Source organism: Petaurus breviceps, unplaced genomic scaffold, assembly GCF_028583685.1.
Source record: "Petaurus breviceps papuanus isolate PSGF00001 unplaced genomic scaffold, PetGlider_PUasm1.0 175, whole genome shotgun sequence".
NCBI classification, from domain to species: Eukaryota; Metazoa; Chordata; class Mammalia; order Diprotodontia; family Petauridae; genus Petaurus; species Petaurus breviceps.
Genome location: NW_027185764.1, coordinates 24,939,503 through 25,083,681, shown reverse-complemented (window position 1 = coordinate 25,083,681; position 144,179 = coordinate 24,939,503). Strand labels below are relative to the sequence as shown.

Genomic DNA, 144,179 nt, shown 5'->3' with positions numbered 1-144,179 from the left:
GCTATAATTAGAATTCATCAAACTATACTTTGGTGGTATGTTTGGGGATTTTTTTTATTATACTTTTTTTTTTAAGATTATACTTTGTAAGGGTTCTTTCTCTGGACTTTTTTCACAGTCTTTGATAGAACAATCTGCTTTCATATATGGAACAGTGACTACAGAGGTTAACTTGTTAGAGGCCTTCCTTTGCTCAATGGTCAGGAGTAGTTTCCTGTTCTGAGCTCTTGGGTACTGTCATGAATGCCTTCTTTATTTTCAGAAAGTACAAGAAAATGCTTTGTCATCACAACAGTTTTGTAGGAGGCCCTCCCCTTCATGTTTTCATTTTAAGAAAATGTTGGGGGGGGGCAGTGGCAATAATATAATTTAAGGACAGCTATATATTCACTGTTGTCTGGTTTTCCAGTTTGTTTCAAACAATTATCACAAGACTTTTAAAGATTAGTATTAGAGGTCCAAGAAAATTTAACTTATTTGTTTAGATTTGGCATATGCCATGGCTAGAGGTAGGCATAACGTTACCGTGGAAGTCTGCTTACATTCTTTCCCTCTAGTGTGTACCTTAGTCCTAGCTCAAGAAAAAAAATGCTACATTTACATTCCTATATTTCTTCTGTACAATATATATATAGACCCAAATGGGATTATTTTAGCGCTATAACAGAGTATAGAAACATAACTTGTCTGAATTTAATTTCCCTCAACCTTGTCTGATAACTGTAATTAAAGAACTAGGGTCATATGTAGTTAGCATTTTAAAAAAATTCCAAGATTCTAGCACCATTTGAGACTATAACCTACTTCTTACTTCATTTACTCTCACTTTAATTCTTATTTCTAAAAATACTACACTAGCAAAACCAAGGTGCTTAAAACACCCAAACTACTGTCACAGCCAACCCATCACACACCAGGAGCACTGAATGCACAAACTTTGTTCTTAAAGAAGTCACTTGTTAGTGGCAGGCATCTTTATCCTATTGATTAAACATATAAACAGGACAAAAACAAAAATCATGGTCTTAGATCAAGGGGTTCTTTTCTAGAAAGAAATCTTCTTTCTAGTGAAAAAATACCCAGGACAAAAAGTACAAGAATCTGTTATTTTTAGATAGATCCCAGGCATTTTTCTTCTAGGTAACTTTTGTTACAGATGTTCTTTGTATAGGAGTAACGCTTTCTCCCACAGTTCTTAGTGGTGAATGAAATTTGGTTTAGTTTTGGTTTTTTTCCCCAAATGAATACAGAACCTCTAGCTTCAGAGTCTGAGATTATGTGAGTAAATTTTCACTCATTCTTAAACTATACACATCTTTTCTTCAAATCTTCAGATCTTTGTAGTTTCTCTTTCTATTAATGGTAGTGTCATTCTTCCTGAGACTCAAAGTGAGTCATCTTTGACTTAACTCCCATATCCAAATAGTTACCAAATCCTTTTGGTTCTGCTTCCATGAACTCCAGCATAGAGCATCTCTTTTGCATTCCCGCTGCCACCAACCTAGCCAAATCCCTCATTTACATCTCACCTACACCATTGAAATATCTGTCTAATCAATCTTCTTTTCTAACTCTTTCTTCTCTCCTCCTTCACACTGTTGCCATATTTACCTTTAGTAATACATAGATCTAATCACAATTTGTCAGAAATCCATGCTGACTCCTTAATATGGTCCAAACATTATTCTTGTAATCAAAGCCCTTTACTTTCTGGCTTGAGCCTCCTTTGCCTTATCTCATGCTATTTTCTTTCCTGTGCATTCTGTGGTCTTGCCAAACTGAGCTCCTTGCATTCAGTTAACATGACCAAAGTTTTCCCTCTTTCTTGGGTAAAGAATGGAATTTTTTGTCTATATGCATTTTAAAACCCAATTCAAATAAGCCTCCTCCATGAAACTTTCTTCCTTGATACTGCTTACAACTGAGTGCTTTGTACCTCTCCTATACACTTATATTTTGTATTGTGTTGTAGTTATGGTTTTAGTTTATTCACATTCTGTTTGCCTATTAAAGCATAAGCTACTTGACATTAAAGTTATCCTATTTTTGTATCACCTTCAGCATCTTGTATATTGTAGGCATTTAATAAATCTTTGTTGAATAAAGGAGAATCCATAGTGTTGATGTGAAACTATTTCAGTGCTAAAAAGGAAACAACCACATAACAACCACTAATTGATAAGACTTACATATTTTCTACATATATCTTTAGTTGTGCCGTAGTGATTTTCTGATAAGCCATGCTAGTGACTGTTTTAAATTGTGGATATAGTATTTTTATTATGTTCCAAAATTGCTGAACTTACTGAATGGGAAACAAACAGACTCTTCCAGCATATTTGCAGGGATTTAGTAGGAAAGTTGATGTAGTATCAATCCACTTAACTTTGACAAGGTAGTTTTTCTAATGCTTAGTCCTTTGTAGAACTTTTATTTATATGATTTTGGAAAGTTCCAAAATGTTCAGTTTTGTCAGCAGTCTCCAGTGACCCAAAAAAGCACTACACAGTGGATTTTCTATCTAAAAACAGAATGGTTCCAGCTTATACACACATGCATACACACATATACATATACATATGTAAGTTTATATTACATGTGTTAAACAGACCTCACCTGGAGCTTTCCAGGGCCTCAATGGAATTAAATGCTCTGGATTGATCTCGTTCCCAGTGTTTTTTTCAAGTTTACAATTCACTAGTTCCACTTATCATTTTGTGAAGCAGAGTTGCTTTAACCTAGTGACTTAATAAATTAGGGACGGCTCAGTTTGTTTTAGGGGGAGGAGGAAGAAAGAATCTCAATAGCCCCATAAACATTTCCCACATTTTGCTTCTCTCTAGGAGCACTCACTGTGGGCCTTGTACGGCAGTGTCAAACGATCCATGGACGTGACAGGACATGTATCCCTCCCCGGCTTCCCCCTGAATGGGTTACCACGTTATTTTTCATCATCATGGGAATCATTTCATTGACTGTCACATGTGGCTTGCTGGTAGCTTCCCATTGGCGAAGAGAAGCTACAAAATATGCTCGTTGGATAGCATTCACTGGAAGTAAGTAATCTGTGTTTGCCAAACTTGTCAGGAAAGCAGACGTGTTTTTATGAAGAAAAATAGAAGCGAATAGTCACTTCTTTCTGAACATCAGTGAACATCAAAGTACTCAAATTATCTGGCATGGACACTAAGTGTCCAATTGTGCATGACCAGCACTATATACAAAGAGAACTAAGATGTAGTATCTCCTAATTCAGAGCTTTTACTTAAGATTAGTATTTCAAATTCCTTGACTACTTTTGAGGAAAAACTTTTGCTGTCTTAATTATTTGATGAATTTGTCCCTCATTTGTGTTGTGGCATAGTTGGTCCAATTTTTTGACTCCCAGTGGCCGTTAGTCCTATAGGCAATTATGTTTCCATATCAAAAATAAATCAAAAGAAAGAGCTTCAGAAATACAAAATTATATTTTTGTTTGTTTTTACTGACATTAATCCTTTTGCATGTATGCCATGAGCTATTATACATGGAAGAATCTATAAGTTTGATTTTGTAATAAATGCATATCAACTGTTCTACACATTGTTAAACCTTTTTCAAGAGTATAATGAATGTAAGTACTGCATGTCCTCTTGTGTCCTCAGAAAATTGAGTCTATAAAATAAATCATAGAAAGGCTTAACTTAGATCTAAACCTTTCAATGCAGAAGAAAAGTCAGTTCTGTAATTTTGCTACTTCTACTGTATCTATTTTCAGAGAGATATGAAAACAGTAGAAAATATGATGACTTGTAGGAATAAGTAATAATTCATGCTAAAGGGAACTTCTGCGTCATAGACTTGCTACAGGGAACTTCTAATTCATTGACCCAGCCCAAATTTCAAGTGAATAAAAGTCATTTAATATTATAAAGAGAATAGAGACACTCAAGGCCATGGGCTTAGTTTTCCCTTAGCTTCATATTACCTGCCCTGTAATAAAAATAGCAAGAATTGATATCCTCATTTGCCTCTATAGTTGTGAAAAGGCAACAAATCATTAATGGCAGCATCCCAAAAGATCAAAATATAATGTTGCTTTTCCATGAACAGCAGTCACTCTTTGTGGGGATCTGAATGTCTTTCAGCATTAGTTTGTGTCCTTTTCCTGTCATTTTTCCTATTTCTCTTTTTCTCTGTCTTCATTTCTTTATTTTTTTCCTGTGGACAGAGAAAAAAAGTTGTCCATTCCTATTGTAAACTGCTTAAAGAACAAACTAGTAGTTTCTTTTACCTTCAATATAGAAAGAACTCAATAGAGAAGATAGTCACTTTATTTACTTAATCTGGACTCTGAGGCAGTTTAAAGAAAGGAAAAAAAATGCTTGAATTAGGATATATTGAAGAGAGATTTAAAAGGGAATGTGAGCCTTTATGAATTGCTGCAAGAGGCAATCATATTTGTTATTTGAAGTTAATTCCTTATGAGTGAAAATGTAGCCATAGATAGGAGAATTTTTCAAAATATTGGCATAAGGTCTAGTCTGCCTCTGCACATCTATGTCAGTAATTGATATAAATTGAGTAAACTGAAACTAATGCATAGGCACCTTAGTTCAGGTAATCAAAACTAGGAGCAGTGATTTAACTTAACTTCTTTCTTGTACATGCCTTTCCAGCAGACAAGGTTTGAAGTTTGGTAGAATAAGCCTCAAGCTTTTTGAGATAATCTACTGTAATGTAGCAGTAATAGGAGGGAATGGGCTCCCTCTGGTGTTTATATCCCAACTTTAAAGATTACCTTGATCTTGTCATATACCATTCTACTTAGGCACCAGTATCTTACACACTAGTCATACTAGTTCATAGATCAAACAGGTCATTGTTTGATGGATTCCTCTACGAGAAAATTTGGAAGAGATTTCATTTATTGAAAGACCTTATATATAAAAATAACAACTTGCAATTATATAGTACCTTACCATTCACAAAGCAATTTCCTCTTAACCCTCTGAGGTAGGTAGGAATGGTATTGTTATACACATTTTTAAATAGAAGACGACACTTAGATTTGTGGGACTTAAAGTGATCCCAAGTCTCAAAGCTAATAAGTTATGGAACCACAAGTTAGAATTTGAACAAAGGTCTTTTGACTCTGAGGCCAGTGTTCTTTGCCCTGTGCTATACTGCCAGTCTTGTCTCTTCTAACTTCTCTCTCTTCATCTACCAGCACATCTAAAGTGTTTTTTTTTCCCTTTTCTGTTCTGACTCTTCAGAAATTAGTAGATTTATTATCATCATCACAATATTATTTTAAAATATCAAGTAACTTAGTAGTTCCTTGTAACCAGTTTAAAAAATATAGATACAAAATTTATCTTAAGCCTAAGAATTGTAGTGATTATAAATTTTTGGATGTCAACCAAGATCAGACTGAGTAAGAATCTGCTTCCTTTAAAAATGATTAAGCCTTTTCCTGCCAGTTTGGAAACCATTGAACTCATATAAAATATTAAAGATTGCTTTAATTTGAATATATTCACTGATTACTATAAAGTATGAATATTAATTTTACACTGGGGACACAAAGAGGTTCAGGAGTGTCATTTACATGTCAATTGCTAGAACTAGCAGCTTTAAAATCTGCAATTCTTCAAAGTATTTTTCCACTAACTTGATTTTGAGTACAAGTTTAAGATAATTAGCAACCAATTTTTTCAACACTAAGTGACATTTTAAAAAGAATTGGTTCTATCTTGTGTCTTAACAAGACTGTATATTATTAAAGGCTGAGATTATAGCTCCAGACCTCCTATCAAATCATATTAGGTCACAAGCTCCATCAGCAAATTGTGTCAAATAGGCTGGGAAGTGGCTGTTGGCAGCCCTATTTAAAATTATTTACTGTTGACTATATAATGAAATGACACAGAACATGAAAACTTAGTATAATAAATGTTTGTCACTAGTAGGTATTTGAAGTAATCTCTCTTCAGTTACATATGAATGAGTGTGATAGTTTTCCAGAATGAAATAATGTTTGTCTTTTCACTGAAACAGCCCAAAGTGCAATACTGTTGATTACTTAGAATTTTATCCTTAAGAAAATACTATTTTAACATCCAGAAAAATATCTCATTTTTCTTTGTTTTTATTTATTCAGACTGTTACACTAAATTCTATAATTTGACTAGCTTAGAAAATGATTTAGTAATACACATCGGTCAAATAGCACCTTGAGTCTAAAAAGTAAATTGAACTTGAAAGAAACTACACAGTGATGGTAATGGAAAGCTTCAAGTCTTATAAATCATTATAGCCAAAAAGATATATTAGAGATCAAAACCAACCCTCTTTTTACAGATAAGGAAACTGAGGCCCAGAGAGTTTAGTGACTTGGCCCAAGTCACACAAGGCAGTATTATATCAGATCTAGTATTCAAATCCAGATCTCCAGTAGCAAGAGCAGCTTTCTTTCTGCTATGCCACACTTTTCTTTCTTTTGACAAGAAATGACTACAGCTATCTATGTCTTGTTTTACATTATATTATAGATAGTGTGATTTTCTATATCTCAAACTAGTTAAGCTACAAAGAATAGAATTAATATTTGACCATGAGTATATTTGACCAGGGGAAAAAAGTTCCTTTCAAAACACTCAAAATATTTTCTTTTTTAAAAAATTTATTTATTTTTAGTTTTCAACATTTACTTTCAGAAGTTTTAAATTTTTTTTCCCTTCCCTCCTCAAGACAGCCTGCAATCTGATATAGGTTTTACATATACATTCCTATGAAACATTTTCACATTAGTCATGTTGTATAGAAGAATTACAATGAATGGAAGAAACCATGAGAAAGAAAAAAAAAGTCGTCTTCGCTCTGCATTCAGACTTTGTAGTTCTTTCTCTGGATGTGGACTACATTTTCCATCATGACTCCTTTGGAAATGTTTTAGGACCTTGCATTGCTGAGAAGGGCTAAGTCTGTCAAAGTCAGTCATCGAAGACTGTGGCTGTTACTGTATACAATGCTCTTCTGGTTCTGCTCACTTCACTTAGCATCAGTTCATATAAATCTTTCCAGGTTTCAAAATATTTTCTAAAAACTTAAGTGATTTCTTTACTCAGAAACTATGAATTAGTACAATAGGACATAATTTTCTAAAACATTTTCTATATGCATATTAAAAACTGTTGAGTCAGACATGTGAAGTTTTTATGCCTTTCTAGTAGAGTTTTTATTTTATTTTGTTTTGGGTTTTTGTTGTGTTTTTTTTCTAGTAGAGTTTTGACCAGCACTTTTCATGATGATATACTTAATTGTGGTTGTACAGTCAAAGCAAAAGAAGGTCTTTTTAAATCTGCTTTTCTCTGTAAACTATGCCCAGGAACTTGAGAGGGATTTTATTTTCTTTAGAACATTGTTTAGGATGAAAAGCAACTATTAGACAATGCAAATATCTCTTAGGTAGTTGCTAAATTCCCCAGGGCCTGTAGGTAATGGTGAATCTCTGTCCTTCACACTTTCTGTGTCAGTGTAGTGAAATATCTTCAGATACTTTTGTCTGAGTGCACACAGCAGGGTTTTATCTTTAAGGGATCTGTCTTAAATCTGAATAAAAGATACAGTATACACAAGTGGATCTGAAATCTCATCCATATGGGTATTCATTCACTCCAATGATGCATACTGCCACCTAGCTGTGCTTGCCCATCCCATGCAACTCTCACCCGGGACATTCACCACAGAGCATCCCCACAGTGTGTTGGGACCTTTCTTGTGTTCTGCAGACATTACACATAACACTAGTGAAGCACACAAGCTGTTTTTTTTCCATACAGCTAGCCTATCATCGCCATCACCATCTTCATTGTCGTCTCCTTCTCTTCCTCCTCTAATGCAGTTCTTTGATGACATCCTTTGTCCACGTCTTCACCATTCCTGGTTTGTTATGTTGCAGACTACTCATATTGACCATGTGCCTCTTTTATCTTTGGGGTGATTTTTACTTCCATTTCTTCAGAGACTACAATGTTCCGTGACCTGACCTGAAACCATACAGAACACTAGAAGAATATTGATATTTAAAAGGTGGCATTAAAAGATCCTCACAGTCTTTTTAATGTTGTAATAAATTAAATCAACATCAAATTTTTACATTGTACTTTGTCTTCAGGTCCATGCTCCATAAATGAACATCCAGTCAGAGGAACATAAAGTTGGTGTCTTAACCAGTGAATTAGTCTGGAATTAGTCTACCTTCAGTAGAACAAAGGAATATTTGGCAAATGTAATAAAAACCCTTTACAATTTAGACATTGGAGACAGGAATAACACTGTGTTAAAGGCTAATTACCATGTTACATAAATCTTTTACTCCTTATAGTTATGTTCAAGGGACTGGGTTTATGCAAATCAATATAATGATAAACCATCTTTTAACAGGATGCTTATTTACTATTGATGTTATTGATGATACCCTTAGCTCATTTCCCCACATCTCTATCAAACTTTACAAATTTCATAAATGTCTTTTTGCCAAATTATCTTTGTTTTTCAAATAACCAAACCACGTCACTAATTTCTGATTTTTTTGGTTTGTTTTACAGTGATCCTTTTCTGTATGGCTGCCCTAATATTTCCAATAGGATTTTACATCAATGAAGTTGGAGGTCAACCTTATAAACTGCCCAACAATACAGTAGTTGGGTCTTCATATGTACTATTTGTCTTATCAATTTTCTTTACGATAGTGGGACTTCTATTTGCTGGCAAAGTTTGTTTACCTGGCTGATGAATGTCTAAACTGCTTGACTTCTTTTGTGGGAAAGATGGAGGGTGGGGAGGATGAAGGCAAGGCATCTGAGCAGTCCTGTTCTTAGGAGGATGCTTAGATGAAGCTATCTGTTACTGAAAAGAGAAATGTGTTGACTTGTTCTCACTATGCACTTTGGATTAAAATGGAGAGCCTTTTCCATAACCAAATACAGACAACATTGACTAAATCTCCTGAGCATATTCAGGCAGTCAGGTCTGCACTGTGATAGCAACCTAGTGAAGAAGAATGCTTTATACTGAAAAGCATATGGCCCTAAGTGACTGTACCGTTCCGTTTTTGTCTGATTCATTTTTTTTTTAAGTATTTATGAACTAATGGTGGACCAGATGGTTGCAAGAAAAGTTCAAGTGGGGCTGGCCTCACTTCCTAAGATATTAGTGTACAAAATTCCCTTGTGATAAGATAAGCCTTTGGCCCCCAAATGAATTGCTGTTGCATTACTGCACCAAGAAGCCAATAGATCAAAATGTGTTTGCTAAAATATGTGTTGAAAAAAAAACCCTTAAATTCCCTATTCTGTGTTTAAAAAAAAATCAACAATAAGAAAACATATTAAGAAATATGTTCTTTTGGGGGTGGGGGGAATCTTCCTTATATTTATATAAATATATATAATATATATATTTTGCTGATGCAGTATACAGTGTGTGTATGTGTATGTGTGTGTATATATGTATGTATATATATATATGTATGTATGTATGTATATATGTCTATATACATATATATACCTACACAGTTCCTGGAAGAGAACTTGGAATGCTTTGCTAGCAAAACACTGTGGTGTGCAAACCTAGAACTCAATAGAAAAAAGCCATTTCTCTGAAGGCTGCAGCGTGGAGAGAGTCTTCAGTTTACCTCATTCTTTGTAGCAGCCCTTGATTTTAACAGGTTTTTGTAATAGGTACAAATAATCCCATACTTTTCTAGGTGCAAGTTTAAGTTAAGCTAAAGATTCTTTGTATGGTTAATTTATTTGTATATGAGGGTAGAAGGCAAGATCATGTCATACTTCAAACCCAAATTTGGGAAATCTATTTAAATTATCAACTGTTGTCTGTTGTACAGAGATTCTCTTTTCTACTTGCTTTATCTGTTACATTAATAATGCATTGATCTAGGTTTAAGCACAGCAACTCTACATAAATACAAAGCTCACTAGTGAATATAGACAGCAGTATTTTGGTCATTTACAAATACTAACTTCATTCTTCCATAAAAAATCAATTTATATTTGCTCCACCTCTAAGCATTATTAATTCATCTTCATCAAAAACCTGAGCAGTACCTTTTTGTTTTCTATGCCTTTTTTGCTAAAAGCTAACATTTTAAAATGTGCATTTACTTTAAGGGTTGTCTAAACCCACAACTTAAGTTTCTTCCTAAAAGAGACACTTCAGCTAAACCTTAAACCACAAATAGTTGTGTCTTGCTCTTTCCATAATTCCCTCCCTTTCTCACTTCCCTCAATTCATTTCTCCCTTCCAAATTAATACACTATATATATGTTGTCCCCTTTGTGTAGTGGATCGGGGCATTTTTTGGCAGTGGAGTCAAGTCTTTGTTCTTTACAGTGAAACGGCAAACCAAATATACCTGTCAAAAGAGTTACATGCCTAAATAATTGTTGCTGAGGGGAGTTTTCCAGGAAACCACACTGTATTTTGAAGTATACATGGAATTACTTGGCTCCCTTGTCAGACAAGAAAACAGAAATTCTAACATAGTTCACATATACCTATTCACTATTCATATACCTCCACTGTTAATTAAGAAACATTTTAGTGTTAAAATAAACCCCAGTATATCAACTCACTTTTGTTTTGGGAGTTCTTGGATTATTTTATCTGTGGAGTATTCCCCAGATATTATACAGTAAATTTTTTTATTTTTAAGGTGATGTCACCTTAGCAAAAGCTCTAAGAGAAAAAAAAATTTCTAAAGTATTATGATATCTATCCAATTATAAGAATGCTATTGGATATGTTGTCTGAACATTTGATTGCTGGGTTGCTGTGCCAATTGAGATTTGGTTGGTCCTCAAATAAAATGGGTCACTTTGAAGTGAAGCTTTGGATATAACCGTTATACCACTGAATAAAGTGTTAGCAAAGTATGGTTCAAATTAATTTATAATATGACTAAGAGCTTTTCTTCTTCCAAAAGATCAATCTTATTGTAAATAGTTTCACAAAATATTTTAACTGGATCATGGGCATGGGGAGAGAGAGTTTCTCAGCTGCTAAGAATTTCCCCACTTGTTTACGTCCTTCACTTACAATGGTATTATGTGTAAGATGACAAGTCTTAGGATTTTGTTTAGTATCTGTTATCTAAACCATCAAAATGTCTCTAATTTCATCGTCTTGGAAAATACCCAGTGTGTGAATGACCATTGAGTTGGAAACATCCACTGGCCAGACCCACTGGCTATTAAACCCAGGAGCAAAGCAACCCCAACTTCATCTAGTAGTATGTGAAGTCAAATCTTTGGACTCTTGTCCAAACATGGAAATGAAACCATTTACATAAAGAAATCTATAAATCCTGTAAGTGAAAAAATAGACAACTATTGGCAGTTGCCTTTAATAAGGTCACTATGTTAAGTACTATGTAGTACAGTATTAATTTATAGCAGAAAATCATATCTTGTAAACTGTATATAAAACACTGTTTATGGTGCAATCATTTGTCAAACTTTTGTCTGTTAACTTTGTTTTTAAAGTTGTGTACATTTTTTCATACCTAAGAGCGTCACTGTAAAATCTGCTGAAAACTATTTATAGGTTTTATTTGCACAAGGTTTAATTAGTTTTAAATTCTAGGAAGTTCTTATTGAACACACCTAAATATCTGTAAACATTTAAACTCTTTAATTCATTAAAAACAATTATTTCAGTATGGTTCTTTCCAAAGGTAATCCATGTTCTATGTTTTTAATGTGTTTATGTAATTTTCTTTGACTCCACCTACTTTTGTTTTGTTTTTGAAGGACAGCTCTTATCTTACATTCTGTATGACCAAAACACCTAATTGATTTTCACTCTTTTCCCCAAAGGTTTGATATCCCTTTTTGACATTCTGTGAATAAATTCTTTAGTTTGTTACATTAAATGGAAGTCGTGGTATCAAGCATTACACCTACTGATTTGGAAGAAAGGCCCTGGAAAAAAGTGGTGAATGTGCTTTAGCTTTCAAGAAGTGTTATCTTAAGGTGTGTGCTTCCTCAGAAGAACATATGTAGCATTTGTTTTTCTTTGTTAAAAAGACTCTCTGGTCGTAAGTTTTTATGACTATCATAAATAACTTTATCCAAAACCTAAGTTTGTCCCCTCCTCCATTAAAATATAAATATACAAAATACACACACACACACACACACACACACACACACACACACACACATATGTATATGTGTATATAAAGATAAAAGAAAAAATACCATAACAATTTAAAACAGGAAGCTGTCCTTCTGCAAAGTTTTGAAGGATAAAAAATATATGAAGGAAAAAAATGTCTGCATGGGTAGGATTCCCAACAAAAGAATTCATGGTTGTTATCACCTCAAGAGATTTTAAAGTTTGTGCTCAAAGTCTGTATATTATCCCAAACTTTATTAAGGATTGTTTTTTTAATTGGTTATAACATTTTTCAATTAATAATTTCAAAACAAATTGTTAATACAAGCTGTATAAAATGAACATAATTTTCTTCACCTGTATTTTTGTTATCAAGCAAGTTTATCAAAATAAATTGTCTACTAAACAAACTAAAACTGATTCAATTGATTTGAATTCATCTAAAGCATAATAAATTCTTTTCCAGCTCCTCATTTTAACTGTCTGAATCTTTACACTTCAAATATGCTGCTTTTAAACAACATATTTTAGGATTCTGCATTCCAATCCATTCTGCTCCATTTTGTGAGTTTATTTCATTTGTGTTCACTGTTATAAATGTTAATTGTGTTTTTCTATCATGACTTATACTTTTTCCTGTCTTTCTCCCCCACTTTCTTTAAAAAGAGAAAAGAAGGGGAGAAAGAGAATCTGATCAATACTAGTGATCTATAATCAAATTGGTTCCTTCTCTTCTGTCCCTTATTTCTTCACTAAGCCCAGATCTTGACCTGTTTCTTTCATTTCCTCTCTTTTTAATCTTTCTTTTTATTCACCTTTAAAGGAGAAATTTATTTTGCTTGTGACTGCCCCCTTTCTGACTCTACTCTTGTTTCAATGCTCCTCTAACTCCTTTGCCTATTCCTGCATATTTTCTTGTTGAATTTAATGTATCCGTACACCAAACTTTATGTGTGTGTTCAACCATTCTTTGCTTAGGTCATATAAGAAAAAGTTCATGAAATTTTTTTCATGTTTATATATTTTCCTCATAGACCCTATTTATTTGAGATAGCAAATTCCTCTTCCTGCTTCTTTTTCCCTCCCTTTTCTTCCTTTCTTAAAGCCAAACAGAACAAAACCACACCTAGGCCCTGTGTTTATCTATCTTAGCTCCCCTTCTATGACTCTTGAAGGTAGTAGGGGGCACTTCTCTCTTCTCTCATTAGAAAGTTTATTTCTTCCTCTAAACTATCATGCTTTTTGCAGATTGAATAATTCTTGATTGTAAGCCTTTCATTTTTGCCATTTAGAAGATTGTATTTTGAGATTTTTCTTCTTTACATTAGTTGTAGCATGTTCTTGTACAATCCTGGCTGTGGCCCCTTGGTACTTGAATGCTGACCTTCTGTGCTTGCAATTTTTTTTTTTTACTTGAAAGCTCTGACTTTTGGCTATGACATTCCTAGGTGTTTTCAGTTTGGAGTTTCCTTCAGGAGATGATTAGCAATTCTTTGTATTTTAACTTTGTCTTTTGGGTCTACTAGATCTGGGAAGTTTTCTTTTATTGATTTCTTGAAATATGATGGCCTGGTTTTCTGTTTAATCTTGGTTTTCAGGGAATTAGATGATTCTTAAATTATCTTTCCTCAGTCCAGACCTTTTCCAAATCAAGTTGTTTTTGATACTTTAGCTTTTTTCCAGCCTTTTGACTTATTTCTCATATAAGTTGTTGTCTCATAGAGTCATTAGTTTATCATAGAGAATATTTTCATGTTCCATTCTGTTTTTCTTTTTTCTTTTTTTTTTAGGGCAATTGGGGTTAAGTGACTTGCCCAAGGTCACACGGCTAGTTTTTATGTTAAATGTCTGAGGCCAGATCCGAACCCAGGTCCTCTTGACTTCAGGGCCGGTGCTTTATTCACTGCGCCACCTAGCAGTCCCTCCATTCTGTTTTTCACGGAATTCATTACTTGGGTAAGGTTTTCTATCACGGGGTGGTTAGGTGCAACAGCCCTGGAGTCTAGAGGACCTGAGTTCAAATTTTACCTCAGACACTTAACACTTACTAGCCATGTGACCTTGGAAAAGTCACTTAACCCCAATTGCCCTGCCCTCCCCCAAAAAAATTTTTAAAAGATTTTCTATCTCATTCTATGCTATTTATTATTCTCCCTTCATTTTTTTCTCCCAAACTCTTATTTTATTTATAACGTATTTATCTCTTGCTTTATTTCTTCCAAGCATTCTTGGTGTCCTTGTGGCCAAGTCATCCTTTTTTCTTTCTTTTTTTGAAGCTTTGCTTTTAGTTGTTGGGTTAGGTAGGCCTTGTTCAGTTCTGTTGCCTCTACAATATGGATGCCACATCTGAACTAGATGATGGCTGTTACGAGGCCCCACACCTTGCCTCCATCGCAACCTGCTGGCAGTCCTCTGAAGGCTCTGGTCTATGCCGGTTTCCATTGCTGTGGCCCTCACAGATTCTAGTCATATACTGGAAGTCATGCCAAGCTTAGGTCTCCTGCGCCATCACTGCAGCGCTCTCATACAGGCATTGATTTGGCCCTGGTTCCTGCTTTAACTCTTAAGTACTCTACAGAGGACTTTGTCTCCCCTCCTAGTGACTCAGGGGCTAGGTCTGTCCCCTTCTTCTGCCCTAACAGGCTTGGTCCTGTATCTAACTTCTGACCCTTATTAGAACTTGTACTGACTTGTCAGCCATCTGTCCAAAGCACCAGCTTCCTTCAGGACCAGGTGGGAGAGCTTGCTGTCATCCCTGATGTAGTCCTTCCCCTATCCTTTACTTTTTTTCCTCTTTTTCCAGATTCTTACCTGGCTTAGTGGACGCAATACCTCTTATTTGCTACTACTGATTCTAGCCATCTTTTTGTATGGAATGGATAGAGGACTTCTCTTCCTCTCGTTTTCTTTATCATTGGTCTTTCTCACATCCTTTCAGGTATCAGGTGGGGCTTGTATGCGAAATTTAGATTTCTCCATGGTCTTTCATGTCCCCCTCTTGATCAGAAGTCTCACTTCTATTGATTTGAAATGAGCTTTAGTTTTAGAATTTGTTTCTCACGTGCATATACAGTATCTCTTAGATTTAGCATTGAGGTAAAGATAAGAAATGGTACTATCTAAAAGGCAAAAATATTGATTTTTAAAATTCTCTTATTCTGGCTATCTGTTAGCCAGTGATTATAAAGGTGGCTGTAAGGCAGATGTGGGTTTCCTTCTTAATCTCAGAAACTGACTTCTTAATGAGAAAAAAAAATGCCTTTAAAAAAAGAATTCTGGTTTATAAACAGAAATACTTAAAGAGTTTGGGTCTCAGCAATAAAATAAAGATAAAGCTTATAAAGAGTATAAAAAAGGGAAAGCATAAGTCTATTCAAGTTTACTGTAGTTTTCCCAGAAAGGAAAGTGGAAGACCGCCATTTCAGACATGTAGAAGATTCTTTTAGAAAGACTGACAACAAAGTCCAATAATTCTGCCACAGAGTAAGAGGATCCAGATAAAACCACAGATTTACACTAAATTAAATAGGATTTTAAAGCTGGCAGGGGCCTAACCCTATTGCCTCACCTAGATGAGGAAACTAGAAACTTAATTTCTGCCCAGAGCAGAAATTACTTTTAAGTCCCATGCCTACAAGGAGGGGGCTTCTGAACCTGCAATTTCATCAGTGTAGCATATCTTCTGTGTGAAAATACTTTCTGCTGCTTATCACTGATACAGATCAGTAATTGTTCTGTATTGTATCATCTTAAAAAGATATATCAGACTAAAGCTACAAACCTAGGTCTTCCTGACTCCAGGGCTACATCCGCTGTTCCCCATTGCCATGCACCTCCATGTTTCTCAAATCTATCTGTGATCTCACTGATTCTGGAGGTCCCTCCATGGATGCAGATCATAAGTCCTCTGTCTGCCCATCCTGTGCAGCTTTTGACTATGTTCTGCACAAAATTCACCATGGGCAGTCTGCCCACAAATTCAATTTTGACTATAAAAGAAAAATTGCTTTTCTGGAGATCTCCAGGATTCAGACAGCCATCCATCTCTATAGGATGATGACATTGCAGACCTTTCTGGAGGCATGGGAATGACTTTATAAACAGTACTCTAAGAGCCAAAATTTTTTGATGGAGCTGGTGCATGTTAAACTGAATAATAGGCCAGTTGCATTGGCATTTCTGTTAACCTTACTGTTTAACTTAGTTGTAAGTTTATGAATATTATATGCAAGAAAATATAATTAATATATAGCAATATATGGTGTGCCATATATGAATTTTATAAATTTATGAATATTATTGTTTTTAAAAAGAAAACTACGAAGATGTGGTCCCTGTTTATCCTCATTAGATGTCTAGAAATTCCTTCATGTTCTCAGATTCTCTGATGTATTGAAACTGTTATGTCTGATGTGTTGTGTTTTGCAAAGGTTTGAATCTCAGCCAAGATGAGTTTAATTGAACAGTTTCTGCTTAACAATAGGGAATTGTACTCTTGATCCTTTTGAGATGCTGTTATCCACAGTTGGCTATTTTACCGCACTTTGGTAAGTATTGCCAATTTTTTGTCAACATAAAATCAATTCCATTTGGCATTTGTCAGGTGGGAATCAAATAATCTGTTCAATTCTGTCCCACTTAGTATACATATTTAATATTAGTTGTCTAAGATAATAGAAACTAAGATCAGAAAAATAGAAACTCATTCTTTTCTGCAACTTTATTTTATATTAAAATACAAACACAATTAACAAAATTGTTGACTCTTATTTATCCTTGGTAACTAGGTGGTGCAATGGATAGAGTGCCAAGCCCAGAGTCAGGAATACTTGTGTTCAAACCCAGCTTCAGACACTTCCTAGCCATGTAACCCTGGGCAAGTTACAATTTCTTTCTTCCTCAGTTGCCTCAACCTATCTCTTCAGGTTATTGTAAGGATCAAATGAAATATTTAGCTTAGTACAGTGCCTGGTCCCTAGTGCTTAATAAATAAATGCTTGTTTCCTTCTTTCTCCATGTTACTTTGTCACAAAGAAAATAGTGACTAAACAAAGTCTACCTGTGATCCAGAACCTAATTTTAGACAATAGTTTAAACTTCTTCAACCACTGAACCTTTTACCAGAATAGCTATTGATTTTTTAAATTTTTTTGCTTTTTGGAGGGGGAAAGGTAGGGCAATTGGGGTTAAGTGACTTGCCCAAGGTCACATGGCTAGTTTTATGTTAAATGGCCAGATTTGAACTCAGGTCCTCTTGACTCCAGGGCCGGTACTCTATTCACTGTGCCACCTAGCCGTCCCTTGATTTTTTTTTTAAAATGAACTAATTTGTGTCACCCATACTTCTCTTTCTTCCTACCCCATCTACCAAATTTCACTGCTATCAGGTTTTGGTTGAAATTTTGCCCTGCTCTGAGCATACAGTATGGAATTGAATTGTGTTCCTAAATTATGACTAAAGAAGGAGCCTCTAGGTAAAATAATACATTTTCAGTGGTATCATGAGGCTGCCTTTTTATAACTGAAGTAGATCAAGCACCTATCTGTAAAATAAAGATATAATATTCACACTGCCTACCTCACAGGATTGTTTTGGGAAAAAAAAAAGGTTCTGTAAAGTGATATTTAAAGGTGAGCTATTGATATTATTTCTCTATGAGAAAAAAAATGCCTTAAAAAACGAGTTCTGGTTTATAAACAGTAATACTTGAGAGTTTGGGTATGCCTTACTTCGCCTTTGATGTTGTGGGGACAGATAGCATCTGTGAATCCTATTTGGAGCCTTCAGAGACTTGAGTTCATGAAAATGTTTTCCCGATTTTCTTCCATTTATGTTGTTGTTGCTATTAGAGGAAAAAGTTGGAGAAGACAACCAGAGGGAGGGAAGGAAAGAGAAGGAAGGAAGGAGGAAGGAAAGGAGGGAAAAAGAAAAGGGAGGGGAAGAAGGAAAGGAGGGAGGAAGAGAAGATGAAAGAAAGGGAGGGAAGAAGGTGGAAAGAAAGGGAAGTATTTTATCATCTGTTAATATATAATAATAGTTTTTGTAAATGTCCTTCCTCCACCTTTGAACTGAACCTTGCCTTCCTTTTAACACAACAACAAAAAACACCTGATACAGTGATAGAATATGACATTGTATACATCTCACCCTAAGCTGTCCCCTCCTTACGACCACCATGAACAGGGAGAAGCATCATCTCTTTTCTGGGTTTATCCTTTACCTCTCACTCACTTAAAGTGTGGCTTCCTTGAAGGAAGGGAATCTTGCCATAAGTGCTATACCCTTTTCTCTTTCAGAAGGAGAATGAATATTGGTGTACATAAGCTGACTTAAACAACAACTAAGAAAGAAGCAGAATGACACAGTTTTCATCCCAAGATAAAAGAGTTAGACCCCAGTTATAGTCTGTTATTCTGCCCAGAGGTACTTGGTGGAGTAGTAATATAAAGCTTTTAATTTAAGGATTAAATAGCAATTAATAGCAGTTAAATTAGAAAATTGCTGGATAGAAGATGTGCCCCAAAATATCTTCCTTTTTTGGTTTTTCATATTGCCCTAAATTGCCACTTTGTAAAGATTCATTCTTTTGGATTTAAGGTATTGACACCTGGGATCTCTGGCTTTACTTAAAACTTTAAGTGCATGGGGGCAGCCAGGTAGCACAGCGAGTGTGGGGATGACCTGGGGATCGAATCCGGGCTCAGACACTTAGCACCCACCCAGAAACACCTGGCCGTGTAACCTTGAGCAAGTTACTTAACCCCGATTGCTATAAAAAAAAAAAACTTGAAGTGCTACTACCTCCTTTAGGAGACCATTCTCCGTCTTTCCAGCTACTCCGTATTTATTTTATACATTCTAATTTATATTTGTGATGTCCCCTCACTGGGGAGAGAGGTCCTTGAGGGCAAAGACTGTTTTTGCTTTTTTTTTTATATCCTCTTCATTTAGCGCAATATTTGACACATAGTAAGCAGTTAATAAATATTAACTGATTCTTCCTTTTAAATGCAAATACAACCTGGAAGAGATAATACCAAAAAAAATCAGCCCATTCTTTAGTCACACAAACAAATACTTCAAGAGAGCATTTCATGAGTTCTAGTAGAGAATGAAGATAACAAACATTTCTCAGCATTGCTTTGTTTCATTTTAATGCAGAAAAAGACATTAAGACCATAGCCTGCCTGGACCTTCCTGAAACAATATTTTAGAGCTGGTTGGTCAATATAAGAAACAAGTGATATTAATATGACAACTGGTATTTGCTGCCCACTTATCAGATGGCAGATTAGTTACCAAAGGATTATACTTTCTCACATGACTCTATACTACCTATTTTCTGATATCTTTTCCCTTCTACCATGTTAATGACTACTTGGGTTTAAAATTTTGGCTCTTTCTTTGACTCTTTCTGAACCAGTGTTGAGAATGGTATCCTGAGGGCGTATCATAAGATAAAACAGTACTTGGAAAGGAGACCTTAGAACTTCTCTAAACCAGCAGTTCTCAAAGTGTGGTCTGAGGACCCCTGGGGATCCCCAAGATCCTTTCAGGGGTCCATAAGATCAAAACTCTTCATAATAATACTAAAACATTTAAAAAAAAAACCACTCCTCCATTTTCCAAATACATATCTATGTAAAGCTGAATTTCCTTCATTTGCTTCAACTAAAACGTATGACGGTTGAATGCAGAAGCAGATATGAGAATCCAGCTGTCTTCTATTAAGCTAAATATTAAAAAGATTTACAAAAATAGGTAAAACAATGCCTCTCCTTCTCTCTTGAATTTTTTTATTTTAGAAAATTTAGGGGTTTTTTTTGTTAAAAAAAAAGTTTCCTTCACTAACATGTGATGAGTTTTATTGTTAGTTTTAGATGAATTCATGTGTTGTCATTATGTTTGTCCTTCGAAGAGGACCATGACATTAGGGAAATGATGACATGACTTGCAGTTGACTTTGATTTGAGGGAGGCAGGGCTGTGCAAAGGTCACCAGCCTCACTTTCTCCTCCAGAACCATCTGGGTCCAGTGGCCAGATATTCATCAGGATGACTGGAGATGGCACAGGATGCAATGGGAGACCCTGGCCCTTTTAGGCTAAGGCCTTTTCAGGTTCTCACTTAGAGAGAGGTAAAGCCCATTCAGTGAATGAATAAGCCTCTTTAAGAAGTGAGTCAAGCGATGGCCCCTTTAATTAAAAAAAAATCAGACTGGGAGGGGAGGAACCTCCGGGTTGCTGGTCAGTAGAGAAACAGTTACTATTGACATTCACTTTGATCCAATAGGGCCCAAAATATATCCATTAAATGGAGCTTGGGCCAGGACCCTATTGTGGTCCAATTTATAAGCTTCAGTGTGAAATGGGTGGAAGGAAGGAAGAAATCTAGCCAGTAAACCCCAAATTAAGTGGGCGGCTTCTGGCCAACAAAATTTACCTTCCTTTGGAGAGGGAGAGGGAGAGGACACTCTGAGTTATCCAACTGTCTGGGTCCCCGTTCAGGCAGCTCAGATTACTCACAGGTTCTGTTTGTCCTTCATTCTTGAAGAGGACCATGACATCAGGGAAATGACATGACTTGCAGTTGACTTTGATTTGAGTGAGGGAGGGCTGTGCAAGATGAACTCATCAACATTTTTAAAATATCTGTTTTAATGTCTACTACAATAAATATTGATAGATATAACCCACATAAACAAAAGCTCTTTAAGGCCCTCAATAATTTTTAATAGTGCAAAGGGGCTCTCAGTAATTTTTAAGAATGTAAAAGATCTTTATTGTGAACAATAAGTTAGAGAACTGTTTTATCTAGACCAACCCTATCATTTTACAGATGAGGAAATGGAGGAAAAATAACTGTCCAAGATCACCCAGGGTAGTAAGTAGACTATCCAAGATTTGAACTCAGGTCCTCTGGTCCCAAATTTTTCATTCTTTTCATTCTACCACATTGTTCCCATGAATAGCTGCTTGCTTTTAAACCTTATTTAAAAAGCTCAGAAATTGAATGCAAAAAGTGATGTTTTGGTTGTAGAAAGTACTGAACTAAGAGTTACCAGACCAGGGTTCTAGTAGTGACTCTCATTTTGTTGTTGTTCAGTCATGTCTGACTCTTTATGACCCAACTTGGGATTTTCTTAGCAAAGATACTGGAGTGGTTGGCCATTTCCTTCTCCATTCCTTTTGCAGAGAAGGAAACTGAGGAAAACAGGGTTAAGTGATTTGTCCAGGGTTGCATAGCCAGTAAATATCTGAGGCTGGATTTGAACTCGGGTCTCCCGACTCGAGGCCCAGTACTCCATGCTGTCTCTCACCTCAACATTACCTTGTACTTATTTTGTATATATTTATTTTGCATGTACTTATATGTGTACATGTTATCTTCCATTACGGAATGAGAAGACAAGGACTATTTCATTTTCGCCAGATGTCCTAACATGGTAGCTAGCTCATAGTAATAAAAAAAATGCTTGTGATTGATTTGCAAAAATCACACACATAGTACTAAATAGCATAGCCAAGTCTGAAGCCAGGTCCAAATGCAGTTGTTCTTTCTATTATATGACAGTCTCCAAACATTTATTCTGTGTATAGGGTGATGGAGGTGGGGGAGAGATACAAATACTTGGTCCTTTAGGTAGCTGGAGGTGTAGGTCTGGAGCTTAAAGATGTCAGGACTGAATAGATTTGGAAGTCATCTGCATGAAAGTGGTAGTTGAAGCTGTGGGTGTGAAAATGATTACCTAGGTAGAAGGAGCACAGAGGTAAAAAAAAAAAACACACTTGAAGAACTGTCTTTCCCATTAAAGGTTTGAACTGCCCCTCTAGACAGACAGTTAATGTGGAAACACTGAGAATAGAAGTTTTGGGAGGCAAGAGGAAGAAATGATGTCGGAACACGAGGTCTTGTCAAGAGAAGACTGCTGTAGACAAATCCACTGTTCTATGATTCTGCCTGATAAAGGTGCTAATCATACCCATTGTATTTGTAAAGTAAGCAATGGCTTTAGGGAGCCACTACGCTAAGAAATGGTGTCTTCAACAAGAACCCCTATCCCAACTGTCCATTTATCTTCTAAACAGTCACCATTCCTGACCTGATGTGAGCATGTGCAGGTTCAAGCCAGGCCGCCACACATAAAGAACGTATTTCTACATGGACTAAACCATTTTTTTCTCTGCCTAACACGAAAATACTTGGGGTAAAAAAAAAATTAACAATAGCAAGGCATCAAGCAAAATATTGCTTCCTGGGTATTATTCAGGTGAAGGAAAGTAGAGGGACATTAAAATTTCAGGGAATTGTATCGGAATTTGATACCCTTTTCCATCACTCTGAGAACCCTCTTGTCCTGCCATTGGCACAGCCCCTTCCCCTGCCCCTGCTCTCATTGTGGTACAGTCTGTTGCCTAGGGGATAGAATAACATCCCCATAGACCTCCCCACCGGACTACATAGAGTAAAGGAGAAAGGAGAAAGTGTGACCAGAAGCCAAAGTCTTTTGGGTTAAACATTTCTCATAAAGATGGAGGACTGAGGATCAAGAACAGCAGGAAGTGGTAGGTGAGTATGGGTATCAACTTTGTGGGTCCTCCTTGCCAGAAAACTATAGGAAGAGTAGCAGTCTAGGAGGTTGTGTTATCTTACCTCAGCTGGTGTTATCTTACCTCAGCTGCCATCACTAGATCCCAAAATCCCAAACAGATTTGCAAAAAAGCATCAATGCTTGCCCAGAAAATGATCGGCCATACCCTTGGACAAGTGGACACCCCTTCAAGAATTCTTGTCCAGAAGATCATCATCATTGCTGGGGAGGTTTAGGTGGGGTAGTTTATTCATCTACTTCCTGATTGGACCAAAGAGTTTTTCTTGTCCTCATTGATAGACGTTTCTTTTAGAAAAGGACTGGGAAGAAAAAGGAGAAACTCATTACCAACCTTCCCAAACTCAGCATAACTGTCTAGTCTAGAAAGTCTGGACTACTCACCTAGCCTTTCAGTCTCTCTACAGCTCTCAAGTTGCCATTTTTCACAAAGCAACTTCATAGTATACCCAAATCACAAAACATTAGAAATTGAAGAGGCCTTAGATCTCACTAGTCTAAACTCCATTACTCTATAGATGAGGAAACTGAGAATCAGACAGATCACTTGTCCCAAGGGCACATGGTACTGAGTAAAAGTGCCGAGATTCAAACCTATGTCTTCTGATCCCAAGTCAAGAGTCTTCAGTGGCCTGTCAACTAATCCTTTCATTAGAAAGGACTCATTTGATAATAGTTTAAAGAATTACCCTTTCCAGAAATAACAATTTCAAGAGAAGGTCCTTGAAGACACAAAACTAATAGTGGAATTTCAGATATTAATAACAGTCCAGTAGAATAAAAGATAGACAACCACCTACTTAAGCCAACCCTTTTCGTTTCAGTTCTTATGTGTTTGTAGATATGAGCAGACTGGTGGATAAAGCATTTGACCTGCAGTCAAGAAGACAGAAGTTCGATTAAATGTGGCCCTGGACAATTATAGGGACATCACTTAAGCTCATCTGCCTCAGTTTCCTCAACTGCAAAATGGGGAAAATAATAGCCTTTACCTTCCAGGATTGTTGTGAAGATCAAAAGAAATAACTTTGGAAAGTGCTTTGTAAATGTAAAATGCAGAATAAATATTTTTATCATTGTTACTATTGTAATCTACACCAAAGATATCAGGCATCCTGGTCCCCCAATACTTCTGAGTGTGACCTAAACCAGATTAAAATGTAACTAGGAAATATTTAACAAAATAAATAAAAATAGAATAGAATATAGATAATGGTAAGCAGTTTTTTAAGTCAATATCCACCCTGTAGAGGGATCTTTATGTATGGTTTAGTGACCCAATACACCCCTCTTTGGCACCCCTGATCTACTTCATTGGAAGGAACATCTAAATCCATGAGATCACAGATCCATTCGAGTTTCTGAGTACCTCTTTTCAAATCCACTCTCAGTTCCTAGAGTCCTAAACATTAATTTCAATTGAACCAGTGCTATAACTCTTGGATCTCATTATCAGGTCCTCTGTGGCCCCTAACCTCCAGAAGAGCCTCCAACAAGACTTCCAAGAGATAAAGTTAGTTTATAATGATTCTGCATCTGTTTTTTGGGTGGTCCTTTCCTCCCTTTCCTCTGGCTTTCTAAAACCTCTCCTAAAGTAAGGTGTTCCACCCTGCCTTGCTCAACTAAAAAATTATCCCATACTTTGGACCTCTCTGTCCAGCTTTCCAACTCATGCCCTCACAAAATCTTCCCTGTCTTATATAACTATTCCTTCAGCATTTTGCTCTTCAGCTAGCTAATCTAATAAAAGAATTTAAGCTGAAGGCTAAGAGAGTTAATGGTCACTAATGGCTTAATGTTTCTCCCTTCCAGGTAATAATTTTAATTGTATCCAAGGCTGACAATGCCTTAATCCAAAAGAGTGATTAATGGTCAAATTTTCAGACTCATTGAAGACAGTGGGAGTGATATTTTTGGACAAAGTGACTTTTTGGTACCCACCTTCCCCTGTGCTTAGAGCCTTTCTTATATCCTTGCCCTTTCCAATTCCTGCTATAAGTGTACTTTGAGACTGAGGATCTTATTTTCAAAGTTATCATTCTGAATAATGTCCTCCTGCCTATACCTCCTCCCCTGTCACTTTCTGAACTTTGAAATGACAGAATTTCACATGCTGAATTGTAATCTTTAGCTCTTTCAAGGCAGGAACTGCATCTTTCAGTACTAAAATTAGGAGTATGCTAGAGCCACCTTGAAGGGACTGAGTCTGTTGTTAAATTTTCAGTGTCAGCATTTGTAAGTCAGAAATCAGCAAATGCTACAAATCAGTGTTTGATTTATTGTCTCTGATTATCGAGAATTAAGAAAATATTAATTCAAATTAAACTTAAAAGTATGTTGCACATATAGCCAATTGTTATTTACCAGCACAGCCCCTGACTAAAACCTCCCATTATTATGACATTTAACATTTTTCAGAGTTTTCATGTCCATAATCTGATTTTGTCCTCATTTGAAAAAAAAAATAAAAATCAACAAACTTGTGAGTAGACATTATCATCCTCATATGATAGCTGAAAAAACTGAGATCCAGAGATCCAGACAAGTAAAGTACTTGTCCAAGGTCTCCTAGCAGATCAGCCACAGGTTTAGGACCACAACCCAGTAGGAGACCTACTTCCTGGTACAGTACTCTTGCCAGCATATGACTCTCTCTTTTATTTTATCTGTAACTCAGTCCCTCTTGCCATTTCACCAAACTAGCAGGGGATATGGGACTTGACATACACTATGTGCTTCTTAATCAGTTACTATATGAAAAGGAAGTTCTGAGACTTCACTGGGGTTCCCAAGATTCTAAGGGAAGTTCCATTTTAGCAGTCCTAGCTTCCAGAATCCCACTTCACCAGTCTGTCGGGTGAGGTGTGACTGAGTCATCCTCACATTTTCTTAGTGCTTCTCTGAAAGCTTAAAATACGAGCATCAACAAAGATCCGAAATAAAATGCTCTGTGGCACTGAATTTAGTGTGTTTTCTCCTACCGTGATACTCTTAAAAGAACGCTAAGGATACCCAAGGAAGTCCTATGCCACATACCTTGTTTCAGAATGTTTGCCACACGGGCAGCTAGGTGGCTCAGGGCAGCTAGGTGGCACAGTAAATAGAGCACTGGCCCTGGAATCAGGAGGACCTGAAGTCAAATCCGGCCTCAGACACTTAACACTAGCTGTGCAACCTTGGGAAAATCACTTAACCCCAATTGCCCTGCCCTCCCCCTCCAAAAAAAAAAAAAAGCAAGAATGTTTGCCACAGAATATATTCACCATGTGCCGATTTTCCTTCATAGGAAACTATCTTGGAGTATTCTAAAATGGCCTCACAAATCAGAATTGGAGTCCAGATTCAAGATAATGAAAGATTTCTGCAAGATATTAGGTAAGGACCTAGCTTATCTGGGTTCCCATATGCAAATAATATTTATTCATAAGAGTGAATTGATATGGTTTTCATTTTTGTTAAGTACCCTGGAATTTTTCCACAAGAATGTTCAATGTGGAACAAATTTTAACATAAAGCTAATATGTCTTGGACTACATATGGAAGAGAGGCTAGTTACTGATATACCAAGATATCACATTATGAAAAGGTCTCCCCTATAAACTGGCCCTGAGGTATAAACTCTGGGGACTGATTCATATGTAATAGGATTTCATGAGGATAACTGGGAGAAAAACAAAGCAAATAAGAAAACTTCAGGATTATTCAAAATAAATGAAAATCTCCCCCCTTCCCCCCCCCCCCGCAAGGTTATTCTTAGGCTTGTGTGTAGTAGCATAGGTTAAATTAAGAAAACAGTGAATTGGGATTATGAGAAATGACCAAATGGAATTTCTGTTTTATAGTGTGAAAGGAAACACTGATGCAGACCTTAAGAGGCAGGTAAGTCTGCAATTTATCAATGGAAGCCCTGAGAAAACAGATAATGAATTATTGGTTTCAAACATCAAACAGACCCAGGACTTGGTAAAAAACAAAACAAAGTTATACAGCTAAGACGAAACAGTTACAAATCATATCTGAGGGGGTTGGTGGTGGTTGGAGGGTCATTTTGCTCTAAGGACCTTCCCAAATGATATACTTCAACTTAGAACAGCTGGAAAGTTGGCAAAGAAACATTAGGATAGGTGGGAGTGGGAAGAAGGGTACAGCTAACTGACTCAGGGGAAAATATCTCTGTTTAAAATTCTTTGAATTGCACCCATAGGAGAGACAAGCAATAATTCCTCCCAAATGTGTACAGACCAAGGAACTAACAAGGAGTGGGGAATCTGCAGCCTTCAGACCACACGTAGCCTTCTAGGTCCTTGGGTGCAGCCTTTTGACTGAGTCCAAGTTTTACAGAACAAATCCTTTAAGGGGATTTGCTCTGTGAAATTTGGATTCAATCACAGGGCTACACTTGAGGACCTAGAGGGCCATATATGGCCTCAAGGGCCGAAGGTTCCCCACTCCAAGACTAGCAGTATCTGTCTTTCACATAAATATGTGCCTAATAAATGTTTGCTGCTGATTGATCTGAAATTTGTAAAGTATTAAGTTAGAAGAGATGGAAAATACAGAATGAAATTCAAAACCTTTTCCTGTTTTTTGCTTTGTTTTTCTTTTTTTTTTAATTATCATTTTTTTAGTTTTAGTTTTCAACATTCATTTCCACAAGGTTTTGAGTTACTAATTTTCTCCCTGTGTTTCCTCTATCCACCACCTTAAAAGAGCGGTCCTACTGAATACCCCTTCCCCCAATCTGCTCTCTCCTATATCCTCCCCTATCCCCCCTCCAACTTTCCAGTAGGGCAAGATGGATTTCTGTACCCCAGTGCCCATATATCTTATATCCCAGTTGCATGTAAAAATAATAATAATTTTTTAAACATTTGGTTTTAAAACTTTGATTTCCAGGTTCTTTCCCTTCTTCCCTTGTCACCCAACCCTACTGGGAAGGTATTGCTTGGTTTTTCTAAGAGAGAAGGAGGCAGATTTTATTTGTATACTGAACATGAATAGAAATGGATTTTCTAATTACTTTCTCTTCTCCTAAAAAGCTAGAAAAATGCTATCTTCTTAATAGAGTAAGATATATCTATTTGCTTAAATTACTTCATATGTGGAAAAAAAGAAATTGGATCATTCACTTTTTTTAGAGATTTATTATTTCCATTTTTCACCTGTACTTCAGATTCTCCCAATGGGAAGGTTAAGAAGGCTAAAAACCTGGAATGAGATGAAGCTCGTGTCACATGAGAAACAGAGCTGTGTGTTTAAATTGGACAGTCTCCAAATGTATAAAGAGCCACAACATGGATAAAAGGGCTAATTCATTCTGTGTTGCTCCAGAGGATTGTTGGGTAGGAGTTAAAAAGAGACTGACCTTTCTCCTTGCAAAAGAAAATACTTTTTAATGTTGAGAGTCATCCAACATTGGAACAGGCAATACTTAGGACATACTGAGTTCCCCATCAAGGAAGTGATACAGAGGCTGGCTGACCATCTGCCATTGTCAAGGCTTATTATCTCCCCCATAGATTATAGGCTCTTTGAGGGCAGGGTACTATTTCCCTTTTGTCTTTGTATTAGTGCCTCATCCACAGGGACAAAGATTGGACCTGTGATTTCATTGATATAGAAAATCCCCCCCCCCCAATACAGGTCAATCAGTACCTTCTCTGAAACCTATAAATAATGTGGCTAGGGCACTGAGAGGTTAATTGATTTGTCCAAGGTTAAACAGGTGTCAGAGGAAAGATTTGAACCCACTGTCTTCCTGAATCTGAGGCTAACTTGCTGTCTACTTAACCATACTGCTTTCCAATCCAGAGTAGGCATTTAATAAATGCTTGCTGATTAAGAGGTAGGGCTAAATAAACTATAAGATGTCTTTCAACTTGAAAAAATGGCTTTGTGATTCTACAGATAATGTGTTACGCCTTGTATCCTTTTTTCTAGATGCATAAGGGAGAAGTAGAAAGAAGGGTCATCTATTCACTTTATGTTGTAGTTGCCATTTTAAATGCTTTTCTATCTCTGTAGGGCTCAAACCCTGGGATACAATCCATGGGCAATAAGAGTTAAAATATATGTATTCAATAGCACTTCTCCAGATGTTAATAATGATGCATCCATGTTCAGAAGTTTTATTGGTCATTTCTAATATGGGAAAAATGAAGGAAATATGAATAACTCTACCATGCTCAGTATGTCAACCTCAGTATGTCACCTAAGAGAAGGTGAGAATAGTGAAATCTAGTGTATATTTGATACAGGCAATCCTTGCCTGACCATACCACACAGGTAGACATAGTCTATTGATGGTAGTGATGGGGTGCTTGGGGTGTCTTTGTTTGTAACATAAGTTTGTAAAATCACATTCCCCCCTACCCCCAGCCTCAGAGCATTAACTCTGCTCCTTCCTCCTGCCAGCACTCTGCCTAGCAACAGTTCATGAACTGTTTTTCTCCCCTTAGTATAATGGCAAGCTGAACCTATGAATCCTTCAATGCACTATCTGTAAGTTAACTCCTTAGCCAATTATACACATCCTGAATCCCCATAAGCCTTGGTTCCCAACATCCATCTTGTCAAACATGACACTGATGGGTGGCAGACTAGGCACTTCTCAGTCAGCCCTAGACCACTAGCTGACATAGTGATGTTTCAAGCCTAAAACCACACCTCCATGCAGCCCCTCCCTTGGGCTATTTCCCAGTGAATTATGGGCAATATGCCTGCTCAGTTGATATTAAAAGTGCATGTTCCTTTAAGCAATGACCCCTCCTTAACTCCTCCCTAATCCCACCCTTACTTACCTAGTTAGCATAATTGACATCTGATTTAATGTCATGACTCCTTAAAAACTATACTTATGACTTCTTTAAGTTTGCAGGTTCCCTAAGAACCCCTGCCCGCTGTAAAGCATAACAATAAACTTTTACAATCCTGACTTAAAAGATTGCTTAGGGGCGGCCAGGTAGCACAGTGAGTAAGAGCACGGGCTCCAGTGTCACGATCACCAGATGTCGGGAATCAAATCCAGGCTCAGATACTTAGCACCACACCCAGAAATAACTGGCCGTGTAACCCTGGGCAAGTTACTTAACCCTGTTTGCTTATTAAAAAAAAAAAAAAAAGGATTGCTTGGGTCATATGAATTCATTCCAGACTGCACAGCAGGGACTGTGGTCATTGGAGCCCCTGAAACACCTATTCTTCTCTCCTCAGTAGGATGGAAGATCCATCAACATGTACTATTTTTGCTACTATGACCACCACTACTTTCAAATCTGTGACTACTATGCACATCAGTCCTCTGGCTAAGATGCAAACATAACTTCTATGTGGCACAGTAGAAAGAGAAAGATCTAAATCCTGATTTCCAATTCTGTTACTAATAGTGTGACCTCCTTGTCTATAAAATAAAGTGATAGACTATCAGATTTTTTTAGCATTGTTATTCTGTGACTTTTTAATAAACTTCCATTTCCCAAGGTCAGGTTGGGTCTCCTAGTATGTGGTGAATTCAGATTACCCTCTCACCAGGCTCTGAAACCTCATTTTCCCAAAACATCTAGTACCTTCATTTGGAAGGGCAGGACTAGGGGTGTACTGGAGCTGACTCTTAGGTTCCAAGAGCCCACTGGTAATTTTTCAGTCTGATCATTTATACCTCACTACAAATCAAGGCTTAATTTATTGTTTTGTGGATTATCTAGACTTCAGAAAATATTAAAGAATGTAGATTAAACTTAAATGTTAGCATGTGTGCATCCATTCTTTTTTCCAGGAGAGCTTAGTTGTTTTTCCCAGCCTACCTCTGTATTGCTCTATAAACATTGTTTTAGTTCAGCAGGAGTATGAGGCTCAGGGAATGAGATCTGGTGTCTATAGGCTAATAATTAATAATGCTAATAATAACAGGCACAGAAATAGCACTTTAGGTTTTACAAAGTGCTTTACATCTCTTATCTCATTTGAGCTGCACACCACTGAATAGGACCCCATCTTATCCTTGAACTCTTGGCAGTTCAACCCAACCTACTTGCAAAATGTAAATTCTTGTGGTAGGCAGCCAAAATTGTATTGAAACTGCTACTCTCGCTGTACCCATCATGTGGGAGGCTACATTTTCCCTTCACTTCAGCCCCAAAGTTGCATATGAATGGAGGAAGAAAGGACTGAAAGTTCCCAAGAGTAAGGAGATCTCAGTTTTATTCTTGATTCTGCAACTAACTAAGCTGGGTATCCATAGCCAAGTAATTAATTAATTAATCTCTCTGTGCCTCACTTTCTTTGTCAAAAAGAAATTATATTTCCTCTACCTACCTTATAGATTTGGACTTTGAATGGTTAAAAAAATGCCATATAAGTATGAAGTATAATTATTATTAACTAATCAAAAAGTAAAATACCACACCCTTTCAATCTATGATGAAGTTCCAGCAAAGGCAAAGGACAGAACCAAATTATTTCCAGAGGTTCTTTCCAGCTCCAGGGTTTTTTGATGAGGCATGAAGTTGCATTCAATTCAGGATAACATTCTAGCCAGAATATTTGTTGTTGAGTCATTTCAGTCATGTCCAGTTCTTTGTGACCCCTTTTGGGGGTATTTCTTGGAGTGGTCTGCCATTTCTTTCTCCAGGTCATTTTCCAGATGAGGAAACTGAGGCAAATAGAAGTTAAGGAACTTGCCCAGGGTCATACAGCTAGTAAGTGTACAAAGCCAGATTTCAACTCAGGAAGAGTCTTTCTGATTCTAAGCCTGATGCTACTAAGCCACTGCACTATCTAGCTGCTGGAAATGTGTGTATAGAAAGGAAGAAACATATTCAGAGATACAGGCAGAGAAAAATCAACAGAATTTGACAAATGAGAGATGTGAGAAGATAAGCAAGACAGAAGATTCAGAGATAATGCTTAAGTTTTGAACCTGGTTTGTTCTTGGGATACTGAAGGTGCCAACACAAGAAAGTGAAGTTGAGAGAAGAGGAAAGTTTAAGGGGTAGGATAATGGGCTCAGTGCTGAGTCTGAGGCACTAGCAGGGTGTCCAGCAAACAAATGGAAATTCAGAACTAGAACTAAGAAATGGAGTAGGAGATAACATTTTGGAGACATCTGGTTAGAGATCACCAATAAACCAACAAATATTTGTTAAGCTACTATATACTAAGCACTATGCTAGGCACCCAACAGGGGTTAGATGCTTCAGACAGATCAAGGAGAATTACTGAGAAAAGGTCATTTGATATGGCAGTTAAAAGGGCGCCGATGACCTTGAAATGAAAGAGGCAGGATCACAGAATCACAGATTTAGACCTAGAAGGGACATTGAAAGCCATCGAGTCCAATCTCATTTTACAGAGGAGGAAACTGAGGCACAGGAATATGATGGCTTGAGAGGAAGGTGAGGTCAAAAGAAAGGACTTTTGAAAAATTGTCTTTAAGACAGGAGAGACTGGGCAGGCTTTTAGGCCAGTAGAAAATGGAGTGAGTGGAGGGCTGAGCTAGTGAGGGAAGCTTGGTCTTGACAAGAAGGAGGACCACCCCTTCCTCTAGAGCAAAGGTCAAGAGGATAAATGAAGACAGATTCTGAGGTGTGGAAATTGCCTCATCTTAGTAAAGTAGGTGAAGTCCTCTACTGAAAGCTGGGAGCTGGAAGAGACAGAAGGATTGGATCAGCTTCTTTGGGGAATGTGTTGGAGGTATCATGGGGTCTTCAAGCAGAATTAGCACCTCTGGCTTGAGGGTTTGCTGAGCCCTTTCCAGGACTGTACATATACCTTTGGTGTCTACCTGGCACTCCACTCTCACCTGTGGCTCCAAGAAGCAATAGCATGCACATCAGCAACACACTGGTAAACCATCTAGGCAGATAGGCTAAGCCAGGTTAAGAGTAACCTGTGAGCCTCCCACACGTTGGTGAGTTAGGGAACATCTGTCCTAAGCATGGGGAGACTTCTTCTGGTGGAATGGGTGGATGAGAAGTGCTATGAAGGCAGCTATAGAGCACTTAGAGCTTGGTCAGGCACTGAAGACTGCAAGTTCATCCACTGCATCCTGGGCCATCACCAGATGTCTGAAGACTTTTGTCTGGTTGCTGGACTTTGATGACTCTGGAAGAGAGAGTGAGGTTGATGACTTTGTGCAGCCCTGCCTCACTTAAACCCAATTTATGTGCAAGTCAAGACATCTCCCTGTTGTGTCCTCTTCAAAATGAAGGACAAAAGAATGGGAAGCGTGATAGAACATTAGAGACAAAGAGAAGACATCCCGCAGCAGACTAGATGTTGTGAGGCTGTAGTGTTCACAGTCAGTTAGGTTTCATGACATCCTCCAGCAGTGCTTGGTAACTCAGGAGTAGGAACCAAAAAAGCAGGTGGTGAATATAAACAAGTGTCAGGGATTATTTAGCAGGGTGGGAAAAGTGGAAGAACTGGAGACAAGGAATTCCAAGGTGGAGAAACATGCCTTGCTGAATTAGGATCAAGACTGGAAGGAGGGTTGATAGACTGGAAAATAAGGAGAGATTAAATGACTGCAAGTCAGGCATTCCTCATTGAAGGAAGCAGTAACTCAATGGGAAAGATGGAAAGACAGGAGGTTATAATGAGAGAGGAATTTCAAAGACTTAGATCTGGACAGTGCCTTGCTCATAGTAGGGACTTCATAAGTGTGAACTGAACTGAATTCATTTAGAACTGGAGTAATTTTGGGATATGACTTTCCCTTATAGGTGGCTGAGGTAGAGTGAAGCTGAGAATCAAAAAATCTGAGATAATACTAACAGTAATAGTTAATATTTATATAGAACCTATTATGTGCCAGTCTCTGTACTAAGGAAGGACTTTACAAATATCTCATTTGATCCTCACAACAACCCTGGGAAGTAGGTGCTATTACAGTTGAGGAAACTGAGGCAGGTCTAGGTTAACTGATTTGCCAAGGTAAATGTCTAGTAAATGTCTGAGGCTGGATTTGAACTCAGATTTTCTAAGCCCAGTGCCCTATTCACTGTGCCACCTAGCCACCTCCCAAGGGCTACATAGTCCAACCTATACATGACTAGGAATCTCTCCTATAGCATCCAGATTCAACTTGAAGACTTCCAGGAAAGGGGAAACCCACAACCTTCCAAGGTAACCCATTCTACTTTTTAATACCTCAATTACTAGGAAGCTCTTCTATAAATTGAATTTGACTCTCTGCAACTTCCAGCAATGATTACTAGTTCTGCCCCGTGGGGCCAAGAAGAACAAGTTAATATTTCTTCTACTTGACAGCCCTTCAAATATATGAAGACAATTTCACCTCTAGGTTTCCTCTTCTCCAGGCTCAACATTCCTAGTGTCTTCAACTGGTGTTCATATGGTCTAAACGTGAGTCCCTTCAGCATCCCATCCTGCTGGAGACACTTCCCATCATGTCAATGTACTTCCAAAAATGTGGTGCCCAGAGCTGAATGAATTATTCCATACGTGGTTTGACCAGAGCAGAGTTCAATGGGACAATCATCTCTCTTAATGAAACCCAAGACTGCATGAGATTTTATTGCTATCATATTGTTGAATGGACAACCCATGGATTTGGTCCATTAGTACATGCGTCTTGAACAGATGCTGATGAGGTCTGACTATGAGTCATAGATTTTCATGGTCTCTGAAGAATGAAAGTAGAGGGGCAATGAAGAAGAACCACATAGTTGGCATGAATAAGATACTACATAATATCAATCAAGAGAATATAAAGGATGTTATCAGAGACATAGACATGTATGACTGTAAAGAAAGGAGGACCAAAATTGATGGACAGCCCATGTATCCACTCAATATCAAGAGAGCTGGGGAAAGCCCCCTCCCAACATGTTAAATGAAACCCTTTTGGATTATTTATGGGAAGACATGGACAAGAATTGCTCAAAACATGAGAGAGCCAATTGGCTTCGATCTTCATCATTGAAAAAAGCACTTATATTGATGATTAACCAATTAAGTAATGCTTATTAATCACCTACTATGTTCCAGGCTCTGGGGGGTACAGAGGCAAACATGTTCCTGCCCTTCAGGAGCTTACACTCTAGGAGGAGGCAGTGTATGCATAGATAATCATAGCAGTGTCATAGAGGGGCTGGACTACTGCTCCTCGGGTGGCCCCCACCTTGAGTGGAGTCTGTCTTCTACAGCCACTCCTCTTCTCCCCCCAGGGGGAATGACTTTCTCTGTAGTATCTTCCCTGGGCTCCACTCTACAGAGGGAATTCCCTTTAAGGCTCTGTGGAGTAAGACTATGAGGAAGGTAATATAACGCAGTATACTCACCCCACAGGCCCTACCAGGCAGAAACTACTTCTGCCTTCCTTTGGCCAAAAGGAAAACCTTCAACATGCTTTTGCCTTGCTTTGGAAAGTTATGGAATATAAAATCACTAAGATTCTCCTTCATTCCACCCCAGAGGTCCCCTTGCCAGAAGTAAAAAAAAAAAAGATCCTGACATTTCCAACAGAAAGTTTATCTTCTGTCTCCTTCTCTCTCTGTATTCTGTCCAGATGGTCTTTGCCTAATATTGCTTCTGTTTCTTCTTATGCTGATCTTTCCCCAAATGCCCTCCATGGAGCTTCCCCACTCTGGTTTTTGGATTGCCTCGCATGAATAAATGCTATTATCTTTTTAATTAGGGCACAGAAGAGAACAAAATGTAGGCCAAAAAGAATCACAGACTAGTAAGAGAGCTTTAAAAGTTACATGTTGAATAATGCCTAAAAAAGACGTGCAGTTTTTTCTGTTCTACTATGTATATGGAAATATCCATTGGCCACAGCTGTTTGATTTCCTGAGCCTGAGGAGGCAACTTGTGCATAGGCTAAGGCTAACTCCAGGGCAGCTATGTGGCGCCATAGTGCATAGAGTAACAAACCTGGAGTCAGGATCACGCATTTTCCTGTATTCAAGTCCAGCCTTGGCCACTAGCTATGTGACCCTGGGTAAGTCACTTAACCCAATTTGCCTCAGTTTCCTCATCTTTTTTTTTTCCTCAGAAAATGAGCTGGGGAAGGAAATGACAAACCACTCCAAGAAAACCCCAAATGGGGTCATGAAGAGACAGACACAACTGAACAAGACTGCCTTCAGCTGTGTACTATGCCTATGTACTGGGCAAGGAGCAGTAACAGAAGGGAGGAGTAGCTGTGTGCTCTAAGTGAGGTGGGGCATTCAGTTCCCACCCTGGTCTGAGGCCTGCAGCTGAGTAATCAAGATAGCAGGCTCAGACCAAGAGGAAACCTACCATTGTGTCATCCCCAGGGCCCACTGACCTGTCCTTCTCCCTGTACTGAGCAGATACTGAAAAATGAGTACTTTTTCCTTGGATTCCCCAATCAGGACTGTTTGGTGCTCTTTCTAGGCCTAGCTGTGGGGAAGAACTGGACTATACTTCTTCCTGCTCTGCCATCTTTGCTGGTCTCTCTCCAATGCTAGCTCCTCCCCTGGTGCCAGCTCACTCTTGCCAATGCTTAGGAAATATCTCAAAAATCCTACTGTTCAGATGCCAGAGAAGGTGAAGACACCAGCTGCCAAAGCTGTAATCTCTTCAGAGTTTTCATTGCTCATGTCCAATGCTCAGGTCAATGGTAAAAGAAGGAAACACACAAAGACAAAGGTAGCCAGAGGCCCCAGAAAAAAGCTCAGCTAGTTGTCTTACATTCCACATAGGGAGCAGTAGCCCCCATTACCATCACTAAGGTTAGAGAAAGGCCATCCTTTACCACCCCAGTGAATCTACATCCTGTCACCCAGAGGGCTATATCCAAGAGTTGCCAGCTAAAAGTTGACTTTTTTCCTACTGGGTGTGTTTTCAGCTTATCAGTCATTTAGAAGACTGGCAGGAAATTAGTCCATATGTGGCCTAAATTGCCCGGACCTCAGCTCCAATACTATCCCCTGGAGGTAGACAGGGTTGGACCAGAAAACCTCTAATTAGACATTCCCCGGTGATATTTAAAGCTCATCTATATTGCATTCGAATAATAACTAGTCAATTCTGGAAGCTCTGGCCTCAGTTCATGCCAGGTGGGTTTTCCCTTTACCCCTGTTAGGGAAGGCAAGGCAGAATTATAAATATGAAGCTCAGTTCCATTTAATTTGACAAACATGGGAGAGTTTTGGTTCTAACGCGAATTCTTTGGATGAATAACTTCTGAACATCCTTGATGGGCAAAAGGTACTGAGACATCGTCAACTTAGCACCTCCTTTCCACCATAACCCTCACTCCCAGATCTCATCTCCTGGGGAATAAAATGCAAATTCCTTAACCAGGCTCTCAGGCTTTCCCCAAATTGCCCCCAGCTTACCTTTCCAACTGTATTCTACAGTTCTTTGTACATAATGTTCCAATCACATTGGACTACTCACTTTTTCTTGACCTGATGCTGCCATCTCCCCCCTCCAGGCTTTTTTTTTTTTTGCAAACACCTGGAGCCAATATCTCCCCTCATCTTAGCTGATCGACCTCCTCCCTCTCCTTCAAGGCCTAGCTCAGGTGTCATCACCTCCTTGAAGGCTTCTCTGATCCCCCTCAGTTAGAGGTGATTCATTATCTAAGGCCAATCCATTTGACTTCCCTTATGCACTTAATTATTTTATAACATAGTTATTTGTGTTTCTCAAACCCCTCCCTTTTGCTAAACTAAGCTCCTTGAGGGCTGTGACTGAGCCTTTTTTTCTCTTTGGTCAAATGAAAGAGAATTTGTTAAAAGCTTTTAGCATAGCACCTAGCATTTGGGCTCATGTAAATGCTTATTCCCTTCTTCCCTTCCCTTTCTTTGTGGCCCCAATGACCGAGGTGATCATATCCCATTGTACTTGTTGAACATGAAAAAACATTTGATTCAATGGAGCAAAATGCACTCTTAAGGCTTTTTAAAAACAAGGTGTGTCCTATCCAGATATATCAAATTAATTCCAAAGGTTCCTTGAAAAATGTAACAACAGAAATTTTATTGTTCAATCTTCTTGTAATCACATTTGAGATTTTCTAGGCAAAGATATTGATGGGATTTGCCATTTCCTTCTTCAGCTCATTTTGTAGATGAGGAAATTGAGGCAAGCAGGATTAAGTGACTTGCCCAGGGTCACACAGCTAGTAAGCGTGTGAGGCCATATTTGAACTCAAGAAGATGAGTCTTCCTGACTCTTGGCCCAGCACTCTATCCACTGAGCCACCTAGCTGCCCAGCAACAGAAATAGCCCTGTTAAATGAAACTCAGATCAGACATCTGGTGAGTCGTAAGGCAGATAGATGTATACTTACCCACAAGTGCTTTCCACTGTGATGGAGGAGATCAAGACAGAGCCCAAGCTGGAGAGTGATTCCCTGCTGACCATCAGGTCCTCCAGGTGCCCCTGTTTGTGGATAACATTGTGTTTATTGCATCGAGCCTTGGATCTGCAGAGTCTCCTGGATCAGGGTGGTCAGTAATCAGTCAAAGGAGGTAAGTTTGACCATTCTTATATGAAAGACCAAGTGGATGACAGACATTCATTGCCTAGTCCTAGATCATGACAAACATTTGAATGGAGAGCTTTGTCCATTATTATGTGTACCTGAGACATACTGTACAGGCGGATAACAAATTGGAATCGCCTTTGGGAAATTAAAAGGCTCTTTTAATGAAAACAAAAGCCCATATTTTTTTTTAATATAAGCATCCTCGGGGCAGCTAGGTGGCACAGTGAATAGAGCACCAGCCCTGGAGTCCTGAGTTCAAATCCGGTCTCAGACACTTAACTTGTACTAGCCGTGTGACCTTGGGTAAGTCACTTAACCCCAACTGCCCTGCCTTCCCCCCTGCAAAAAAAAAAAAAAAAGACACAAAATAAATATAAGCATCCTCTATGTGTTGCTATATGACAGTGAGACATGGAATAAAACAGTCTCCAAAGAATTTTAAAAATCAGTATTACACAAAGGAAAATGGAAAATACATAGTGAGTGTGAGTAAAACGTGATACATAACCAATGAGGGATTCCAAAGCAAAACTGGAGTAATAGATAACTTTAAGAGGATGAAAAGGTGACAGCCAGAGAAGTCCCCTGGAGCCACTATAACATAGAAGAAAGCAAGGAAGGTCTCCAAGCATGTGGAGCGAGCCCCCTGTGGCAAACTTAATGACAGACTCGGGCAAGAAATAGCATAGTATGACCAAGCCTGGCTGGATTATTATTTTCCTAACCATGAAGGGAAGGAAACTTCCAAATTGGTGAGATCCAAGATCCATTAGACAGTATCTCCAATGCCCAGCACGGGTTGAATAAGTGTTTGTTGAATTGCACTGAATTAGTGTGTCTGAAATTGCTTCAAACTCCTTAAGCAAGGCCTCTTGTTCATCTCATCTGTTCTTTCTTCCTAGTCCTCCCATAGAGCCCCACGCATTGCAGACGCTCCAACTAGTATTTGGAATGCTGTGCCTGGTTAGTTTGGGGCATCATCAGAGAAGGAACATTGTTTTCAAAGAACCAGCAAACATTTATTAGATATCTACTATGTGCATAGCATTGTGTTAAGATGCTTTTATGGGTGCAAAGGAAAATAAGAAATAGTCCTTCACCCTCAGGGACCTTATATAATCTTAATCGGAAAAACAAGACATAGGCATAAGAAAAGATAATTGACAACATAGGGAACCGTTGGTAAATACTGAGTGAATAATTCAGAAATGGTAATGGCTTTGTACCTTGAGGCAGGGGATTGAGGCAAGGTATTATAGCTCATGGAACTTACCCAGGACACAAGCATTTTTTGAGTGATACCTCTGTAAACACCTCCCTTCTTCCTGTTAAGTGACTGTGAATGTTTTCCTGGGCTTGGATTTAGACTGAATGGGCAGCACCTTGGTATCAGTGCAAAGGAAACCTGGGGAACCCCTCCACTCATACTCTTTCCTTTAACTGCTAATTTGCCCCTGGCTTCCATCTTTCAGAAAGGACATGAAAAAGAGCCCCAGACCCCGCCTAAGAAAGGCTCAGAAGAATGGTTTGACACCCACAGTTTGATATACCAGAAGCTTACATTGGTCGATCTGATCAGCCAGGGCACAGCTATCCTGTAAGTCGGAAAATGAAAAACTAATCTTCCCTTCAGACGTCTCTGATCCCCACCTCTATCCCTGCTTCCATCCCTCCACCTCCCCAGGGAAGCACAGCAGTTCATGACGACATCTTCTCCCTTTAGGAACAAGAACAGCGTCATGCAAAAAATTCACTTTCCAATCCAGGCTGTCAGTGTCTTTGAATCAAGACTCTCTGAGTAAGTACAGCCCCAGCAGCGAAGAGACATGTGTAACATTTCATTTCAAGAGATAGTATTTTAAATGCTGTACCTTTCCACGAAGCTTTGTGCTAGGCTCTCCCAAATAAACGTACTGGAATTCTTTCCTTCTGGACCCTTTGCCCGAACAGAGTTTTGCTTATTTTAAGTCATTCATCTTGGATCGTTGACTAATTCAAAGGATTTGTACTATTCAGTTCATTCAGTCAACACTGATGAAATATACTATGTGCCAGGGGCTATCTAAATGCTGGGAATACAAAAATAGGAAAAAGACAGTCTTTGCCCTCAAGGAGCTTACAATCTAAACTTACTAGATTCCTTCTACATTCCAAACCACTTTAGGTGCTATGGATGTAAGAGGATGCCAGACAATGCTCCTGTCCTCAAGGGGTTTATAATCTTATTATGTGGAGACTGGAGAAGGTAGAACTGGAAGGGGAAAGAAGGGATCAATTGGAACTTCAAGACTGGGCAAAATGAAGAGAGCTCTGGAGTCAGAGGTTGAAGTTGTTGTGGAAAATGATGGGGTTGGACTAGATGGTCTCTGAGACCCTATGATCCTCAGACCCTTAACTAAGTGCCAGTAAGTGGTGGGAGCCCTGAAAAATGGAGAAAAGCAAGAGCATTCTGAGTGGAAGAAACAGGTTAATAGGCAAAGGCTTAGCATTGAAGAGAAATGGCTTGTTCCATAGATGGTGAAACAATCAGGTATAGAAGCAGATTTTTCATGTGGAAAATTGGTAAGAAGGCAAATAGTGAAGAAAAATCCAAACTGTGGGGTCCTTGAATACCAAGCCAAGGAACTAGGACTTTGTACTATAGGTAATGGGAAAACCACTGAAAATTTTTAAATGGGAGAATTATACAATGAGAACAGCATTTTTAGAAAAAAAAGATACTCTCTCAACCATGTGCAACATAGATAGATGGCACAAGAGACTGAACCATTTAACTAAAACAGTAATATAGGCATGAAGTGATTATGACAGCCAGGCCTGTTGTGTGAATAGCAGGAATAGAGAGCAAATGAGCCCAAAATATTTTGAAAGAGAACTTGGACAAACCTGGTGACTGGTTGTAAGGAAGAGAAAGAAGCATCAAACATGACTTCAAGGATGCTTCGTCAAACTTTCCTAGGGAAAAGGTATTTTGAATCATTAATTTAAATAGTGTATCCCATTTTGAAAGTAACTAGGACAAACACATCGGAGCTGGGAGCATCTCCCATTAAAGCAGCCTAAGTGTGAGGAACAGAGTCAGGGAGATAATAAAAGGAGCAGTGAAGGAGAAATTGGAAGGCACGAGGGCAAGTTGTGGTTCTCCCATTGACCGGGGGCAAGTCACTCGAACATTTTGAGCTGTAAAATGGGGATAGTATTATGCCTTGTGCCAACCTCACAGAGTTGTTCTTAAACACAAATGTGATATAGAAGTGAAAAAAAAAACCTTTGAAAAAGTTAAAAGTGTGACATTAGAATAAAAGTTAGCTTTGCTTGTGTCTCGACAGAGCTATCGAAACTTATCAGCAAAGAATTCAGTGGCTCATGGAAGGCAGCAGGAAGGTAACAAAAGCAAAAGTTTTGCTCATTGACCCTTTTATTTTCTTCTCTTTCTTTCTTTTTTTTTTTTTTTTTTGGAAGCAGTTGGGGTTAAGTACTTGCCCAGGGTCACACAGCTAAGTAAGTGTCTGAGGCCAGATTTGAACTTAGGTCCTTCTAGGGCTGATGCTCCATCAACCAAACAGCCTAAGTTGCACCTTATTCTCATCTTTTCACCTCAAGGTCATATTAAAATTGGACTTAAAATTAGAGGTCCTGGGTTCAAATTTGACACTTATAAGCAATTTGGTGAGTAAAGAAGTAATTTAACCTTTCTGATCTTCAGTTTCATCATCTGTATAACAGGCATAAAAATATTTCCAATTCATTCTCCAAAGGGATTGCTGTGAGGATACAACAAGATAAAGGGTATAAACTACCCTGTATGTCATTTTGTGTTACTATTCATCATATTATTAAATATAATATTTATGATTCTAATATTAGCATATCATAATAATCTGTTTCCTTAAAAAATCAGCAATTTCATCTTTGAACCCTTAATTTCTAGGCATTTTATAAATTTGAAAATAATATATATTATATTTAATGTATATTAACTATTATTTATACTTAATATATCCTTTAAACAATAACAAAACCAGTTAGAAATATGTACATGTTATATGTTTATTCATATATGGTATAGATACTTGATATATTGCCATCTAATTTATACATTATTTATTTATTTTATTACCATTACTATTTAAGCTAATTTATACATTAACTAAGAACATTAAGAACAGCTTTTTACTCCCTCAGTATCCTTGTTCTCCATTTCTGTATATATTTTCCTTGTAGGTAGTCATAGGGTATATATATATATATATATTTTTTTTTTTTTGAGGGAGGAAGGCAAGGCAGTTAGGGTTAAGTGACTTGCCCAAGGTCACACAGCTAGTTAAATGTCAAGTATCTGAGGCCAAATTTGAACTCAGGTCCTCCTGACTTTAGGACCAGTGCTCTATTCACTACGTCACTTAGCTGCCCCTATTTTTAAAAATATTCTTATGATTCTATTTTCACTGCTTTGCACTACTTATTTTTATGTTCCTCATACTTATCATTTTAATAGCATAATAGTATTCTCTTACATTCATATCATCAAATGGATCTGTGATCTTTTGAATTTGCATCTTCCTTCCAACAATGCAGATGGAAACCCATCCTTGGCTGCCTGTGTGTGACTCCTTCCACGTGCTCCCCTGAGTTCACCCCATGGCGTGGGGGTGGGGGTCCACCCAACAACACACTGAGCATGTTGCTCAATTTCTCCTCACAGCTGGAAGATACCAGTGGGAGCACTTGGCAGTCTGCCTGCTTTGCCTTGCCCTCATCATGCATTCAGCCCTCCTCTCCTTTTCACTCGCCCATTTCGATCGACTACATTGACATACCATTCTTTGTTTAACTAAGATCCAGAAGGTTAAGAGACTTGCCCAAGGTCACCCTGGTAGTGTTGTTGTTGTTATGGTACCTATAATACACGACAATAAATATTTATTTAGCACCTTCCATGTGCCAGGCACTAAGGACTGGAGATGCAAATAAGAAAAAGTCAGTCCCTATGCTAATAATCTTAATGGGGGAAGACAACACACAAAACAGGAAGCTGAAAAGGGGAGGGAGGCAGAGGGTACACACTGCTGCTGGATGTATGATGATGCCATGGAGTCATAACCAAGCAGTGAACCTGGTGGGAAATGAAGAGCTGGCTGAGCTTCTGGACTCTCTTTAAAAGGAAACTTTGGGAGGAATTTTTGTTCCACTCTCTAACCCTCTGATCAGAGGGACAGAGGCACCTGGAGGCACTGATGAAGTGTCAGTATCGAATTTTGAAGCACTCTCCAAGATGTCTTGTGATGAGTTTATCATTGAGGGCAGGGCATAATGATAGTGAAGCAAAAAAAAAAATAAGCACTGTATTTGGTATGAATAAGCCATGTGACCTTGGATAAGTCATTTAAAACTCTACGGGCCTCAGTTTCTTCCCCTATAAGATGAGGATTGGGTTGTTTGTTATAAGTTCATATTACAGAAAGAGCACTGGACTTGGAGTCAGGAGACCTGAGTTCGAGTCCCAGCTCAGTCAGTCACCAGGTTGGAACCTTAGGTAAGTCCCTTGATCTCATGAAACCTTAGTTTCTTAATCTATAAAATGGAGATAATAATATTGAGTGAGAGTACTCTATCTTGTAGAATTGTTGTGAGGACATTCCTTTTCAAACTGTAAATCGCTACTAGAAGTATGAGCTATAATGTCTGATTGATCGTATAGTTTTATCTGAGCAGTGGGACAAATGGCTATATAATATGACCCTATAGACAACCCTAACCAGTGGGCACAGGGTTTGAGATCAGAATGAAGTCCCACAAGACTGGGGCATTTATCCTTAGCAGAGCCTTGAAACCGAGAGTGACATGGAGCCAACAAAGCACCCCTGTGGGTTCCATAGTCTTTGTTTTTCTCTAGGAATAGTTCCAGAAAGTCTCTCCATATACTAACATTCCTGCTCTAAGTGTGGCAGGGCCAGGATGAAAGAGGTCCACATTAGCAGAGTATGACTTATGGGAAATTAGCCCAGTTGCTGATTTGTGGCTTTGGGAGAGGAGAGTTTTTTATGTCATGACCTACTGTGACCTGTCTCTGTGGTTTTCTGAGGGAGAGGCTCCAGATCTCTTCTGACTGAGTTCTTCAACAATATTTTTAACCTCAATGGTGTTTTATATACTCTGCGAATGTGCCGGACTTGGACATCCTCCCAGATTTTTTTTTTTGGAGGGGATAAGGCAAGACAATTGGGGTTAAGTGACTTGCCTAAGGTCACACAGCTAGTTAATCTTCAAGTGTCTGGGGCAGAATTTGAACTCGGGTCCTCCTGACTCCAGGCTGGTACTCTATTCACTGCGCCACCTAGCTGCCCCGAGGTTAATCAAGTCCAGGGCTTGGTTTCAGCCAGTCAACTAATAGTTATGAAACTCCTTCTATATGCCAGGCACTGGGTTAAGCTCTGGAGATACAAAGAAAGGCAACACACACACACACACACACACACACACACACACACACACCCCTAACGTCCTGTAGAGTGTCAACATCAGCATTACATCTTTCAAAAGAATAATCCCAGGACTGGAGGAATGGGCAGGGAAGTGGATGGGAGACAAAGATTTCGCCTCATCTTCTGCCAAGAGACAGAAGCAAGTAACGCTGGGCCAGCTCTGGGGCTCCGGTCCTTCTGCCTCAGTAGCAAGGACCTTACCAGAGACCATGTACTTTGGGCCTCCTGATTCAGTGAATTCTCTAGAATTCAGTTCAGTCTCTAGAGCTTCTCAGAGTTGGGTCATCAGAGGAGCACAGAGTACAGAGTATAAAGAGTGTATAGAAGTACAGAAGTGCAGTGTCCCAAAATTCTTGGTGCCGTTTTAGCTGTAATAGTTTAGGTCTTAGTGCCTTAGAGGAAGTCTTAGTGCCAGCTGGATCTTCAATAGCTTAAAACTGTGTAAGGTGCCACTGATTCGTTGATTCAACAAACTTCTTTGCCCTTAGATGTTTGGCCTCCTAAAGGGGACTAAAGTTGGAGTCCTGGTGGACGTTTCAAACATCAGCTGCAACCTTCAAAAGCAGGAGTTCCAACGGGACTTGTTGGTAAGTAGCTCTTCTAGGCTAGAATAAAAAAAGCAACTCTGCCTTCCTCAATTCAGTAACAGATATCCCTGAAGCACCTGCTATTGTCTAGGGACTTTGCTAGGCCAGGGTGACACAAAGTTTAAAACAACAACAAACACTCCCTGCCCTCAATCTCGTAGGAGCTGAGAGATCTGTGCAAATTCCACCATAGGAATTAGAATGTGGGGAGCACATAGGAGAAGCCATTCAAGTCTGAGAGTCAGTCCCTTTGAGCTGGGGGTGGATTAGGAAGGCTTAACGGAAGAGGTACAGCTGAGCCAGGAAAGGACAGAAGTATTCTGACAGTGGCAGATAAATCAAGAAACAGTTGCAGGCATTAGAGGAAGACGTTCTTGACTAGCAAAAGGGTAGAGCAAGCTAGGATTTCAACGGGGAAATTAGAAACCAGGAATGAGATGTCATTTCCTCCCAAAGTCAGGCAGCATGAGAAAAGCAATAAACAATAGGGAAGGTGATAAAGGATAAAGAGATGTATGAAGGGGAAACAATCAAGCATGAAGGAAGTTTTTAACAATTTGCCCAAGAAGGAGGTGCAGGCAGAGAAGAGGGACTGGTGAGCTGGAAGGGGCCTCATTAAAGACCATCTAGGCCACTGGTTTCTAATCTTTTGTGTCCCAGATCCTTTGAGCAGTCTAGTAAAGCAGATGGACCACTTCTAATAATGTTTTTTAAAACATAAAATAAAATGCATAGGATTACCAGGGAAACCAAAGATTAGTAAAAATAAAGATGCAATTTTTCTGATCCATTCAAGTTCACAGACTTCTAAGGGGTCTGTGCACCCTATGTTATGAACCCTGATCTAGTTAGACACCATTTTATAACTGAAGACAAGAAAGATTAAACAACTTGCCCAAGGTCTGATAGGTGGATACATGGAAGAGGTGGGATTAGAACACAGGGCCCCAGGTGGCTAGGTGGCACTGGCCCTGGAGTCAGGAGGACTCCTCCACAGACATGGTGGGCTTCTGGGTCAGGGAGACTTGGCACTTGAGGGAATTTCAAGGTGTGTACTGACCAATCACTGTTCCTGGCCTCTGCAAGTTTCTACTTGCGTAATACCTGACCATTGGCCACATGGTATCCCTTTAAAAGCCAACACATTGTCCATGCAGCCTCACTGTTCGATTTGGGCCTGAGAAAATAAAATCCACTTCCAAATTCTACTCTTGGGGGTCTCTTGTCTCACTCCTTTAGGCACAACAATTTCAAGTGGTTTCTTCCATGAATTGTGAGCCCATAAATGGACCGTGCCTTCAGTTGGAATGGATCCTATTGGATATTAATTCCTGTCACTTTACCCACCATCCTCTGCTGGCAGAATTTTTTGATGTAGGCAGTGGACAGGGGACAGGTCAAGACCTCAGTTCAAATTCTGCCTCAGACACTAATCACTTAACCTCTTCTATTCTTCAGCTTCCTTACTATAAAATCAGAGGGTTGGATTCAATGACCTCTAAGGTCCCTTTCCACTACAAGTCCCTGATTCTACAGAATATGGCGTGCTACAACTTCTCCTTAGAGATACTTTCGACTTCCTAAAAATAAGATTATCCCTAGGGCAGAGGGATTGTCGATAATATAAATCAATAATGAGAGTTGAGATGGAAGCAGGATTTCCCTCCTGGGGTCTCTGAACCGTCACGTGGCCTAGAGACTGACGATGTGCTCTGCAACCACATCGACAGAACGGGTTGACCTGGTTGGGAGCCCCACGCTAAGTTACTTCTCCCAAGTATTCCAGATCAGTCAGTGTCAAAGGTGCAGCGGATATAGTATCTTCCTTTAAACCAGGAATATTCAGAAAGAAAAAAAATCAGGATAACAGTTTACTTACTCCAGTGCTTAAAGGATTTCATTGAAATAGAGTCCAATGACATTGACCCATAGACCTTCATGGGTCTCAGGTAGTGTTCCCTTTCATTTCTTTTAAGTTGGCAGGAGATAACCATGGTCCACAATAAGACTGGGTGTCATTTTCTTTCAAACCAAGAATATTTTCAAAGAAAAAAATGAAGACAACAGTTTACCTACTCAAATAGCTAAAAGATTTCATCATGATAAGGGCCTCCTAAATTTTCAGTAGTGGGTTGTGTGATCATAAATCTATAAATGCACAGGCCATATTAATTTGATTACATAATAATAATAATAGCTAGATTTTATATAACCCATAAGGTTTGTGAAGTAGTCTACATAGTTATCTCATTTGATCCTTTACCACAACCCTATGAGGTAGGTGAAGTTTTAATCCCTATTTTATAGATGAGGAAATTGAGGCTCAGAAAAGTTAAGTGTCTTTCCCAGGGTCACACAGCTAGTCTGAATTAGGATTCAAACTCAGGTATTCCTGGCTCCAAGTCTAATGCTCTCAGTTTCTATTGCTAATTGATGTATGACTGCTAGTCAGTTATACAATGGAAGAAATAATCTTTATTGTTATGTATGCTAATTAGATTTTTTTTAATGTTCCCTAAAAATCCTAAGCAGGCCATAACTTGGAGGCAGACAGACCACATTTGATCCATAGGCTGTATGTCATATGCTTGAGTTCTAGGAAGATCCCAGCCCACCTCTCTCTGAGATACTATGGTCCTCACCTTTAAGGACCCTCACCTTTCTGCCTCTCTCATTCATCTTTTCTCTGAGGGCAGTCCTAACAGATCAAATTCAAAGAGTAACAAATAAAGTACATCAGAGGAGGTTGATGCCAAGGAGGGAACTTTTTGTAGTGATGAGCAGGACTGAATGGAATACAGGCTGTAGAGTTGACACAGAATGAGCAATCTGCTTGTCAAAACAACCAACCAACCCCTAGTGACCCACTACCCCCGGGACAGCCAGAGAATAAGGCTAAATATTAATCCCTGGTAACTGTTGAAATAGCCTCTCCTCCATCATGGAAACACAATGGAAAGGAAATGAGTGGAATTACTATTCTGTTTCTCTCAAATTTAAGCATTTCTTACCTGGATCATGGTTATCCGCTCACCACTTAGGTAAATTAAAAGGAATTTCACTGGAGACCCACATAGGTCCATAGGGTTGATGTCATTAGACACCCTGACTTTTTTTTTCTTCTTTGTGAATCTTCCCAGTTTAAAAGAAGATGATGTTCTTTCTCTGACAGTGACTAATTCGGATGCCTTGGAGCAAGGAATTTTCAGTGTTTCACTTTCACACATTACAAAAAAGATACAGGTCCCAGATGGATTCAGATTGAACCAGATCCATTCCATCACAAGAAGGCTTGTTCTATTTGGCTCCAGAGGGCAATACTAGGACCAGTTGGTGGAAGTTACGGAGAAACAGATTTCAGCTCTGGAGAAGGAAGATTTTCCTGACAAGTCTGTCTAAAAGTGGAAGGGGTTGCCTTGTGAGGTAACGAATTTCCCATCCTGGAGGTATTCAAACAAAGGCTGGATAAATCTCAGGGATTTTGTAGATGAGATTCTAACATGCAATGGGATTTTGGATAGAATGACTTCTATGATGCTGTCTAACTCTAATACTCCACAATGAAGTCAGTTAGTCAATAAACATTGATGAAGCACCTACGAGCCAGGTACTGCGTTAAGCATAAAGAAAGGCAAAAGATGGTTCCTGCTCACAAAGAGCTCACAGTCTGATAGGAATGAGTAACTGCAGTCCGAACCCAGTGTGGTGTGAATAGCTTCTTTAAATGAATCCTGAGGCAACCCTTTTTTTTTTTTAAACCAAATGCCAAACCAGAAAGACATTTTTTATTCCTTTGTCTGTTGGTGGGAGATTGGACCAGACAACATCTAAGGTCCCTTCTAACTCTAAAGTTATTTGGTTTTATTATTTCCTTTTGCAGAGTCTTATAGATGAGCAGCTGAGCAAAAAAGAACACTTGTACCTTCTCTCCTTCGGCACCCATCCCTCAGTCCTCTGGCCAAATCCAGTGAAGGTCAATAAATCCATGTGAGTGCTGCTTTCAGCAGTGGTGACATTTAAAACAATCAGAACAGTATGGACCAAGGAAGGCAAGATGGAGGGAGTGCTTCTACACTTCAGGAGGCCCGGTCCTAGTAGAAGTGGGGAGGCCTTCCAACGGCGAATGTTGAAACCCATTCTCATGGGAGAATGGGGAGCATGAAGCACACTAGACAGAAAGTGGCAAGCCAAAGTCCTGCAATGACTGGAATAGCTAGGAACTTCTGAAACCAGAGTAAACTCCAATGACCATAACCTTAGAACAAGAAATCTGTTTTAAAAATATTGTTATTTATTTTGTTAAATATTTCCCAATCACATGTAAAAATTTTTATAACATTCACCTTTTTTTTTTTCTTTTTTAAGCAATTGGGGGAAAGTAACTTGCTCAAGGTTACACAGCCAGTTATTTCTGGGTGTGGTGCTGAGTGTCTGAGCCCGGGATTCGATCTCCAGGTCGTCCCAACACTGGAGCCGGTGCTCTTACTCACTGAGCCACCTGGCTGCCCCTAAGCAATTGGGGTTAAGTAACTTGCTCAAGGTTACACGGCCAGGTGTTTCTGGGTGGGTGCTAAGTGTCTGAGCCCGGGATTCGATCTCCAGGTCTTCTCAACACTGGAGCCGGTGCTCTTACTTGCTGTGCTACCTGGCCACCCTAACATTCACTTTTAAAAGGTTTTAGTTGCAACTTCTCTCCCCCCTCCTTACTCCACTGCTTGAGAATGCAAGCAATATGATATTAATTTTACATGTGAAGTCACGTAAAAAGAACAAGTATCTTGGCCTCTTTTTTTCAGGGTACTCTTTGGCAGTCTGATGAACCTATGGACCCCTTCTCAGAAGAAGGTTTTTAAATGCATAAAATAAAATACATTGGATTACAAAGGAAACTAATCATATTGAAATTTTGTTTTAAAAATATTTTTTAAAATAAGTTCACAGTCTCCAAATTAAAAACCCCTGTCCTAGATGGAAGGGAGTCTTCTCCATGTGAAGGCATACTTCTGATTTGCAGAGAACAAAGTCCTGGTACCTCTGAGCCATAGTCCCTGGAATGCACCCAGTGCAACCATCCACAAAATTTGAATGCCAATCATTCAAATTCTACTGAAGAGAGCACAACTCTGATAGACTGGCCACACTGTTCAAATGCCAGATGTATGTTTGTCTAAAAAGACTATTTTAAGGAGACCTTACAAAAGCAAGCACTCACGTGGTAGTCAGAAGTGATACAGGGACACTCTCAAGGTCTCTCTCAACTTTGAAATCAGATTGCATGATGTGGGAGACCCTAGCAAAAGACCACTCAGCATGGCATGCCCATATCAAAGAAGGCACCGTGCTCTATGAGTGAAGCATAATTGCAGTAGCTCAAAAGAAATATCATATGTGCAAATTTGTGCAAATGGAGTGGAGACATCTCTGTACCTTGACTCCAACATGGTGATGTCATTTTTGTCCTCTTTGAGAATGGACAATAACCAACCAATCAAGTGTTGGTGTCTGCCTTATGTTAAAAACTTCTGGAGTCTAGAAGACTCTAGATCAGACATTCTTAACTAGGGGGGCACAGATCCCCAAGGGGTCCATGGATAAATTTCAGAGTCTGTGTGTGTGTGTGGTTTAAAAAAAAAAATTTGGTAACTACATTGCAATATAACTGGTTTCCTTTTAAATCCTATGTATTTTTATTTTATGCATTTAAAAACATTCTTCTTGCCCAATGGGTAATCAAACTGTGCATACCCTTTGATCCGGCAATACCACTACCAGGTCTGTATCCCAAAGAGAGAAAAAGGGGGGGGGGGGAGAGGACCTCTTTGTACCAAAATATTTATAGCAGCTCTTTTCGTGGTGGCAAAAAAACTAGAAATTGAGGGGATGTCCATCAATTGAGAAATGGTTAAACAAATTGTGGTATAGATTGTAATGGAATACTACTGTGCTATAAGAAATGATGAGCAGGCTGATTTCAGAAAAGCCTGGAAAGACTTACATGAACTGATGCTAAGTGAACAGAACCAGGAAAACATTGTACACAGTAACAGCAATATTGTACGATGATCACCTGTGAATGGCTTAGCTATTCTCAGCAATACAATGATCCAAGACAATTCCAAAGGACTCGTGATAAAAAATAAAATTCATGTTCCAGAGAAAGAACTGCAGCCTGAATGCAGATCAAAACATACTATTTTTCACTTTTTTTTCATTTGGTCTTTCTTCTTTCACAACATGACTAATACGGAAATATGGTTTACACGATTGCTCCTATATAACCTATATCAAATTGCTTACTGTGGTGAGTGCAGGAGGGAGGGAGAAAATTTGGAACTCAAAATGTTTAAAACATGAATGTTAAAAATTGTCTTTACATGTAATTGGGAAAAATAACATACTATTAAAAAATAAAAGCATTCTTCTGAGAAGGGGCCCATGGGCTTCACCAGACAGCCTAAGGGGTCCAGGACACACAAAAAAAGGTTAAGAATTCCTGTCATACATAGAACATCCAGCACAGCACTGTGCATTATTAGGAGCTTAATAAGTTTTCTGTGCTGCTCCTGATGACATTTTGAATAACTTTTTCCCCTGATCCTAAAGGATTTTGGTATCCTAGGAGATTCTGTAGCAACTAAGCTGTAGTTACAATCTAATTCCAATCAATTCACAAGTACCTGAATGAAGTTCATTTTCATCACCTGCTTCTTCATCTTTCTCTTCATCTCAGTGATAAGAACTTATGGCTCTGTGCTGGTTCAAAGTTAGTCCATATTGCATGCCCTAAGAGAGCTCCCAGTCTGAGCCAAGTCAGTAGCAAAGGCCATGGAAAACATTTTAAGTGAAGAAAGATAGCTCAATACTTTGAGCCAAAGTGGGGACAATTCCCAGAATGCTGAGTAGGAATTTGGGTCTTAGTCTCAGTTTTATCCTTTCTTCAGACTCCAGGAAGCCAAGGAGTGGGTACAGATGTTACAGCCCCGTGGAGGAAGCAATTTGCTTCAAGCCCTGAGAAAAGCCCTCACAAAGAAGGAGCTGAATTCCTTGGTTATCATCATAGGCAGCTGGTAGGTTCCTTTACCCAAATGGACAACAATGTGAACTGAGACAAAAAATCATTCGGCTTTGCACATGAGACTATTGAATGTAAGAATGCATCCTTAGTTTGAGGCAGATTAAAAGGACATTTTATCCTGCTCCTGGAAAATTATGCCATCATTCAGATATCAAATTGAGCTATTGATCCACCATCAGACAGATGTTTGCTTTAAGCTGGGTTTCTAATAGTACCCACTGAACAATCCACACTCTCTCCTCCTGCCTTTCCTTGGGATTAATGGCATGCATTTACAAAATGGTTAGGCAGGCAAGCAGTGCTATGACCAGAGATGAAGTTGTTAACTATGCGAAGCTAAATTATCTGTATCAGATTTGGCCTATAAAAGAATTAAACTCTTGCCTCTGACCTCATCAAGACTAATCAACTCGTCTATTCTGTGTATGAATCAAAATATATCGTGACTACTTTTGACTCTCCTTCTTACTGTGACTTTCTTTTCCTTCTTGAAAACACCTACATCTTTTCTTCAGATGATATGAAAACCTTTGGTATTTCCTTTGGCCCTTGCTCTGACCTATACAACTCTGCTTTCTCTTTGATGCTGATTTCCCCATGGCACTGATTAGAGGGATTTGTCAAAAGTGTAGGAGATTCCTGGAGGCCAAGTTACATGGATCCTAGAGCTAAGAACACAGTGTTTTGGAACAAGAGAGGAAAAATTGAATATTTGGGGGAATTTCCTTAGAGAAGACACTCTGAAGCATGCTATGTGCTTATTATGTAACTATTTTAATGGCAGGAATGTTGGGCCCACCAGCCTATATATTTTAAGATATCCCCACATAGCACTGTTTAAATGTCTACAAAAGGAGAAGTGGGCAAATGAGAAAGCTGAGGTAAAAAAGCATATTCTTAAATCTAAGTGCTCACATGGTCCCTGAATAATTAGGATTGTCAGGCATTAAACCTGTGATTAGTGTTTTCAAATGCACAAAACTTCTGGCAGCTTCCCAGTGAAAAGTGGTGAGAAAAAAGATCATTGAGACTTTCTAGTCCAAAGATGTTGAGAGAGAGGAGACAATACTAAGGATTAGACAACTATGTATAGACCCATCTGCCTAGGAAATTCAGGTACCTTTCTCAGAAGTAAATTAGAGAGCATAGAGCATAAGTAATATAACATACCATTTTGTAGTAACTCCTTTACTTTGGACTTGTCTCACTATGACCTGGCTTGTTTGAACCACGGTCCTTCTCCCCAGCCCAGATCAATCACCTGAAATTCTATCAGACTACATTCTGCAGTGCATCCTGGGAAGGAATCTGGTCCTCCAGACTGTCACGTATAAATGCAGCAACCACATGCCCCTGGTAAGTGCCTGCAATGGTAGGAAGCTTCTCATTTGGTGGTTTCCCACCAAACCAGATAAAGCCATTGTGGCTTAGAGATCTGGACTTAATCTGTGGCTCGGAGGAGCAGTCAAGAGACTTGAGTTCTTATGCCAATTTGATTACAAACTCTTTCTCTCTGTGCCTCAGTTTTCACTTCTGCAAAATAGAAAGCAACGAATTTGTGGAACTTGGGTTAATGGAGGAGGGAAGTGTTTGGGCTCCCGGGGGTAAGGAGGAGGAGGAGGAGGAGGAGGAAGAGCAGCAGCAGCAGCAGCAGCACTAGTCATAGTAGCATTTATATAGCGCTTTAAGATTTGCCAAATACATCATAAATATTTCATTTGATCCTCACAACCTATAAAGGAAGGACTATGATTATGTCCAGTTTACACATTAGTAAACTGAGGCAGACAGAGGTTAAGTGACTTGCCCAACACTAGTAAATGTCTGGGACTGGATTTGAACTTGGATCTTCCTGACTCCAGGGTCAGTGGTCTATCCAAGAGCTGTAACCCCATAATCCTATTATTATTCTCTTCAGGACTCACAATAGCTTTTTTCTGTCACCTTTACTGTAGGCCGTGGTCAGGAACTTTGCAGAAGGTCTTGGAGGCCATTATCATTGCTACACACTAGTACCTGAGGTAAGCCTGCCTCTTTCCTTGCTACCAAGGCCATCCCTAGAGGGCAGGTTTCTGAGCCAGTCACTGCATATGATTTCTTCTTGGGGTGGTGATGGTGATGGATATGGGCCACCATATACATATGACCTTTGGGCCCTCCTGAGCACCAACAGATAGAACAACCCTCATCCCTCCCTTACGGATGTTTGAGTCCCTCTCTAACCGCTGCTTGACCTCCTCCATTCCAAACTTCCTCACTCTGATTGCAGTCTTCTGTCCTTCCACTCTCTTGATACCTTTACTCTTACCATACCAATTGTTCTCCCTCTGCCCACCCTTTTCTGGCCTCTCACTCTTCCTTATACTGTCTTCATCTATGGTTTGTTGTTGTTCAGGCGTGTCCAACTCTTAATGACTCTGCTTGAGGTTTTCTTGACAAAAACACTGGAGTGGTTTGTCTTTTCCTTCTCCTGCTTATTTTACAGATGAGGAAACTGAGGCAAACAGGGTTAAATGACGTGCCCAGGGTTACACAGCTAGTAAGTGTCTGAAGCCAGATCTGAACTCAGGAAGATTAGTCTTCCTGATTTCAGGTCAAGTACTCTATCCACTGAATCACCAGCTGCCTGAATCTATGGTTAGATGCAAGCTACTTCAATAATGCCTTTTCCTCCACGATTGAATCCCTGGCCCTGTTAACTTTTTGCCATCCCTGTTTTGTTAACATTCAGCCCAGGTAATTCTGTTGCCTCTCTCCTACTCCTAAGCTGCTTACTGTGTGCTAAGAGAGAAAATCGTGAAATGGTACTGATTGTGTCAGGGAATTCATGCTTCACCTGGGCCCTCACTGGTGCACATTCTACAGTGCACCCTGGGAAGGAATCTGCTGTGTAGATTCTTCCTCTCTCATTGATTGTCTTTCAGATTCCCTCCATTAGCTATTTCAAATCTTCTCTTTGCTCAGACCTTTCCCTCTACTCACTCCTCGAAAATTATTTCCTCACTATTTTACTGAGAAAAATGAAAACATACCTTGTACATTTCATGCTTCTATTTCTCCATTCTCCTAAATTTCCTTTCCTTTCCTTTCCTCCTTCCCTTCCATCTCAAAGGAAGAAATGGCTCTCCTCCTTGACAATTCAATTCAACAGATATTTATTTCCAAAGCTAAACCTTCCACCTGTACCTTCAATCCTATCCCCTCCTACCTCCTCCATGACCTTATTCCATTAATCATCCCTTTCTCTCATGCATTTTCAATTTCTTTCTCTGCTGGATCCTTACCCTAAGCCAACAAACATACTTTAAAAAAATTCTTTATCCCAAAAACCTCCTTCCCTTAACCTTTTTCACTTCCTCAAGTTATCGTCCAATATCTTTCCCTTTACTGCCAAACTTTTAGAAAGAATCCAAAGTGGGAATTGGGGGAGGTGTGTCTTTGTTGTCAAAGTTTTGTTTTTCTTTTTCGTTTATTTAATTATTTAATTTAATTAAGAAAGAAAAAAGAAATGCTTGTTAACTTTTTAAATTAATTTTTTTTAATAGTAAGAGTAGTTTATACTCATTTCTTTTACTTTCCCACTTCTCCCACTTGTGCATCAAAGCTCTACAGTCAGGCTTCCATGACCACCATTCTTTAGAAATGGTTCTCTCCAAAGTCATTAATAAGTCCAGGTTGTCATTTTTTTCTGTCCTCTTTGTTGTGGACTCATCTGCGGTATTTTACACTTTTGACCAGTCACCCTCTCCTCACTGAATCTCACTGGGTTTAGTTTCTGTGACACTGCACTCTTCAGAACATTCTCCTTCCCTATCTCCTCTGCTGGCTTATCATCCTTTTCAGGTTCCTTAAATGCTGATATCCTTCAAATGAACTTCTATGCACAATTTTCTTTTCTTCTTCCTCTACAATCTTTCCTTCCCCATGGTTCCAATTATCAACTCAATGAATGAATGAATGAGTGAATGAATGAAGAATGTGATTCCCTCTCCTCCAACTCAGGCGATTTAGTCACAGAATGTAGTTAGTCATGGATAATAAAGTTTTAATGTGGTAACAAGGTGTTAAACTAACTGTAAAATGTTGGCCATATCCAATGATCCCTTTATAAAGTTTGAAAACTTCTCTAATTGAGAAAGGGGGGAAGAACAGAGTGGACTGAGCTAATAAATCAGCCATACCCCTGGAGGCTTTAAATAACTAAACCCTGGGGAGTCTAGAGCAGTCCAGGCTACTAAGTGTTCTGTGGAGAAGAGCCCTTCAAGAGGGGAAGGGTTTTCCCCTTCCTCTACTTTTGGTCATTGTGTCTAGCAGTAACTTGCCCAAAGGGAGACATGCCACCACACATTTTTGAGTTTGTCAGTTCAAGAGAACTTCAGACATGGTTGATGGAGCAGACAGACAGACAGACTCCAGACAGGCAAGGCTACACAGAGGCAGTCACTCAAGGAGGAAAGATTTTCAGAGTGTGATGTCTGGCCACAGAAGAGAGTCTACTATGGATTCAAAAGAAAGCTAATCCTGGCAGTTGACAGTTGAGTTGTAGAAATGATCAGCCCCTGGAATCCCAGATGAAGAACCTCTCCAACAGATACAATGAAACCAAGAGTTGCTGGGACCAAGAGAAAGGTCCTACAGTACAAGGAGTTATGAGCTGTCTTTGCCACATATGTATCCTACACATATTCCTTTCTGCCACTGCATTCTAAGTTTGAGCCCACTCTTCCCACGAATTATGTGTGTATTTGTGGGAGAATGTAACCCCAGGTTACTACAAAACATTCCTCTTATAAACCTGGGGTGTGCTCTCCCACAATTATACAGTCTATGGGAGTAGACTGTATAGAAATGGTGAGTGAATCCATTATAGGGGAATTTATAGGAACAATGGCAATATTGATTTGATTATGGTTCTATATCTGGAAAGAGGGGATCAGGTAAATGCATGACAGCAGAGCATGTGACAAGAAAGATATACAGGGTATAAAATGGAGCATGACCGGGGCTGGCTAGATATAATAATGAACCATGTGAAACACTCACTCATCAGGACAGTGCAGACCCTAAAAGAGGAATTGGAACAAAAAGGGTTAAGTCCACCAGAGCATGGCCTCTAGTAAACAGGAGCCATAACTATCTATGTAGATGGAGCCATAATTTATATCTCTACTCCCATTTTCTCTCCAATCTCCAGAACCATATTTCTAGCTACCTGTTGAATATCTCCACCTGAATGTCCCAATAGCATCTGAAACTCAACATATCCAAAACTAAACTCTTTATCATTACCTCAAAAGCTGTCCCTCCCCCATAATTTCTTTATTTCTGTTGATGGAATCACTGTATTCCCAGTCACCCATACATTAACTTTAGTCATCTCTGATTTTTCCCTCACCTCCAAACATCCAACCAATTGCCAAAGTAATAGAAAGCCTACGTCTGAATAGCTCTATTCCATCCCTCCTTCCATTCCCACTGCACCTGCCCAAACTTAGGCCCTCATTTCTACTCACCTAGACTACTTTAATAACCTCCTATTTTTTTCCCTTTTGTCCATGCTTATTGCCTCAATTTCTTTTTCTTGTCATTTCTTTAGCTAGCATTTTTGAAGCTATATCAAATATTAGTAGTGACAATGCACAATCTCCTCAAATTGGAAAGACTTCTACTGACTGTTTCTGTTGTTTTTGACCCTTGGTGAAGCTTCTTGGGGTTTTCTTGGCAAAGATGCTGGAATAGTTTACCATTTCCTTTTCCAGTTCATTTTACATATGAGGAAATCGAGGTAAATGGGGTGCAGTGACTTGCCCAGGGTCACATAGCTATTAAATGTTTGAGACTATATTTGAACTTAAGAAGATGAGTCTTCCTGACTCTATGTTCGGCACTCTATCCATGACTCCACATAGCTACTTTTTCTACATTTCCTGAGATAATACTACCTCTTTCATTTAGGTAGATACTATTTGGAGCATTAAGAAATCATCCATTTATTCCTATGATTTTTAATATTTTTAACATAAAGTAGTACTATATTTTTATCAAAACTTTTTCAGCTTCTATAAATAAGCCCTATCCTTTCAAAATTCTTCCACAGAGGAACAAGAGATGTAGGTGAATTCTTCAAATTGGCCTCCTGGGAAATCACTTTCAGGATCCAGCCAATTGAAAAAAAAAATCAAAGATCTTAGTGGACTGTGAGTTCTCTTTAGGTCAATAGTGTTATATAATAGCAAAAAAAAAAAAAAAGAAAGAAAAAGAAAAGAAAATCTAATTCAAACTTAGGTTGCATTTTAAGACAAACATAGTATCTAAGACTAGGGATATGATAGTATCTATCTCTGTACTCTTTCCCAGTGAGATACAGACCATATATAAATTATTATATTCAGTACTGGGCATCATATTTTAGGAAAAATATTGATAAAGTGGCATTCACTAAGGGCAGTCAGGCTATTAGAAGACCTCAGGATCATGCCATATGAAAATCAATTGAAGGATAGTTAAAAGATCAACATCTTACACTGCATAGAATCTATACACTATATATGCAATTCTGTGCTTCAATGACAGTAAATATACCCTTTAAGATATTATGGTCTATGAGCTTCCCAGATTTAACACATATGAAACCTATAGATGAAAGAATAACAATGTTGAACTAATCATTACCAATGACATTTATATAACAAAGATCAAATGTTTTCTTTTTTTTTTCTTTTCTTTTTTTTTTAAAGCAATTGGGGTTAAGTAACTTGCTCAAGGTTACACGGCCAGTTATTATTTCTGGGTGTGGTGCTGAGCATCCGAGCCCGGATTTGATCCAGGTCATCCCGACACTGGAGCCGGTGCTCTTACTCACTGAGCCCCCTGGCCGCCCCAGATCAAATGTTTTCGATTCTAACACCAAAGAAGACCAGTTAACAAATTTGTGTATTACCCTCTATTCAAATTTAAATAATTGTCCATTTTATAAAATAGCTAATTGCTTAGATTACAGGTTCATGCTTTGATGACTAGTTATCGGCATCCATTAATAAATATGTTTGGATTTTACTGGTGTGTTTGAATGCCACAAATCTTACATTTCACACGAGGAAACCAAGTTCAATCCGCACTTTCCTGTAGTATACTTTGCCTAAGGCATTACTTTAACTAACTGAGCTTCAGTAAAACCACAAGGAGTATGAGTCACACTTAGTCATTTGCTAATTGTTCATTCCTTCAGTGAACATTGTCCAGCCATGATATTTACCTTCAATCCAAATTTTTTGGTTTATTCCTGCTTAGGATCAGAATTCTGCCAACAGTGATATAGTTAAGCTCCTTAAAGAGATCCAGAAGGCTAAAAATATTCTCAGCACCATCAAAGAGATGTACCAGAGCAAGACTTGTGAAGCATTCACTAACATGGCACGGGAAGTAAGTACTAAGCCCCCCTGATCTATGTTTCTATACCTCTTGACTGACATACATGTTCAACATTTGCCAAGGAAGCTTTTGGTATGTCATGGGACATTTTACCCAGAAGGAATGTGTAGAGACCCTCTGAAAAATTATTTTGCTTTTTGAGTCTTACCTAAGTGCCTACAGGAAGGAAGGTTGGACTAACAGGATTGCTCCCAGTGGGTAGTTTGTGTACCCAGAGTTGAACAAATACAAAGTCCTTGCCATCTGATGTGGACCAAAGCTTTCTGAATCTGGTTCCCATGTAAACAAAATCAGCCTTTGTCCACCGAAACAATCAAGCCTAATTCTTTTACTCTCTCTTCATTTTCCCTCTTCGATGTGCCCCAGGGAAGTAAAAAAAGAAAGTTTTCACCACTTTGGGTCATTTTTACTTCCATAAGGAGAGATCTGCAGATGTTCTCTGTTCCCCTCATGACTTCCATAGAAGTAGGCTTTATAATACTGTGAGACGCCTTGAAGATAATTCTTCTATTCTCCTGCCTCATTTAGAACAATCCCAGTGCCTTGTGGGTATAATTAATGGGAACTTGAAAACAACTTAATAAGTCAGTTGTTTACTAGAACCTAATGTCAGGTAGAGCTTCAAAAGTCCTTTTTCTTTTTCTTCATTTCATATTAATGGACACAATAAATATTGCATGTCATTTTGGCTTAACAGAAAACACTGCTGTTGACAATGCAGGATTAAGAATGAATACATACATGATTCACCCAGGATGCTGCATGTGGGGCAGCTAAGTGGCATAGTAGGTAGAGTACCAGACCTGAAGACAGGAAAACTCATCTTCATGAATTCAAATGTGGCTTCAGACACTTACTAATTGTGTGACCCTGGGCAAGTCACTTTGCCCTGTCTAACTCAGTTTCCTCATCTGTAAAATGGACTAGAGAAGGACATAGCAAGCCACTCTAGTATCTTTGTCAAGAAAACGCCAAATGAGGTCACAAAGAATAGGACACAACTGAACAACAAAAATACTGGAGCACAAGTGAACAAAGGCATTTTTTTACATATTATTGTAGAGGGTGAAATAGCACTGGACTGTAAACTTGGGTTTCAAACCTGACTTTATACTATGTGTTCATAGTCAGGTCAGATATCCTCTTTGATTATCAGCTACCTTATCTTCAAAATGAAGGGGGTGGACCAGGAGTTCTCTTCCCCTTTTTGCTGCTGATTTCAAGTGGGTTGGAGTCATGGTGGTACATGTTCTAACCTTAGAAGTGGTTATAACACATTCATTCACATTGATACAAAAAGCATAACAATAGATTAAAAAAGAAAAAGGAAAAAATGACAAATACTGGAAGAGATGTAGGAAAATAGCTATATTAATGCACTGTTGGGAGAGCTGTAAACTGGCCCAACCATTCTGGAAAGCAATTTGGAACTATGCCCTAAAAGTTATTAAACTGAATATACCCTTTGACCCAGTCATACCACTACAAGGAGATCAAAGAAAGAGAACCTATATGTACAAAAATATTTATACGCCTCATTTTGTGATGGCAAAACAATTAGAAACTGAGGAGACATATTAAATTGGGGAATGGCTGAAGAAGTTACTGTATATTAATGTAATGAAATACTGTTGTGCTATGAGAAGTGATGAAGGGGATGGTTTCAGAAAAACCTAGGAAGACTTGTATGAACTTATACAGAGTGATGTGAATTGAACCAGGAGAACAATTTATATAGTAACAGTAATTTTTAAAAATATTCAACTTTGAAAGACTTGGTAACTCTGATCAATACAATGATCCACTACAATTCCAAGGACTTACGGTGAAACATGCTTTCCAACTTTAAAGAGACAGCTGATGGGTTCAAAATGCAGACTGAAGCATATTTGTTTTCTTTCTCTTTCATTTTTTTTGTTTTTGGAACATAGATAATGCAGAAATTTGTCTTGCCTGACTATACACATTTGTAATAAATTTGACTTTCCTTGTCTTTTCAATGGGTAATGGAGAAGGGAGGGAGAGAATTTAGAACCAAAAATAAAATTGAATATTAATAAATGAATTGAATTTTATATAAATTTTAATACAATTAAAATTTTATAAAATAAATGTTTTTATTTATAAGATTGAATTTTGAAATTGATTCTTTAAAAAGAGCATAGTAAATGAGTAAGACTTTATGTTTCTTTCCCATGCATGTACATTTTCCAACATAAATATCAATGTTGGTAGGGAAGGGGGTAAAGAAAGTACTGAAAATCAAATTATTGTATAGACCATGGAAATGGGGAGGGATGACTGAACTAGACTTCTCATTGGGAATTCTAGCAGTCCCTGGGGAGGTCAGATAAGGTGGAGAGGGTTGGGAGAGTTGTGGTTACCTTAGAGATTTAGCAAATAAGGTTTCTAGGTCTCCTAGTAGTTGCCAGTCTAGTGGTTGAGGACTCGTGGATTTTTAAAGTTCCTCCTAGTTCTAAAATTGTTTGACTCTATAATATTTTTATGTTCAATTTAGATTTCTGCAGAATTTACAAAATTGCCCATATCCAGCTTCTTACCCAAGCCACCAAAGCATGAGGGCCCCCTCAAAATTAAAATCCCAAACTTCTTGACCAGAACCTCTGCAGACTGGCTGAAGACAAATGGATTGAAAGGTATTTTCCTCAGGGAGTGGAAATAAATAATTAAATGCTACCCATTAGAACTTGGTAAAAACACACACATATATACACATATGTATATATACATATACATACATACATGCTGTCTTTACAGCCAAGAAGTTAAGCCTTTACCAAGTTTTGGCTCCTAATGCATTCTCTCCCGTGGAAGAATTTGTGCCTATTCTCCAGAAAACAGTATCTTCAACTCTCCATGAGGTAATTCAAGACATCCAGAATATATAAATGGAAATAATACTGCACCTGATAGAAAGCATGGGTTCAAATCTTGACTCTGCTTCTCACTATATGTGTGACCTTGGATAAATCATTTAAATTCTTTGTACCTCAGTTTCTTCATCTGTAAAAGATGAGAAGCAGACTAAGATGATCTCTTAATTTTCCTTCCAACTCTAAATCTAGCAAACTTTTTTTATGGAGGATAGTGTGTTCCATTTCATTTCACTGTTTGTCCCTCCAACATGTAGAAAAGCATCCAAAAAGAGCACCCTTTTTGGTAACTAGATGTTATCTATTTTATCAATCTGTCTCCCAAGTACCCCTTCGCTGCTGATCCCAGGGAAGGTGAGGACATGGCAGTGGTTGCTACAACCTTAAATATAGTTGCAATTCATTTTCCTGCTCAGCATGATACCAAGAGGCCAGGGCTCAAGTAAGACTTGACCCCATTTTCTTATACTGTTCTCCTGCCTGCAGAAAGCAATGATGCAATTTGAATGGCATGATGGAACTATGAAGAATATCCATGTGGACCCACCCCTTCTGTATGACTATCAGGTCAGTGATTGGCTTTTGACCTGATCTTCACACACACACACACACACACACACACACACACAGAGGTTGTTGTATTTATCCTTCATTCTCTTTCTCTTTTTTTCCGCTTTTTAGAAGGGGAAGATAGGGCAATTGGGGTTAAGTGACTTACACGGCTAGTTTTTGTGTTAAGTGTCTGAGGCTGGATTTTAACTCAGGTCCTCCTGACTGCAGGGCTGGTGCTCTATTCACTGCGCCACCTAGCCACCCCTTTTTATCCTTCATTCTCAAAGAGAACCATGCCATCAGGGAGACGATGACATGACTTGCAATTGACTTTGATTTAAGGGAAGGAGGGCTGTGCAAGGTCACCAGCCTCACTTTCTCCTCCAGAGCCATCTGGGTCCAGTGGCCAGATATCCATCAGGATGACTGGAGATGACCCCGGATGTAATGGAAGACCCTGGCCCTTTTACGCTAAGGTCTTTTCAGTTTCTCACTCTGAGTGAGTTAATTCTTATTCAGTGAATAGGCCTCTGTAAGAAGTGAATTAAGGGATGGCCCCTTTAATTAAAAAAAAAAATCAAACTGGGAGAGGAAGACTGTTAGGGTCGCTTGTCAAAAGAGAAATAGTTACTATTTACCATTTACACACGTATATACACACCCAGTGTAGGAAGAGTAGGAGAAGGCAGACAGGGGAAGAATAGAAAACACTGGTAGAAATCCCTTATGTAAATGCTTCTGTGCCTCGCAGATAGAGTCCTTCAAACTGTTTTCACCAACTTCTTATAGGGACCAGGAACTTCCCAGAAAATGCCTTTTGGTCCCATGACCTATGTTGCCATATTTCTAGTTGTTGAAATAGAAAAGTTTCCCCATTGCCTTTATCTGTCTTTTTTTTAATTCAAGGCCAACTTACCCAACTTTCCCATGTAAGTGACTCAGTGCATAGAACACTGGGCCTAGAGTCAGGAAGACTTGAGTTAAAACCAGCCTTAGACATTTACTGGTCATATGACTCTGGGCAAGTATTTACCTGCTGTCTGCTTCAGTTTCCTCGTTTGTAAAATGGAGGAAATAATAACACCTATTTTTCAGGGTTGCTGTGAAGGTAATATTTGTAAAGCACTTAACCCAGCGTCTGGTACATATTAGGTGCCATGGAGTAGTAGCAGTGGTAGTAGCAGTGGTAATAGCTGTTATTTATATCGTGTTTCCTATGTGCCAGCACTGTGCTTAGCACTTTACAGTTACCCTGGAAGGTGGGCAATATTATTATCACCATTTTTACAGATGAGGAAACTGAGGCAAAGAGATTAAATAAGCCGCCCAAAGCCATTTAGCTAGTAATTGTCTGAGGTCTGATTTGAATTCAGGTCTTCCTGACTTCAGAACCAGCATTCTACCCACTGTGTCATGGACTGCTTATTCCCTTCCCTCCCTTTCTCCAATTTTGTTGTTGTTACTGTTATCATGGCACAATACCTGGAACCTGACTGGGGAGTCCTCTGACCTGCCTAGTACTTACTCCTCCTCCCCCCAAATCCCTTAGTTTGCCTTCCTTGGGAAGCAGCTGCTCATTGAGTCTATCTGACCTTGTAGAAGCAGCTCAGCAATGCCATCCGGGTGTACGAGAGACGGATCGAGTGGCTTTCCATCTCCAGCAGAAGAATCTGGGGCACAGTCTGTGAAAAAAGGTATTTTCTCCTATGTGGTTCCCTGTCTCCTTCACTATGTTTTCTGTTACACAGCACTTCATACATGGCGAATGCTCATTAAACTCTTCATTAGCAATATTATTAGTGGTAGTCAACACTTTCGTCATAGGGCATCTGGGTGGTGCATTAGAGAGAGCATCAGGCCTGGAGTCAGGAGGACCTGAGCTCACTTTCAAGCCTCAGACACTTCCTTGCTGTGTGACCCTGGGCAAGTCACTTCACCCTGTTTGCCTCAGTTTCCTCATCTGTAAAATGAGCTGGAGAAGGAGATGGCAAAGCACTCCAGCATCTCTGCCAAGAAAACCCCCAGTGAGGTCACAGAGAGTCAGATAGGACTGAAGCAACCAAATAAGAACAATACCTTTATCAGGGGTTCTTAACCTGGAGTCCGTAGATAGGTTCAGGGGTCTATGGACTTGTATGAGGGAAAAAAATTCATACAAATGACAGACAAAAAGTCTTGACCCCTGATACAGAACAAGGATAGGAAACTTCTCTAGTTCTGAGAATCAATAGTGAGCCTAAGCACTCCTTCATAGAGGGCACTAGGCCTAAGGTAAGGTAAGTAAGGGGAGGAGAAAGCAGGGAAAATGTAAAAGTGAAAATGAAAAAAAAGATAAGGTGTAGGTGAATGGAAGAGAGGATTAGGGGGGGAAGAAAAGAAAGGCACATATATGTATGTATGTACATATGTGTGTATGTATGTATATGTATATAAATGTCCCAAACTGCCTTCTCCAGGACTTAATACATCCCCTTTTCTCCCTTGATGTCTGTCTGCCTCAGTTTCCTCATCTGTGAAATGGAGATTACATTAGCACCTGCCTCCCAGGATTGTTGTGAGGATAAAATGAGATGATATTTGCAAAGTGCTTTTGCAAACCTTAAGACACCTTATAAATGGTAGTTATTATTTTCATCATTATTGTTTCCCCCACGATGACTTTCAGTTTTAAGATCATTGACTCCTAGGGCTTTAAACCAAGGAAATGGAGATCAGTTTACTCATTTCCATGCTCTAACTATTTAGGTCAAAATGTTCCGTATTTTTGACTTCTGGAGGAAGAGATGCTACACCCTTCTCAGACCACTTTCTCTAGTATTCTCACCATACCTTTATTGGCTTCAAATTGTACAGATTTTGGACACTGCTGAGCTCAGCTAGTAAAATTCCTCCTGGAAAAAATTTTAAATAATAAAATGTAATAAAATAAACATTAGCTGCGAGATTCAGTTCTCCTTTTAAAGGTTGTGTTTCTTTTTAGGGTGGTTATACTGGTGGATATCTCAGTGACCAATTCCATGTACATTATTCATATCCAACATTCCTTAAGACTTCTGCTTGAGGAACAATTGTCAAACAAAGAGTGCTTCAACATCATTGCGTAAGCTTCTGATGATGGGAGTGGGGTTATATTCATTGGGAGGGAGTTTGTACAAAGACAGGTTACTAGCAGCAAGATGAGGGTAGTGATGGATATTAAAGCGACTTAAAGTCATTTGATGGCTATCACTTTATCTGATTTGGATGATCTCGGTTTTAGCTTTGAATAATTAAGTGGTTGCTGGAGTCCTTTGGGGCAATGGTGATAGGTGGCCCCAAAACACACCACTTGATCAACCAGGATAAAATGTAACTAAATCCCACAGCCCTGTTTGTTCTGATGACTCCTAGGCTGCTATATAAAAAAACAAACAAACAAACAAAAAAAGACACAGATGTTCTATAAGGTTCACACTCGCCTTGCTTCATAGGATCAGTTGTTCCAGACCATGAGTTCAAATAGAAAATATTTAAATCTCATAATATTGCAAAGACATGGTTGTCTGAATTCCTGCATTACCCTAGTTCTAACCCGTCTTAGTAAGATCTCATAGAAAAATCTCAATTAATTCAGCTGAAGAGTTGAATTTAGCTAAGACCTTTCCCCCAAGAAAAAAATCACAGAAAATCTATTTTTACTATGTTCTACTTTAATAAGAATGAAACAAATAATAGTGAAATAAGCTTGTGTCAGAGACTCGTTTTTCCCAAAAAGGTTATATCCCAGGGTAAGAATATATCCAGTCCAGTATCCTATACCTCCTACAGCTAGAGTGCTATAGAATGACTCCAAGATACCAGGTTATTCCCCTCCAAAATCATCTACTGTATTTACAAAGGCAAGGAAGCTGACTCATGGATTTTAGATTCTCAACGATAGTTAGCTAGACCCCCTCGTTCCCCTGTTAAACAAGTTTTATTCTGTGCGAATATGTGTTTCTATGCATGTGTGTTCACTTAAAGATATTTTAAGTGTGTGGTAGGAGTCGCTTTTCTTTTTTTTGTTCTATACCAGTTATTGCAGCTAGGTGGCGCAGTGGATAGAGTTCTGGGCCTGGAGTCAGGAGGAGGAGTTCAAATCCCTCTTCAGATACTTACTAGATGCATGACCTTGGGCAAATCACTTAACCTCTCTGTTCCTCAGTTTCCTCAGCTGTCAAATGGGGAAAATAATTGGACCTACCTCTCAGGGTTGTTGTGAGAGTCAAATGAGATATCTGTCAAGTGCTTAGTACAATGTCCAGCACATGGAGGGTGCTACATAAATGCTAGCTAGTATTATTATTTCTCTGTTAACCTACTTTAATACAAAACAAGCTCCAAAATTATTTGGAAAGGCTCCATAAGGTAGTGGATATCAAGCCATCCTCCTAACCAGAAAGACCTCTGCTCATGTTCTTCCTCTGACATATCATGGATGACCATAAGATGCAGAGGTGTTGACCTGAATTAGAAGAAGTCTCCTCACCCTGCAGTTCTCTATCATACCAGTAAAATCACTGATCCAACCTCTATCCTGATCATTTTAAGTAGATACCTACATTTTATTTCCCAAATGACCTTTGGCATGTTCCCCAAGAATCTCAAAAAATGGAGGCAATAATTGCTGTTCTGTCTATCTCATTGGGGTTTATTGTAAAGATTGTATGAGATAAAATATAGGAAAGGATGACTGATTTCATTGTTAGAGGGAGATCCCAGGTAAGGAAACTCCCTCTACAGGTGCAGTTTGGCACCTTCTCTGCAACGTATAGTCTTAGTTGTAGAGTCCAGAGCCCTGAGAAGTCCAGTGACTTTGTCCCAGGGCCATATAGCCAGCATGAGTTAGAATTGGGACCAGATTCTGGGTCTTCTGGGCTCTAAGGGTGACTATCTACTATGCAACACTACCTCTCAAATACATAGGAAAGCCCCTTATAGCAATATAAACAGAGATTATGGTGATTATAATCATGTTGATAGTAACGATGATGGTGATGATGATGATTCCCTTTGAAGGTTTGGAAGTATAGTTGAAAGCTGGAGACCTGAGATGGTTCCCTTAACCCAAGAGAACTTGCAGAGTGCCTGGCGGTAGGTGATAAGGAGAAAATATGTTACTCGTTTGTCCTTGGGATGCCCAAGCTAGAGTCATTGTTGTTTCAGTCTCTAACTTTGCCTGGCCATCTCTGTCATCCTCTAATAGGCATACAATGGAAAGCCACCTTCCCCAGACCCTCTTTTCCATCCTCCCTCTACCCACAAACATTTCTATTTTACCCTCAGATCCTCAATAACAATCATATCCTCTCAGCATCCCCCTCTGAATTCTGACTTTTCCCCTCATCCTTCCAGCTGGATCTTGTCCTTGAACTGCAAGGGCAGCAGAAATGTCCTCGGTGCTTTGAGGAAGGCAGTCGAAGTGGACTTCAAGGATAAAGACAAGTTCAATTCCCAAGGCATCTACATCTTCACTGGTGGAGTCCCTGATCAGGAAATGGTATGTAATAAAGAGTCCTTTAGACCCTCCAGGACTTATTTGTCAACAGGCCATTCTAAAGGTTACTACAGAATGGTGGCAAATGTCTCCTGAAATGATCAGGGATTTGTATAAATGAATCTAACTCCCCAGATTGGTGGCATTTACGACAAGGAAATCTCACTCACGATATAAGATCTGGCTTTCAAAGAAACCTCAGAAATAATTTTTGATACCAAGGGTCTAAATAGGTTCTTGAAAGAAGAATGTTCCACTGCACCTGATACAGTAGAAATTCTGGTCTTCTGGATGAAAAGGGAAAGCAGAAAGACAAGGAAAAGGAAAAGACTTTGCCTTCCTGGAACTTCTTCAGGTTTCTGGGAGTAAATCAGAGGCCAGGTCAATATTGCTTGCTTCTTCTGGAGCAATCCAGCTCCAGGCCTGGTTCAGTTATTGCTATAACAGAGGACAGGACAACAGAGCTTCTAGGCTGTAAGTGAGCCTACCCCTTTGTCCAGAAAATAGAAGAAATTAAAAGGGAAGTAGTATAGGGACAAATGAACCCAGCTGCTGGGCCAGACTGCCCAGATGCTTTCCAAAAGTGGAAGAGAAGAATGTGTTTTCCTTCTATTTCTCTTCCCATCATTTCAGCCAGGATGATGTAGAATTTCTTCTCTGGGATATGACTTTCCTGATGTCATCCTTGAAGAATTTCTGTTTGAGAGACCATCTATTCTGAATCCTTGTAGATTCTTCTCCAAGCATCCTTCCTCCCTCCCCAGGCACAGTAGGGTTTTTGGCAAGCCCCACTCACCTCTCTTCCACTTTGGTGTTGACCCCTTATTGATCATCTGGCATGAGCAATTCCATCTCCCTTCCTACCCTGTAGTAAGATGGGGCCGGGATATTAAAGTCCAAGCTTCAGGCACTCTGTAGCCGGTGAGCCCCCAGAGCTATTCATCTTCCCACAGCCTTTGGTCAGTGCCTACATCGCCGAGACCTGTAGGGGCTATGATCTGAGGATTCATGTTTGCCTGTTCCACATCAACGAGCTAGATGTGGATGGCACAGTCCCTGCCCGCTATGCCAACAGGACAGAAACTGCCTCTGCTTACAAGGAGGTCACTCATGCTTCCAATGGGAGATTCCACTGGTTTGGTGACACAGGTTAGTGAAGGTCTTGGCTACTTTCTTCTTTTTAGGGCAATTCCCTGCTTTCTTTTTTAAACTAATTAGTAATTAGACTATAACCTGTGCCTGACCAGAGAGGTGGCTTCATTCCTGAACAGTGATGCATTATAAATGCACATGTGAGTGAGACACCTCTCTTTAAAAATAAATAAATACATACATACATACAAAAAAACCCTCCTAGCATTGTCTACCAGAACTATTAGAAATACTTCCATGGTTATGTGCTTCTTGCACACATGTCCCTCATGTTGGGACCTAGAGAAGTTGGGGTCTTTTAGCTCTGGCAATAATACATCATGGCAGACTGAACCCAACAACTCACACTCTTGCGACTCTCTTTGAAAACAAGAATGTAAATTTCTTAGGCACACAAAATTACAATATACCCTGATCATGTGGAGGGAACCATTCATCATCAAAACAGGAATTGACTCAATCAGATAAACTGCTTTGCAGGTACTTAATTTTAACAACTTCTAAGAGTAACACACACCTGGAAGAGTAGATACATACACGAAAATGAGCCACTCCTACTCAGGCAAGGTAGGGGAGAGACAGCCCTGGGCTGCAGGCTGCATCTGTACTCAGCAATATCTCAACCAATCAGGAGTCACATCAACCTTTGATCTATGCAGTTTGAAGTCCAGAACTGCCCCTCCTTGACCATAACCAGCAGGAAGATATTACATAAAAGAGATGAAGAATGTTGAGGTTAATGAGAGGGAAATACTACACACATACAGCAGAGAGAACATGAGGAATGGATATGGAGGCTGCAGTTTGCAAGGAAAATTCCAGGGAGCCCAGATAGAACAGTAAAGTTAATTTTTTCTAAGTTCCCTTTGGCCCATTCCTGTTGAGGTGTGTTGAAACTCCTCATTAAGCAGAAAGAATGAGTCTCTGAAGCTTACAACCTTCAGAGAGAGAGAAAAAGAGAGAGGGAGAGAGAGGAGAGAGAAGAAGAAAGAGACAGAAAGAGAGAGAAAATTAGAAAATATGTATGTGTAGATATGTATGTGGACATGCATATATATATATATATCTACATACATATATATAGCTACATGCATATTGTGTGAATATAGATATAGATGTATACAGGGTGTCTGAAAAGTCATAATAAAGACTAAGACTTTTGAGATATCCTATAGGTGTGTGTATGCACAGAGAGAGAGAGAGAGATTCATGGATTACTTTCTGCCAAATTCTGACCTGTAAGTTATATAGGCTGAACTTGCAGTTTTTCTGGTTTAGTTTCTCTTCATCACATTTTGATCCTAGGTTGAATGTAGTCCCAGAATTGTCAGTTTATGCAATATGCCTTCATGATATCCAAGAGACAAAGTAGTCATTAGGTCTCTGTTCAGTCAGGTAAGGGTGTTCCCTTTTAAATGAGGAAAAAGAACGAATGTGTTTTTTCAGAAAAAAAAAATCTTGCCAATGCCTTCCTAAGCCCATTTTCTCTAATCCTTCCCATTATTCCTATATATCTAGCTGAGTCTAATTCAATTCTTAGACCATTTTTTTTAATGGTTTCAGTATGTCTTTCACAAACACTCCTTTAAGAAACATACCAACATGCCTCATATTTCACAGTATATTCCTGAGACATAAATACAACTTTTGTGATTTAAGTCCTAAAAAGGGAATAATCTCATGGAAAGATCCTAGAACCGGGAGTCAGACTTGGCTACCATATAACCTTAAGCAAGCTGATTAATCCTGGTGCCTCAATTTCTTCATGTATAAAATAGTAATTATCATATCTACCCTCCTCACATCCCAGGGTATGAAATGTTGGCATAAAATCACAGATGTGAGTGTAATTTGAAAACCATAAAGCCAAATTCAGATCTGGAAAAGACCTTAGAGATCATGTATGATCCTAAGACCTAATGTTTCATTTCATGGGTAAGGAATTGGAAACTCTGGGAGTATAAGCAACTGACCCAGGATCATGAAGCTAGTTAGTAACAGAGCTACAAACAGAAATCTAGGTCTGCTAACAATAATAGCACCTAATTTGTATAGCACCTAATATGTGCCAGGCACTTCACAAATGTCATTTCATTTGATCCACACAACAACCCTGCAGGATAGGTGCTGTTAGTATACCCATTTACAGATGAGGAAGTAGAGGCAGACATAGCTACCCAAAGTCACACAGCTAGGAAGTGTCTGAGGTCGGATTCGAATTCAGGCCTAGTGTTCTATCCACGGAGCCACCTAGCTGCCTCCTCTGCTCTTTCCATCCATATATTAAGTCAAAACACATGGAAAACATTATTATTAATATATTTTAATCATCATATCAATAATGATGTTGATATAATAGGACAGGGACTGGATCTGTGATTTTATTATTAGTCCAGGTCAGGATCTTCTCTGAAAACTTATGGCCTGTGTCATGCTTTTTATTTGTGTTTCTGGGCCATCTAGTTCCCAGCACATAGCAAGGATTTATTTTAATTATTATAATTATTAATACTTACTGATTAATAAGCTTGACTAAAACAGAGAAAAAGTACCCACAGTCATGCTTCCAGTATTTTGTCAAGGGTAAGACTTGAACTCAGGCATCCTTGCTTTGCCTTCCTATAGCCTTAGATATAATCCTGATAATAATTATAAGGAAAATTTGCTAAATAAAGGTCAATCATCTTATAAAGCAGATAATTAGATAAGCCTAACTTAAATTTTGCATAAATCTGGATCAGCATATATTGGGCTCCTTTTAAGGCAAGGTACAATTTGCCAAGACTTGAGGTTAGTTGTAGGATTTAGAGGTGGAATCAGGGCTTTGTTCTTAGTAGGGGGCGATAAGGTCTGGTAGGGAGAGCCTGAAATGGGGAGCCAGGATGTGCCATTTACCCCCTTCCTCCAAGCTACCAAAGAAAGCAGCTGTGATGATAGTTCATCTAGGTTCCAATGGGTCCCTGCAGAACACAAGCTTCTGTTATTTTAATTAACTCCTCTGGCATAGTTCTTACTTAAAACCAATTTCCCACAGTCACTTAGTGTTTGGCTTCCAGGCATCTTCGAGAGTGATGATATCCATACTATCGCCTTGGAGATGGAAAAGGCCATCAACTACTCCCAAAAGGTGCCTTCCTCTGCTACAATTACCTAATTACCTTCCTTCAGTAACAGGTTTTTCCCACTCTTTTCCCCTCCACCCCACCCCTACTCAAACACAGGGGCTTCCAGTGTGCAAAATCAATGAGAGCTTCTCTTTTTTCAATCCAGGTCTTTGGGATTATTTCAGGGTAAAGGGGGGTAAGGATATAGTTAGGACTGATCTTAAACAAAATTACAAGGGAACCTGGGCCTCTCCCTTCCTTGCTCCCTCCTTTCTTTCCTTCCTTCCTTCCTTCCTTCCTCTCCTTCCTCTTTCCTTCCTCCCTACCTTCCTTCCCTTGCCATTCTGTATCTATACCTATGTTGTTCCCCCCTGCCTAGGCTGTCTTACACCTTCTACCATTCCACCACCTTCTAAAAGTATATTTATCCTTTAAGGCCTAACTCTAATTCAAAATCTTCCATGATGCCCTCTCTGAACCTTTCCCCCTCCAACCATCCAGCCAGAAGTGATTTCTTTTTCCTTCACACTTCTATAGTACTTATTATCTGTACTATTTGTTTGGCATAGATATTGCTTTATATTGTAATTATTTATATAATTATCTCATTTTCCCTTAACAGCCCTAGTTCCTGGAGGGCCCAGACACTGTCTCATTCACCTTTTTATCCCCCCACAATATAAGCAAGCACAATGGCTCACACATAACTGCAGTGCCTGGTAAATTTTGAACAAAGAAGTGATTCTCAGGTCCCTTTCCCAGGCACCCCTTTTTCCAAATGGTGCCCTCCCAGTAGAATAAAATCCTTCTTTGCATCTTCTCTACCTTCCTTTCCTATACCTCATCAAAACATACCAACCTCATCTATTTCTCTTTGTCTCACTCTCTTCAGGTCCTTTGATTCAACTGGATCCAATAAGTGAATTTATGTCATCACTATTGGGCATTGGTTCCTTATTATATTAATCATTCTAGGTCTGATACCTCTGTTTTAATGGGGACCTTCAATATCTGACCTAGGAGGAATTTCAGGCCATTGGAAGAAGAAGCTCTAGGGCCAATGGACCTTTGGAAAATCTTCCAATCTGACCACAAAGACAACCTACTCTGTCTATGGGTTAATGAAGTTATAGAAGCCAAGGTTGCTATCTATGCTCCATTTGGGAAAAACAAAAACAATGTTGCTGTGATTAATATTAAGCAGTGACTACAAGGCAGTCCAATATTTCTAAAGGAAGGGCCTAGAGGGCCCACTTTCTTTTTTTTTTTTTTTGTAAGCAATCGCGGTTAAGTAACTTGCTCAAGGTTACATGGCCAATTATTTCTGGGTGTGGTGCTGAGTGTCTGAGCCCGGGATTCGATCTCCAGGTCGTCCCAACACTGGAGCCGGTACTCTTACTCGCTGAGCCACCTGGCCACCCCTAAGCAATTGGGGTTAAGTAACTTGCTCAAGGTTACACAGCCAGGTGTTTCTGGGTGGGTGCCAAGTGTCTGAGCCCGGGATTCGATCTTCTCCAGGTCTTCTCAACACTGGAGCCGGTGCTCTTACTCGCTGTGCTACCTGGCCGCCCCCAAGGGCCCACTTTCAATAAGTTCCCAAAGGCCCCATTACTTACAATAGGGCTTGTAGGGCCTGTGACTCTAATAGTCTAACGCATGCAGGTTCTCCACCACCACTATCCATGAACTGAACTTGTCCTTGATATTTAGACCAGACTACAAATTGACACTGACGTTACACTTCACCCTTTCAGTGTGCTTTGCTGGTAGCATCCCTCAAAAACCAGTCTGGAAGCCTGGCTGAAAGCCCACCGGTATCCAAAGAAGAGCCAAAGGTGTTCAAGGAAAAAAGTCAGCCTCGGAAACTTTGCTGCCCTAAGCCCACCACACTCTCGCAGGCCAGAATGGTTTGACTTCCCTTTATTAATAACAATGAGTTGTGTTGTTTTTTAGGCATGCCCAATTCTTCATTACCCCTTTTGGGGTTTTCTTGGCAGAGGTACTGGAATGGTTTGCCATCTTCTTCATTTTATAGATGAGGAACTGAGGCAAACAGGGTTGAATGACTTACCCAGGGTCACACAGCTAGTAAGTGTCTGAGGCCAGATTTGAACTCAGGAAGAGGAGTCTTTCTGACTCCAGGTCCAGTCCTCTATCCCCTACACCACCTAGCTACATAAACAATGAATACCTTTGTGTTTTACCTTGTCTCTTGATCATTCTGAGGATTTTGAAACAGCTGTGGCCAAGGGCACAGTCTAGGACCCAGGATAACGGATGAAAGTTGGGTAACCAAGAAATAATAACCAGCATCTCCATCTTACTAAAGGCCAGAATCCATAACAGCTCAAGTTTCAGGGGACGGTAAGGGGATGGCAGCACGTTGCCCACTGCTTGTCAGCTTGTTAGCTCAGGTAGACTGGGTCTGCAAAAGATGTCAAAGCTAATCTGAACCTGAACCTGATTCGGTTTGGTTTGCCTGGACTGGCTTTAGAGGATAGCGGTAGGGGAAGAGAGTTGGCACCTGGGATGGGCACCACTGTATTTAGTGGAAGTGAGGCAGTGGAGACTTTTCTATAAGAGTATCCAGGAGTTAATGTGAAGATATTTGTAGATCCTATATTTGATTGCATGCTGCCATGGCAGTGGGGGGGGGGGGGGGGGGAGAGGAGAGGGAGGGAGAGAAAAATTTAAACTCAAGGGACTGTGGAATTAAAAGTAAATAAACAAATTAAGAGTATCCAGGAACCAGAGGGAGCTGGGATGGACTGAAGGACTATAGCTGAACTTGTTAGGATCAGAAAGAGAAGGAAGGGGAAGAAGAAGCAGATGGTTTATTCTTCATCCTGGTGAAATCCACATAAAGTCACTTCCTCATCTTCACCATTAGAAAGGCATCTTATTGGGGGTTTTTTGGGTTTTTTTATTTTAATTTTTTTTGGAGGGGCAATTGGGGTTAAGTGACTTACCCAAGGTCACATGGCTAGTAAATGTTAAGTGTCTAAGGCTGGATTTGAACTCAGGTCCTCCTGACTCCAGGGCCAGTGCTCTATTCACTGCACCACCTAGCCACCCCTTTAAAAAAATTTTTTTAGGGCATCTATTTATTTGTGTATGTGTGTTACCTAACACATCTGAGTCCCCAGGGGGAAGCCTGGACCTTCCAAAAGACCCCAGAGCTGACAGCCTCTAGCAGAGCTTTGGAGTAGAAATAGGGAAATGAGACACATGCCCCTCCATTGTTTAACAATGATATTAATGTTTTAACATGACACTTTATTTAATGAGGCATCTGTCCCTGAAAAAATATGGCTACCATTCAGTCAATACTCAGTTCCATTCACACAGAAGTCTTCATACAGGAGTTTCATTCAGACTTCCAGCGTATTTCATCCTTTCCTTTCCCTGCCCTCTAAACACTTGTCCATAATTAAGAAAAAAAAATCCCACAGTCCTAGAACCTTTCTTTTATGATCTTGTCCAATAGTTACTGAGCCAAAGGCCTGGGCCCTCTCTCAAGATCTACCTTGCAAGGGTTATAGTAATAGGTTGAGAAAAAAGTTCTCAGGGGCTGGAATATTACTGGGATGCAGACAGCATAGAGACCAAGACATCTTTTCCAGCTAGCCTGACTTTTTTTTTTTAGCACAATAAAAGTGATCCTGACAAAGACAAGACTGTCTCCACAAAGAATTTGACATGGCACTCAAACACCAGCAAACCAGCCATCCTATCAGGTAAGAGAAGGTATAGGCTCTAGCATGTTTGGGAACTGGGGGAGAATGAAGAAAAAATATTTACATGAGGATCAGTTCTGTTAGCCAACAGCTCGATACAAAATCCAAACTAGGCGTAATACACAATCTATCAGAGCAGATGACCCAGACGCAGCTATTCAAAGAGTAACCTAATTTTGCCAGAAAATTATGGGACCTCCATATCACACTTCAAAAGACTCAGTGTAGATCTAATAGATATGTCACAGTCAATAGAAAGGGCCCTCTTAATTGCCTAAAGACTTCAAAGTCATACTAGAGTTTCATGGGTTGTGGTGACCAAGAACCAAGTCTTCCAATTCAGGGTGTAGCTTGGGATTTAAGAAGGAGTTAAGCTAGAAAACAACACAATGCTAATCAGCATGGCTTCCCTTATCTGAAATGGCAAATTTCTCTACTTTTCTAGGCCAACCAGTGAAAGATTGGGGTCCAAATAAGGGAAAGAAGAAGATCAAACTGGCAAAGAAAGGGCCAACCACATCTTTTTTATTTGTTATTGATCAAGGGAAAGATGCAGGTAAGCAAGTAACTAAACTCCAATTCTGGGCCCCAGAGTAAGACTATCTGAAATGGTCTCTTCTACTTGGTAGTCATAAAAGAAACATCTGTCCAGTGGAGGGGTCCTTTCTTTCCCAGGAGGCTGCATAGCAGTATTTTTGGAGCACATCTTTCCGTGGTTTGACATCTGATGGGACTGCAAAGACTATACTCTGAGGGGGGAAAGGTATCCAAAAGAGACAAAAATATATATTTGTATTAAAAAAAATCCTGTAGTCAGGAGGACTTCAGTTCAAATCTGGCCCCATACATGTACTAGCTGTGTGACCCTGGGCAAGTCACTTAACCCCAATTGCCCTGCCTTCCCCCCTCCAAAAAGCGAAAAATAAATAAATAAATAACTTCACATTTTAAAACCAAACTCAGGCTAGGCATGGTAGCTCATGCCTATATTCTATGCTACTGGGGAGGCTTAAGTTGGGGGTTTGAGTTCTGTGAGACAATAGGGTTGAAAGCCCTAATTTAGTAAGTAGGAGTTAAGCTAGAAGACAACATGGTGCTAACCAGCATGGCTTCCCCCATCTGAAATGGCGAAATGTTCTCCTTTTGTAGCCCAGCCAGTGAAACAGTAAGGTCCAAATAAGGTAAAGAAGATTAAACCACCAAAGAAAGAACAGACCGCATATTTTTCATTATTTGTTATTAACAAAGGGAAAGGTTCACCAGTATGGTAAACTGCCAGGTGTGGAGGGCCACCAGTCTGCTTAGAGAAGGCTGAACCAACCAAGGTCAGAATATGGAGCATGTTAAAGTTTCCATGCTGATCAGTATTGGGGTCAGCACATGAGTATTTCTATTTCCAGCCTGGGTACGAGATTAGAAAATCCATTCTCCCTAAAACAAAAACAAAACAAATCGAGAATTGGTGCCAAGAAGGGGTTACATATACTTGATGTAAACGTCTTTCTTCTAGATGCAGCACCAAAGAAAACTCCATCGATAAAGGCTGCTAAAAAACCTGTATCTTCCACTGAGTTTCCCCAGAAAGATGACATTTCCTCAACTGCAGAGGTATTAAGTTATCCATACAAATAAACATCTCCTGAACAATGGTTCAGAATACAGCAGCTAGGTGGTAGCAGCTAGAGTGCTAGACCTAAAGTCAGGAAACCCTGAGTTCAAATCTGTCCTCATATAGTTACTAGCTGTGTGAACCTGGGCAAGTCACTTAACACTGTTTGCCTCAGTTTCCTCATCTGTAAAATGAGCTGAAGAGGGAAATGGCCAACCACTCCAGTATCCTTACCCAAATATGATCACAAAAGGTCAGACACAACTGAACAATGAAAACAACAAAGAACAATGGTTCCTCTCAATTAAATTAGTACTCTTAATCTTTTTTAGCACAAAGACCCTTCTTTAAACATCTAATAAAATGTTGAGGACCTTCATATGATATTGTGGTAATTCTTCTATTAGTGTCCACTGATTAACAAAATATGTGAGAGAGCATAATTCTTTTAAATAAATTTGTACTTCATTTATTACAGCAGTATTTACATACCTTTGGGGGGAAAAACATATACATAAGACATTAGTCCATAGAAGTTATATTTGCTTATTTATTATACTCTATTCTTATAACTATTTTATTGGAGCTATCTAAAAATCAAAGTGGTGAAGCTTGATATGCACATGGATTTATGGAGTTCTGCCAGGAATGGTCCACAAAGGGCCCACCGGTCACGGATTAAGAGCTCAAAAGCTCCATGAATGAGTTGGTTTCTTTAATTTTTCTTTCAATTAATAAAAGTCTAATTTTCCTCCCCTCCCACCTCTCGTCTCCACAGGAAAAAAAAAGAAAAACAAAACTCTTGCAATAAATAAGATAGTCCAGCAAAACAAATTCCTGTATTGGCCATGTCCAAAAAATTTATGTCTTGTGCTACACTCTGAGTCTATGACTTCTCTGTTAGAAGATGAGTATCATCCCTCATTGTCAGCCCTATAGAATCATGATTGGTCATTGTATTGATCAAAGTTCTGCAGTTTTTCAGAGCTGTCTGTCTTTATAGCATTCTTATTGCATATGCTGTTCTCCTGGTCCTGCTCTCTTCACTCTGCATTACTTCTTAATATCTTTTCAGGTTTCATTGAAAGCATCCCTTTTGTTATTTTTTTCAGCACTCCATTAAAGCAATTTGGAACTATGCCCAGAAAATTACCAAACTGTCCCTTTGACTCAGCTATCCCACTAGGCCTCTACCCCCAAAGAAAAAAAAATAAAAGTATCTGTATGTATAAAAATATTGCAGCTCTTTTCATCAAAAATTGGAAACTTAAGGGGATGCCTTCCTACTGAGGAATGGCTAAACAATGAAGCATATGAATCTAATGGAATATCATTGTGCTATAAGAGATGACGAAATGGAATTTCAAAGAAAACTAGAAAGACTTTTACATGTCATCATGGAATGAAGTGAGCAGAACCAGGAGAACATTGTGTGTAGAAACAATATTCTAAAGACAAATAGCGATAACTACACTATAGAGAAACACAACTTCCAAGTTGGAGAATTCTGATCAATGCAATGATAAGGCTGGAGTCCAAAAAAAATGAAGTTGAAACATGATATTCACCACCTGACCAACAGGAAATGAGCTCCACAAGCAGAAAGAGACATACATTTTCAGACATGGCTAATGTGGGATTTGTTTTGCTATGCTCTGCAGCTATCTGTTCAAGTCTTTATTTTTCAGTATTTTTTTATTTGCTCATAGTGGTATGTAGGAGGAACAGATAAATTAAAAAGCTTATTAGTTGAAACTTTTAGACAAAAAAGTATTGCATCACATCCATACACCATTAATTGTTCAGCCATTCTCTAGTTGATGAGCTTGGTTAGAGTTTCCTATTGTTTTCCACCACAAAAAAATAAAAATAAGAAATTGTTATACATATCTTTGTACATCTAGGAGCCTTTTTTCTTTTGATCTCTTTGGGTCTATGTATACAAACAGTTTGTAGGCTCTTCAAAGAAGGGAACCTCATTCACTATTTCTTGGGCTTCTGCTTTTCAGAAGCTAGTCCAAAACACTCTACTCAAAGTGTGCTTCACACGTATGACTTTCAAACTCCTTTTGAGCTAGACACATCCTGGCCAGTCTATTCACGTCAGTCCTATACACATTTGTTAAGCGTTTGCTATCTGCAAAACATTGGCAATACAGGGGTATAAAATTGCATAGTTCCCCGCCTTCATGAAGCCTAATATCTAATAGGAGTGATAAAACATGAACACCAATCAGTGTGACTAGTGGGGCTGTAAACTTGCTGCAAATTTTACATTTAAGGTATTTAGTGGGGGTGATGATTCAGTCAACCTATTAGATACGTGAATGATTCCTCAAATAATATTGTATTCCTTTATTTAAAAGTGGTTGACAAGTTGCAGCTTAAAAAAACTGAAGCTAGAACTACCCAAACTCTTGTTTGGAGCAAACTCTATTCATCAGAAGAAAATGGAAGATGCCTTACAGAAGCAAATTTCATCCAAAGCCCTAACCTACTTCTCAATCACAGAAGTCAAGGTCAGTTCTGATTTTCAACCTCAACAAATCCTGTATGTAGCAGCTTAGACCAGTCTGCTAGGTTGTTTGGGGCTGGAGTATGTTGCATGGTTAAGTAGTTCATCATTGCTAATTTGCCTGCTGCTAAGATAGGCCCTAAAACTCAGATTGCTTTAAGCATCTTAAATTAGGCAGTCCTTCAGAGTGCAGAAACATCTGTGTTCTGGTGCATGGGAAAAGGGTTTTAGATCAGACTCAGAGGCTCTGAGGGACACACTCAAGAAAAGCGTTTTACTCAAATGTATTAAGCAAAGGACTGCTAAAAAAAAAATCTGCAGCCAAGGACAACAATACTGAAGTTGATATAACCTTAAAAAAATATCTCCCGCCTTTGCCCTTGCAAACCATATTATCAGCATCTAAACAGAACTGCAAATCTGGCTAAAGGTAACAGAATCAAAAGTAATCATTTGTTGTGCTTAAAGGTTTACAAAGTGCTTTCCTTATCTCATTCTACTCTCATGACAACCCTGGGAAGGTGTGCCATTATTATCCCCATTTTACAGAGGAGAAAACAGAGGCAGATGAGGGTTGAGTGACTTACCCATGATCACTAAGTATCCAAGGCAATATTTGAACACAGGTCTTCTGGACTCCAACTCCAGCACTCTATACACTTTACTGCCTTAGTTGTCCCAAGAATTTTTGGTAAACTCCTGTCCAATTTAATCCATATAAGTGGAAATCATGCCTCCCTCACTGCTTGTGATCTGGTTTCCCATCAAATTTTTTGTTTTAGATTTGAGATTGGTCTGTTTTGTTCTTGCTTTAATTACGATAGCATTTTCCATGAATCCTCACAGTCCTATTCAAGAGTGTAAATTCCAGAAATACATAGGACTTAGTTTCAGAGCAAAATTATGCTGAACAGATGTCTGGGAGAGCATTAACCACAAATAAAATAAACATGGTTTAGCAGGATTGAGGAAAGGAAGAGGTGAAACCGAGAAGGGAGTTGGGGATAGGGCTGCCGAAAGAAAAACAGAGGTTCATTGGAGTATTTTTAAGTGTCCAGAAGAGAACAAAAGGATGTAGTACTTACAGACGAGCAGGATAGCTTTAAAAGTTACTTGTTGAGTGTATCGTAAACTTTACAAGTTATACATAATAGCGATTCACAATTTGATGTATATACTCCTTCTATTCTACCATGTATATGGAAATACTCATGTCATTTAGTGTTTAAATACAAAATAAAAATACACCTGTGCTCTCCGTCAGTGATGTCAAATTCAAATAGAATTGGGCCCACTTAAACCATACACAAGGATCCCTGTGGGCTCCATATTGACTTAGTTTTCAGATGTAATATTATCTATTTTTATTGTATTTTTATTTATCCTGGTAAATATTCCCCAATTACTTTTTTCTTTTGGAGGTGGGAAGGCAAGGCAGTTGGGGTTAGGTGACTTGCCCAAGGTCACACAGTCAGTAAGTGTCAAGTGTCTGAGGCTGGATTTGAACTTGGGTCCTCCTGACTCCAGGGCTGGTACTCTATTTACTTCTCCATTTAGCTGCCCCTTCCCAATTACTTTTTAATTTGGTTCAGCTGAGTGTTCTCAGCCACACTCCTGTTTGACATTTCGGGTCTAGGCAACTCTCTAAAACGATACTTTTCAGGGACCAAGAAGTCCTCTATACCAGTGAAACCACAAGTCCAGCTCCTCTCCCTTAAGTAGTTGATGAGAATCAGAAGAAATATTTCTCCATTCCTCTTCTGTGCTTTCCCCATCCTAGGGCATGATAAAACATCTGCAGTGCCAGGATAAGGATTTAGAAGAGTACATAGAACAGACAGAGAAGGCGAAAAAGTGTTATATCAAACGGATTCAGTGGTTGCTGACAGGTAAATTTCTCAACCATGAAGGACACAGGAAATAACAGCACAGATCTGCCCATGTTATCAAAGCCCAACTTTTGGTTCCAAGATCTTTTACAACCCTTCCTTTCCCCGACTCAGCTCCCAAGCAGTAAGAATTATTAAATCAATCAACAAACATTAAGTGTTTGCTATGTGCCAGCCATCCTGATAAGTGCCAGGGAAAAAAAGATAAAAGGGAAACAGTCCCTGCCCTCACAGTGCTTACATTCTAACAGGGCAGACAACACAGAGCTCATGAGTACATACAGAATATATGCAAAATGAACTACCCACTGGCAGGTGGGGGGTAGGGAGTGGGAAACAGAGGGTATTCGATGTTTTATTATGTATTTTTTTATTTTGTTAAATATTTCCCAATTACATTTTATTTTGGTTTGGCCTGTACTTAGGAAGATTTGGGTTGTCCTTGTGTTTGGTACCTTTGTTCTTAAAGCATTTTCTCCTAACTAGTATGTCAAGATATTCGAGTGTGTTACCAGGACATCGTTTCCATAATATGATGTCTTGAGTTTCCTTACTTCACTGGGCCAGTTTTTTCTAAAAATAAGAATAAGTGTGAAGATGCAGAGAAGGGGGCGGGTATGTACATGTACAAAGATGGTCATGGGAAATTGAGGACATCTACTCAAAAAGTCAACCAACCTCATGCAAACTGGCACACCCATTTCTTCTCCCTTTTCTCTCTGTCCATGTGTTCTGGGTTCAGGTTCCCATGGCCAGGAGAAACATACATTGTGAAGGGTACATGGTACACATGTTGAGTCTCACACAGTGACATTCTTCAACCTTTGACTAAGAAGAAAAGCAAAATAAGGCAAAGGATTTCTCTGTAGGTGGCTTGCCAGAAACCTCTGAGAGTCATAACATCACATGATATTAAACCTAGAAGGTCTTCTTGCCCAACCCACTTGTTTTACAGATGACGAGGCTGAACCTAGGGACATGACATATAATTAGTTTGTGACAGAGCCAGGCTCCCAATACAGTGCTCTCCCACTCCCAAAGGGACCTCCCACCCTCAACATTAGCTACAAATATTTCCCAACAGGACGTTATCTGAAGAAGGCTTAAGCAATAAAAATGCATTGAAGACTTACTATGTTAGGCACTGTGGTATATGCTATGTGGGGAAGGAGAAACAGAAAAACCAGTAAGTTATGCTTCATTCTTCTTCTGGCCCCCATATTCATCAGGAAGCCGTCGACTATTCGGCACCATTTTGGAGAAAAGGGTCTGTGTAATGATAGACCTATCAGAGTCCATGGGGTTATATCTGCAGCAGTTGAAGAAAGAACTGAATTTGCTGATTTGGGAACAGTTGAGAAAATGTGACAGGTAAGAACAAGGAGCCCTGGGGAGGAGGGAACCTATCCAGAGATGCAGAAAGCTTCCTGCCAAAAGATTATGTGATTCAGTAAACCACCCCTCCATAGTCAATTCATGGCCTAGTTAGGATATCTTCATCAGTCTCCTTTACTTTAATCAAGCAAGGAGATGAGTGTTTCTAAAATATCTTTTGAAATATCCCAGAGCAGAGATTCTCAAACTTTTTTGGCATCAAGTAAAAGTTATTACTTACTCCTAAAATTAACAACCCCAAAGAGTTTTTAGCTACATCTCTTGATATTTACCATATTAGAAATTAAAACTGAAAATTTTTTTTAAATATTTGTCATTTAAAAAAACAGTAATAAACATATTACATGTTAACATAACATATTTTGAGAAAAAGCTTTTTTTAGAAAATTAGCAAGATCTGCTTTACATATTTTGTAAATCCCTTTAATGTCTGCTTTAGTAAAAGATGGCTAGATTCTCACATCTGCTTCTGCATTCATCTGTTGTGAAAGATTGTTTTGATCGAAGTATATAAAGTAAATCTAGCCTCACACATGGGAAAAATTGGGAAGGGGGAGAATATGTTAATAGACAATGTCTTAGTTTTATTGTAAAAAAATAGTTTTGATCACTTGAATGGCCAAAAAGAGTCTCAGAGACCATACTTTGAGAATCACTGGACTAGATGAATTGAAAAGCGCTGACACTGAGCTCTGTTTGGGAAATGAAGCAATTTCCAAAAAATCATCTTTACTACTCATCTTTTTACTTGTCGCTGCTAATTCATTCTAGACAGAGGTGGGAAATTTTTTTTCTAGTTTTCTCAAAAGCTAAAATTGACCTAGAAAACAATAAAAACCTTTTAAAAAAGAAAACACAGGTAGGGAAAAAAAAAAAGAAGATACAGGTATGCTTTGTTTTTCCAACACAGGATGAATGAGGCTGAATCTCCTACTGTTGTACCATCTGTCATCCCTTCCCAACATCCAGTATAGTATATTATGTTCTAACCAAAAGATCTCTCTCTCTCTCTCTCTCTCTCTCTCTCTCCCTCTCCCCCTCTCTCCCCCCCTCCCCCTCCCCCTCCCTCTCCCTCTCTCCCCCCTCTCTCCCTCTCTTTCTCCTTCTCCCTATCTTCCTCCCCCTTCTCTCTCTCCCTCTCTTCCTTCCCCTTCCCTTTCTCCCACTCCTTTCCCCCTCCCTTTCCCCCACTCCTTTCCCCCTCTCTTTCCCTTTTTCCTCCCCCTTCCCTCTCTCCCTCTCCCTCTTTTCCACTCTTCCTTCCCCTTCCCTTTCTCCCACTCCCTCTTTCTCTCTCCCTTTCTTCCTCCTCCTTCCCTCTCTCCTCCTTCTCTCCCTCTCCTCTCTCTTACTCTCTCCCTCTCCCTGCCCTGTCTCCCTCTCCCTCTCTCGCCGCCAACTTCCATTCTCTACTGTTACACTCTCTTTGCCCCCAGCTTTAACCTACTCGGTTTTGCAGAAGACCTATATGCATGGCAAGACAGACTGGTAGACTCCACAGATGAAGCATGCCACAATGCTGTGCAGTGGGTAACCACATTGGAAGCCCATGGAAGTACCTCCATCCTGAGAGCTTTACTGGCAAGTTCTACCACCTTCCATGCCCTCTCCCTCTCCCCTAACTCCTTGCCCCTGCCCCCAAAGGAGTAGAAATAGAGGAAGGGGATCCAAAGATTGGTTGGAATGAATGACTGTGAAATACCTTGGTACTAAATGACAAGTGTCTGGGAGCAACATAGATGATCTTTGAACACTTGAGTTCTAACTCAGTTCTTAATGATGATGGCGTGCCTTGGACCCTCTGACTCTCTAAACCTCATGGTGCTTTTTTTCAGAAAGCTTTCAGTTTTCAAGATGTAAAAGGACTGTATCTTTTGACTGATGGAAAATCAGACATGAACTGCAGTTTTATTCTAAATGAAGTTGAAAAGCTCAGGAAGAAAAAAAATATTAAAATACATTCCATTTCTTTTAACTACTCATCTAAAAGAGATCGGGAGACAAGGTAAGAGAGCAGGAACCTTGTGTTTAATAGCCTTACACTACTTCCCATCCGAGGGTGAAGTAATAAACTTGTGATCATTTACAAGAAGTTAGTTTTTTTAACTTTAAAAAAATTTTAAATTTATTTTTAGTTTACAACATTAAGTTCCACAAGCTTTTGAGTTTTAAATTTTCTCCTCCTCCTTCCCCTTCCCCCTCCTCAAGATGGCATGTAATCTGATATAGGCTCTACATACACATTCACAATAAACATATTTTCACATTAGTCATGTTGCAAAGAAGAACTAACCAATGGAATGAACCACAAGGAAGAAGAAACAAAACAAAAAAGAGAGAGAGAGCAAATAGTATCTGCATTCAGACTCCACCATTCTTTCTCTGGATATGGATAGCACTTTCCATCATGTGCCTTTTGGAGTTGTCTTAGAACCTTGAATTGCTTAGAAAAGTCAAGTCTATCAAAGTTAGTCATCACACAACATGGCTGTAACTGAACAATGTTCTGGTTCTGCTCTCCTCCCTCAGCATCATTTCATATAAGTTTTTCCAGGTTTCTCTGAAGTCTGCCTGTTCATCATTTCTTATAGCACAATAGTATTCCATTACATTCATATACCACAACTTGGTCCCCATACCCCAATAAATGGACATCCCCTCAGTTTCCAATTCTTGGCCACCACAAAAAGATCTGCTATAAATATTTTTCTACATGTGGGTCCTTTTCCCATTTGTACGATCTCTTTGGGATGCAGCCCTAGAAGTGGTATTGCTGAGTCAAAGGGTATGCACATTTTTATAGCCCTTTGCGCATAGTTCCAAATTGTTCCATGAGTTAGTTTGAACTCTGATGTATATAGACAAAACCTTCCCTGGTAGGTCCTACTTAAGACTACTCCGGGAGACTCATTAATTTTTGCAAATTTTTATTGACTTTTCCAATCATCATGTTAGAGAACCTTTGGAAATATTTTTAATGCTCAGTTACTATATCTCTTTTAACACCTAATCCTAACCTGCCCAGCTGAGGGTCCTTTGTATATGTAACACAATCAATCACTAAGCATTAAGTGCCTACTAAGGCCCAGGTACTGGGGCAAATGCTGGAGATACAAAAAGAGGCAAAAGACAGTCCCTGCCCTCAAGGAGCTTACAATCTAATATATAAATTATAGAAAGGTATGCAAATGAATATATTCAAAGGCATGCAAATAAATAAATTCAAAACAAGTTATATTCAAGATAGAGAATAATTAATACAAGGTAAGGTAGAATTAAGAGGGGTAAGGAAAGACTTCCAGTAAAAGAAGGGATTTTAATTAGGTCTTAAAGGAAGTCGGGGAAGTCAGGAGTCAGAGCAGGAGAAGAAGAGCATGGCCAGAGAAGATGCCTAACGCCAACATATAGAGTGTCTTGTTCTTGGAACAGTCCGAAGGTCAGCATTGCTGGATCCAAGAATATGTGGCAGGGAGTAAGGTGTAAGAAGAATGGAAAAGTAAGAGGGGCTAGTTTATAAAGGGCTTATTTTATATTTTGCTCCTAGAGGCAACAGGAAGCTACTAGAGTTTATAGTGAAGGGAGGTGACATGATCAGACTTGTGTTTTCTGAAAATCACTTTAAGTGACTGAGTGAAGGATGGATTGGAGTGGGAGTCTTGAGGTGGGCAGAGCCACCACTATGCTACTGCAGTAATCAGGATGTGAGATGAGGGCCTGCTCCAGCATGTAGCAGTGTCAGAAGAGAGAAGGGGGCATACACAGGAGTGGGAGATCAGCCCTTACTCTATGTGGGGAAAGCAAAGCTTGCCAGTATTTTCTCTTTTCCCTATATGTATTTTCTTGTTTAGAAAATGTTTTTATTGATTTTTTATACCTGTGTTTCTAGTGAGATACACATGGCATTGGTTTGTTGTTGTTGCTATTGTTATTGTTGGGTTTTTTTGAGGGGGGAAGGCAAGGCAATTAGGGTTAAGTGATTTGCCCAAGGTCACACAGCTAATAAGTGTGTTAAGTATCTGAGGCCAGATTTGAAGTCAGGTCCTCCTGAGTCCAGGGCTGGTGCTTTATTTACTGCACCAGCTTCCCCCATTGTTTTACAAATCTCTTTAATGTGATACATCTTTGTGTAATATCAAGATCAAGGGTATGACCATCTTTATGTGTAGCTAAGGTAGAGTGAAAAAATAGGTCTTAGGAAGTGAACAGGTTGAGGAATTGAGTTTTTAGGATGTTCAAGAGTCAATATGTATGTGGAAGGCCCTTGGTAAGGGGGCAGGAGTTGAGGAGAAGAAAAAACTGAGTCATGTACCAAACTCATTGAGAAAAGAAGGGGAGTAGCCTTGGGGTCTATAGATAATAGCTACCAGGATTTTGATTAGCATGAACCTCAAAGTAGGAGAGGTTACTGAGTTATGAAAGTAGGGGGAAAGCCTGGAGGTTGGCATTGGGAAACAAGGAGTATTCCAACTCCCCAACCTTGACCAAGTAGCCAAAAAGAATTAATGAAGGAGCAGACAAAACCGGAAAGGGTTATCAGGGAGGCTGTGTCAGTAAGAGTTAGTAGATGGAAAGTATGGGAAAGGTAAAGTTTTTGTGTTTGTTTTTGTGTTTTTTGATTTTTGGAGTGTGGAGGGCAGGGCAATTGGTGTTAAGTGACTTGCCCAAGGTCACACAGCTAGTAATTTAAGTGTCTGAGGCTGGATTTGAAGAAAGGTAAAGTTTTAAGATGAACAGAAGTTTGTTGCCTATGGAACAGGCATTCCAGAAGACACAGGGGGATGGTTGGGTAGCAGCATTCAATGAACCAACCTTGCAGCCCTTTTTCCTGGGAATCTCCTCATTGGTGGAGATGGATATACACATCTGTGTGAGTTGGCAAGCACAAAGGAGAAGACAGCCTAGTCTTCTGGCTTCCAGTGTCAAGGGAAAGGACAGACGGTTCCAGATTTTCTTCAGGTCCCTATAGGGAGAGAAAGACTTTAGAAAGAAGCTGACAGGGGTGGGGAGCCAAGATGGCTGCATAGAAGCAGGAAATTCTGTGAGCTCCCCCCAACATCCACCTCAAATACCTATAAAATATGACTCTAAACAAATTTTAGAGCTACAGAACCCACAAAGTGACAGAGGGAAACAAATCTCCTGCTGAAGGCAGCCCGGCAGGCCTGCAGGAAGGGTCTATCACAGCATTCTGGGAGCAGAGTGCAGTCCTTGTAAGCCATGTGGTTTTGGCCTCAGGGTGGCCCTGACCAGCAGCTGCTGGAGCAGACTTCAGGACAGTGGATCACCAGCAGTTGTGGCAGTTTCCAGACTCTTCAAACCATAAACCCAAAGAACAAGTAAAAGGTCAGTTAGGAACTCTGCTGGAAAGGAAGGGCAGGCCGGCCCCTGCCCCCAGGGTGAGAGGTGGCATAGTCGCAGTGGCTATAGCTGCTGCCCTGTGTGCCTACTTCCTGAGCTCCTGGCCTGCAGATCATAGGGGGACCAAGCGACCATTCAGGGGGCAATCGCTATTGCCTTAACCTGCTTGGATCTGGATCAAGGTCTTGAGTGGTGGTCCTGGGGTGTTTGGTCAGTGGGCCAGAGCTTGTGGGGCTGCAGAGAGGGTGCCCTCCTAATAGCTCTGGCAACTACAAAAACACCAGCGATTTGGAACAAAGCTCTTCTCTCTGGAAGCAGAGTTCTACCATAGCAAAGAGCTCAAAAGTCAAGTAACTGACTGGCAACATGAGCAAGAAGAAGAAGCAAAACAAGCAGGGTAATCAAACCTTAGATTCCTTTTTGGGGACAAAAAGGATCAAAGCATGGAATGGGATGAAGACAACGAAGTCAGAACGCCTGCATCAAAAGCCTCCAGGAAAAATATGGACTGCTTACAGACAATGGAGGAGCTCAAGAAGGATTTTGAAAATCAAGTAAGAGAAGTGGAGGAAAAATTGGGAAGAGAAATGAAAATGATGCAAGAAAATCATGAAAAGTGAGTCAACAGCCTGACTGAAGAAAATAGACCTTATTTTCTGACCTTAAAAAACAGACTAACTCAAATGGCAAAAGAGGCCCAAAAAGCCAATGAGGAGAAGAATGCCTTAAAAAGCTGATTGGCCAGATGGAAAAAGAATTTCAAAAGCTCACTGAAGAGAACAATTCCATCACAATTACATTGTAGCAAATGGAAGCTAATGCCTTTATGAGAAATGAAGATACTATAAAACATCCAAAAAATGAAAAAATAGAAGGCAGTGTGAAATATCTCAATGGAAAAACCACTGACCTGGAAAATAGATCCAGGAGCGATAATTTAAAAATTACTGGACTACCTGAAAGCATTGATCAAAAAAGAACCTAGAAATTATCCTTCAAGAAATTCTCAAGGAAAATTGCCTTGATATTTTTAGAACCAGAGGGCAAAATAGAAATTGAAAGGATTCACCAATCACCTCTTGAAAAAGATCCCAAAAAGAAAACTCCTATGAATATCATAGCCAAATTCCAGAGTTCCCAGGTCAAGGAGAAAATATTATAAGCAGCCAGGAAGGAACAATTTTACTATCGTGGAAACACAATCAGGATAACACAAGATCTAGCAACTTCTACACTAAGGGATCGAAGGGCTTGGAATATGATATTCTGCTGGTCAAAGGCGCTAGGATTAAAACCCATCAAAACTGAGTATAATGTTTCAGGGGGAAATATGGTCATTCAATGAAATAGAGGACTTCCAAGCATTCTTGATAAAAAAAACCAGAGTTGGATAGAAAATTTGATGTTCAAATACAAGAAGCAAGAGAAGCATGAGAAGGTAAGCAGGGAAAAGAAATCATAAGGAACTTATTAAAGTTGAACTATTTACATTCCTACATGGAAAAACGATCATTGTAACTCATGAGACTTGTCACAGTATGAGGATAGTTGAAGGGAATATATATGTATATTTATATAGGAGGGTATATGTGTGTATAAATACTTATGTGAGTGTGTGTGTATATATGTGTACAGGAGGACACAGGACCAGTTGAATAGGAAGGGATGATATCTAAAAAAATAAAATTAAGAGTTGAGAGAGGAATATAATGAGAGAAGATTGGGAGAGACAGAATAGGGTAAATTATCTCATGTAAAAGAGGCAAGAGAAAGCTGTTACAGTGGAGGGGAAGAACAGAAAGGCAAAAGGGAATGAGTCAAACTTACTCTCATTGAATTTGGCTTAAGGAAGGAATAATATACACACGAAATTGGATATCTTACCCTACAGGAAAGTAGGAGGGAAGGGGATAAGAGGGGGGATGATAGAAGGGAGGACAGGTTGGGAGAAGGGTAGTTAGAAGCACACAGTTTTGAAAAGGGACAGGGTCAAAGTAGAGAATAGAAGAAGTAGGGGTGGGATAGGATGGAGTAATATACATATATATATATATTCAGTCTTTCAATTTATCTACTATGAAAATGTTTTGCATAACTACACATGTACAACCTACATTGAATTGCTTATCTTCCCAATAGGGGTGGGTGATAAGGGAAGAAGGGAAAAAATCTGGACATCAAAGTTGTAAAACCAAATGTTGAAAAAAATTTATTATTATTACTATATGCAACTGGGAAATAAGACATACAGGCACTGGGATACGGAAATCCATCTTGCCCTACTAGAAAGTCAAAGGGGGGGATGGGGGAGGATATAAGAGAGAGCAAACTGGGGGAAGGGGTATTCAGTAGGATCGCTATTTTGGAGTGGTGAGTAGGGGAAAGATGGAGAAAAATGTATAACTCAAAACCTTGTGGAAATGAACGTTGAAAACTAAAAATAAACAAAAAAAGAGAAAGAAGCTGACATAGCAGAGGAGCCAGCAAATCAGTCATGTTCCTGTCTCCTGCTTACCATCTTGGAGACTTTATGGAATTTCCCCCTTGAATGAGACCTGAGCCTCTCTTGGTTGAGCTGAGATATTTCACTCCTAGTCTCTATATTGTATGGCATATGTTCTCATCTTTTTGTCTTCTCTGACTTCTGTTTGCTATTAGCTTGGATAAACAGATTTATAGATAAATAGATTTAATAGGCTAAATAGGGTTACTATTTGTTATGCATGTTCATTGTGGAACTGGTATTTAGTGGGAATGAAGTCAAGTCTTGGATATATAGCTTAAGACAGTCCTTTTCTGCTAAAGGTTATTGATCAGGAGCTCAGCTGGGATCTAAAAAATTATTTCCCTTAGACTTACAATAGTTAGAGGGCAGATTGCTACAGCAGGAAGAAGTTGACATGATGGAGGTGCCATGGTAGAAAAAAAAGAGTACTGGAGTCAGAGGTTGTTGTTGTTCAATCATTTCAGTCATGTCCAACTCTTTGCAATCCCTTTTGGGGTATTCTTAGCAAAGATATTGGAATGGTTTTCCATTTGTTTCTCCAGCTCATTTTGCAGATGAGGAAACTGAGGCAAACAGCATTAAGTGACTTGCCCAGGGTCACACAGTCAGTAAATGTCTCAGGGCAGATGAGTTCCTGACTCCTGGTGCTCTATCCATTGTGCCTCCTAGTCAGAGGACCTGGGTTCAAATCCTACCTCTGATCCTACCTAAGTGACCATGGACAAGTTAGTCACTTAACCTATCTGGGTCATGGTTTCCTCATCTGTAAAATGAGAGAGTTGCCACCCCTGAGACAGATTCAGGATGAAGAATGAGGGATATGTCTTTGGATATGGACAATGTGGAAATTTGTTTTGCTTGGTTGTACATGTCTATCACAGGGGTTTTGATTTTTTTTAAATGAGGGGGAGGTAGGAAGGAGAAAGGGGATAGAACTAGGTTTCCTCCCTTTTCCTCCCCCCTAAAAAAGAGAAGTCAATTAAACAGCAAGCATTTATTAAGCTCTTACTATGTGTTAGGCACTATACTAAGCTCTGGGTATTCCAAGAAAGGAAAAAAAACATGGCCCCTTTTCTCAAAGTGTTCACATTCTAATGAGGAAGACAGCATGAAAATAACTATATAGAAACAAGATATATGGGGGCAGCTAGGTGGCACAGTGAGTAAAGCGCCGGCCCTGGCTCCAGAGTCAGGAGGACCTGAGTTCGGTTCCAGCCTCAGACACTTAACACCCAAACAAAAAAACTAGCCGTGTAACCTTGGGCAAGTTACTTAACCCCAAATGCCCTCCAAAAGGCAAAAAAAAAAAGAAATCAATAAGATATATACAGTGGAAAAGAAAGATGATCTCAGGGGGACAGCACTAGAAGAAAACAGAAGGAAGACAAGAAAGAATCACAAACGAGGAGAACAACTTTGGAAGTTACGTGTTCAATTTATTATACACTTGAAAAGAAAAGCAAACAATATAATGGAGATTCACACACTTCTCCTTTTCCAAAATGAATTTGGAAATAGTCGTTTAATTTGGCACATGTTAAATTCAGAATAAAAAATAAAATGAAAAAAGACAAAAATTTTAAAATCATAAGATGGTTGGACTAGATGGCCTCTGAGATTCGTTTCAGCTCTGCGTCTATGATTGTCATAGACCTTTTATAATTTCTCTGTATCCTGAGACAGTGCTAATGTGCACTAATTAGCAACTCATAATATCTGCCAATAGCCCAGCAACATCAGTCCTGGTTTATTCCTCTCTAGATCAGCAAGTACATTTCTGAAAAAGCTGTCTAATAATACTGAGGGGCGCTACCATCACTGCCAAATGGATCTGGAAGACTGCACAGAGATTCATAGAGTGCTGACTGAAGACATTACTGAAAAAAATGTATGTTACTACAGACTATGTAGAGTTTTGTCCTGGGATATTTTTCCTCATCAATACTTATTTTATTTTCCTCAACTTAAAATCCATTCTTTTTTTAGCTAAAGGATAAAGGGACATGAGGCAGAGCTTCTTAGGCTTCCCTTTGAACTCTGGGCAAAGGAAGGTGGGAGGATGTGAAATAGTAGGGATATAATTTCCATTGTTTTGTGAAAGTCCTAGTGTAACTACAGTGAGATTTGACTGAAGTTAAAAATTATCTCACTTTACTTACATCTGCAGCCTGACCTGTGTTAAAAAATAATCACCTAAATTAAAGGATTTCATGGTGGAGTGGTTAGCACTGGACTTGGAGTCAGGAAGACCTGTGTTTGAAGCCTGCTTCTGATAATAACTAGCTGTGTGACCTTGAGCAAGTCACTTAACTCCTCCAGATCTATTTCCTCATCTAGAAAATGAAGTAGTTGGACCCCATAACCTCTAAGGTCCCTTCCAGCTATGATCCTGGGAACAATGGAAAGAAGTGAGCTCCCCAAACATATTCAGAGACTGTATGACTGCAGATCAGCTAGTCAAGCATGTTTTAAGCAACGATTATATGCCAAGCACTGTACTAAAGTCAGGGTATAATGGAAGAAATTCCTGCAGTGGGTGGGAGGTTATACTGAAAAGGAATTTTTGATTCTACTGATTATTTAAATAAGATGTGAAGGAAAGGAATCTGACGGCTTTCTCATTGTTTCCCCTGCAAAGGATTCGCTTTTGCAATTATTTGAAGGAGATGACCTAAAGAAACTTATTCAAGAGATATTCAAGGCCAAGTATTTCCTAAAGCAGGCCCAATCTTTCAGGTACAGATGCTCTGGGAATATTTTGCTGGAAGGATGTTTGTGCTAGAAACAGTAAGAAAGAAAAAAAAAGTAGGTGGGATGGGAAACAGCAGGTAGTGTCAGAATGAACAGAACAGGGGCTACATGGAGGATGGAATAAATTCACCATGGAGATAGAGAAGGGTATAACAGAAATGGCACTGGCCTTGGAAACCCTGAGTTCAAATCCTGGCTTTGCTGGTTACTAGCCATGTAACCTTGAATAATTCATTTTTGCACCTTGGTGCTTTTAGTTTTCTGATGAAAATAATACATAGCATTGGACATAGGTATTTTTTAAGAAAAATTCTTGGGGCGGCTAGGTGGCGCAGTGAATAAAGCACTGACCCTGGAGTCAGGAGGACCGGGTTTCGGATCCGGCCTCAGACACTTAACACAAAAACTAGCCGTGTGATCTTGAGAAAGTCACTTAACCCCAACTTCCATCCAAAAAGCAAAAAAAAAAAATTCTTGGTAGACAGAAAGTACTATATGTAAGAATGATGTATTACAGAGATACTTTGAAGTGTCAAGAAGCAGTGTGGAATAGTGGAAAACATACTGGATTTGGACCTGGGTTCAGATCCCATCTCACTTACTTGCTATCTATGAGCTCTTAGACAAGTCCCTTAACCTCTCAAAGCCCATTTCTTCATCTGTAAAATGGAGATGATAATAATAATGAGGTTTTTATAGTATAATGTAATTTATAATTATATTTTAAATATATCTATTTAATATATTTTATATTAATATAAATATATTTTAGATATAAAGTTATATAGCATTTATAATTATAATTTGTATTACAGATATTAATTATATTTTATAATTATATAGTATAATTTATAAGAAGTGGCAAGAAGCACCCCTCCCCCAATGCTACAATGTCTAAAATTCCACTACTGGAGAAATTCATCTTCACTTTGTGTTAAACATATTACTTGTCTTAAAATAAAATCGACCTCCTGAAGGGATAACATTATAGCATTAGTGGCATTCTTCACTAACATGCTAACATGAACATGTTTCTCCGATTCTCTGCTCTCTGGGTGGCAATAAGCAGGAGTAAAGGGATCTGTTATCAGAACACTGGCCATCTACAGGAAGGAAAGTTTTATTGAAAGAGAAGAAAAGGGTTTGACAAACTGTACTGACTTCATAACCTTTCTGTGGCCTGCTCCTGACTATGAGCACGTGCTATAGCTAGAGAGGGTACAGGCATAGGGTGCTCCTCTCCATTGCTTCTCCCCTTTTCCGTCTCCCTTTGTTACAGTTGCTGCCTCCTACACTTCCCTCTTTAGGCAGAGCTGGGGAGAGAGTAAGAATTTGTTCTGGTTCATCCTACAATCTGGCTTTCCACCAAGGTGAACCATATTACTAGCAGGGTACTATTTCCCTAAAAGCTGGTGGCCAGAAGAACTAGGTCACCCTCCGAAATGTGGGCATCCTGGCATACAGCCTCGGGAATGAACAGATACAATATCCCCTTTCCCTTCCTCCCTGCCTCCCTGCCTTTCCTTCTTTTTTCTCTTCCTTCTAAATTGAACCCTCTCTTTTTCTAATTAGAAGAATACTACAAAAGAAGAACAATGTTGAAGATGTGGATGTTCCTGTTTAGAAAAGAGCTTTTAGGTAAACTGTGGGAATTTACTAAGTATTAACAAAACTGAGACTGTTTTCTATAGTGAAAAGAACACAGGATTTGGATTCTAAAGACCTTAGTGTGAATACTACCTCTGCTACTTACTGCCAATAAGACTTATAAGGGGTTTCTTTTCTATGAGGAAAAAAAAACTGTGCTGCCAAATCTAGGTTACCTGAGATGTGGGGGACAAGGATGACCTGAATAGCTGTAATTAATAATCCAAAATGCCAGTTGACCACAAACACTAGACTAGTTAACAGGAAACCATAGGGGGTTGAAGAGATTATAGGATTTGCAATTTGTGTTTTGGGAAAGTTTCTGGATTCTGGTCCAAATAAATAGGCTCCATGAAAATTCATTTATGAAATTTGGGCTAGGTTATTTTTGGTTTTGAGTGTTCTGGGTTTTTTTGTTCTGTTTTGTTTTGTCAAATAATGGCCTATTTTCCCCCCTTTTTTCCCTCCATGCTTTCCTCTGTATCCTCTTCAGATGACTCTCTGGAGAACCTCCCTCAGTGTGGCTTAAAAGGAGTTCCATCCATCCATCCATCTATCCATCTATCTATCCATCATTCCATCAAAATAAGCTGAGCTGCTGCTCTTTGAATCTTGACTAGCAAATTTCTTGTTAAAGAATATGAACACAAGGATGTACATTGTACATCGAATTATATAGTTTAAACTGATATTATATATACTATGTATTTTATATAGCCATTTATAAAACAAAACTACTTATTTCTAGAATCAAAACTGTTGTTTAAAATGTTAGAAGTGATCATTGTTCTTTTCTTCATAAATCTTTGATGAAAGAAAAACCTATTTGCTAATCCTAGAATAAGGTCTTCTGTTTTGCTTGGAACTTTCTTGAGGTTTTGTTTTTTCACTTTGGAAAAAAATGAAAATGTGTAGATAACTGCCTTTTCTTTGGGGCTCTGCCAAGATGAAGGATGAAGGAAATAGCATGTGGTTGTAAGTGATGCTTCTCTTTTTGAAGAAAATCCCTTTAGACTTGGTCCTTTAAGTGAAGTGCTCGTGGACCCCATGGGTGGTAGAAGAGGGTCCTGGTCTTTTAAAAAAAATGTAATTAATTTATTTTTACAAGCATTTATTATCTCTTCTTCTCTCTTCCCCTACTGAACCACTAAAAAACAACAGCGACAGAAAAATAAGACCTTCATTACAAATATGCAAAGTCCAGCAAAATAAAATTCCATCTTGGTCACGTTCACAAATGTATTTCTCATTCTGTAGTTCAAGTACATCACCTCTCTGACAGTAGGTGTGTGGCCTGTTTCATCTCCAGACCTCTAGATTTCTGGTTTATTATCACTGAATGGATCAGAGTTCTAAAGTCTTTCATTGCACTCAGTGATTCTGCATCATTTCAGAAAGATCTGCCCACTTTCCTATGAGCCCATTTCGTTGTTTCTTATGGAGTCGTGTTCTCTATGAAGGATAAGAAGCAAATGCACCACATCTCTTTTTCCCAGTGCCCATTCACAAAGCATAGTAGTTCCATTTTAAAAAAGAAACAAAAAACCCTAACGGAGATGAATTTTCAGGATATCCTGCCTGAGTCGACCCAACTGTGCAAAGCTCCTCATTCGGGGGTTCCTGCGTTCCTTTGCTCACTTGGGGAATCACAGCCCTTCCAACCACCTGTAAAATGGGAAGAGGCCACAGTACAAAGGGAGCTTTTATGCCCAGGTTAATTCATGATTACTACGTGTTCTGCTATAACCAGAATGTGTAATCCGTTTGGAGATGACCCCAAATTTCACAACTCGAAGCAAAGGCTAAAATTCTGTCCAAGTGATTGGATGCTGTTGGATGCAGGAGAACAGCGGTCCAGACTGGAGATGAAACCCGTTTTCTGTCCGTAACTGCTATCTCCTGATTGACACCCCAATCTACCTCAACCCCTCCAGATCTACTGCCCTCCTGGTGCCTCTGATGGGGGGACAAAGGGTACAAACTGTTTTGGTCACTTCTGGAGAAAGTGAACCCGTAGTGGGGTGGGGAGGTGCTCGGAGCAGAAGCCAGGAGTCCCCTTTTGCTGGTGAGAGTTGAAGAGCCCTGCGCCTCTGGGCGTGTCTCGAGGTGGCCCCGCCCTTCGCATCCTGGCCCTGGCCCCGCCCCTCACTGCCCAGCTGGGCCGCTTCTGCAGGTAGGAGAGAGGAGAGAGGACAGGTGCCTGAGGAGCACAAGCCTGGGCCGAGACCGCTAGAGGGGGACCAGGTGAGCAGGGAGCCCTTACCTGGGGGGATGAGGGAAGGGCGGACGTGCTGGTGGCGGGGTAGACGCGGCGTGTAGGGCGGGGATCTAGTGTAGACCTTGCACTCGGGGAAAATCAGGAATAAAGTTTCGGGGACCAGGAGGTCGTGGTGGGCGGGTTGCGTGCTTATGTCCACAGTTTGGGAACCAGCTCCATTCAAGCTAGTCTTGGCTCAGCCTCATTTTCCCTTGTGGATAGGGATTGGAGGCACCGTTGCCCTGTCGGTGAGAACCAGACCCCAGGTTAGACCCTAAATGGCGCGGGAGCCTCGTCCCTTTCCCCAAAGGCAAGGTCTCCACACACACTCCTGTCCACCCAACTTTGACCAGCCCCAGAATGTTAGAGCCTGCAAGGACCTCAGAGATCAGGTCACAGGGTCATAGATGAGAGCTGGAAGGGATCTCAGAGGTCATTTAGTCCAACCTCCTCATTTTACAGAAGAGGAAACTGAGATCAAGAGACAGCTGGAGGGGACGGGATTAGATCCCAGGACTGTTGCAGTCAGTGCTGTTTACACAATACCATACTTCCCAAACAGATAGCAACCCATCCAACTCTTCATCCTGAACAATTCAGGTTTTTTTCCTGACTCTCCCAGAGATTATCTACCTAATGTCTGGATGCCTTCCTCTGGCACTTTTGGCATTTTATAGGCATCTGTGAAGCACTCGGTCTGCCCACATGTTGTGCCCACATGCAGAGGCATGTTATTCTCTCTACATTGAATTCTTCAGTTATGAGAATGTGAAGTCTAGACTTTTCCTAGGTATCAGTGGCAGAGAGAAGAGAACTCAGGTCTCTTAATTCCCAATCCAGTGCCACTTACAGTATAACAACCTCCTCCCTAAAAAAAAAACATACATACAACCCTTAGTTTTGTGAGATGGAATGGGGTATAGCACTCCTCCAGAGCTATACTTGCCTTAAAACACCCATCCTTCCACCACTCACCTTCATTCTCCCAATTAGGTGTGTTTCATGAGTTATTTATGCTAATGACCATTCACTCAACAGATATTTTTATTAATCACAGATTATATACAAACAGCGTATTAGACATTTGGGAATACAAAGATAAAAACAAAACAGCAGTTTGCATTCCACTTGGGGAAAAATAGTATGTTCACAGAAAAATTCAAATATGTTCATATTTGTGTACAATATAGACAAAGCAATATCTGGGGAGAAGGCACTGAGAGCTGAGGGCATCAGAAATGTTCTTGTGTTGGAGGCACTTAAGCTAAGACTTGAATAAAGCTATGGACTCTGAAAGGCAGAGATGAAGAGGAAGTACAATTCCAGGCATATGGGACAGGCTCTTAAAGGCACGGAGGCAGAAGATGTCATATGTGGGGAAAAACAAATAGGCCCATTTAGCTGGAACTTAGAGTGTGTAAGGAGGAGTGATGTGAAGGCAGTCTGGAGTAATAGGCTGAAGCCAGATTGTGAAAGACTTAAAAATGCCAAACAGAGGAAGCTTTCTGAGAAAGGAAGTGTCATGGTCACACCTGTGCTTTAGGACTCTCACTGGCAGCTGTGTGAAGGACAGACTGGAGAAGAAAGGCACTAGATTTGGGGAAACCAATTAGGAAGCTATTGCAATAATCAAGGTGAGAGGTGAAAAGAGGCTGGTCTGGGACAGTAGCCATCTGAGTAGAGGAAGGAGATCATTCAAAGTGTGATGGATGCAGAACTGACAAGAGTTTGGACTGGATATGGGAAGTGATGGGAAAGTGAAGAGTTAAGGAGACCTCCAAGGTTGTGAACCTGCATGATTTGGAGGATGGTGGTGCCCTTAACAGAATTAGGAAAGTTAAGAAAAAGGATGGGTTTGAGACAAATGATAATAAAATTTCATATGAGACATGTTAAGTTTGAGATATCTGTCTCAAGATTTCCATTAAGAAGCTAGTGATATAGGACTAGAGTTCAGGAGAAAGATTAAGGTTTGATATGGAGATCTGGGAGTCAACTGCATAAAAATGGAATGGAACTATTCACAAGAACACTCTGAGTATATATAGAGAAAATAATGTCTAAGATGCTTTTAGGGGATGTCTACGTTTCAGTCAGGACACAGACATGCAAAGGAAATTGAGGGGCCAGACAGGTAGGAGGAGAACCAGGAGAAAGCAGTGTCATGAAAACCCAAGGAGAGACTATCTAGGAGCAAAGGGTGGCCACCAGTGCAGAATGCTGCAGAGAGTTCAAAAAAGGACAAAAAAACTAAGAAAAGACCAGAAGATTTCTTGAGACCCTCATTAACCTTGGAGAGAGCAATTTCAATTGAGTGATGAATTAGAAAGTCCAATTAAAGTGGGTCAAGAAGTGAATACAGACAACTTCTTGGAGTTTGGCTGTAGAAGTGAGGAAGACTATATAGCATGACTATGTGCAGAGATGTCCCTGGGGTTCATCCAACTGGGGCTACTGCCCAAGGCCTGCCCTTTAAGCAGCAGTCAAGGGAGGCAGTGGCTCCCAGGAGCTGGTGTCAAAACTCTGCTCTCCCTCCCCTCCCATATCCAGTAACTAGGCTGTCTCTTTTCTATCTCCACATCTTTTGAATTGGTCTCCTTCTTTCCAATCCAACTGCTATTTACTTATTCTCTTTATATGTATTGCTTTTTATACTTATATATACTATTGTCTCCCCTATTAAGATCTTTGAGAGGGGAGGCTAGGTGGCACAGTGAATAGAGCATCAGTCCTGGAGTCAGGAGGACCTGAGTTCAAATCCGACCTCAGACACGTGACACATTTACTAGCTGTGTGACCTTGGGCAAGTCACTTAATCTCAATTGCCCTGCCTTCTCCCCTCTGGAAAAGGGGAAAAAATATCTTTGAGAGCAGAAATTGCCTCATTGTCTGTATTTCTATCCCCAGCACCTACCACAATGCCTGACATACAGGAGGTGCTTAATAAATGCTTGTTGACTGATTGATTACCACCCACTTGAACTACTGCCAAGACCCTTCTAATGGATTTTCCTGCCACCATCTTTTCCCTCATGTAAGTGACTTAACCCACTGTCAGATTATTCTTCCATGTATAGATGGATCTGATCAGCTCAGTTCAACAAGCATTTATTAGCTTTCATAGAAGTCTTCTGATGCTGCTGCTTCCTTGTGGCATGAAGATGATGCTGAGTCCTCAAAGACAATGACAATATAACGTAAGCATCTGCGGGTCTTGCCAAACCAGAAAGACCTTGATATAGTTGTCCAGTGATGTCTCGTCTCTCTGGTCTGAAGACCAACCTAGTTAACTTCAGAAAGTTATTCACTCAGGACTTATTTATTAAATGCCTTCCTTTGGCAGATTATCAAAATATGTGTTATGGGACCAGAAGGTTGGCCCCTGGATAATTTTTTTCTAGTTACAGCAGCTCACACTTGGTACAATACAGAGTGCTATAGCCTCAGTTTCTTCATTTACCAGATGAAAGGTTCCTCTAGGTGCCTTCCTGTTCTATCTACTAAAGCATAGAATGATTACAAGGAATAGCAGTGAAGTTACAGATTCTTGAATTATCCAAATATTTTACCAGGCACCATGTTGGGTGCTAGTGATACAGAGTTGAAAAGGACAGTCACTACCTACCTTTAGGGCCCTTATAGTCAAATGGGAATAATAATTTCTGGCATTTATGTAGGGTGTCCCAAAAGTCTTGGTGCAGTTTTATGCTATTAAACAGCATATTAAAACACAAATACCTTAGGGATGCCCCATAGAATACTTTAAGGCTGGCAAAATGCTTTCCATGTATTATTTTATTTGAGTCTCACAACAATACTAAAGGGTGGGTACTGAAGGTATCATCCCCATTTTACAAATGAGTAAACTGAAGCTGAAATGAGAGCAGTTAAAAAGCATGTTCACAAATAACTACACCACTTGATAGTGTGTGATAAGAATAAGGAAAGATCAAAAGCTTGATAATAAAGTTTAAGGAGGTGCACATCTGGGGAAGACCAAGGAAGGTTATATGGATACGGTGGCACCTGAGCTCAGCTTCAAGGGAAGAGGGAACTTTCAATAGGCAGAATTAGGAGGTTATTACAATTGTCCAGGCAGTGAGGGTGGCCACCAAGTAGGTGACAGTGTGAGTGGGAAGGAGAGAGCAGAAGAAAAGCTGATAATATATATGGCCCCCTTATCAGATCTGTGGATGGCCTGAAACTGAGGGAAATAGCAACACGTGGAATGAGAGAGTAAGGATCCAGAAAGATCTCAACAGCCTAAAATGATGGGCTAAAGCTAAGGCAATGAGATTTAACAGGTTCCAAAAAATCGACTTTACACATATGAGATGGGGGACCAGTGTTCAGGTAGCAAACGGTTCATATGGAAAAGATCCAGGGAGATAATCCCAGAGGACTTGAAACTTACTACTCAGCATGCAGAATAAGACAAATAGACATTGGATGTGTCCAGTAGGAAAATTTGTTTTGTTTGACTATGGGTGTTTGAAACTTTTTTCTTTTTTTTATTTCAAATTTTTTTATTTTATTTTTAGTTTACAACATTTAGTTCCACAAGCTTTTGAGTTCCAAATTTTCTCCTCCTCCCCGAGATGGCATGCAATCTGATATAGGTTCTATGCATACATTCACATTAATCATATTTTTACATCATTCATGTTGTAAAGAAGAATTATAACCAATGCAATGAACCACAAGAAAGAAGAAACAAAACAAAACAAAAAAGAGAGAGAGAGCAAATAGTATGCTTCGATCTACCTTCAGACTTCATAATTCTTTCTCTGAATGTGGATAGTATTTTCCATCATGAGTCTTTTGGAGTTGTCTTAGAACTTTGCATTGCTGAGAAGAACCAAGTCTATAAAAGTCATTGAACAACGTGGCTGTACAATGTTTTCCTGGTTCTGCTCACTTCACTCAGCATCAGTTCACATACACCTTTCCAGGTTTTTCTGAAGTCTGCCTGCTGATCATTTCTTATAACACGATAGCATTCCATTATATTCATATACCACAACTTGTTCAGCCATGCCTCAGTTGATGGGTATCTCAATTTCCAATTCTTTGCCACCGCAAAAAGAGCTGCTATAAATATTTTTGTACATGTGGTTTCTTTCTTTCTCAACTGGGGCAGGGAATGGGTTGGGAGGGTGCTAATTTTAAAAAAAATTTTTTTAAACTACAGGGAAGTCAGTAGGCTGCAAGCTCAGTTTATTAGATGAATAAAGCCAATGCAATCTTAGGTTGTACTAAGTAAGATACAGTATCCGGGAACACAGGAGTTGATGTTTTGTACTTTGCCCATCTAGAAAATGAGCTCAGTTGGAGGACCATATTTTAGGAAAAACATGGATAAGCTGGAGAGCATCCAAAGGAAACTGACCATAATGGTGATGGAAATAGAGACCGAATCACCCAAGGATTAGCTGAAAGAGTTGGGTTTGTTTAGCTTTTAGTGAGAAGAAGAAAACACTCAAGGGAGAAAAGTTAGCTGTTTTCTAAGTACTTAGGGAGTTCTCTGTCCCCTGGAAGAGAAATTCAACTTCTTCTATTTGGTCCCAGAGGCCAGAAGTGGGGTAAATGGGTAGACTTGCCAAGAGGTAATTTTAGACTCCATATTTAAAAAAAAAAACAAAATAAAAAACAAGCAAAACTTTCTAACAATTAGAGTTATCCAATAGTCTACCTTGGACGACAGTGGAATCCCCTCACTAGAGGTCTTTAAGATGAAAGACCATATGTTGCAATTGTGGCTGGAGAGCCATCATTTTGGTACAATTTGGACTAGACAGCCTCTGAGGTCCCTCCCTACTCTGACATTCTGTAATTCTGCTTAGTACTTCTTCATGTCCCTGTTTTATTAGGATCTGCCTTATAATTGTTATGTATTTATTGTATTGTTGCCTTTTTGTGTGTTTGTGTATGTGTCATATATATTCACCTTGTGTATCACATATCAGTCACTCCTAGACTGAAGAAAACTGGCCAAAGAGAAATACAAATCTCCTCGTAATCCCCATTATCTAGCACAGTTTTTGCAAGCACTTGATATAATGTGGAAATAGTACTTAACCTGGAGAAAGAAGAGACCTCGGTTCAAATAGCACCTCCTATGTCCATTAACTGGTGAGATGACAATGGGCAAGTCACTTAACATCTCTGTCAGTTTCCCCATCAATAAAATGGGGGTAATGATACCCATAGCACCTATCTTACAGATATCAGATATACCTTATAGATAGTCTGGAAAGTACTTTTGCAAACTTTAAAGAGCTATTTGTAATCATCATAGAATTATACTGCTATCTCACCAAAAGGCACTAAAAGGAAAAAAAATCCTCCTCACTCCCTCTCCTCAGGAAAGTAAGTTCTTAACCCCAGAGTTTCTTTACCCTGGGCCCTCTTTGGCCGTCTGGCAAAGCCTATGGATCCCCTTCTCAGAATAACATTTTTAAATGTAGAAAATAAAATATTTAGGATTACCAAGGAAGTCAATTGCATCAAAATGTGGTTACTGAAGTATTTTTAAAAATCTGTGATAGGGGCAGCTAGGTGGTACAGTGAATAGAGTGCCAGCCCTGGAGTCAGGAGGACCTGAGTTCAAACCTGGCTTCAGACACTTGACCCACTCATTAGCTATGGGACCTTAGGTAAGTCATTTAACTCCAATTTCCCCTCAGAAAAATTGTGATATAGTAATATTTAACTATATGTGTGTATACATCTATATGTACATATTATACATATATATGTATTATACAATAATTTTGAAGTAGTGCCACATTGGGTAGAGTGCTAGACTTGGAGTCAGAAAGACCTGGGTTTAAATCCAGTCTCATTTACTAGTTGTATCACTTTGGGCAGGTCACATAACTTGCCTCAGTTTCCTCATCTATAAAATGGGGATAATAATAACACCTACTTCCCAGGGTTGTTGTAAGGATAAAATAATATTTGCAAAGCCCTTTGCAAAGTTTAAAGTGCTTTGTTGTTATTTTTGTTAGTGCTATCATTATTGTTGTTATTAATTTTGAAATCTGCAACAATTATAATGTAATTTGAAAATATCCATGATTTCTCTTCATAACAAAGTCTAATGTTACTTTGGTTTGTTGTCTATGTTCATCAGTAAAGGACATATCAAATTTTGATTAGAGGCTAGTAAAAATAAAGATGTAATTGTTTTCCCATTTAGGTTCATAGGCCCACTATCCATGGACACACACCCCCTTCCCAGATTAAGGACATTTCCTGTACCTAAACTATCCCTTTTTGCTACACATTGTTCATTTATAAGTGTTTTCCACAAGATTTCAACTGGATAGCAATACTGGATGAGCTATCCGTGGGACTCAATCCCCCATGACTGATTGAGCCCATTTATAATGCATTTGTCTATTGCATTGGTTCACACCCCCAAAACCTGTAAAAGAAAAGAGGTTCCTAAAAAGTAGCTTTGTCTGATCGGCACATGTTGTCTCCCCTGCTAGAATGGAAGCTGACTAGCTTCTGTCCTCAACACCTAGCAGAGTGTCTAAGACACACAGACACTTAAATACTTGCTTGACTCCTAGCTGGTCTTCCTGCCTCCAACCATTCCCCATCTCCATAGTTCAGTCAAGCAAGCAAGAAGACATTTATCATTTGCCTGTTCTATGTCATGCCCTGTACTAGGCATTGAGGATAAAATGGCAAAAGTGCCCTCACTCAGAGAGCTTACAGACAGACACATGTACACATGAACATGTACATTCAGAACACATGTATAGATATATGCAGAGCACATACAAAGTAACCTTGGAGGGGATGGCATTGGCAGCCGGAGGGGCCAGGAGAGGATGCAGACAGGAGGTTCTTGGGTTGAGTCTTAAAGGGAAGAGATAGATTTCCAGGCATGGAGGACAGCCGGGGAAAGGTGGAGAAAAGCAGTAGAGTTAGACCCCAGAGTTTATTATATAGATTATATACATATTTGTGTATACATATACATGTATGTATATATACACATGTGTATATAAAATGTGTATGCATATGCGTACATGTGAACTTAAAGAATTTGAAATGATACCTAACAGAGGAATTTACCCTGGAGGAAATAGGGAGCCATTGTAGTTTCTAGGGGCAGGGAAAGGGACGGAAGGCAGTGACATGGCCAGACCTACACTTTAGAAAGTCCCTTTGGTGACTGTGTGGAAAAGGGTTCGGAAGGGAGGGAGGTAAGGAAACCAATTAGGAGGATATTGTCATCTAGGTGAGAGATGATAAGGGCCTTCAGGTGGGGGGCTGTGTGAGTGGAGAGAAAGGAGTATATGTGAGAGATGATGTGGGGACAGAAATAGGAGAGTTGGCAGCCGATTGTATATAGAGTGAGAAAGGATAAAGAGAGAATGGAATAAAGGAGGGAGGAAGGGAGGGAAAGATGATGGAAGGAAGAAAGGAAGGAGGGAAGGAAAAGAAGAAATTGGGGAAGGAAAGGAAGGAGAGAAGGGAAGAAAGAGAAGGAAAGGAGGAAAGGGAGGAAGAAGAGAAGAAGGGAGGGAAGAAGAATGGGAGGGAGGAATAAAAGGAGGAAGAGAGGGAAGGAAAGGAAGGAAGGCAGGGAGAGAGGAAAGAAGGAAAGGAGAAAGGAAGGGAAAAAGGAGGAAAGAAGAGAGGAAGGGAGGAAGGAAGGAAGACCATGCACTGTGTTAAATACTTTACAAATACTTCATTTGATCCTCATAACTCTCTGAGGGAGGTGTTATTATCACCCCCACTTTACAGAAAAGGATAACACTAAGGTTTTGAACCTGTTTGATTGAAAAGATAGCCCCAAACATTGTGAATCCTAAAGCGCTACAGTTATTCTTGTGTGAGTCTTGACTGAAGGGAAGTAACTTAAGGGCTGGGGGTGGCTGTGAGGGGGAAGGTGGCCATTGATAAGGGAAGGCTTCCTGGAGAAGATAATATTTGAATTGGGCTTTAAATGGTGGTGAGATTGGGGTGGCTAGGTGGTGCAGTGAATAGAGCACCAAAACTGGAGTCAGCAGGACCTGAGTTCAAATCCAGCCTCAGACACTTAACACACAAAACTAGCCATGTGACCTTGGGCAAGTTGCTTATCCCCAACTGCCCTACCTTCCCCCCTCCAAAAAGAAAATTTAAATGATGGTGAGACATTGCAGAGTAGTAGCTAACAATGGTGGGTGGAGGAGGAGCAATTAGGTGGTACAGTGGAGACAGTACTGGGCCTGGAGTCTTCTTCCTGAGTTCAAACCTGACTTCAAACACTTACTAGCTGTGTGACCCTGGGCAAGTCACTTCACCCTGGTTGCCTCAGTTCCTCATCTGTAAAATGAGCTGGAGAAGGAAATGGTAAACCACTCCATTGTCTCTGCCAAAGTTGTCACAAAGAGTTGGACACGACTGAACAATGACAACAAATGAGTTTGAAGCTAGTAAGACACATATTCAAGTTCTGTCTTTAATGTGACCCTGCCCAAATCACTTAACTTCTCTGTTCTCTAGGCAATTTTTTAATATTATTAATAACTTCTAATTATAATTATTATAATTATAAATTATAAATAACTTTTAAGACTATAAATTTCAGAGAAGGTACTGGGCTGTATACATGGAAAATGTCTTCATCAGGACTACCCTATATCAATGAAATCACAAATCTAATCCCTGTGCCCCTTTAAATGATAGTAGCAATGTTAAAGCTTTGCAAAGCATCTTGCATACATTATCACATATAACATATGACCCTCAGAACAACCCTGTGAGGGTAGGCGCTGTTATCCCCATTTAGCAGATGAGGAATGTGGAAATCAGAGAGGTGGACTCTATATTCATGATGTGAGAAGCACACTGGTGGGGCTCACAGGGAGTTAGCCCAGAGGACAATCCGCTGTCCACCACTTCCCTGGGGGCCCTTAGGGGAAACCCCTGTGATGGCAAACCCCTTCTCACCGAAAGAACTCTGAAGCAGAGTGGACAGAGAAAGGCATGTATTACACTTCCTGGGAAAGAACAGGTGTGGTGCTCACTAGGGATACAGGAGTGAGGGTGGACTGTTCTGTCCTTCCTGTTGGGGTTAGTTCAAATTCCTCACTTTATTTGCCCGCATTCCCTCTTCATGCAGATTACACAGGTGTGGTAGGGAGGATACTTGAGACCTGGGTGGGACTTCTAGGAGCCCAGCTGTTTGTCACACCCCCACCTTTCTAGTTCCCCTGGCATCAAGATGGCCATTGTCTTAGTAAAATAAGATAAGGGAGCTTCCCCACAGCTATTATTATGTCCCAATAACTTTTATGGGGGCAAAACAAGATACCATAATATCCCCTCTTACAATGATCTTGCCAGCATAAGACCAACAGGCTGAGTTGATGACTGTGGGAAAGCATGCCCAGTACTTTCTTGGGGCCAGCAAATGAGCTGGAGGTAAAGACATCGGACCTCTGGGGCCTGATCCCCATCTCCCTCCACTGAGGAAGCATGGCCTAAATACAAGGCTCTGGACAAAAAGGCCTCTGATATTCCTTCCACCCCAGATCTACGACTGTGGCCTTCTGATTTCCAAGGTCTTTTTTTGGCTCTACAGCCTCTGAATCCCTGATGCCTTGCTAAAAGTCAAGTCAAAAAGTAATCCAGACACTATGCTAATTAGATCTGGGAATACAAATATAAGCAGAAAAAAAGGCACTCCCTGTCTTCAAGAAGCTTATATTCTAATGGAGGAAGATAATACATAGAAGGAAACTAGAAAGGTGATGGAAGAGATGAAGGTATGCCATGCTGGGACATTGCAGTGACAGCCCGAGTGGATCAAGAGGGCAGCCTGGAGAGCAATGAAAGGCACAGATGGCCCCATACCCAAGAGAAGAAAGGCCCTGCTGTGCAGAACTGAGGCCTGGGGGTGGCGGGAGAGGGCAGAAGGCAAAAGTAGCTTCTCCACAGATTTTCTCAGGGGTTAGCCCCAGATGGAGTAGTCAAATCTGGGGCTCCCTTAGCCTCTACAGGGGCTTAAAAAAAACCTTGCCCTACAGTGAATCTCCCCAGCTGAATGAGGAGCTGAGGTAGCCATACATGGCTCCAGATGCAGAAGCCATTTGGAAACACTCCTTCCCCTTTCCCAGGGTTCTGAGAAAGCTAAATTCACCAGCAACCCTAGGTTTGGCAGCTTAGAGGCCAAATGAATTTAGCCCTTGAACCTGCGGTTCTGCAGGAGACGTGACTAGTTTCTTTCTTAAAAATTGTTGTTGGTTTGTTTGTTTGGGGGGTGGGGACTGATTTGCTATTGTTATTGTGGAATTTGTTCAACAGGTGCAAGGAGGCAGTGACCTAAATGGGACTTTAGAAGATGAAATCCAATCCCACAAGCTCTTCCCCACACCTTTGTGGAGCTGCCACCTTAGGGGAGAAGAGCTGCCCTGTCTGCCAGGCCTGGAGAGCAGGGGAAGGACCAGGAGCCTCCTGTCCCAACATGGCTCAACCCAAAGCTGGTGGTCTGACAGTACCCCAGGGCCAAGCACCCCAGAGCCAGGCATTCCAAGGCCAGACACCCCAGGGCCAGGCACCTCAGGGCCAGGCACCCCAGGGCCAGGCACCTCAGGGCCAGGCACCCCAGAGCCAGACACCCCAGGGCCAGGCACCTCAGGGCCAGGTACCCCAGAGCCAGACACCCCAGGGCAAGGCTCCTCAGGGGCAGGCACCCCAAGGCCAGGCACCCCAGAACAAGGCACCTCAGGGCCAACTACCCCAGGGCCAAGCACTCCAAGGTCAACCACCCCAAGGCCAGGCACTCCAAGGTCAACCACCCCAAGGCCAGACACTCCAGGGTCAGGCACTCCAAGGTCAACCACCCCAAGGCCAAGCACCCCAGCGCCAACTCCAGGGCCAGGTACCTCAGGGCCAGGCAAGCCAGGGCCAGGCTCCCAACAACAAACCTAAGGAGCAGGCAGAACCCCCACATCCCGCCAGCCAGAAGGCCCTGGTGACAGGAGGCGGTGGCTACTTTGGGTTCACTCTGGGCTCCAGCCTTGGCCAGAGGGGGGTCTCAGTGGTTTTGCTCGACATCCAGCGTCCTAAATGGGAGCTACCCAAAGGAGTTGTATTCATCCAGGTATGGCTGGGATTACCTTTGTAGAAGAAACAAGACAGACTCACACAACAGACTATGCTTCTGTTGGGAGAAAAAAGTTATTTTTGCTTTGTGGGGTTGAGGAGAGATGCTGGTGAAATGGGGAATTTTTATCCATGGCATTAAGCATGCCAAGTTGGGGGTAGAAATTTTGGGGGCAGTATGAGGGTAAGGGAAGCTGGGTTGATAGTCAAGCCATTTATAAATCTTTTCTATCCCAAAGACCAAGGTTCCTCATGACTCAGTCAGGGATTTGACAAATCATTCTTGCCCAGCTCCTAATAACCTAGTAAAACAATGTTTCTTGAACAAGGAAGTCTTTGTTTATCTCAGGGTGAAAAGTTAGACTGAGGGAGAAATTGGGGTTCTAGTCAAGGACTCTCTCTGTGTTTCCATCTCCTCTCTCTGTTTTCCAGGGTGACATCCGGGATGGGGAGGCCCTATATCGAGCTTGTGAAGGGGTTGACTGTGTTTTCCATGTGGCTTCCTATGGAATGTCAGGTGCTGAAAAGGTGTGATCAAGCCCCACCCTCCCCCCTGCCCCCAGGACCTGGGCCATGTTCCAGGTCACCATGATTGACGAGAGGTGATGAGGGAGCTTCTTCTCCCTTTGTGGATGTTAGTTTTGTTGTTTTGTTTTGTTGGGGGGGGGGGGGCCGGCAGAAATTTAGAGGAAAAAAAAATGAACTTCTATGAAATGTTTGGCTTTCTGAGGATGAAAGAATTCATTTAACAAAAAATGATTAATCCACGCCCCCCACCCTGCACCAGGGATGTAAAGACAGGAATGAGACAAGAACTTCACAGAACTTCAGTCTACTCATTTGTCTCCCATATTCTCCATATGTGCTTTCACTCTCTCTTGTTCCTTTCTCTCTCATTCTCTCTCGTTTTCTCCCCTTGTTCCTCCCCTCTGTCTCTGTCAGTTTGTCTGTTTGTCTCTCTCTCTCACACTCACACACACACATTTTCCCCTCTTTTTTGCTCCTTTCTATCTCTCTGACACACACATGTGGGTGACAAAATGATGGAAGCAGGACCAGGATGGGAACACAGGACAGAGAGGGGGAGTCTTGTGTTTGGTGAGTCAAAGATACCGAGAGCTTCTAGGTAGGGACCAGAAGCCAAGATTTCAGTCCTCCTTGGGACTTCCTTAGGATGTCTCAGAGTGACCCAGAGGCATCATGGGTCATGGGATTTATCTTATTTCTCAAGGGGACTAATGTCCAATGCTGAAGGCTTTTTTGAAGGCATACTAAGCCCACACGCACTGAGTAAGTCCCTCCCTGCCTTTGTGTCTCACCTCTTTCAGTGAACTGAGCTGAGGTGAATGAGAGACCCCTGGGACTGAGTCTGAGAAGAATCTGTGGTTTGGAACCAATCAAAGCATAAAGGAAGAGTTCCAAGTCTCCAGGCCTTAACTTGTCCCTGTTCTACCGATAAGGGATGGAGCAGGGGACTTTTGTTGGTGTTTTCCCAGTTGTCTATACCCCATCTGAGAAGTAGAGTGAGGCTTGGAGCTGGGGGGGGGGGACATGGGAAGGGGGAAGACATGCGAGAACCCCTGACTCTGTTTATGGGAACAGGCAGCAACCATAGAGGACCAGAACTGAAAGGGTTAATAGCGGCCAGCTGTGGTACCGCAGAACACTCCTTTCTTTTTATCTGGTTTTATCTTCTTAAAACCAGAAGCAGAGTGATGATGGCCGGTGGTGGGAACGGTGCTGGGGTGATAGGATCATATATTTAGAGCTAGAAGGAACCTGAGAGGCCATTGGATCCATCCCCCCTCAGATGAGGAAACTGAGGCACAGAGAGGCTAAGTGTAACATAGGGTAACATAGCTAGTAAATGTCTGTGGTGGGATTTGAACTCCGGTCTTCCTGACTGCAAGTACCCTATCCACTAGCCACAGTGTTGTCAAACTTAAGTAGAACCAGATCCCACAACACTGGTGACTTAGAAAACCACAAAATAACATTATCTGTGTTGTGTCATTTTTGTTTGTATTATGTTTGTATTGATTTTGTTAAATATTTCCCAACTACATTTTAATCTGGTTCAGGCCCATCACTCTGACTGACCTGTGGTCTTGAGTTTATTGCCTCTCAACAGGACCTGGATTTAAATCCCACCTCTGATACTTCCTGTGTGACACACTGGACAAATTTCTTAACCTCCCCAGGCCTCAGTTTCTTCATATGTAAAATGGGGGGTGGGGAGGGGGGAGGACTCTGGATTTCCATAGCTTCTACATCTATGATCCTCTGATCGAATGACCTCCCATCCCCATCTCCCCTGTAATGGCTGGGTATATTCCCAACCCTATCAGCACTCATGTATGCGCACACACACACACACACACACACACACACACACACATATACCCCATGCCCTAATCTTGCTAGAGCCTGAGTCTGCTGCCTCAGCATCCAGCATGTATGAGGGAGACTCAGCAACTTTCGTCCCATCTTCTTCCTGTAGTTGCATAAAGAACAGATTGAATCTGTAAACATTGGCGGAACCAAAATCGTGATTGACGGTAGGAGCTCAGCTGCCCACTCCCTAGTGCTGTGGCCTGAATCTGTAAGACTGCTGTGCTGTGCCCTGACCTTTCCTCTCCTCTCTTCTCTTTTTGAGAAACTGTGTGCTGACCACAAACCTCACCTGACCATCTACAGGAGCTGAGCTGGGAAACCTGCAGGCAAAGTTCCCACTGACTTGGGAAGAACCTGACCCACCTTCCAGAGAGTGGGAGGCAAAGAGTTCCTATTCTTTCATCTATGTGTGGCCTGATCTGGAACATTTCTCTCTCTCTCTCCTACAAACTGGACCTGCCGAAGAGTGGCCAATTTGAGTCACGCTGAGGGTGTGGCTGACATGCCCATAACCTTAAATGCAGAGGTCATAGATAGAGGGGAAGTAAGGGTAGGGAAGAAGAGAAGGGAGTATTCTGGGACTCCAGGGATATTCAATCTCAGATTAAAACCACTTTTAAGTGTTTCCAGCCCAAAAGGTAGAGGCTGAATGCCAGGAATGGGAGGAATAGAAGTCAATGAAAATGGAAGTAATGATGTATTAAGGATTCATTAAGCATGGCCCTTCCTTGATATTCTGGTCTGGGAACCTCTGAGTTTCATTTCTTGATATCTGGAGTATGTCTCCCATTAGCGCCCTGGACTTGGAATCAGGAAGACTTGAATTCAGATCTTGCCTCTAACACTGTGACTATTCAAGTCACTCAAACTTTTTTTTAAGCCTCATTTCCTTATCTGTAAAATGGGCATAATAATGGCAAGGTTGTCAAATGCAATATTATTTGCAAGTCACTTTGCAAACTTAAAAAATGCTCCATGAAAACCCTCTGTCTCTAAGGTTATCTGGCAAGAGTTCTCATAACTACCTTATGTATAAAGTAGCTTTTACTGCTACACACACTCAGCCAGGAAATAGTTTGGAACCACTGAGTACCTAAAGAATGATGCTGCATCTACCATTCTTATCTTAGTAGGGGCTAGGCCTGCCCTTGGGGCATACCTTGTCATCAGAGCACAGGGACCCTCGCTTGGAGGATCCCAGTTTAATCAGTGCTCAAGCCATTGTCTTGTGACTGAGGAGACCCACGACTCTGGCTGTGTCCAAAAGAGCAAGTAAGGAGAGGTGGTCTCTTCCTAAGGGAATGTTCCTGATTGTTACCTCCCTTGTGGATACGTCCTCAGCCATCTCCTTACTCTCACCAGGGCCTCTGTGTGTGTGTTCATATGTGTGTATATGTTTTTGCATATCTATGTGTTTGTATATTTACACTTGTGTTTTGTATGTATATGTTTGTGTGGACAGTCTGCATCAAACGGCAAATTCCAAGGCTCGTCTACACTAGCACTGTCAATGTCGCATTTGGGGGAAAGCCCATTGTGCAGGGCAATGAAGACTCCGTGACATATTTCCCACTTGAGAAGGTACAGTTCCTTAGGATTAGAGGACTGGGCTAGGGAAAGTGTAAACCCACCATCCTATTTGAAATGATGCAAATTTCTTTCTCTTGCCTACTCTCTCACTCCTGTCTCACTGTTTGAAACTGAATAATTAGGGCTAGCTAGGTGGTATAGTGGATAGAGCGCCAGGCCTGAAGTCAGGAAGACTTGAGTTCAAATCTGGCCTCAGACACTTACAAGCTGTTCGACCCTGGGCAAGTCATTTAACCCTGTTTGCCTCGGTTTCCTCATCTGTAAAATGAGCTAGAGAAGGAAATAGCAACCACTCTAGGATTTTTGCTAAGGAAACCTCAAAAAGGGTCATCACATAGAATCAGAAATGACTGAAAAACAACAACTAAGAGACAGTCTTAAAAAGATTTTCCTAAAAGGCATGTCTATATCCCCCTCCTACCTCACCCCCAACTCATTAAATTCCAGCGCTTCCCTTTTACTTCTCAAATCAAAATACAAAGGTTGGCATTTAAAGCTCTTTACAACTTAGCACCATTTCAGCTCTCTCCTATATTTTTCCCTTCCCTGTACTCTGCTGTCAACCATGCTGACCTATGTGCCATTATTCACACCCATCATCCAGCCCTCCATGTCTCTGAACCGACTGTTTCCTCTGCTGGTGATACTCTCCCTGTCCCTTGTTTCCTTCCAACCTCAGCTCAAACAGCACCTTTTTCCTATTTGTGCCCCACACTACCACTTTCCAACACCCCCACCCCCACCCCCACCAGCCACTAGCATCTTCCCCTCCAAGGTTACCTTGCTTTATATATGGTTACAAATGTTCTCTTTATAATGTGTGTATATACATACATATATGTGTATATAGAGACATATACATACACACATACACATATATAGTATATGTGTGTGCATGTTGTCTCTTCTGTTACTTTGTTTCACACACACACACACACACACACACATACACACCCATATCTAAGCTGTAACCAAAGCCTGTCGGTTTCACCTCTGCGGACATCTCCCTGGGATCTGCCCCTTCTCTCCTCGGACACTGCCACCTCTTCCTCCCCTCTGCTGCTCTCATCTCATCATGCTTGGATCATTGCAATACCTTGCTGGTGGGTCTGCCTGCCCCTGGTCTCTCCCCACTCCAGTCCATCCTCCATTTGGCCACTAATGTGATTTTCCTAAAGCACAGATATGACCACGTTAACCCCCCCACCCCCCACTCAGTAAACTCCAGTAGCTCCCTACTGCCTCCAGGAGCAAACACAAAATGCTCTGTTTGACATTCAAAGCCCTTCATAATCTACCCCCTCCTACCTTTTCAGTCTTCTTACACCTTATTCCCTGCATGTCCTCTTCATTCTGGTGACATTGCCTTCCTGGCTGTTCCACAAACAAGACACCGTATCATTTGACTATGGGCATTTTCTCTGGTTCTCCCCCTTTGCATGGAACAATCTCCCTCCTCCACTCTGACTACTGACGTCTCTGGCTTCCTTTTAAGTCCCAACTAAAATCCCATTTTTTACTAGAAGCCTTTCCCAAACGCTCTTAATTCTAGTGGCTCCCCTCTAGTAATTATTTCCTGTTTTTCCTGTACATAGCTTTATATACATATATATGTATATAGACATATATGCATGTCTATATACATATATGTTTGCATGTTGTCTCACCCATTAGACGGTAAGCTCCTTGAGGTTAGGGATTGTCTTTTGTCTTTTTTTGTACCCAGAACACTTAACACAGTGCCTGGTATATAGTGTTTAATAAATGTTTACTGACTGATTGATTTCTTTATACCCCAGTACCTAAGACAGTGCCTGGCATATTATAGGTGCTTTATACATATTTACTTAATTGATGAAGATAATACCATGGAATAGGATCCATCCATGTAAGGTAGTATAGGGCCTTGAACTGTGTGAGTCACACACCCTCCCCACCCTAACAGCAATGGAGAAACTTGTTCTTAATTCAGAAGTTACCATCAGTGAAACCCAAAGAGAAGGAGATACAGGTTAATGCTGCTACATCCCTCCCTGACCTATAACTGAACTCTGGAGTCTCACACTAAATATGATTGGAGCTCCTTATCAGCAAGGGATGATGGGAAGTTTAGTTCTTCCCAAGTGGAAAAAGGGACTGAAGGATCATGGGCAGTGGAAATCCAGGAACTTTTGGAGTATGAATCAGGTTCTCACTAGGCCAGCTGCCAGCCAATTGCAAGGGAAGGGCACTGCTACCCAAATCGTATATAATCATGCAGTTTGAGCCTCGTCTGGCTCCCTGACCCACTCAAGGAGGGACCTACCTGTATGGAATTGTTACTGTACTGGGACCTATCAAATTTATCTCCTCTGTACTTCCTCTTCCTCTACCTCACCACTCCCTGGCAAACTGACCTCTCTCACTCTTGGGAGTTCCTGTTGTCTCTAAACCTCACTTATTTGCTGTCTATACATAACATAAATACTGAGTTTTTATCTCCAGAGATGAGTGAAGTACACTTAGACTTAACTAGGAACCTATAATGGAATGTTTTCTTTCTCCTCTCCTCCTTTCCTCTCTTTTTCTCTCTTCGCCTCAACTCTTCCCTCCCTCACCCACCCCCATATGCAATCTCAGTTGTCAGGTCCTATTAATTCCATTATAACACCTATCAAATACTTGCCCTTCTCTTCATGCAAATGGCCACCACTTGAGCTCAGGCCCTCTTTACCTTTTGCCTAAATTAGCCTCTTAGTTTGTCTTCTTGCTTCTGGTCTCATGTCTTTCTAATCCACCTTCCACAAACTGCCAAGATAACAGGTTTTCTTGAAGCACAAGTGTAACCATGTCACTCCACTATTCAAGGAATTTTCAGTGGCTACTTGGTGTCTCTGGTATAAAATACAAATTCCTCAGCCTGGAATTTAAGGCCCTTCATAATCGGGCTCCAGTCTACTTTTCCACAGTCTCATCACCCCCCTTAATGTACTTTGTTCCAGTCAAAATGGCCCTAAACTCACATTTCATCTCCTGCTCCCATGCACAAAGTGGCCCTTCTGCCTGGAATGCACTCCCTCTTCATCTCTGCCTCCCTTTCTTCTGTTAAGGTTCAGCTCAGGTACCATCTTCTGTGAAGCCTTCCCTGATCTCCTTAGATATTAACCCTTCCTAGTGCCTCAAATAATATTATATTTATTTATGTATGTGTTGTATCCTTTCAGTAGAATGAAATCTCCCAGAGAGAATGGACAGCTTTGTTTTTGTCTTTCTACCCACAGTGCCTTGCTTGCAGTTTTTTTAAATTAAGTGGCAATGTTAGACTGGGAAGTAGGAAATTTAAGTTACTTCTTACTGACTATATAGCCTAACCTCTGATCCTCAGTTTCTTCATCTGTTAAATAGGGCTAATATTACATGTACTAGCTACCTCATTAGACTACTATAAAGAAATCATGCTGTAAACTATAAAGGTAAATTATTAGGATAGTGGAAAGGGGAATTTCATCTATCCCCTTAACTTGGCACAGAATTGCACCTAAAGCAGCCTAGTCAGATTGGGAGTGAAGCAAAAGCTAAAATAATGTTATAAACTGTAAAGCATGATATAAATGTGACTTAGTAAGGATGTAAAGGATCAATTTATCCATCCCCCTGATTCTGTACAGGACAGCTTCCTAGCATAGCCCAGACAAATAGGGAAGGTGGGCAAAACCCCTTATCAGTTCCTACAGAAGGGGTGCCCCAAATAGCATGTTTGAAAATAAGAATGAAGTGTGGGAAAGGGAGTACAAGATTCAATCATATCTCAAGGGGGTTTCATCTCATATCCTCCAATCACCTCGTTACCAGCGAATCCCTGAGAACATTCCTAGTGTGTGAGCAGTAGATATAGTTACAGGTGAAGATAATGATGGAAGAAGGCAGCCCTGGTTACTGACCTCCCCTGTGGCTCTTTTTTCTCTGCTTCAGCACATTGACCACTATTCACGGACCAAAGCCATCGCAGACCAGCTGATCCTCACATCCAATGGAACCCCACTCCCTGGTATGATGGGGACAAGGCACATTTGTGCCTATGTGGAGAGAGAAAGAGGAAATCACCAGAAGACATGGGGAGTGACCTTTGCTGCCCCAGAAAAGTTCTCAGTTTGTTTTAAACTGATCACAGAATTTCAGAGTTGGAAGGGAGCCTGTGTTCATCCAGTCCAAACTATATGCCATCCTCCCAAAAAGAATCCCTGCCACAAGTGCGTGACCCAGGTTTTGCTTGAAGACTCCTGATAACTCACAAGGAGGCCCATTCCATTTCTGGACACCATTAATTGTTTTAAAAAAAAGTTTTTCCTTATTTCGAGCCTAAACTTACCTCTTTTTAGTTTCTACCCGTTGATTTGTATTCTGCCCTCTAGGACCAAACAAAACAAAGCATCTCCCATCCACATGACAGACACCACCCCTGCATCTTCTCTTCTCTAGACTTAACACCCCAGTACTTTCAAATAATCCTCATACAGATTGTGCTCAAAGACCTTCACCATCCGCTTTGCCCTCTGGGTACTTTCCAGTGTATCAACGTCCTTCTTAAACAGGGGTGCTCAGAATTAGATCATGGTTTTGAGACCCATTTTTGGCTCTAAATTATAAATCATGGATTTCGCTCCCATCCTCTCCAAAAGAATATCACCCAAAATACTGGATGTGATGCTGACTATTGCTACCATCCGGTGTGGGTGTGTCCCCCCAAAACCTCAATTCCAATGAAAGAGGAGTAAAAATTTCTGGTGTGATGACAGATACAGACAATTTCAACTTCACTTCCCAATAAAACAAAGGATCTCCCGTCACTCTCACTTACAGATCTCACTTTTTAAATCTAGCTTTGCCATTGCAGGGTTACTCTCCTACCCAAGCAAATGTGACTTCTGGCTCACACCTCCCTCTTCAGCCCAGCAGCTTCTGCAGCGGACACCTGATCCTCCTGCTCAGAATTATTTATCAGAGCATCCCCTGAGTTTTCCATGTTAAGGAGAGTCATCTATACCCTACCAGGCTGTCTGCTTACCTGGGCAGCATGCTCCCCAACAATGAGTGTAAACTGCAACCCAATTCCTGTGCCCAGGTGACCTTAAAATTAGAATGAGCCATTTACAGAAAGAATGAATGCTTCTTACCTAATCACTAACCAGGGATGCAGCCCCTAGGGGGTCACCCAGGATAGTTTCTACCCCTAGCCTTTCTCAGAAGGAGCAGCATCTCTCAAAGCTTGGCCCTACCTAATCCATTTGACACCTGGGGCTCCAGGAAATCTTCCTTGATGCCTTGTGACTACCTGTTCTCCAAGGACAGGGACTTTTAGGTCACTTTCTAGGTGGTCATCTGCAATAAAGCTAGGTTCTGTGGGGATTAAAATTGTCCAAACTGCAATAAGAGAGACTGAGGCAGAGCTCTGAGTCAATAGCACTTTATTAAAGGGACCATGGTCCCCCTCTAACGAAGGGGACCTCAGATCTTCCTCATGATCTGAGATACCCCCTTCTTCCTTTTTTCCAGACCTCATTTTTATAAGGTTTGATATCAGATTTGATACCTGAACATTCTAAAGAGGCTATACTAAGTACAGAATCCATTGGTTAATAGATCTTTGCAGACCAAAAAATGATGTATCAGCTAAAAATGGCATGTCAGCCAGAGGATCTCCAGTTGGGCAAGCATGAGGCATCTCCATTGACTAAGGGGTCATAAGTTGGTCACCTGCTCATGTTGGACAAAAGAGAAATGGTCCAGAGGTACAAAACTAAGTTGGAAGATTTTCCATGTAATTAAGTCACCTCCACTATGCTGGACTTGGTCACCATAACAAGGAAAAACAAGGGAAGAGGGTCTCTAGTGAGCTTCCTATGATTAATCAGGTGAACTTACAACCTGTAGCTCATAGCTCTGGGGCCTACTATACAGAGCTTATAGTCACTACTCCTATGGAATCACAGCAAACTGATTAGTACTGACTGGAATAGGACAGAGGTACAAATGAATGATTTCTCACAGGCCTATACCTGGCTTGATCATTAACTCACTATGTGACCTTAAATAAGTGGGCTTTAGGTTTCTCTAGGGTCCCCTCCAGCTCCAAAATTCAATTCTATGATTCACATGGGTGGATTCAGCCAATGTGTAGTGTAGGGAGGGGGATGTTAGGAGTAGATCAACAGTAATTTTCATTATGCTTTCTAGTACTTTCCCTTCTATGATTATTCTATAATTAAAACAATATTTAAGAAGAATCTAGTCCCTTTTGAGTGAAGACAACTGTGCTAACTCATCGCCAGACCCACCAAAGATGTACAAAGAGTTATGTCTTTTGTTGCAAGGATGGATTTGCGCTCTCTTGTGACAAGTGGCATACATCTGCAAGACAGCTGGGTGGGGGTGGGGGTGGGGGTGGGTACCACCTGTGGCTGTGAGTGATAATGGAGCTAGCTACACAGAAGTGAAGCCCAAGACCTTGGACCTCCTCTGTAGGAACAATGGGGACTGGTAGGAGCCCCTCCCCAGTCCTCACAGGACCAAACCGAGAGCAAGGTGGAGCCGTCCGTACTCCCTGACTCGCTGCTCTGTAAAGAGCCAAAAGGCTCCCTCTGATATGTCACTCCCACAAAAGGGCTAAGCACAAGCGCCATGCATAGAATGGGCTTGGTCAACGGGCAGATCTTTAAAGGGGGTATTTTGATTCGTCCTTTCCCAAGACTGAATGTGCTCCTGCATAGTCACTCCCTCATCCTGTGGGCCATCTGAATGTCCTCTTCTCTGTATTGTAGGGGGAGGTACCCTTCGAACATGTGTCCTTCGTCCCCCAGGCATCTATGGACCAGAAGAGCAGAGGCACCTTCCCCGCGTGGCAGTAAGTACTCTTGTCCTAGCAGCTACAATGGAACAGAAGGAAAACTCGGCATCAAGAGTCTTGTTCGAATCAATAAAATCCATCAGACATTAAGCACCTACTATATACATAGTACTGGGGATACAAAGAAAGGCCCCCAAAAATAGCAGTCCCTGCCTATAAGGAGCTCACATTATAATAGGGGGGACAGGTAAATAACTAGATATATGCAAGAATAAATGAAGGCAATCTGAGAGGAAGAATTAGTCAATAATCAATTATTAAGTGCCTACCGAATACCAAGTACTGAAGATACGAAGAAAGGTAAAAAATGGTTCTTGATGCCAGGAAATGCAGAAATCCTGCAGACAGCAGGGCTTGAACGGAACCTTGGAGGGAGCCAGAGAATCTAAGGGGGGGAAGGGCCAGAGCATCATGGGCACAGCAGACAGAGATGGCAGACTGAGTGTTGTATTCAAAGAACTACTAGTTTGGCTAGTGTATGGCTAGTTCGCAGATTGCACGGAGTACAGAAAATGGTACAAAAAAGCCAGGAAGGGGTTACAAAGGGCTTTAAAAGGCCAGAGAACTTTTGGCATATTTGATCCTATAGATAATAGGGAACTTTGTTGTTGTTCACTCGTTTCTTACTCTGTGACCCCACTTGGGGTCACATTGGCAGAGATAATGGAGCGGTTTGCCGTTTCTTTCTCTAGTTCATTTTACAGATGAGGAAACTGAGGCAAAGTTAAGTGACTTGCCCAGGGTCACAAAGCTAGCAAGTGTCTGAGGCAGGATGTGAACTCAAGAAGATGAATCTTCTTGACCCCAGGTTTGGCACACTATCCACTGTCCCATAGCTTCCCTAAGAGGAAGCTCCTGCAGCTCAAATCTAATGGGAAAAAGAACACGTACACAAATAACTCTGACAGAAGAAGAACTAGGGGAGCACAAAGGAAAGGTCTGCTCAGAGTTCTGTGAGAAATTGGAGGAGGGATAGACCGTTATTAGCTGCGGGAGTGGGAGAGTCAAGGAAGGTTTTGTGGAGAAGGTGGCATCTGTTACAAAGAATGGCAAAAGGAGAGGACATATTTTGGAGCAGTCACTGACGAAGATTAAATGCTAAATTACAGGACTGAAGAATAAAGGATTAAGAATAAGAGCCCCAGGGGAGGCCAGGTAGCACAGCGAGTAAGAGGACCGGCCCCAGAGTCGGTATGACCTGGGATCGAATCCAGGCTCAGACACTTAGCACCCACCCAGAAACACCTGGCCGTGTAACCTTGAGCAAGTTACTTAACCCTGATTGCTTTAAAAAAAAAAAAAGAGTAATAGCCCCAGCTGAGACCAGACAACACAAATTTTTAGTAGAGTCAGCTCAGATATGGGACTTCCTCTCACTACGTTTAGCAGTATGGAAGTAAACAGAGACTGGGATAAGGGAAACAACTACCAGTATCTATGACATTTCCTGGCACTGCACTAAACTCAAGGGATTAAAAAATAATAATAATTAAAATTTGTAAAAAGGCAAGAACAGCCCCTGCCCTCAAGAAGCTCACAGTCTAATGGACTAGACAACATGCAAACAACTATATACAAACAAGATATATTTAGGATAAATTGGAGATAATCCCAGAGGGAAGGGATAAACATTAAGAAGAACTGAGAAGGGCTTCTTGAAGATGGGACTTCAGCTGAATCTTGAAGGAAGCCAGAAAGTAGAAGAGATGAAAGAGGGCATTCCAGGCATGAGGGACAGCCAGCAAAAATGTCTTGTTGGAGGAAAAGACAGCAACTCATGGTTAGAGGAAGGCAGGGAGGAATCCTTCAGTAGGACCTGTTAAGGGGTCCTCTGAATGTGTCTGAGTTGCCAAAAACACTTGAACAGGGCTAGGGCGAAGCGCCCTACCCTGTCAGTGACATACTTTGTTGTTTGCTGGACTCCTTGTGTGTCGGTGGGAGCCAAGACAGGTGCCAGTCAGTCAGCACTAGAATGAGAAATTGCTTGTGCATCTGGGAACCCTGTTGATAAGCAGACCATCCTATCTTCACGGTCCCGCAGTTCCCAAGGGAAAAAAATGTGGCTTTTGCCATCTTAATTATTCATGATTTTCCCTCCCCTGTCACTCCCATTTAGGAGGAGATTTCTGTTTCTTCCTCTTTCTGTTGTATTCTCATAAATATGCAACCTTCTGTTTGGATTGTGAACTCTGTGCTTGCTTAGAGATCCAATGGCAAGTTTATTTCTCTTTTAATAAACCTAGTTGCAACCCACATGGACTTGTGAGGTGGTAGTTAACAGATCTGAGGGTCCCCTGACTCTCCTATTCTAAGCTGCCCAAACATTCCAGAGGTCAAATCTGTGCTTCCCCCCTCTCACTTTCAGGGCAGCATCAGGAAGAGACTATTTACCTTCAAATTTGGGGATCCCAGGACACGTATGAACTGGGTCCATGTACAGAACCTGGTCCAGGCACACCTTCTGGCTGCAGAGGCCCTCACTGCGAACAAAAGCTACGTTGCCGTAAGTTCTGGACCCTTTCCTCTATTAAGTCCCTGGCTGGCTGTCTACCTGAATGTCCCCATTCAGCTGGGAGTGGGGGGGAGGGGGGGTCTTGTCAGGCCAAGATTGCTAAAGGAAGTGGTGCTCCTTTCTCAGAGTTCTTTTCCTTTAAGATGCAGCTCAGACACCATCTTCTGCATGTTCTACCTGCCCCAAATGTTAGTTTCTTCTCTCTCATAGTACCTTGTATTTGACTACTTGTGTGTGCACATATATACATATATGTGCACTTATTAAGTTTATATTTATATTGTAAATATTGTTATATGTGTTGCATCTGTAAAAAAGGATAGCTAGATAGAGTGCTGGGCCTAGAGTCAGGAAAACTCATCATCCTGAGCTCAAGTCTGACCTCAGGTACTTGCTAGTTGTGTGACCCTGGGCAAGTCACTCAACCCTGTTTACCTCAGTTTCCTCATCGGCAAAATGGGCTGGAGAAGGAAATGGCAAACTACTTCAGTATCTTTGCCAAGAAAACCCCAAATGGGGTCACAAAGAGTCAGACACAACCGAACAACAACAACAAATCTGTAAAAGAGGGATAATAATAGCATTTTACAAGGTGGTTGTGAGAATGAGATAATATTTGTAAAGCACTTTAGCACAATGTCTGGAACATATTAGACAACAAATGTTTATTCAAATGTCAGAATTTAAGTTCCTTACATAGCTTGTCCAAAAAACAGTTAATAAACATGTTGGATTGAAATGGAAGGCTTGTCTAGGGAACCAATGGGATATTATGGCTGCTTAAGTTATTTACTAGAAATACAACAGGGCAGCTAGTTGGTGTACCGCATAGAGCACTGGTCCTAGAGTAGGAAGATCTGGGATCAAATCTGGCCTCAGACACTTGATGTGTGCTAGCTGTGTGACCTTGGACAAGTCACTTAACCCCAATGGCCTTGCCTTCCCTCTTCAAAAAGAAAGAAATACATGCTTCCTCAATAACTTCACAATGTTATTTAAGTGACTCAGGTAAAATATTAAAAGCCCATAAAACCACATAGTTAACAGCACAAATATTTTTATTATGAAAAAGGATATATAATCATTTTATTCTTTCTACTTGTAACCCTAATTCCTAGAATATTGTCTAGCACATAGTAGTTGCTCAATAAATACTTCTTAATTCATTGACTGGCTTTGGTTGTACCTTGAAGGAATGGAGAGAAGGATCAGGAGGCCACCGATGGCCCTTAGAGCAGCTTCACTAGGCAATGTCATTTACACAAAGACAAAACATCAGAACTAGAGGGAACCTTAGAACTCACCTTGTCCAACTATCCCCCACCCCTAAATGAATAATTAAGCATTTATTAAGTACTTACTGTGTACTAGGCACTGTGCTACACGCACACAAATACAAAAGCAAAGAAAGTCTCTCCTCAAGAATCTCATACATTCTAACAGGAAGGGCTCACAGACAGGATATAGTGGCAGCTGGGGCTGGGATGTCACAGGAATTTTGAGTGGAGCCATAAAGCAGCTATAAACATTTCCTGAAATAATGGGAATATGGCTATAATTACTTATTTTCACAGCAAGAGTAGAGGGGGGTGAGGAGTGTGGCCAAAAAATGGCGGGAGGGGTGAAACATGGGTAGGTGGGACAGGGTGTGGGGGTGTCTGGGGCCAGCTAAATATAATGAGCTCTCTCACCCATCAGTGAAGCAGGAAAACTCCTCCTTTTGAGTTCCAAATCTGACCTTAAACATTTCTTAGCTGTATGACCCTAGGTAGGTCATTTAACCCTGTTTGCCTCAGTTCCTCATCTATAAAATGAGGTGGAGAAAGAAATGGCAAATCATTCCAGATCTATGCCAAGAAAACCCCAACTGGGGTACCAAGAGTCAGACGTAACTGAAAAATCACTCAACACTCATCACTACACCCATTTTACAGATAAAGAAACTAATACCCAACAAAGTAAAATCACTTGCCCAAGGTCATAAAGCTGGTTAATGGTGAACCAGGACTAGAATCCAGGTCTAAGTGCAATTACAATTCCTTCCACTATAGTAAATACGGCAACAGAATTAGGCCACCAAGCGGGTATAGTGAGCTCAGACTTAGTCCTAGAAACTTTGGGCGCTGAGTTTTACTAAATATAAAAGCTATGACCCTCAGCCTTTAATATCTCCTCTACCCAAAGCAGGGAGAGAAATAAAAATTATCACATAATTAAAAATTTTTTCCATATCCCCCAGAAAAGCAGAACAATTCAACAAATTCAATCAGTCAGTCAGTCAATCAATGAACAAACATTTATTAAGCAACTATGTTCCAGGCCCTGGGCTAAGCACTGGAGATACAAATACAAATAATGAAAAATCCTTCTCTCGAGGAGTTTACATTCTAAAAAAGGAGACGAGTATAGACTGACAAAGACAGACGATACAGATAGTGCTGTAGGTACTGATGTATGTATACACATATATGAATAGCTGTAGAGACAGATATAGACAGGGATATAGATGTAGATATAGATCTAGGTACAGGTATGGATATGGATAAGGATATGAATATACATTTAGATCAGATACAGATCTAGAGAGAGTTAAATATTATATTTAACATACGCCTCTGCAGGTACCACTCCCTCTGAGCTCCTTTCCCAATTTACATTCACATTCTTGGGTTGACTTCCTATAAGGCAATTGCTAATGCTGGGTCACTGTGCCTGTTGCACCCCTCCTAGGCTACTTTCCATAGGGCAGCTACTACCTTGAGTTTTAAGGGGTGCCCTAGAGATACTGACTCCTAAAATGATAGCTCATGAACTCCCTCCAGTAAGCTTCCCTTCAAATCAGTCCTTTTGAGACAGCCCTTCACAAAAGCATTTACTCAAAAGGCATAGTAAAAACAGTAACTAAAAAACATTCCTTCCAAAAACCTGGAGCATGCTTCCTACAAATATACAAAGAGTGTGCACGAACTTGAATACAACAGATCAGAGGGACCACATGGCCTAAGCATCTCAGGCCTCTGGTTCCACAGCCCTGATGCCCTTGCTCTCCATCAGGATGCCTCACATAGTCCTGCCCTGGGCACAGAATCTCTTCTGGGCAGAGTGCTCAGCTGGGATCCCAGGGTCTGCTTCCCCCCAAAACATGACATCAATTGTCAGGCCTAGGGTCTACAACCAGCCTCCTTCTCTGCTGCCAAAGTCCTAGAAACGACTTCCTCCCTTAAGTAACTGCCTCTGTGTATCTGTGTCCGTCTGGAGTGTGACTCTTTGTTTGTAGCTCCACTCCAAAGTGACATGGCTGGGGTGGGGGAGAAGGGGAAGAAATCCCCTCCTTCCTCCCAAGGGTAATTTCTTTTTCAGGGATCAGGCTCCTCCTCTGTTTCTTTCTCTTGATAAGCTCTACCTGCAGAGCTCACAACTCGGCCTTTTACTGGCCCTCAGAGGGATGGCCATTTTCTCCTATAATCCCACGAAAGAAGAGTGTTTGTTACATACTTTGTGCAGAGATCAGCAGAGGAGCACCTTGGTAACTCATTATATCAATTATTTATTCTTCGCTTTATGTGATTACTTCAACTACGTGGAAAGGCAAAACAAAACCCTTCCCTTTGTCCTTTATGTACAATCGATCAATAAACATCCATTAGGCACCTCCTGTACGCCAGGAACCCTGCTAAGCATTGTGGGCATATGGGGCACGGTGATGCAAAAAGAGGCAAAAGACAGTCCCTGCCCTAAAGGAGTTTAAAATCTAATAGTAGATGATAACCTGGAGACACTTATATAAACTGATGCCGAGCGAGGAGAGCAGAACCAGGAGAACTTTGTACACAATTACAGACACATGGTATCTGTGATGACTGACTTTGATAGACTGGGCTCTCAGCAATGCAAGGTTATAAGACAACTGCAAAAGACTCATGATGGAGAGAGATCTCCATCTCCCAGAGAAAGAGCTACAGAGTCTGAATGCAGACTGAAGCAAACCACCTGCTATCTCTCTTTTTCTTGTTTTGTTTTGTTTCCTCTTTCCCACTGTTCATTCCATTGGTTATAATCCTTCTTTAGGACCTGACTAATGTCTAATGTGAAGCTATTGGTAGATCCTATATTTGATTGCATGCCGCCATGACGGGGCAGGGTGGGGTGGTTTAGAAAGGGATTGTGGAACTGAGTATTGTAAACTAAAAGGAAATAAATAAATTAATAAAAAAATCTGATGGTAGAGGCAACATGCAAACAAACATATACAAAGCAAGCCATATTGAAGATAAACAGGAAATAATTAACCAAGGGAAGGCATGAGAATTAAGGGGGTTGGGAAAGGCTTCCTGTAGGAAGCTTTATATAAAATGAGAATAAAGAAAATAAATACAAAGTATATACAGGGTTTAGGGCAGGAGTCTGGAATCAGGAAATATAAGAGATGGTGCTTAAGCTTCAAATTCTAAGGGAAAGGCGAGGAAGGAGTGGATTCCTTAAAGGCTAGTAAGTACAAAGCACAGGCATGGCAGATAGACCGCCATGTTGGAGAGAGAGATGACTAGTTTGGTTGGATTGTATAGTGTGGCAGGACTGGAGGGACATAATAAGCACTGAAGCTAAAAAGAGATTGGGATCAAGTTAGGAAGGGCTTTAAATCTAACCAGAGGAGTTTCTATTTTATCCTATAGGGGAGAGGGGCAGCTAGGAGGTCAGTGGATAGAGCACTGGACCTGAAGTCAGGAAGACCTGAGTTCAGATTTGGCCTAAGATACTTACTAGTCGTGTGACCCTGGACAAGACACCTAATATCTGTTGCCAAACGACTGTAATATCTTTGCCAAGAAAACCTTGTGGACAATATCAGCATGCTATGGACCACAGGGTCGCAAACAGTTGGACATGAGTGAACAACTGAACAACAGGAAGAGGGAATAGGGAGCCACTGGAGTTTATTGAGTAAGGGAGTAACATGGCCACATACACTCTGAAAGACAATCGCTTTGGGAGTTTGTGGGGGATGGGCTGGAGCCAAAAATCTAGGAAAGAAGTGATATCTGTTTGAACCAAGGTAGTAACTTTCCCACAAAATCTCTCTTTCATCACCCTGGCTTGAAGTAGTATTATTCATTTCCAATACATGCTGCTCCAGGAGCTCAACTCAGGCCTAGTTGGGTGTCTGAATGACCTGATGTAAATTGAAAATGGGGAGGCTGCCATATTGTGTGCTTGACTGGTCTCTCTTCTACTTCTGTCTCAGAGTGGCCAAGCATATTACATCAATGATGGAGAGAGCGTCAACCTCTTTGAATGGATGTCCCCTCTGGTAGGTACCATATATGCCCACAGATACCCCAGGGTATGAAAATTAAATGTTCCTCCCAACCCCCATCCCTAGGGCTTATACTGGACATCAGGGCTACCTGTGTCACTGGGTCCTTGGCTTGCCCTTAAAGAGCCAAAGGAAAGTGTTTAACCATAGCCTATAAGAATCCTTTTTCCTTCCTGCATCCATCTAGGATTTCCCCAACAAGAGTTGGCCCAGAAGTTGAATATGATCTTCTTTTACTGTAAAATTAAGAGCCTAGGGAAGGCTTCCTTGATTTATTCAGATAAACACGTCTTCTCTTCTCAGTTCTGAACTCCATTTTATCTGCTCCAGTGCCACTGTAAACCAAAAACAGAAACCATGTGGAAAACAGATGTTCACACCCAACTTTAGAAATGATATTTTTCTCCCAACTGTTACCATGCCTCCACAAAAATCCCCCAAAGTATTAAAGCATTTCACAATGACGACATTTTCAAAAAAGATGTCACATCAAAGGCAGCAGCAACATCTACGGGAGGCAATGCTGTACAATGGAAAAGAACATTGGCTCTAAAGTAAGGACCATGGTTCAAATCTCACATCTGATACTACCTCAGCTGTACAATGGGAGGATTGGACTACCAGGCTTTAAGAGACTCATTAACATCTTTCGCTCATTCTGATCCTATGTCATCACTTACATGTCCCATTTTTAGCAGAGAAACCAATTCTGGAAGATTCTAATTATTTTAAAGAAATTAATTTCTACCTGCCCTTTCTAGACCTAGAGCAGAGCAATTAGGTGGCACAGTGGATAGAGTGCCACACCTGACGTCTGGAGGACCTGAGTTCAAATATGGCCCCAGACACTTAGAAGCTGTGTGACACTGGGCAAGTCACTTAACTTTGCCTCAGTTTCTTCATCTGGAAAATGATCTTGAGAAGTAAATGGCAAATCACTCCAGTGTCTTTGCCAAGAAAGTCCCCCAAAATGAGGTCCAACAAAGAGTTGCAAACAACTGAAAAACAACTGCTCAATAATAACAATACCTAGAGCGTGTGCTTAGTCCCTTAGTATCAGGACTGTTGGAATGGTGACAGGGCTAGCCCAAGCTCCACTTAATGGCCATATTGGACCCTCCTGGCTCAGAGTCAATAGTAACTGTTTCTCTTTTGACCAGCAACTCTGAGGATCTTCCCCTCCCAAGTCTGGTTTTTTGTTTGTTTGCTTAAAGGGGCCATCCCTAGACTCATTTCTTAAAGAGGCCTTCATTGAATGGGCCCTTACCTCACTCAGGGTGAGAAGCTGAAAAGACCTTAACCTAAAAGGATCTTCCATTATTACATCCTGGGCCATCTCTACTAGTCCTAAAGAATATCTGGCCACTGGACCCAGATGGCTCTGAAGGAGAAAGTGAGGTTAGTTGGGGAGACTAGGTGGCACAGTGAGTAGAGTGCTGGCCCTGGAGTGAGGAGGACCTGAGTTCGGATCCCGCCTCAGACACTTAACACACACAAACAAAAAACCTAGCCCTGTGACCTTGGGCAAGTTACTTAAGCCCAAATGCCCTCCAAAAAGCAAAAAAAAAAAGTCAACTGCAAGTTATGTCATCATTCCCTGATGCCACGGTCCTCTTAAAAAAAATGAAAGACAAACACAACAACAGACTAGGGGCAGGAGTCTGAGGCATGTCCTGTATTTTTAAAATTAGGTTTTCTCTTCTGTTTTCAATTTACCTGCCTTCTCTCCTTTCTTTTTCCTCCCCATTGAAAAAGAAAGAAAAACAAAATTCTTCCAACTCTCCTAACAAATAGGTACAGTCAAGCACAAATTCCCCACATAAGCTATATCTAAAATATATGTATACATATATATGTCTCAATCTTCACTCTAAGGCTATCATTTCTCTGTCGGGAGGTGGGTAACATGTTTCATCATGAGTCTTCTGGAATCATGGTTAGCTGATCAGAGTTCTCAAGTCTTTCAAAGTTGCCTCTACAATATTGCTACTATTGTATAAATTGTTCTCCTGATTCTACTCACTTCACTCTGCATCTGTTCGTACAAATCTTCAGTTTTCTTTGAGTCTGTCTCTTTCCTTATTTCTTATAGCAAAATAATATTGCATCACATTCATATACCATAACTTGTTCAGCAATTCCCAAATAGACTCCCCCTCAATTTCCAATTCTTTGGCACCACAAAAAGAGCTGCTACAAATATTTTTGTATCTTTATGTCCTTTTCCTCTGTTTGAACTTTTTGTGGTTTAGAACTAATAGTGGTATCACTGGGCCAAAAGCTATGCATAGCTAAGTAACTTTTTGGGCAAAGACCCAAACTATTTTCCAGAATGGTTGGTCCAGTTCACAGTTCAACCTAAAATGCAGTAAATGTCCTTTACAAAACATGAGGAAGGAAGGAAGGGAGGTGCTTTGAGTGCACCACCCCTTCTGCTTCCTCCTGATCCTCAGCCCTGAAGGGTCCTGAGCTCACTCTGCCCTTTTCTCATTTCCCTACAGTTTGATAAGATGGGATATAGCCGGCCATGGATCCAGATTCCTACTTCCTTGGCTTATGTGGCAGGTAAACAAAAAAGATTGTGTGGGGAGGAAGAGGAAAAATGAAAAGGGAGAGATGGGTTACCATGGCAGGGGTGAAGGGAACCCATCTACAAGATTATATAACCTTAGAATGATTTTTTTTTCTAATAATCCTCATGCCTAAGGCTGTGAATACTTCCCACATGGGGCTTCATTGTTCTCTCAGATTTCCAACTACAATTCTTTTTTTTAATTAGTTTTTATTGATCTATTTTCTTTTTATATCACTTTCATTTCCGAATGTATCATTCCTCAGCCTTAACCAGCAGGCCAAACCTAAGCTGTCCACGTAACAAAGAAAAAAGAAAGAAAAAAGTTTAGCAAAACTAACCATCATATGAAATTGGACAATATATGCAGTGTTCCCCCCTCCTTCCCCGCCCCCATCCCTCCCATCTCTGCAAAGAAGGGAGAAAGATACATTTTCTCATTTCTTCAGGACCAAATTTCCAACCAGAGGTCTACTTTCTGGTTTTTTTAGTGCTGGCGAGGAAGTGGTTTTTGTTTGTTTCCTTGTTTTTTAAGTAAGGAACACTCCACAAGTTTGTGTGCTGTCCTTGATCAGGAGCCAAGCTAATTTTGTTTCATTCTCATTTTCTCTGTGCTGCCAATGTAAGCACCCAAACACGGTTCTGAACAGAAGTTTTAACCTTCCTGACAGATGACTGTGGAGGCAACTGGCAACTTTTGAAGCTTCCTCATGCCTCAAATTCGCACACCTCTCCACCAGCATACAACCCCCTCATCCCTCTCCCCAGGACTATTACAAGTCAGAAAACCAGAATTTCTGCTTTATTAAACAGAAACAAATAGATGGGGTTATGTCGCCCTTCTAGATGTATTTTGAGTGGGCATCACCTAAAGAAAAATCTATGTTCTTGAGCAGTTAAATGTAAATCAGTTCATATTTTAGGTGCACTAATGGGAACCCTCTATTCAAAGGGAACCTCTAGTATATTTTTCATACAAAGAAATGAATGTTTTATAAAGCAAATCATCACCTCAATTGATGTTTTACAAATACTGGATTTACTTAAAACATAGTATACATAGCTATGATATCTAATCACCTCTTGCCCCTAATGTCTTTTTCACAGCTACAGGAATGGAGTATTTCCACCTGGTCCTGAAACCCATTTGTGATTTCCCACCTCTGTTGACCCGAAGTGAGGTAACAAACCTGAACTTGCCTCGGAAGGCCCTGATGGCTGATTTCCCTCCTTCCTTCCCTTCCTGACCCTCTTTTCTCCTCTCCTCTATTCCTCATCCCTCTGTCCCCAGGCCGTCATCCTGGAGGGGCTGCTGGGTGCATTGTGTGGGACAGTGTCAGCTCAGGATCACAATTACACTAAGGAGAGTTAGGACAACATCTCTCCTAATTGTGTTGGTTACTCTTATTCTTTAAATCTCATTTTATTTCTATTGATGTCTTTGGTTTTTACTGCTTATTCATTTCTGAATATATTCATTCCCACTTCTCTACCTAATGAGTCATGCATTGCAACAAAGATTAAAAAAAGAAAGAGAGAAGGCAACCCAGCAAAATGTCTGACAACAGATGCAATATTTCACAAACTAGCTGGTCCTTTAGCAAGGACCTCCACAGGACAGCGTCCCACTCTGTTCAACCTTATCTCCTGCCAAGGCTGTCTACTATTAGCTCATGTTGTTACTTCCTCCCTGGCCCCCAGTATAAATTCTAGCCCTCCATTACACCACACACATTCTACTTGACTTTGGCCAAATGACAATAACGTGATCCTCCAATGCTCCACTGAAGTCCCACCTTCTCCAGGAAGCCTTCCTAGACCACACTAGACCACAAAGAATGCTCCATCCTTTAAGCTCCAAGCTCACTTTATTGGGTTGACAGCACCCCTCAATTTAGTGCTGTTATACTCTAGTACTAATTTCTTAATTATTTCCTATGGATCAATCTCACCCTCCCAGCTTAAGCATGAATGCCTTGACTTCAAGGACAGTGGCCTTAATATTTCAGTTGATCAAGAGGCATTTACTAAGTACCTACTATGTGTCACCTACTAGGTGCTGGAGTAATGAAAACAAAGAAAGAAACCAATCCCTACCAGCAAGGATGTTACATTCTGGGAGGGAGGAGGGGAGATGACAACAGGTACATATGTGTATATGCAGTAGAAAGAGAAGAATAAATACAAAGAATACAGAGTAGTTAAGGTAGTCAAGGAGAGAGGGAACTAGCCATTGGGATGGGGAAGGATCAGGAAAGGCTTCTAACAGAGGGTGGTGATTAAGTTGTACCTCTAAGGAAGGGAGAGATTTTGTGAAGTAAAGAAGAAGGAATGTGTTCCAGGTATAGGAGACAGCCTGAAAAGGCACAGAGACAGAGGTGGGAAATAGATGGCCATGACATGAGTTAGGAACAGAGAGAAGGATAATTAAGATGGATTTACAGAGTGCTAGAATAATGTCCCAAAAGCTTAGAAAGATAGATTGGGTCCAGGTAGAAAAAGCTGAAAGGGGAGTGTATCTTTCGTTCTAGAGGCTATTAACTGAATAGGAGAGGGACAGAATCAGAGCTCTACAGATCTCTATTTAAGGAAAATCATGTCAGCAGCAATGTGTCCTCTGGTCACATATTTAGAACTCGAAGGGACCTCAGTTCAATGTTTCCCTTGTGCATGACGCTGGGCAAACAGTCAGTGCCAATAGATTAATTTTCAGTAAATTTGTATTGAACACTCTGAGATGGGTTGGGATGGCATCCAGGGGAAAGCTAGAAAATAGGAAGGAATTTTTCAAATTATTACTATTCAACATCCCAGTGCTGAATCTGACGTCAAAGGAATCACAGCATTTTGGAATTAGAAGAGACATTATTTGGCATCTCATCTAACCTATAAATCCCCATTGCATCACAGCTAATAGTCACCCGGCTGTGAAGGGGTCTATTAAGCTGCTAAAGCAGCCAGTTCCACCCAAGTTCAAATCCTGGCTCTTCCACTTCATACCTGAATGACCTTAAGCAAATTTCTTTACCTCTGTGGGCCTCAGTGCCGTCATCTGAAAAATGATGCGATTGGGTTATATGGGCTGAGGTCTCTGAGGTCTAAAGCAATGATTCTTTATCCCCTCAGCCAAGATATGTGCTGCTCTGGGATGTGGCTACCCTCTGCTGACCAAACTAGGCCATAGCACCCATCCTTACTTCCATCCAAGGGATACCATATATAATGCAGTGTATTTCTAGACTTCTCATGCTTTTGTGTTCAGAAGCCAGAGATATCCTAAAGGGTCTGTGAATAACCTAGGTTCTAAAGCATATTTTTGAGGCTAGGCCCTAGCAGGCTTGGAAGAGGAGGGGGAAAGGGAAAGGGAAAGGGGGAGGGAGATGAAAAGGGGGAGGGGGAGAAAGAGAATATATGTGTAAGGAAGGTAAATTAGATGGTGCGAGGGGAAATGGCCTCAAGAAGGTCTCCTTGGCCATCACTGGAATACCAAGAGGACGAATGAATCAAGAGAGTCAGAAAAGTTGCCATTAGGACTCATTCTTTTCTCTGCCATGAGCCCACCTAAAACATGACTGTGTCCATGGCTGTCCTTGCATAGAAAATATAGGAAAGACAATGGAATTTTTCTTCTCTACTTGGTCCTTCCTTTTCAGATTTGTACCTCTGGAGCTCCAGGATTCTTTTGTTAATGCTGAAAAGGGTCGAGACTGAAATTCTCAAATAAAAGAGATGATACTAGACTGTCAGTATAACATAGAGGGTAGAAAGTTGTCCTCAATGTCAGGAAAACCTGGGTTCTAGTCCTGTCTCTGACACATACTGGTTATATGATCTTGGACAAGTCACTTAAACTCTTACTGCTCTAGAGAATTCCCTAAGAGTAAAAATTGCAGAAAAAAGTGCTGATCTGAATTGGTAAAGAAAGTTTCCTCACCTGGGAGTTCCCCATGATGAGGTAGATAGGAGTGTTTGAAGCAAACAGAGCAAAAAGGATGCAGGATGTAAGATACTGAGACAGAATGCAGGATGTGACCAGCCAGAAAGTGCTCAAGGAGACTATGCACTGAAGCCCCCGACCACGGGATTATCTGTATGCATACACAAAGCACCTCAGATTACCTGACATTCCAGAACAGCTCTTCTCTTTATCTCTAAATATAACACTAGAAATTAAGAAAAGAATTACCTTCTGGAATCTCACATAGATAGTGAATGTACTAGTTTACAAACCTCCAAATTAACATATATGAATACATCCTTAAATAAAGCAGACTTGAAGTTCACACCCCTATTTTGTGCAAGGATTGCCATTTACTCAGTAGGAATTCCACAACACAGAAAACTCTTGTATAGGGTTGATAAAGTTTGCCTAGATGGTTATCAGAAGAAACAGTTAACATTACAGTCATGTGATCCTCACAACAAACCTGGGAGGTGGGTTCTATTATTAAACTGAGATAAACAGGACTTTCTTGGGGCCCTACAGCCAATAAATTTCTTGAAGCCAAATAACAAATATCTTTTCCTGTTAGGTTGTAATTTACCATAATATTCCTGACAAAAAGCATTCTGAGACCCCGTTCTTATTTCCTTCAGGGCTGATTTTGGCTTAAATCAAATCAAATCTGGATTCATAATTACTAATGGTAATATTTTAATTTCTAAGGCCCAATACTCTGAGCACTTTAAAAGATTATTATCCATAAATTCACATATTTTCTTTTTTTTTTTAAAGATATGTGGTGACAATTCCTAACTCTGAATAACCTTTTCCTCGACTTCCTTAAAGAACTGGAGTCCTGTCTCTTTTACCTTTGACACTTACCAGATAAAGAGCTGCCTTAAGCATTCCAGCTATCCATTCCTATCCTCCCGGGAATTTCAAGTTGCATATCCTAGGAAATGCATATAATGTTTTACAAACAGTTTGAAATCGCACCTGTTATCATCAGATTAACTCAAAATGTACTGAGCTAAAACATCCCAAGGCTCTAAGATGCACTGCTGCTCATGGTCCAGGCAGAGAGACCTAAGGCATCTGATTTAATGCTCGCAGAGTGTGACCAGTTTCCCCAGGCAGAAACCTCCAGAGCTTTCAGAGATACTCAAATAGCAATTAAATAACTGAATAATACAAAGAAACATTTAAATTTCATATAATAATCACAAATCACAACAACCAATATCTTTACCACAGCTAATATTTATGTAGTGTTCGATTTAATAAGGCCTTCCTACAGATTTATAGGTGTCTCCGTGTAAGATCTTGTAAGCTGAATTTGTTCTCATTTTGCAAGATGCCTAGTGGAGAAAGAAATACGGAGTGCATAGGTGATGACAAAGAGAGGGAGAAGTCCAAAAGCTTGGAGAGGCTTGTTTGGAAACCCCCTTCACAAATCACTTTTCTTGGTCCTCTAGAGACCTGGCCGTGTTGCAATAGAATACAAGGTACCTTTTCTTTAAGTCTTTAAGGACCAAATTTCTCTTTCGGCTTGCCCTAGTTTCAGAGCAAGCAACCTAGAGGGGAGCTCTAGGCACAGGAGACTGACCCATAATTAAAAGTCTGAAGCTAGTGCTCTGAAGCTGGGGCCACAGAATCACTTCTCACCACAGCATCCCACAAGAGGGAAGGAATAAGACAAGGCTTCCCAAACAAGGCATTTCTCACGCTAAGGGAATCTCCAAATGCTGAGCCCCTCTGTAACCTCACAGCCTATGTGGCCAGCTGCTAGGGGGCCCACCGCAAGAGAGGTCTTACCTAAAGTAAGTCTGAGCCAAAGACAGGTCCCTGTATAGGACCACCAGAATTGATAAGGAACAGGCGTATGTGTCATGGTGTTGTCTTGAAGGAATTTGCTTAAACCGTCTCCAAGTCATTTACTGGGGATTTTACCCAGCGGATTCTGTTCCTTATGGGAGGCCAGAGTGTCCAGTGGGCCCTACTCTATGGGAGACAAAGCACTGAACAGGGTTACATGTCTGGTCTATATACAGTTTGACAGGATAGGGGGAGGGGTTGGGGGGAAGCTACCACACTGTAAGAAAATGGTAAGGGGAAACAGAGGGGAGGGGAAGCACTGCTGTGCAATGTCACATAATCCACACGGATAAGCCAAGGGAAGAGCTGCTCTGGAACGTCAAGGAGTCCAAGGCACTCTGTGAATGCATCCAGAGAAGCCCGGGCAGAGGCCTTCAGTGCAAAGTCTTCTTGAGCACTTTCTGGCTGGTCACATCCTGCATCCTGTCTGCTCCTTCTGCCTCAACATCTATAGCCATAAAAATAATGTCTACTCCCTGTTCCGCTTCTACTCAGTGGAGCTGACTCCAGAACCAATACTCATGTTTGCTTCTCATAGGGAGGCAATTCAATTCAATTGGATACACATTTATTACCTATAATACAAAGACTTTTACAAATTGTACAAAATTTACAAAATGGAATTGTGTTAAAAGATAACACAGTACCTGCTCCCAAGGAGCTTAGAGTCTAGCAGATTGGGTAAGACATGGTCATAAAAACTATAGTACCAATAGAGGGACTCAAAATACAGTGAAGAGATTTAAGGAGGGAGAGATTTCCAACTGAGGAGAAACCAGGAAAGGCTTCTTAGATGAGGTAAGCAGCTGGGCTTTGAAAGTAAGTAGATAGTTATAACTGGGGGAAGTAAATGGTCATAATCTACCAAAATTCCAAAGAGCTCGACTGCAGGTTTTGGGTCCAGGAAGTTGCAAAGTTGGCTGCATGTGCTTGTAGGTAGAGAAGGGTGGAGCCCAAGTGATGCATCAGGAAGTATTATCATTAACTTACTGGGCCCAAATAGGGCTAAGACATGGTGGGATATGCAGGTCAGTAGCGCCGGCTCAGAGGAGGAACCGAACATCAAACCCCCTTACCTTCCCATCCCAGGTTAGACATGAAAACTCAGCGTTTCTCTAAATAAACCTACATGCTCCAAAACATAGATTCTCACCCTTTTTTGTATATGGATCCCTTTGGCAGTACCGTATGGACCTTTTCTCAGAATAATGTTTTTAAACACACAAAATAAATTATTATGCATAGGATTGCAAAGGAAACTAACAATACTGAAATACACTTTTCCAAATATTTTCCCATCTAATTTCACAGGGGCCCTCCCCCTAAAATCTATCCAAGATCCCCTTGGGGGGTCTGTGGACCTCCGGTCCACTGAAAAGGTTCTTGGCAACCCTAGCCTTTTCCCCACTTCTGTACAGACTTCTCTCTTCTCTGAATACTACAAACACAACTATACAACTCAGCTCTTTAGTGGTCCCTTTTTGTTCCAGATGAGTTAATACTGACCTCTTCACTAGATATTAAATTCCTTGAGGGTAAAAACCATGTCTTATGGTCCTTTGTGTCCTCATAGCACCAAGTATAGCGAAGACTAATAATACGTATTGGTTGACTGACAAGTAAAAGACAGATGGAATCGTGATCAGTTTCCAACTCAGAAATCAGAGAATGAGGATTCAGAGGTGGGCCTGGAACACAGGGTCCTCACCTCCCACTTGTACCTGTCATCATAGCTTCTATTCTCATTCCCTTAGTCCTGCATCTGGCAATGGCACCAGGCCGGTTCCAGACAACAGAGAGAAGAACCCTTGAGAGAAATCAGTTCTGCATAATTGCAGCAATCTGTGTAAGGAGAGCCTTTAATCAGAAGAGAAAATTTATGGCCATACTCCAGGGAAGGCCCTGGCACATTCGCCAGCTGCACAGAGCTCCCTCCCTTCCTTTAGACATTTCTGTCTAGGCTGCCCAGTTTCTGGCTTCCAGTCTATTTGAGAAGAAGTTTGGGTATGTGTCTAGGGAAGGTAATCTTTCAAAAGTCCCTTCTGTGTTGGTAGAACAGTCTAGGCAAAGCAAACCTTACAGGACAATCTAAGCTCCCCAGGGTGACCTACTCCTTGATCCCACTGCCAAGGATTTTCAATATCACCCAGCAAAATCAAGCATATGCCCAAGTATTTTTTAATTACCTGTGTGCCCAACACTGTGGGGAATTATAAAAGATGGCAAAATCTCTGAGTTCAATTTAGTTGGAAAGACAAGACTAAGCCACATATACTAGCTAAAGAGTAGTATGTGCTATGACCTGAGGCATTCTATTGGTGCTGAAGGACTTAAGAGAAGGGATAAGTCAGTATACACACAGCAGTGTGGGTAATCAAGGAAGACTTCATGGAAGAGGTGGACCTTAAAAGATGGGTGGCAGGAGGATGGCCAGAGAGGAGTAAAGACAGCATGCCAGCGCTTGCAGCTGTCCAAAGTCACAATTCTGACCTTCGGTTTCTTCATTTGTAAAATAGGGGAAAATAATATTTACTCTACCTCCTTCCCAAGGTAATGATTTTTTAGATTAATGCTTTAAACAAGGTATTAGAGAAACATGAAAACATGAAACACAGGATTTAGAGTTGACAGAGACTAAAAGGTCTCAGCCCAATCCTCCCATTTTTATAAATGAGGAAATTGAGCCCCAGAGACATACGTAACTTGCCCGAGGTGAAATAAGCAATAACAATTTAATTGTATGTCAGTCAACTTATTAAGCACTTATTAAGGGCTAATTCTGTGTCAGGCACAAAGGTAAGTGCTGGAGATATAAAGGCAAAAACACTCCCTGACTTCAAGGACCCCATACTCTAATGGGAGAGATAACTTGTAAACAATTGAGTTCATATCTGGCCTCAGACACTTGCTAGCTATGTGGCCCTGGGCAAGTCACTTCATCCTGTTTGCCTCAGTTTCCTCATCAGTAAAATGAGTTAGAGAAGGAAATGACAAACCACTCCAGTATCTTTGCCAAGAAAACCCCAAGTGGGATCACGAAGAGTTGAATACGACTGAAAAACAAATCTCTGAAACCTCTGAGGTTTCCTTCCTGAATTATCCCTCCTTGGAGTTTTTCCCTCAATAGCATTTTCAGGGAAAGGTCTTTTGATCCTTCCTTCTACCCCCTAGCTCACAAGGGCTTCAGTGATTTCTATATTGGAAAAAATTAGCTATAACTTTCACAAAAACACATGAGGCTTCAGCCTGCCTAACATCAGGACCACCTCCCAGCAGACAGGGTTGGGCTACATCTCCTTCTTCTCCCACTCCATCCCACTTTTCCCAAAGGCTCCCTCTAGCCTCTTAACCCCTCAGGTGTGGAGTATCGCCGTGACTCACACCTTCCAGATCCGAAAGGCCCGTGACCAACTTGGCTACATTCCGGAGAAGTTTACCTTTGCTGACTCAGTAGACCACTATATCCAGAACTGGCACAAGCAGCAGCGCCACGGCCCAGGGCTTCTGAGATTCCTGATGGTCCTCATCTGCCTCCTTGGGGCACTCTTGCTTTCCCTGTACCTCCTGGACCCCTCATTCCTGGGGCTTTCCCGCGGAGACCACATGTGACAGTCACTGTCCAAACACTACAGGCTCCTGTCAATTCCGCAGAGTCTAGATCTGAAATAAAATGGTCTAGTTTAGGAACCAAGGGAAATAGGGAAACAGCAGTCATGGGCCCATAGCAACAGTATAACAAGACTTATCCAGCATTCAGAAGGAGGTAAGAGGGCACGAGCTATGAGATGGCATCCAGATTCTTTTCAGGAGGTCCAAAAACATATCCCATTGCCTTTTTCCTCTTATTTCAAGACTTGGCTTAATATCTACAAATTTAGCTCAAGGGTTAACCTTTTTGTGTGTTGCAAACCCCTTCTCAGAATGTTATTTTTAAAAAATCATAATTGAAGGAAATACTAAATTTCAGTTAGAGGTTAGCAAGAATAAAGATGTAATTTTTTTTTAAAAAAAAGTTCATGGACACGCCCCCCCCCCAATCTATCCAAGGGCCTGTTGGGAATCTGTGGACCCCAAGTTAAGAACACCATTTTAAAACCAATTTAGCATCCTGATTTAGACCCAATTTAACTGCATCCCATTTGATCCACCCCCTTAACTTAACTCTTATTTATCTACACCTGAGGGTCCCTCCTATGTCCCAAGCTATAGCATTGCTTAATCATTGCTTAATTGCTTAATTATTAATTAAATAATCTTAATCTTGGCTGCATTTCCTATTCAACAGAAATTGTGCCTCAAGTCACTTTGGTACCAATTTTTGGATCTGATTTTTTTCCATCTGTAAAAGAATATGTATATAACCATGTGTAATATACATGTGTACATAGAATAAAGAATATATAAATATATACAATCTCAGTGATTCCAGTTTGTGGCTGATCCACTGGTCTAAACAAAGAATTTTGTGAGCACATGCACAGGACTCCAAAATTTGGACTGTGCCCTGTCCTTCCATTCTCTCCTCTCAGTATTTAATCCCTCACTAGACAAAGGAAGGGTTGGTACAAATTTTGGAGGGGGCATAAATGTTTCTACCTTATTTGCAAGGCTAAAATATGTGTATAGTCTTGGGAGGGCATATAGGAAGTTTGTATGTGTATATGTATGTGTTCATGTGTGTGTCTTGCTCACAGAAGTTATCATTCTGAAAGTGGGCCATAATTTGAGAATTCAACTGTAAGAGATTCCTGCTGAATCCAGTTATTGCCAGTCATGTCTCTTTCTTCAACCAATTAGCTCTACTAGAAAAAGAGATAGCCATTTCTGCTACTCTCCTAGTGTCTGAGCATCAATGGGTACATTAGGTACCATCCCAAATACTTTTGAAGTCTCTAGTAGGCTTCATAGTAACTAGAAAGGGCAATGAAATTCTTCTCTTCCCATTGTATGTGATGACCTTTGAGATCTGTATCTCTGGAGTTCCAAGGCCTTCCTTTCTTTGGTTAATGATAAAAACGGCTAAAACTAGGGGGCCACTCATGGAATCTTCAGAGACCATGAGCACTCAGCATTTAGTCATCTCAGAAATTATTGGGGCTAAGCTAGCGTGGCATTCTCTATAGGAGTGACTGGCATCATAAGGCTTTTCTATTCACTACTAGTGGACAGAGAGATGACCTTGAAAACATGAAAGTTCAACTCTGTATCTGACATACAGGCTACATGACCCTGACCTGACAATCTCTCAGTGCTCTAGGCAGTTCTCTGAGACTAGAAGGTGTTGATCTGCATTTGTAGAGGGGGTTTCCTCATCTGGAATTCTCATATACCAGTGAACTCAAGGTCTATTCCTATCCCTGTCCTACCTACTGGATCTGAGAATAAACTGTGAGTTATGAGTGCTGGGATTGAGCCTTTCAGCTCCCTAAGACTATAAGTTTTAGAGAAGTTAATACCTGTACTGGTAAAGGGAATGTCTGCACCCCAGAGTTCCCAATACCAATGAAATCATAGGTTCAGTCTCCATCACCCCCACAAACAGTTGGGTGGATTACTCACTTTTGCTGCTTAGGTGAACCAATGAACCAAAAAGCATTGGAAAGGCAAATCAAGAGGCTTCACAGAAATAGCACTTAACCCCTTCTCAACTGTAGAATATGACAGTCAGATGGTTTCCCAGCTACACTGGAGTGTGGTAAAGTGAAGATTTCTTTTGAGAATGTGTCATATGTCTAAGTCCCTGACTTAGTATTTTGGGGATTGATGAAATCAATGCAATGTCATTGGCAAACAACTATATGGAATCTTTTTTCCATTAGGACTCTCACTGTCCATTATGGTGGCAAATGCCTTTGGCAAGTATACTCCCTGTTTTATGCCTTACTTGTTAATAATAATCAGTTGTTTCCATTGTTAATTCTCTTAAGAAATCTTATATAGTCTTAATATGTACATAGCCAGCCATAGAAGAGTCTTTAAAGATGAGTTTTATGCTACCAAATCAAATGTTCTTTTTCTAGTTAATAAACTATAAAACCAGTAAGATCTTGCATTCTTTGTACATTTCAATCAGTTATATGACTATAAAGATGTAGTGTGGGAGTGGCTAGGTGGCACAGTGAATAGAGCACTGGCCCTGGAGTCAGGAGGACCTGAGTTCAAATCCAGCCTCAGACACTTAACATAAAACTAGTCATGTGACGTTGGGCAAGTCACTTAACCCCAATTGCCCTACCTTCCCCCC

General features: G+C 40.5%; 3 protein-coding genes across 3 annotated transcripts in view; all 3 read left to right on the top strand.

Moving 5' to 3' along the window:
• The window catches only part of MOSMO (modulator of smoothened), an 87,824-nt gene extending 75,228 nt beyond the window's left edge, over window positions 1–12,596 (top strand). The window contains exons 2-3 of the mRNA XM_069084945.1: window positions 2,844–3,056; window positions 8,592–12,596. Of these exons, the coding sequence (XP_068941046.1) occupies window positions 2,844–3,056; window positions 8,592–8,776 (398 nt within the window). The 3' untranslated portion in view covers window positions 8,777–12,596. The remainder of the gene's footprint in view (window positions 1–2,843; window positions 3,057–8,591) is intronic.
• Window positions 12,597–26,099: 13,503 nt separating this feature from the next.
• Window positions 26,100–96,455, top strand: VWA3A (von Willebrand factor A domain containing 3A). The gene is given in 33 exon segments (XM_069085362.1): window positions 26,100–26,164; window positions 26,632–26,752; window positions 39,749–39,873; window positions 40,000–40,074; window positions 41,606–41,660; window positions 45,250–45,348; window positions 49,229–49,335; window positions 52,290–52,415; window positions 53,671–53,779; window positions 54,379–54,444; window positions 59,714–59,845; window positions 62,373–62,511; window positions 62,633–62,736; window positions 63,235–63,315; window positions 64,900–65,034; window positions 65,036–65,061; window positions 66,281–66,400; window positions 68,338–68,412; window positions 68,674–68,818; window positions 69,769–69,964; window positions 73,024–73,094; window positions 74,826–74,978; window positions 76,718–76,808; window positions 77,254–77,364; window positions 78,319–78,416; window positions 80,784–80,936; window positions 82,713–82,821; window positions 84,051–84,192; window positions 85,653–85,797; window positions 86,052–86,221; window positions 93,842–93,968; window positions 94,719–94,816; window positions 96,404–96,455. Coding segments are annotated over 33 exon segments (3,621 nt in total).
• Window positions 96,456–110,088: 13,633 nt separating this feature from the next.
• On the top strand, window positions 110,089–141,592 carry SDR42E2 (short chain dehydrogenase/reductase family 42E, member 2). Its single transcript, XM_069085361.1, has 11 exons — window positions 110,089–110,850; window positions 111,285–111,380; window positions 113,353–113,410; window positions 114,709–114,827; window positions 118,788–118,863; window positions 121,634–121,716; window positions 124,085–124,222; window positions 129,474–129,539; window positions 132,047–132,110; window positions 133,225–133,298; window positions 141,293–141,592. Exons 1-11 carry the CDS (start codon window positions 110,089–110,091, stop codon window positions 141,542–141,544), a joined length of 1,788 nt encoding a protein of 595 aa, XP_068941462.1. The 3' UTR covers window positions 141,545–141,592.
• The last annotated feature ends 2,587 nt before the right edge of the window (window positions 141,593–144,179 follow it).

Excerpts from the sequence above, each read along its gene's own strand:
- SDR42E2 (XM_069085361.1), top strand. The coding sequence starts at position 110,089 with ATGAAATCCAATCCCACAAGCTCTTCCCCACACCTTTGTGGAGCTGCC. Across the intron at positions 114,828-118,787 it reads CATATTTCCCACTTGAGAAG|CACATTGACCACTATTCACG; the intron begins GTACAGTTCCTT and ends TCTCTGCTTCAG. Across the intron at positions 132,111-133,224 it reads TTCCTTGGCTTATGTGGCAG|CTACAGGAATGGAGTATTTC; the intron begins GTAAACAAAAAA and ends TCTTTTTCACAG.